We start from the raw sequence: 140946 nt of genomic DNA on the forward strand, positions 1-140946 counted from the left end.
TTTTTTTGTAAATAGTTTCATTTTTTACATAGCTATATATATGCTTCAAAATCAAGAATAATATTCCGAAAAAAATTTGATCGATGGTGGGATTTAATATAATAGTTGTGAGTTGAAGGAAGCTCATTCATCTCTCAGCGAAAGCTTTGAAAGAACCTATGATAGGGTCTTTACCTCTCAGGTGCTTATGGTGTTTATGACAGTATTTTTGAAAATGCCTTTTTTCTTTAATTTTAATCTGGAAAACATAAATAATTAAAAAATATATTTGATGAAGTTAATTTATTTTTCTATTTCAAAGAATAAGCTGATAACTAAGAATAAAATTGAGAAATTAAAAAAAGAAACAACTTTTTTTAGTTCAATAGGTGAGTGATAATAATTCTGTTCTCTGGTATTGTTTTTGTATAGAATTTTTCTTTTCTGTATTTAAAAAAAAAAATTATCTTATGCCAAAAGAGAGTGTGTTTAATAAATAATATTTTTAATAAATAGTGTATATTGAAAGTTAATACATTTTATAATGTCTGTATTTAATAAATAATATGTCAAGAAATAAAAAATTATTTATGTTTCTGCTAATTTGTGTTCTCGAATAACTGGCTTATTATCTGAAATATAATAATAAATTGATTTTGTCCAATTTTTTAACTAAAAATAAAGAAAAAATAAATTTCTACTTTGTATCTTGGATACATAAATAGAAAAAAAATCATTTAAAAAACAGGAAAAGAATGATTATTATGTACTATGTAGCACCAATACGACACGTGACACGACACGACACGATACGATACTCTGACACGTCATTCCTAAAAAATTATGGATTTCGACACGTTGGGACACGTTTTAATATTAAATAATATTTTTAATTTATATAGTGTATATTTCATTTAATATTTAATAATTTAGCAAAAAAATGAAACTAAATTAATAATACCCATCAACACGTTATAAAGATGGAAGCTTTAATAAAAAAATAAGAACTGGGATGAGAGAGATATATAATATCAGATAGAGAGATCAAATCATATTAGAGAGAGATCAGAGAGAAGAAGATACAATAAGAGCGTAATAGGAATTGACAACAATGATGCTGAGATGATCTCTTATCTACTTAAGGAGAAAAAAGACAAAAAGATAAAATTGATATGATCAGGTGGAAGCTTTATTAATATATTTTAACTTTTAAAAAAAACAAAAATTTAAAAAAAATAAATAAATAAAAAAAATTAATTACGAAAATGCCATTTGACGTGTCGGACACGGTCAAATTCGCGTGTCGGAATGGTCGTGTCGGAAAAAGTCAACCGCGTGTCCGACACCGTGTCGGATCGTGTCGGAGCGTGTCACTGTGTCGAAGCGTGTCGGACCCGACTCTTCCTGTTTTTACAAGTGTCCGTGCTTCCTTGATTATGTACACCTTTAGCGATTATAAGTTATTTTCTGTCTACTTGCGTCTCGGTTCATATTTGGTTATTATATTTTTTAAATATTTGAAAATTTATAAAAATCCAAGATCTCATGCTTGATATGTAAAAGATTGGGAGTTAGATGACTCGCAAGCCAGTGAAGCCACCCTAGCTCTCTGCCAAGAGTTTAGGGCATGTTTGAATCTTGGTTTTAATTTCTTTTTTTAATTTTTAAAATAAAAATATAAAAAAATTATTTGATAAGGCTTGTTTTGTAAAAATAATTCTAAACTTTATCATTTTTTTTTATTTTTAGAATCAAGTTTAGAAAATATATCTGACTTATTTTTGTTTTGTGTTTTGATTTTTCACTTTCAAAATAAAAAAATAAACATTATTAATTAATTATTTTACAAAATAATTTTAAGAACAAAAAAACATATATCACAAGTAGAGATGATAAACGAGCTAGGGGCCTTTGGCTCGGCTCGTGAAGGTTGAGGCTTACATGCCTAATATTGGTTGTTGGAACCAGGCTTGGACTTGTATAAAAGCTCGTTTAGTAAAAAGGCTTCAGACTCCAATTCAAAAGTTCGGCCTTGGAGCCTCTCAGGCTGGCCTAGTATATTAATTATTATTTTTATTTATATTTTTTATACTATTTGTAATAACCTTATCTCTCCTCTCAATCCATTTCACTCCTATTTTATTAGTTAAACCGATTTTTTGAATAATTTTGTTCTATATTATGTTGTTTCGATATAACTTGAATTTATGAATATTTATGGAATTACTAGTGTTGTTGATTGTATATTCTGTTTGGATAAATTTCTATTGTCTTATTTTTTCTAACAGGCTAAATCAGGCTTTTATTTTTTGTAAATAAGGCAGGTCACAAGCCGATAATTATATTCGTAACAGGTAACAGGCTTGGTAAGGCCCACGCATTTAATCACAGGCTTTGCCTTTTAAGACTAAAGCTCGGCTCGACTCGGCCCGTTAACACCCCTAATCACAAGGAACCAGACCCTTATTTTTCTCCTCCGAGAAAATATTTTTAGTACTACAACGAATATTTTGTATATCTTTTATCCAAAATAGAATCCCTATTTTTATAATTATTTTCTTATATATATATATATATATTCATTTAAAAAAAGAGAATACCTACTCCTAGTGGAGTGAATCTTTGTGGTACATCATTGCCTAAAATAAAAAATAATCAGGACATGTAAGGAAATAAACCAAAAGATAAGGATTTAAATGATATAAAAAGAATTTGGTTTCGAAAAAAGGAAACATTGTAATATTAAAAAAAAATTCCTCCTAATGACATCGAAAATGTGCATCTCCTTGCGGACGAGCTTACTTCCGATGCATTTGTAGTAAGTAATACTTTAATAAAATGATATTTTTTATTAAATACTAAGAGATGCACCGAGTCTCAGGCTCAGTGAATCTGTAATACTGTAAGGATTGCCTTGGAGTGAATTTTCCCAGACTAGCTAGTATTAGCTGACAGTAGGGCTTAGACTTTTATCTGTTTTTGTCTTGTCTTGTGTTTTGTTTCCTTATAACCTCAAAAAAAAACAAACAAACTTAAATATCAATAAAATTAGTTTCATTATTGACAAATGCGTTTATTAAATAAGCTTTTAATAGTGGAAAATCCTTGGCAATACAGATTAAAAAAAATATTATATTGCGTAAAATGAAATGTACTTTATTTGATTTGAATCACTTTATAAAAATTAAAATTCTTTGTACTTGTTATGGACCAGGAAAAGGCCCATGACAGCAAGAAGCCCAACCTACACAAGCCCAAAGGTAAGCTCTATAAGTAGGGGCTAAAGATCACATGTATGGCGGATCTCTCTAACCCTATTTCTTTCAAACACGACAACGCACACACACACCCCTTCACGCTAAGGCCATCGTATTGTGTGTAGTGATTTGCTGTCCCCAAGATATTTAATCTATAGGTATCTAGAGAGAAAACTATAGATCCAACATCAAACAACCGACTTACGGTCGGACACCTCTGCCCACGGCAGAACATTGACGCCGTCTGTGGGAAACGCTTTTCCACTACTACGTGATCGAAAGCCACGATGGTGAGAGCGACAAGAAGTGGATTTCGACAACCATCAAGATCGAATTCCAGGATCCAGCCTATTTCTTTAATCAGGGAGAATCCATCGGATCATCGGCAGATAGATACCGATGAAGTGCATGTGAGTGATGTGCACTCCGATTCGGCATCAACTCCAGCCGTCAATCCAGACGCCCCATACGTGCAAGGGTTACAACCGATGGAGGAACGAACGGCAGATGCTGTGCAGGCACCAAACGGTGCAGTTGGTGATTCTCGGGTAACAGATCTGGTTGTTGCCGCCCATCCCAGAACCCAAACCCGAACGACGTATCCGGGGTCTACAGGAGGAAGTATCACAGGGGGAAATACAATGACAGCCCCTTCGTTGACGAGATTGTGGATGCACCATTTCCAGAGAACCTCAACCTGTCTGAAATTCCAAAATACGATGGAGCGCAAGACCCCCAAGTGCATTTGGATGCCTTTGATACGACGATATACATTAAGGGAATTGAAGAGCCGTTGATAACCCGGTTATTTGCGACCACGCTGACGGGAGCAGCTCAATCATGGTTCTCATCTCTACCAGCGGGATCCATCAGATCGTTTGAAGAGTTCGGAGGTAGATTCTTGCTGAATTTTGCTACGAGTAAAAAACAGCCCAAGTCCGAATTCGCGCTAGGAAAAATAAAACAACAACCTGGTGAAACGCTATAGAAGTATTTGGACCGCTTCAAAATGGCCGCCTTACAAGTTCCCGGGTTGTATGAGAATGTTCATTTACATCTGGTGATTGTCGGCCTCCACGGATCCTCCAGGTTAGCTAGATCCGTATACAAAAACCCAGTCCGAACTCTAGTTGAGTTCACTGCACGATCCAAAAAATATTTGGAACTCGAACAGATGGAGATTGAAAATGCAGACCCAAGGCAACACCCCAGCCAGGTGGAGAAACTCAGAAATCGAAGGCAAAGTGATTTCCGGGGTAAAAGGCCAGAAGAGAAAGTTTTAACTAAAGTAAAATTTGATAGATATGCACCTCTGAACTCGTCCAGATCCCAAATCTGGAGAGAGGTAGCATCCATCAAAATGAAGAGGGTGGATAGGCCACGACCATTACTGAATCCAGCCAGCCTGGACCAATCTCGATATTGCGCGTTCCATGATGGCCCTGGCCATACAACCGATGAATGCTGGGATCTCAGAGACACAATTGAAAGATATATCAGAGAAGGAAAGTTGCGTCAGTATTTGATAAGAACTCAAGGATGGAAGAATAATAAGAAGAGGAGAGAAGGACCGCTTATGAGCCCGCTCCGAGAAAAGAAGTTCAGGGATGAGGGCCGAGGTAAGAAACCGGCCAAAGAAGAGGATGATGAATTCATAGAACCTGAGTTTGAATGCAATGTTATTAGCGGAGGTTTTGATGGCAGGAGGTGATACAATGAATGCCAGGAGAAAATATTTAAGAGAGGTGCTTTCGATACGAGAGCGGCCCAAGTTTAAAGGAGCCGAACCAGAAGCATCACTGCTGTTTTTTACAAAGAAAGAATTGGAGGATGTCATGCCGGGACACGTTGACGAGTTAGTTATCACCGGCACATTAGTCAACTATAAAGTCAAGAAAATGTTCGTAGATAACGGCAGCTGTGCCGACATAATTCTGTGGCAGGCATTCCAGAAAATGAACTGGATGTGGAAGATTTGAAACCCTGCAACACGGATTTGATTGCGTTCAACAACCACGATACTATCCCTAAGGGATACATTGACCTGAGGCTTTCCTTGGGAACAAAAGAGGCTTACAAGTCGGAAAGGATAAGATTCATAGTGGCTGACTTCCAGTCGGAGTATAACGTAATTCTGGGAAGGCCAACTATCCACGATTGGGATATGCTGGTCTCCACCAAGCATCAAAAGCTCAAGATGATTGGTAAGAAGAACACGGTAATCACCATTCCTGGGGATCAAAAAGAATCTCGAAATTGCTATTTTAAGTCGGTCAGAGCAATATGCAGTAACCTTAAGACACCAGCCGGGGTGAACCCCAGTAATAAGCAGGATAACTCCAAGAAGAAGGGAACAACATCGGTAAACATGGTGGAGTTGGACATGAGGGATGAAACTCAGATCCCAAGGCCGGAACCCGATGGAGAGCTGGAGGAAGTAGTCATTGGAGAAAAAACTCAAACAGTCAAAATCGGAAAGAGGCTGGCAGAAGAGGACAAAGTTTGACTTACTGACTGCTTAAGGAGGAACATAGATGTCTTTGCTTGGAAATCCTCAGAGATCCTTGGCGTGGACCTTGACTTTTGTTGTCATAAGCTCGCGGTGTACCCAGGATCAAAACCGGTAGCTCAAAAGAAAAGGAAGCTCAGTGCAGAACGTCGGCAGGTGTTAGAAGATCATGTAAAGGAGTTGCTGGAAGCAGGGTTTATCACAGACATACAATACACAACCTGGTTGTCCAATGTGGTGATGGTAAAAAAGCCAAATGGGAAATGGAAGGTGTGCACGGACTATACAGATCTGAACAAAGTATGTCCCAAGGATGCGTACCCCATGCCTAATATAGATCAGCTCGTTGACAACTCATCCGGGTTCCAGATGCTGTCCTTCATGGATGCGTATTCAGGATATAATCAAATCTCACTACACCCCGAAGACTAAGAAAAAACCGCTTTCATCTCAGAAAAGGCAAATTACTATTATAATGTGATGCCTTTTGGACTGAAAAACTCAGGTCCAACCTACCAAAGAATGATGAATCAAGTATTCGCAGATCAGCTTGGTAAAAATATGGAGGTATACATAGATGACATGATTGTTAAATCTATTAACTCAGCAGTTCATATTGAGGATCTAGAGCAAACTTCCAAAAACTAAGGCAGCACAATATTCGTTTAAACCCAGCTAAATGTGCTTTTGGAGTCCTGGCAGGAAAGTTTCTAGGGTTTATGTTGACTCATAGGGGCATAGAAGCTAACCCGGACAAATGCAGAGCTCGTACTAGAGATGAAGCCACCAGCGAGCAAAAAGGAGATCCAACAGTTGACATGAAGACTAGCTTCGCTCACCAGATTTTTACCTGGGTCTGCGGAAACAACTTTACCCTTTTTCAAGCTTCTGCGAAAAGAGGTGCAATATGGGTGGACCTCAGAGTGTGAGGCCGTTTTCCAAGGAATGGGGAGCCGCTGATAATTTACCTTTCCGTAGGAGATGTTGCTGTCAGCTCGGTCCTAGTTCAAGAAAGTGAGGAGGGGCAACAGCCAATTTACTTTGTGAGTCGGCTCCTCCAGGGAGCAGAGCTCCATTATCAGAAGCTAGAAAATGTGGCTTTTGCATTGATAATCTCGGCTAGAAGGCTCAGAGCATATTTTCAATGGCACCAGATTGTGGTCAGATCAGACTTAGATATCTGGCAAATCCTACACAAGCCCGACTTAGCAGGAAGGATGATGGCTTGAGCTGTGGAATTGTCTGAGTTCGACATAGTTTTCGAAAGCCGAAAAGCAATCAAATCTCAAGCACTGGCAGATTTTGTCAGAGAGCTGACTTCAATCCAAAAGAAGAGCTCACCAAACCCAGACACCTGGAAGATCTACGTCGATGGATCTTCAAATTCCAAAGGTAGTGGGGTCGGGGTAATCATTGAAAACCCGGAAGGAGTGGCGGTAGAATATTCCCTGCAAATGAAATTTGAACCCTCTTGCTTACGGGAAAGGTTAGAGTTCTAGCCTGGCCTATAACGTCGAGGTATTTGAACCCTCTTGCCTATGGGCAAGGTTGGAGTTCTAGCTCGGCCAATAATCCGAGGTATTTGAACCCTCTTGCCTACAGGAAAGGTTGGAGTTCTAGCCCGGCCTATAACATCGAGGTATTTGAACCCTCTTGCCTACGGGTGAGGTTGGAGTTCTAGCCCGGCCAATAACGTCGAGGTATTTGAACCCTCTTGCCTACGGGCAAGTTTAGAGTTTCAGCTTGGCCAATAGCGTCGAGGTATTTGAACCCTCTTGCCTACGGGCAAGGTTGAAGTTCTAGCTCGGCCTATAACATCGAGGTATTTGAACCCTCTTGCCTACGAGCAAGGTTGGAGTTCTAGCCCGGCCAATAACGTCGAGATATTTGAACCTCTTGCCTACGCGCAACTGGATGGAAAGATTCATGCCGACCTACCAAGGTAGGGGGAATTTAAGGGGACGCCCTTACTTCCCTAATATCCTTACAAAAAGAAGGCTGGTTGAACAACATATATCGATGCACATCAATCACGTATATTAACAAAGATATAAAGTCAAATTTGCTATAACAATTAAGCGTGTTTTTGAACTGGCGGAGTACTCAAAATGGTCGAAAAGAAAAGAAAAGACAGGAAAATTACAAAGTTAAACCGGTATTCCGGCTCTTCATTCCGCGCCGTCGTTTTACATCATCGCCCTCACCTCAGCCTCAAACTCGGCACCAGCTGCCTCAATAGCGGCATTGACTCTAGTCTCCTCAATCCTTGGCGTAGTCTCAACCTGTGCGATGCTGCTCTCTGGCAGGCTTGGAATGGATGGAAGGGGGGAAAAAACCCCGCCACGAATGTAGCCAAAGCATTCAAGCTGGTCGAGCCTGAGAGGAAATTCCGGATTAAAATACCTTACCTGGTTGACTCCATTTTTGAAGGCACTGACGGCGGCTTTTTGCAAAGCCGACTGGTTAAAATCATAAGCCTGTTGCAAGTTTTGAAGGTCCGACTTCAGCTTATTAATCTCCGCAGTCAGATCGGAAACCTTTACACCCCTCTCCGCCAGCGCATCATATTGGTCTTTGAATTGCTTCACGATATTATCCTTACCAGGGGTCACACCGTCAAACGTCAGCAATAGACTTCAGGTCTGACTGGGAGGTCTCCAAATAGGCCTTTAATTCAGCAGAATTGTTTGTTAGTTCTTCATTGACAAGAACAGCTTTACTATACCTCAGATGGAGCTCGTCTAACTCGGCAATAGTCTCGGAATGTTTCTCCAGCAGCAAGGATTATGGTTTCACCATGGAAGCAGTCTTGAAGGTGTACAACTCGGCCTTCTGGAGCTCTTCCATCTCGGCTCTTGAAATGATCCCAGAACCGGAGAATGCGGGAGGAGGACGCACCGCACCCCGTAACTCAGCTGTTACCCCTGAGTCCCACAACGATCCCCTCCTCAGTCTGGCTGGGAGAGCGGCGGGAGCAGGGGTGCCCCGAGGAAGAGTAATGGCGGCATGCGTTCCGCCTCCACTAGCCGAGACCGGAGGGTCTGGAATTCCATCAGCCTCCGTATTCTCACCGTCATCGGTAAGATCCAGGATAGAGACCCCAGAATTCAAAGCCAAGGTGGAAGCGGCCGCAACCGGGCTGACTGTCCTTGGCCTCTTAGCCGGGGGTGCAGGCGGAGCAGAAGTTTGCCCTGTTATCGATAAAATATATTCCGGACCTGGCCCTTCATCTTCTTCGTCAAAATTCATGTCGAAATCTGCAAACAAAAACAAGTTATAACAGTAACATGAAAATAACACAAGTAGCAAGGATTTAAATAGCACAAAGCATACTGGTGGGCTCTGGGGTGGAATGAGATCTGGCTACTAGAGAAGCTGCGCTCAGATGGCCCTTGGAACCTACATGGGCCAGCAAGGTCTTGGAATTAGCTTTATCCTCTTGTAACAATCTCAGCTTGAAGTCGGCTGGCCTGCGCTGGTGATGATCCTGAGTCCAGTACAGGGGAAACTTCGGTTCCCCATCATCACCAATGAACCATGGCCTCTTTCCCACCTCGGCCACCATTTTAAAAAAGTGGGCTTTGAAGCCTTTAAAGGAATCAATGTACACAGAAAACAGCTTTCGCGAGGGTTTGCTAACTCGGCCTCGAATGCTGCTCCACCCCTTAAGTTCAGGAGTTTCTGAGCCGGTACGTGAAGTATAAATAGTAAAAAAATGCAAAAATAGGGGAACAGTACACGGAAGGGACAACGAGTCGCAGAGCTGTTCAAAAGCAACAACATAAGCCCAGCCATTGGGATGAATCTGGGTGGGTGCGAGTAGCAGATGGTTTAGGAGCTGTATCTTGAATGGGGAAAAGGGAAACCGAATCCCAATCTTCGTCACCAGATCTCGGTAGAAGAAAAAAGAATGTGTCTCCTCAAGGTTCCGGCCTGAGCAAACAGGTTCATCATCGGCAGGAACGAACGTGTCGAAATCAAACGGGTTGCCAATGGGAAGCCCGAACACTTCTTCGGTTGAAATCTCGGAGGCAAAGCTTAGCACCTCTTCCGTAACTTATGGATATTGGGTACGAAGATTATCGGTTACTGGAGCAGAACCCTTCTCGGCTGTACTCACCCCGGCCTTTGGACCTTGGCTAGAGGAAGCAATATTCGCATTCGATTCTGTAGAATGGGACTCCATAAATACCTAGAACAATAAAATGGAGGATTAAAAGGCAAGAATAGCACGTAGCAATGAGGATACGTACCTGAATTAAACAAACTATTGTCAGAGGAACTAGAATCTTCAGATGCAAAAACAGGAGTAGGGGTCGGAGAACCCGGGGTGTGTGAGCAGCTACCCAAAACTAGGTTGGCCATGAAGTCATTCCCCCTCTCCACAAATTGAGCACTAAGGTATACGCAGTTGAAGCAAGGCTCATGGTTGGTAATATTGGGGCGAGAAGGGACTCTCACACTCTGATTCGGAAAGGGAACAGGGGTAATAGCGTGAACCGGGGTAGAACCTAAGGAAATAGGGGAAGTTGCCCTGGACGGGTTGCCTAGGCTACCGGGACCAGCGCTTCGACCCCGGGCTGAAGGACCAGAGGAAGCCTTTCTACCTCGAAGACCCCCTACGACCACGGACCGAAGAACGAGATGAAGAGGCTCTCCTATGGCCACCACCTCGATAGCCGCCTAGCAAAGCAGTCTGTGTTTCTTCCTCGGTTCGAGGCCTGCCATACAACCAGTACCTCGAAGCAGGAGGTAGGCTCTGAATGAACCTTTCCTCTTCTTCCGCAAATCATTCTTCCTCTTCGGCATCAATTTCATCACCACGACCGAAGATGCGGGGGCAAGAGGGTCTTCCTCGAATGGCATAATTTCTCTCACCCATATCAGAAACTATTCAAAGCAGGGTGTGCAGTAAGTGAACAAACATCAGATAAGCTTATGTAGACAATGCGAGACTAGTACAGAAGGTTTAATCAGGCAAGAACAGTACGATGCGTCACACACACAGATTGACACACGCAAAGGAACAAGCAAGTAAGTAGGTCTGGAATAAAGAAAAGCATTGCAAAACCAAAAGCCATGGTCATATTGAAAAATTAATGGAAAATACGTCAGAAAGGAAAGGCATGCTGAAGGAAAATACCTGTGGAGAAAGGCGTTGAAGAAGCTGGAGATTGACGAACGCAGGAGATGGTGAACGCAGGAGATGGTGAACGTTGAAGGAAAATGTTCTGGGTACTGCCAAGCGATTCGAGATAGTAACAAAGGCAAACAGACAATTTGTGAGACAAATGGTCTGAAATGAAAACTGAGGGTGATAATATGGGGGCTGAAATCGAAAGGTTAAACCCGCGAAAGCCAAAGGGCTTGCAGGATGGACAAGACAGTTGAGAGACGTTTTTGCAGAAGCATTAAATGCTAAGGAGACAAGAAACGCACGAAGCCACACTTTGAGCCTATTGGAAGGGAGTACGTGGAAAAGTAATCATTAGAGAGAAGGGAGATCGTTTCTCACTTCAAAGCAATCATCAGGTAGCAGTTAAATACAACCATTCTCTACGCTGCCGAAATGAGTGACTGAGTTTCTAGTCTAAGAGGGTCGCATGCCCAAAAACTCGGCAACGTAACCCGGATGAAAACTTCCGTAGAACATCCCGGATGCAAATATGCTTGTAAAAACCAGGGAAAGCTTTCCCTCTCGAAGCCAAGTGGGGAAGCCGAAATAACAAACCAGTCAGGTGACCAATATCCGAGCTAAAAGCACAACAGTCGGCTTGACTTGGACATCCCGGCAACCTGAAGACTCAGTCTACCGGGCTGAGGGGCAACTGTTATGGACCAGGGAAAGGCCCACGACAGCAAGAAGCCCAACATACACAAGCCCAAAGGTAAGCTCTATAAATAGAGGCTAAAGACCACAGGTATGACTGATCTCTCTAACCCTATTTCTTTCAAACACGACAGCGCGCACACACACCCCTTCAGGCTAAGGCCATCGTACTATGTGTAGTGATTTGCTGTCCCCAAGATACCTAATCCATAGGTATCTAGAGAGAAAGCTATAGATACAACATCAAACAACCGACTTACGGTCGGCACCTCTGCCCACGGCAGAATAGTACTATTGCCATCAACTTTCATATTTAAAAGTCGTTAAAGAAATAAGATTTAAATTGGTTTGTAAATTGATAATATTTAAAACACTTAAAAATGAATGATACTTCTTTTATTTTAATACTTAAATACTTAAAAGTCAATCAAGTTTAAATAAATATTTATATACACGCTTAGAATACACTTATCCTACCTATTATACGATGGGAAGTTAAGAGTTTTCAAAAAATACGATATATACTGGAATGATACCAATAACAATAAGTAATAATTTTATAATTCTTTATTTTTTGCCTTAAAATACGTGATGAGAGAGAGAGAGAGAGATGGAAATGAAAATAAAATATGATATGGTCGGTTGGTCAGCACGCAAGATGGAGAACACGTGGAGACAAAGGGAAAGGGTTTGAAGTTGAAGGTGTTATGTTATGTGTCTGTGTGTCATGGATGGCTTTCGGCACAAAACTATATGCAATTGAAACAGAATCTCTAAGATATCTTTTTTTGGAGCATGCTCATGTTGTACGCGTCAACTGTCACGGTTATTATTATTCATTAATTATATATTTGTTGTCTCTGTCACTTCAGTTCATGCATCTTCGTATTCCCCTTTTTCTAAATACAGCAATACAATACCTTACCTTACCTTACCAAGTGTGTTCTGTTCTGTTCTGTTCTGTTCCATTTTTCCCATTTGTCATTCATTTACTTTACTTTTCATACACGAGATATGATACATGATACATCTCCCCTTTCAAGCTTAGGTGTCTCGATTCTCACGCCCACGTGGCTTCCTCGTACTGGCTTTCTGCATTTCCGTGTCTTGTTTTTCTTATTAAAGAATGGAAAATAAAAGATGTTGATTGCTCAACATTAAAAACAATAACATACTAAAATATCAACACATTCATTTAGAAAAAAGATACTAAGGTCCATAATGGATGAGAGAGATTGAGGTTAGAATGACTTCCACGTCTTAATCTTGTATTGGTAGTATAAAGAAAGATTATTCTATAGAAAACGATGTAACCAAACTCAACAGAAAGATTAAATACATATATATATTTTTATTTTTGAAAAAAAGAAAGGGTTATGTGTCAAATTCTTGCATCATTCTATAGACTAATACACAACACATTTACTTTTGCCTTTCCTATTTTGTTTGTAAAGAAAATTATAAATTAAATCTATTGCGTATTTTAATTAATTTATAATTCCTGAAGGAAATACTTGTGGTTCATTGCCTAAGATAAAATATTAATAACTGCATATACTTTTGTTGAGAGTTTCTGTTCCTCCTTCATTCCCTTCCCTCGCTTTAGATGCAGTATTTTCATTTTGCGAAGGTAAGCAACTCAGATTATGCTAAGCATAAATGTTCTGTGCTTTCACTGTTTCCTGAGATGAATCTCAGACTCTTAGTGCACATAGAGAAGAAATCTAAGCATGGTTCACCTTAGGATTTTTTGAAATGACCAATATTATTTGGCTTTGTTTCGATATCATTTTGAGGGTGGATGGCCTTGTTGTTGTTTGACACATGAAAGGAACACAAGAGGTAAAAAAAACTAGGGGAAGGAAATTTCAGTGGCCGGTGTAACTTGCCTTAGATCTAGGGAACCAATCTTCTCATTTGGGTACTATTTCCTTGCTATGTTTTCATTTTCAATGACCCCATTTTCCTTGTCCATGTTTGCTAGAGAGAGACAAAGCACAGACTTTGTCAAATATTTGATATTGGTTTCTTGAATAATCTATTGCCTGTTTTTTCCAGGGATCAAAAGGAGGTAGAAATAGAAGGTTTTGGGACATCACTTGTGCCTTGTTGTCAAATAGGATTAAAAATATAAGTCCAAAAACAGTTGATTTTGGAATGGATCTTGTGGGCTGTTCTACTATCTAGCTTTACTGCTTCAATATAGCCATTGGATTTTGATGCCCAAAGTAAATAACCTTGAAAATGATTTTATTTTTATTTTTATTTTATTTTTCCAACTGTATTTGACTGCTTCTTAGGAGTTTGATTCTAAACTCCTTAAATTTCTTGCCGTAGGAAACTTCTTTGTGTTTTGATGCCGATTGAGCCCAATCATAGGAAGGAGGCCTAAGGAAAAAGTAGTTAGGGGCTAGCAGCTTATAGGATACTGGTGTATAAGGCTATTGCTATAAGGCAAAGTAAGTAAACCAATGGAGGAAATATCTTCGAGTGTTGCAGTACCATTTGCACTTGGAAATCTGATTCAAAAGGAGTCTGCAGTGGCTACCCACATGGAGATAACTGGGCTAAAGCTTATGGCAAATACAGCAGCAGCTTTAATATTGAATCCTGCAGTGGAGGATTGTCAATCATATTCTGTTGGAAGTGAAAACCATGCAGATGTTAGTCTACAACACCAAATTACAGTATCTGCAGAGGTAAAAGAGAATCAAGTTGGAGCTGCTCTTCTCTCTGAAATGGTTATTGAATATGAGAGTAATTGGGTCTTGACTGAGAGCCATAACAAGGCTAGAAAGGATGATGAATTCATGTTAGCTGTGGATTTTCAGCGTCTGCATAATTCAAGCTCTCAATCTGATACTAATGACAAAAGTGGTCCTTGTGGGGAGGAAGCAGCATCTTTGGAGACTAGTTATTCTGAAATAGATTCACCAATTATCATCAAGATTGATGATAATATCCATGGAAAGTCCGGTTTAAACGAGCCGCATCCAGATCTAAAGCCAGTGCAGAACACAGTTTCTGTTGCAATGGATATTGAGAGTGAGGACCGAAGTGGATCGGATCCAACACTATCATCTTCTGTGCTTCTTGATCAGTTGCTAAAGGAGAATAACACGTGGAGAACAAGCTACCAGAATGCTTTGGAATCGAGTAGTGGCCCTCTATGGGGTTTTTCATCAATTTGTGGAATGAGACAGGAGATGGAAGATGCAATTTCTGTTAAGCCTCAACTTTTTCAAGTCCCTTCACAGATGCTAATGGATGGCCATGTGAATGAAAACACAAAATACTCACCAGCCCACTTTTTTGGTGTCTATGATGGACATGGGGGCTTTCAGGTATGCCTTAAAAATAGTTTATCAAATTACACAAGTTGTATGTATTGTTGAAGTTGGTTTTATTTCACTAAGAGGGTGTTGTTTTCATAGGTTGCTAATTGCTGCCGGGAACGTCTTCATTCAGTGTTGATTGAGGAGATAGAAGCTGCACAATCAAGTTTGGCTGAGTCAAATGGGAGAGACAATTGGCAGGACCATTGGAAGAAAGCATTCTCCAATTGTTTTCAGAAAGTAGATGATGAGGTTGGAGGAATTGGTGCAGCTAATAGTGGAAACAACAGTGGGGGATCTGATTCTCATAGTGAACCTCTTGCTCCTGAGACTGCTGGCTCCACTGCAGTGGTTGTCATTTTAAGTCAAACCCACATAATAGTTGCAAATTGTGGGGATTCAAGAGCTGTCTTGTATCGTGGCAAAGAAGCACTGCCATTATCTGCTGACCACAAAGTAAGGCGTTTCATTCTAGTTTCACTATAATTTTTTTGGTGAATTTTTGTTAGAATCTGAAGTTGTCTGATGGAGAAAACATTACTTCCCGTTTGCAGCCAAATCGAGAGGATGAACGGGAAAGGATAGAGGCTGCAGGAGGAAGAGTCATACATTGGAAAGGATACAGAGTTCTTGGTGTCTTGGCAATGTCAAGGTCCATAGGTATTTATGTGTCTGTCGCATTGTTTTTGAGAATTAAGTATCAAGCATGAAATTCCCTTTGGCTTCTCCACAACATGATTGGTTTTCTTGTAATTTGATATTACGCTGTGGCATGTTACTTCTGTAAACAGTTTGATGTTTATTAAGGGGTTAAAGTTTTTCATAATATGAATCAAATGGTTTAATTTGACTGTAATTTTTTTGATTTTACATTTCTACTGCTATATTAGTTTTTTCTTGTCGTTAATGCATTTTTGTTTTGGGAAAGAAAGAAATATAACTTCTTTTTCCAGCAAGTGTTCTTTCATTGGTACATTAGTGTCCCAATGACCCAAGGTTTTGGAGCAGAAAATTACTTTAATACACTTCCTTCAATGTGATTTCAACCGTTGGATAGGATATTATGAAAGTACATATATTTTGCTAGATAAATATAGCATTTGAGGAGTTAAGGATTTTATTTATTTATTTAGTTTTATAATTTTTAGGTGAATGTGATACTATTATAAAACTTTTGCTCCAAAATCTGAAATAATAAATTGTTTTAAGATTTTTTTGTATTAGTAATTGAGATTAATTTTCCTTACTTTCTTATTCAAATAATCTTTGTTATTGTCTAATTTTTCTTCTTGTCCAACAGGTGATAGATACTTGAAACCATGGATAATTCCAGAACCAGAAGTCAATATTGTGCAAAGAGAGAAAAACGATGAGTGCCTTATTCTAGCAAGTGATGGTTTATGGGATGTAATGACAAATGAAGAAGCCTGCGATGTTGCACGGAAGCGAATCCTTATTTGGCACAAAAAGTATGGCAACAACGGGTCAACAGGACAAGGTGAAGGAGCTGATCCTGCAGCTCAGTCTGCTGCAGAGTATCTATCTAGACTAGCCCTCCAAAGGGGAAGTCAAGATAACATCTCTGTAATTGTGATAGACTTGAAGGCTCAAAGAAAATTTAAGAAAAAGACATAAAATAACTTGTTTTATATCTGGAATATCTTTATGTATGCTATAGACTTTAACCTGTCAGTTTTTAACCAGTGCCAAGTAATGTGAGCTAAAATTCGCTGTGTTCAAAGATAACTAAAGCTTGGATGAGTTATTACTGTGATATAGATTTCCAAAACATAGTCTTACTAGTACACCTAGGAGCTACACTTAAATTTGATTATTAGTTATTTCCAAACAATAAAAACCCCAAAAGTAATTAGATAATTTGACGAGTTTTAAACAAAAAGTCAGAGATATATCTTTGAGGGACCGTTAAGCCAGTGACCACAGGCATAATTTTTTACGTTTGACCAAACTTTTATAAATTTGTACATCAGATCATATTATCTGCATCTTGGGCGAATCCTAGTCATTACGTTTTGTTGCAATAATAAAATTCAAACATATTGATGCAAGTGGCCCATGATACTCAATCTTCAGCATTAAAATTCTTCATGAAGTGCCAATCATTGCAATTTATAGGCCCTTACATCTATGAGTTTCCCAACAAATTCTTGAACTCAATCACTCAATAACAAAACACAGAATCTTTTGACATAACTAGAGGAGCTGGTTTCTTCGACTCATCTGCAGACGCTGCTCATATGCAAGCTGTGCTCTACAATAAAAAAGGAATCAAAACTACAGTTACATCCGATGGAATTTGTACTTGCCAAGTTGCCATCGAGTACTATAACTCCAACTGTTAAATAAAAAAAAATGTACTCAGATTAACCAGATATATTAGTATCTGAAACCGGAAAGTTGCAAGAGAGTACATCCTATCATTTGTAATTCAAGTAACCATATCAGTAAAAGCATGATATTGCCTTTAAAGTCTCCTAAGCATCCCAGGACAAGCTTTCATCACAAAGGGATCATTTTAATTGAAAAATATGAGCTCCAAAACATTACCATCAGTATCGTTTACAGAACAGAAAAACAACTTCCTCAATATAGAAGAAAAAATGCTTCCGCTTATGACAGATAAACTCATTTTATTCATATAATGATCTACATTCAAGATCACCGAATAAATTGGTAAATAAAGAACAAAAGAATAATCATTTACTTAAATTTAAAATAAAGTCCAAGATTGGAACATACCAAGTTTTATAAGGTTGCCAGTGGAGATCCCGCGTTGGAGAAGTAAGCAGCAAGATCCACATCCAAGTCCTCATACATGCTGATAAAAGGATGTCTCTGGAGTTTCAATCATATATATATCATTAGAAAGACTATTGTGCATGGTATATGTCTAAAGATAAGATTTACACATACCACTAGTCCCTGAGCCGACAGTCTATCCCTTGGGTCTTTCTGTAGACTAAACAAAGAGAAGATTGAAAAAGGAGTATCAGAAGACTCAAAAAAAGCACATTGACATAGAATTCATGGCAAAATAGCCGACTGAATAGTGATGGAAGCTACCAAATTCTTATATTTGTTTAAACACAGATGGAGGCTTGTCCCACGAAGTTATGAAAAATGTCCTAAAATAATATATGAAAATAAGGGTTCATACAGGTAGGTATGGCAAGTGATTTACATTTTTACTGTTGTTTTGTCTACAAAGAAACTACAAAATTAAGGCTCCTCAAGCATACCAACTAATTTCAGGATGACCTTTGTGCGTGTGCACATGCATTCATTTTCTTTCAGTGGGTTAAGATTATTGACTGTACACAACTAGGTAGCACACTTAACAATTACCATGCTGAGATAAATGTGCAAAATTCTTTAGAAAATTGTTCAGATGGAGCACTAGGAGGTGGTCCATCAACAATGGTTTCAATAAGATCAAAAATGCTTTCCCAAGTTTCACTTTGATCTGGTGGTGTATATGGAAACCGTCCCATAGCACACTCGAGCAATATTAGTCCCAAACTCCATATATCACTTTTGTAATTGTAGCCATGCTGGCTCCCATCGATTCTCTCTGGCTGTAAAATTAGCAGAGTGGATGTTATATTCCAGGCAACAGTGATACATTTTGGTGGTAAAATGATAAAAATGTTTGCATATATTACTCACAGACATATAGTTGTATGTGCCAATGAAAGTATTTGCTTGACCAGATGTACTTTCCATAATAGCACTGACACCAAAGTCAGTAATCTTTACTTCGCCTATATGATTTATTAACAAATTAGAAGGTTTTAAGTCTCTGTGGATAATATGTCTTTCATGGTGAAGATACATTAAACCCTTCAACACCTACATCATTAAAAGAGAGAGAGAGAGAGAGAGAGGGAGAGAAAGGGATCAGACCTTGTTTTGGATTCAGTGAAAACAATTATATAGGTGTAAGATTGAAGTGCAATGTCTTACTCCTTACCTGCTTACAGATGGCGGCAAGATATGGCTCCGGAATTGTTTTAACTTTCTTCAGAAGATCAGCTAAAGAGCCTCCATCCATGTACTCTAAGATGATTGATATTACACCATTATCATAGAATGATTGGTAGCAGACAACAACATAAGGACATTGTGCTGATTGATTAATTTTCAGCTCTTGGGCTATCTGCCTGCGCATAGACTCCTCAATATTCATTTGAATTACCTGAATTGTGAAGAATGCATACATAAGCGACAAAAGAACAATGTGGAATGGATGTGTATGATAGCATTAAGGTTGTGAATATATCAAATAAAAAGAAAGTAATTAGTTCATAAGTTCAAGTACCTATGTCAGAAAAATCATGATATAGAAGCAACAGCCTTTCAAGCTAATAAACTAGATTGTTAAACTAGGTGTATTTTGCATGTGATTAGTGCGCGAAGGGTGTTTTTGTCCTTGTACTTCTTTGTATTACTAGCTCAATTCACTAAATATAAATATAAAGACCACACCCACAATAGCTACAGATTTCCCAAATCTCTACTTCACATGGTATTGCCAGTCTTCTAAATCCACTCCCCCCCCCCCCCCTTTTGTTTTTTCCTTCTTCGCCAAGGTCTCCAATATGAACACTCATATTTGGCTACTACTAACACCACATCTCAACCTGAAACCTTAAGGCTTACATCTATGGGTCTTTGGCACTTATATGGTCCTCACTTGGTCTATGTCTAACCAATGTGGGACTTCACACCACTCACACTTGAATATTTCCAACAAAAGGTGTATGGATCCAGAAGGATATGCGGCTGCACACATAAATTTGACAGACCTGCAACAATGTCAAGGAGTTATGGCAATATGCTCTAGGTCTGATGATTTATCGCTTCTCTATACTAAGACGTAAGAACTTTATCATGCCAACCAAAAGGAAGAATCACTGTTGTCAAATGCCTCTTTGAAGAGCTGAATACCCAGCTGCCAATCGCTTCTGATGACAAGGCAATGCAGACACAAAGGGAGTAAGTTCCTGTCATGCGCTTCCTATCTGGTTTGAGGCCAGAATTTGGCACTATCCGCTCTCAACTCCTGGCAGGATACGAACAGTTGACATTAAAGGATGTGTACACTTTTCTTCTTCAGCTTCCCCAAAAACTCTCTAAAAAACACCCTTTGGTCCCAGGCAAGATATCTGCTTTGGTGGACTATAGTACTTATGGGGGTGGCAAACGTGATGATGGATAAATTCCGCTGGAAGAAGAGACGTAGATGATCATTCCATCATTTGTGGCTATTGAAAGGAGCCAGGTCATATCAAATAATAGTGATGGAAACTTCAGCAAAGGAATATGCAACACGTTACAGCAGTTTGCCCAAGCTGCCAGCGATTCTCACCCCTCTAACACCTTGCATAAGACAGCAAGAATCTGTCTTTTAACAACAATCTGAGGGTGGTTGTATTCTCATGGTGGTCTATGTTGATGACATAGTAATACTTAAGAATGACATTTTTGCATTGCAAAACTCTAGAGCTTCCTCTAAATCAAATTCCAAAACAAAGGATCTAAGTCTTTTGAAGTATTTCCTGGGAATTAAAGTAAGCAGAATTAAAATGGGAATTTTTCTCTCTCAAACAGAAATATGTTCTTGATCTCCTCTCCGACGTTAGCATGTCGGAATCTAGACCTTGTGATACTCCAATGATTCTAAAGTTACTATAAGATCAAAAAAGGTAAGGAATTTGGTTGGTAAACTTAACTATCTCATTGTGATACATCCAGATATTTCTTTCTGGGTAAGTGTCATCAATCAGTTCATGTCATCTCCTTGAAGTTCTCATTGGGACATGCTCCCGGTCATGGCATTCTTTATAAAGATAATGGGTACAACAAAGTAGAATGTTATTCTGATGCAGACTGGGCTAGATGACCAATCGATCAAAAACCAACCACCAATTATTGTGTTCTTTAGAGGAAATTTGATCTCTTGGAAAAGCAAGAAGTAAAATGTAGTAGCAAGGACAAGCACAAAATCTGAATATCAGGCAATGGCCCAAACTTCTTATGAGTTAATATGGGTGCACCATCTACTTGATGAGATTGAGTTCAAGGATCCCCTACCTATGAAACTTTGGTATGATAATCAAGTTGTGATTCAAATTGCCTCGAACCCAGTGTTTCATAAAAGAATGAAACAGGTGAGATTTAGCAAGGTATTGCATCTATTTGACATGTTAGAACTGAAGAGCAAATAGCTCACATCTTCACAACGGCACTTAATGGGAGTAGGATTAAGTACCTCTGTAACAAGTTGGGCATGATTAACATTAATGATCCAACTTGAGGAGGAGGGTTGAGAATTAAGTGTATGATGCACATGATTAGTGTGCAGAGGGTATTTAAGTCCTTTGTACTATATTTTACAACTAGGTTATTGGAGTTGGAGGAATACAAATACAGAGACCTGAACCCACATTGGGTATAGTTTTCTCAAAAATCTCTTTCTAGGGTAGACAACACAAATACGAAAGGATAAATAACTAGAATGGGACAAGAGAAGATACAAATTCAAAGCAAGGCATGCAATATGCAGCAAGTATACCTTCAGTGCAAAAAACTGATTAGTCCATTTGTGTTGCACCAATTGCACTAACCCTCCATTTCCCTTTCCAACAACTTTGATTATGTCAATGTCCGCCAAACTTAACTGGTTGTCTGTTGGCTTGATTGGGGGTGGCTGGAAACATAAAAGAGGTTAAACCCATATAAAACATATTGTCAGAATTCAGTCAGCATGTGTATTGTGGCCAAATAAAAAAAATGCAGGAAGTCCACATTCAAACCTCCATGCCTTATTATACCAAAACAACAATGGTTGGGATTTGCAGCTGATTATAACTATAGATGTGTGGAGCTTAACATGAAAAAATTTAAATTGAGTCACTTATAAAAGTGTGCAAAGGAATTAGTTCCGGGCCCTCACTTAACACGGCCATGTATTTACTATCAACTTTTCTATTTCCTAGAATGTATTGACCATTAAAAAGTATGCTTAGGAATTTTTCCAATATAATTAATCAGATTGATCCTTTTTTCTTTTTCTTTTTTCCATGATTGATGGTTTAATAAAACAGAAATTGATAACGGTGTTGAAACAACGAGGTATTTTCAAATGATTCTGGCAGAAACAAGTGGTTCATTACTTGGACTCAGCTATCCTTAGCAGCTGCCTCTGTGAGTCACAGAGGCAGCGACTGTGAGTACCCGTCTAAGAAAAACAAATGCTGGGTGGAGGAAGAAGAGGATCTTACATTAACTCAGAATGCAAACAATTTTATGAAACAAACTTTGTTTAAAACACTTCTTATTTCATGGATAGAATTGAAATGAATTTAAAGACTCAATTTGTTTAGTGGCTCATTTAGTGGATAACTTATGCTGAGCACAATTTCACTTCATAAACTTGCAACTTGTTCTCCATTTGTTTAAAGACACAACACAAATAAGACGAAAAATTCTACGAGACACTAAATTCGTTAATAATATCTGGTTCAATTCAAAACAGTAGTAAAGGCTAAGAAAAGTAGGCTCAATCCCCCAACCCACAAAATCCAAAAATAAAAAATAAAAAATTCCTCTTTATTTTACCAAACAAAAATGGGGAAAGAGCAAATAATCCATCTGATAAAAAAAAATCCATTATAAAACAATGAATGCTCCATTAGGGTTTGGAAACCTCAAAATAAGGAAAATAAATAAAAATCCGGAATCCCTTCTTATCAAAGAGGCCATTTCATCAGATCCAAAAGATCAAATGCAACAAATGAAACAATTGAGCAATCCGATTGGATCAATATTGAAATTGAAGAGAGAGAGAGAGAGATTACAGCTTCGACTTCATTCTCAGAAACAATTCGAACTCCATCCCTGTTGACAAGCAGATCCCCATCCTTAAAAGTGCCACTTTCAGTCCTACAACACACCCACATACCAACAATTCCAATTTGTCAAATCCCAAAAATAAACAATCAAATTCACACACAAACAGAGACTCACAGGAACTTTGCAAAAGTAGCCTGATCAGATGCAGGAACTGAGAGTTTCAGACTGGACCCCAAGCTTCCTTTCTTCATGATTTTGTTTTGGGACTCTGATGGGCTTCTCAACCTCTGTCAGAGATTCTTCTCCCTTGGTTTTCAAAGAAAGAAAACCTGGTACTAACACACACCCACACTCTCTCTCTCTTTATATAATATCGAAACACTGTGTAGACTAACTAGTATTTTAAGCTAAAAATGATAGGTAGGATATTCGTGTTATCAAAATTTTTTATTATCACTCTATTATCATTCTAATTGTCATTGAATTTAAAAAAAAAAAAATTTCTTTTTCTTCGTTCAATTTTTTCTCTAATCCAACGATGATTAAAGTATAATAAAAATTTGTGTCATTATGAATATCGTACTTCAAAAAGGATAGCTTTATTAGAGGATCGAAGTACTAAAAATTCGAATTTTGTGATTGGTTGGCAAATATAGCAGTCACTGTTGACGAGCTGAGGATGGAAAGAAGTAGCTTCAAAGATGGAGACTGTTGTTGACTTTTCAGACTTCCCCACCTATTATTTACAATAAAATCATATTCGTTCTCTTGAGATTGATTTCTTATACGGGGTTTACTAATATTATGAGATACAGATAGTATTCTGACATGGGTGATATAAATATGTGGATTCATAATTTAAAAAAAAAAACATAAAATTCTATGTACGTACAGTATATTCTCTTCTTATATTACAAGAAATTGATTTCTTATATTGTCCTCGTATCAAAAATATATGTGCTTCTCTTATTTTCTATTTTTTATAAAAAAAAATTAATAGGCTTCATTTATTTATCTCTTAATATAAAAGGATTTTTTTAGAGGTGTGCAAAATAACCAAAAAAAGTGGGTCGAACCATGAACCGAACTAAACCGAACCGCTCCATAAAATAACCGGTTTTTAAAAACCAATTCATGAACCGAACCGGTTTTTTAAAGAACCGGTTCATGAACCGAACCGCTTTTTAGAACCGGTTTAAGAACCAACTGGTTTTTAGAACCGGTTTAATAATCGAACCGGTTCCGAACCAAATTAATTTTTATAACTTTATTTTTTAAATTTTAAATTTATTTTTTCAAAAGAGAGTCGACCCGAACCGATTCCGAACCACTTCTGAACCGGTTCCGAACCACTTTCGAACCGAACCATTTAAACTAATTCGGTTCGGTTTTTCAAAAAATCTGATTCGATTCGACCCATGCACATCCCTAATTTCTCTCTTATTATATAAGAGAGATAATCCCCTTGCAAGTTTTTCCTACTACCACTTTTTTTTCCTTGTTTCTAATATATGACATATGACAATTATATATAATGCTATTAGTTATTACATAGAAAGAATAAAAATACCATGAAGTTTATTTTTTATCATTTACACTCTTATAATTTTTTCTTATCAATTAATTTTTTGTGATTTTTTTCATCCAAGTTCATATTTAACATGTTTGTAATTAAATTAAGAGTAAATACCTTTTTGGATTCTTAACAAAAAATACGATCTCCACTTTAGTCATTTACAAAAAAAAAAATTAGTCGGTTAGTCCCTATGAAATTCAAAGTGACCCATTTTAGTCCTTTTGATGGACTAATATGGGATTTTTTTGAATTTGTGAAGGATCATGATTTCAACTAAATGGGTTCACTTTAAATTTGTTAGGGACCTTGAGACTATTTTTTTTGTAAGGGACTAAATTGAATACCGTTTTTATTAGGGACCAAAAAAAATGTTTACTCTTAAATTAATTTATTCATTTTATCCTTCATCCAATTACATAAGTCAAACCCATTTTACAACAAAATACTTCCTTACATTTTGTCCCTCCTAGAATATTAAATAAGGGCTTTAGTTTTATTACGTCACAGTTGATAAATGATTTTTTCTGCACACACAAACATTTACAAATAGAATAGTATTTCCGGTTAAATAATTTACAAATACACCGATTTATTGTTAACATATGAGGAACATATCACCACAGGGGAGATTTTAATTATAAGTGTAAAAAGGTACAAAATTGTATGCTAGCCTTTTGCCTGGAAATTAGTCATAAAGCAAAAGATTCAATGATTGGTCTGTCTTAGTTTTCTGCGTGAACAAAAAGCAATTAAGATACTTACAAAAAAAAAAAACAATTAAGATAAGAAAAAAAAAACAAAAATACCAAGTATGGTAATGACTGAAGAACTAACCTGCACATAGTTGAGCTCTTGAAAAACCCTGCATGCAAATTCATACCAAGTGTGATTATGTCCACATATTTATTTATGAAAAACCCTAGACCTTTTATCAAGTAGAAGTCCAATCGTATAGCTTCCTCAATGCTAGGACGTTGCACCTTTTTAGCCTTGTAAACTTCACCCAAACTGGCTGCTGCTATGAGTTTGATTTATGTAATTGTATGAAGGGTAAAATTGAAAAATTAGTTTAATTACTGATCGTTTTAAATATGGATTTAGATGAAAGAAATCAAGGGGGATAATTGATAAGACAAAAAAATAAGAGTGTAAGTGATAAAAGAATAAACCATATAAAAGTTTATGAACTTTTCCAAAAAAAATATATATATATTGTCTCGTGTTCCAATGCTAAGAATAAAAAAAAAAAATAGTCTTGAGAGAGCCGTCCTTATACACCATTTTATACATATTTTCTAAAAAAAAATATCTGATAATGTTTGAATCGAACTAATTTGAAGGATATACCAATTGAGGAGAGTAAAAAACACATATTTTCTAACTGATACTTATGGAATTGTACGGGAACTTGCAATTGTGTCTATAAAGTTGTGTGGCATAGCATGGTTCTTAATATGATAAACATTGTGTTGTTGCTGCCTTTGGGTACATAGTAACTTCCTAATCCTTATGTAATATGTATTATGTACTGTCATTTTTTTTCCTTTTTTATTTTTTTAAAGTTTCTTTGCCTTCTCTGTTTTTTTTTTAGTAATATATCCTTCTGTCGTAATAGAAAATTAATTCCTATCGAGGACTGTCGAATTCTTTTAGGGATGACTCTTCTAATTTTTTTTTATTCTCATAACTCAAATTTGAGATTTTTTATTAAAAGATCCAGATTCTTTACTACTTATGTCAAAGGAATTTGGTTCTTTGCCTTCTCTTTGATATAATTTTGACTAGTTTTTTCTTTGGGATTTGCATCCATCATGCAAATAGGAAAAAAAAAGAATTTCCTACACACATAATATTTTGTGAGCATCATATTTTTTGAAGCAAAAAAAAAAAAAAAACTAAGACATTAAATACGAATCTCTGTAACATAACCACTTCACTTTTCCTACAACATAACTCTTATAAAATTATTTTTCTTTTTATAAGATAAAGCAACCCACCGGCACTAACGAGAAGAGTAAGTTACCAAGTTTGACTTACCTCTTTCTCCTATCTCTCTGCGAATATATACTCAGATCTCATATTTAAAAGTTTATGTAATGATTAAATAAATGTACTTTAGTTATTCCAACCAAGCGTTCAACGTTCAAAGACATACATTAAATAATGCATGGCTTGTTAACTTGTTTGAGAAATGTATTCAACAGTTAATATCGCCACCGAAAATAATAATAATAATAAGAGAAATCATTCTCTTATTTAACATAAAAAATTATGTTAACATTTTTTTTCTTTCTTTTTAATAGATAATGGGTTTCACTTATAATAGGAAATATTTATTTCCAAAACATGGGAAATAGAATTCTAATAATAATAATTTTCTTAGGAAAGGCACCGAGAAACACGTGGTTGGAAAAAAATTAGAAAAAGAAACCATGACTGAATTATTATATATGAAAGCCTTTCAGTCATTATCGTTGCTGCTACCTGGAAATTTCCCTTGGAATGGGCCTACTAGTGTTGGAAAACTTTAAATTATTCAATCAAAATATGATGTTATTCCAAGTTGGGGTAGGATATTGTAACAACCAAGTAGGATTATTACCATGTTATTACCAATCAATCTCACCGTTAATTGGCTATTTTGATCCGACGGTCCTGATTTGATCAATATATATCCCTTCTCTCTCTCCCTTTCTCTCTCTTCCCTTCTTTCTGATTATACTCTCTAGTCTCTATAGCTGTCGCCGCCCATAGCCGCTGTCGCGCCGCCGCCCTTAAACCCTCTCTGAGTTGTGAAATTTGGGATTTAGTTCTTTTGATGCTGATACTGTTTACGTCGATCCTCTTATGAAGAATTTCAATGGATAATTCATTTAGATCACTTTAAACAGCGATCAGATTGTTGAAAATGTGCTCCACTTCGCATTCTGTTTCTCAATTTATAGATCCTAATGTTCTCGCTGCTTTTGTTTTCGATTGGGATTAATGACAAGTAATGGATCATAGTTTCAATTGTTCACATGTACAGTGTCTAAGATATGTGATTATTTGAATACCTTCTCTCTTCCCTTGTCTCCCCCCCTCCCCCTCTCTCTCTCTTCCCTTCTCTGTCTCCCCCTCTCTCTCTTCCCTTCTTTCTGACTGTACTGATCGTAAATAATATAAATATCATGGAAAGCTTTCCAGCAATTGGTAAAATGTGGAAATTAAGAAATAGAAACTAAAAAAGACAAGAATGAATATGATGAATGAGATAAAAAGAGTCTATAAGAAAATGAAAGCAGAATGAAAATGATGCAAAACTGTCTGGCGGTAGAGAGAGGGGTGCACAACTCAAAGAGGGATTAAGGGCGACGGCGCGACGGCGACGGCTATGGGCAGCAACGGTAGAGTGGGGCGGCGGCGCGACAACGACTATGGGAGCGGCAGCGGCGGTAGAGACTAGAGAGTATAGTCAGAGAGAAGGAAAGAGAGAGAAAGGGGGGGGAGAGAGAAGGGCTATATATTGATCAAATCAGGACTGTCGGATCAAAATAGCCAATTAACAGTGAGATTGATTGGTAGTAACATCGTAGTAACGTTACTTAGTTGTTACAATATCCTATCCCTTAAAAGTTAGACAAATAAATGCCACAAAAAAGTAGTCCTTTGGTAAAAATGTTTCTGTTAGATAAATATATAAATTATTAATGGGCCTTCACTTAACAATTTTTTTTTTGGTTGAATTAGTTTTTTATATGACATCGGAACTTCAACGTCACAGATTCGATTCTCACCATACCTACTCTTTCTTGTGGAATTTCTTAGTACAAGTAGGTGAGCCATACATTATTTACCCTTTTATGTCCAGTGAACTCTCATATGAGAGGATATGTTAGAAAAATATATAAATCATTGATAGACCTTTACTTAATAACTTAAGTTTTTGAATTAAATTAATTCTTTACAGATTCTTCAACTGCATCCAAAAGGTCCCCACGCAATTACATTTGTAGCCATCTTTCCTAGTAGCCTACCAACTATATCCCTATAGTAGTTAAAATTCTGATTTTAAATCTGCGATCTTACGATTTTACAATTTTTTTAATCAAAATGATTTCATCAAAGTTTCAAACGCTTTTACGATTTTTTTTATGTTAAGATTTTACGTTTTACAATTTTTAATCCTTCTACCGATTTTTGGTAGAATCCCGATTTTAACTACCATGTATATCCCTCCTCAATCCTTATATGGCTATTTGACTATTTTGCCCTTTTTTAATTTTAAAATTACCACTTTACCCCGTCCTAAAACTGTATATCAATTTGTCCATGTTTGACCGTTAATCGACCAATATACTCGAGTATTTGTTGTTTCTGTGCATGTACTCAAGTATATATTCAAAAAAAAATATACAAAACTTTTTCAACGGGTAGCTCTCGAAAAGTTATGTGGAATAAAAAAAAAATGATTCAGACACCTGAGTCAAAAGTTATGGCCTTCCGAAATTTTATTAAAAAAAAATTTAAAATTTTGTAATGCTAATAAGTTTTGTGATACACACAAAACTCTTCCTTATGTTATCTAGTCAAGTCCAATATTATGAGTAATATGAGGAGGAGTTTTGTGGGTATCACAAAACCTATTGATATTATAAAATTTTGGAAAAATTTTAATAAAACTTTGGAAGACCATAACTTTTGATTTAAGTGTTTGAATCAGATTTTTTTTTTCACATAACTTTACAAGAGCTACGTGTTAGAAACGTTTTATAAAAAAAATAAAACATATACTTGAGTACATGCCCATGTACTTGAATATCTGCGTTATGATATGCTTGAGTATATGGTCATGTACTCAAATATATTGGTCAATATTGATATATAGTTTTAACACTACTTTTCAAATGACAAAAGGGCCGTCCTTATACACAGTAAGCTTTTCTTTCTAGTTGTTTATGGAGTTAACCTATTTGGCCATTGTTAAGAAGAGTACAAGTATCTGATTGATGAACAATGATTAAAGCATGGTTTTAACTTTCAATATTAAGAAATATGAATGAACTCAAATAAATAAAATCAGAACAGCCACATGCTAATTTCAAATACTACCCAGAATATATTGCATGTGCACTCCACGGAATATCCAAACATTGTAGATAGTAGGATACTGACTTAGCTTTCGTTTCACGGTGTGTTTGTTACAAGAGAATTTTTTTTGTGTCCGGGAATCATGATTTCCAGTAATATAAAAAGAAATTCAATTTATCGAGAATGATATAAAAAAATTGTTTGGTAGACGTAAATATTACCGGGAATATTTAATAATTTTACTGAGTATATGTTTGGTTGTTAATAAAATATTATCGATAATATATGATGATTTTACAAAACTAACCTTAACTTTTCAAAACATATTCTTCAACGGGTATTGATGTGTGTTGGGGGTATTATTGTCTCAAAAATATGTTGATCTCCTTTCCCTTCCCCATTAATCATGAAAACCACCTAATTTTTTGTAATCCCAACAGTAACTTCTCTTTATAAAATACTTTATCGGTAAACCTTGGATATCCGAGAATTGATTTTTAATACTTCTACCAAATATGATAATTGACGATTACCAAAAAAGGTTTACCAGTAATCGTTGTGATACCCTTGTACCAAACACACCCTCAATGTCAATCTTTGGCAGCTTCCTTCCCTACCTGATTCACATGGTCTTAAGCAGACACCAAGGAGTTTAAAGATGGAATTTCCAACTTGCAACAGCTACAAATATGGATGTTTGAACATCTCAACCTGGTTCAAGAAAAGTTGTATTCTCTCAGTACATAATCATATTGCAAATTTTTTGAGTGATTGGCATATATAGTATGTTGACAATATCAAGTACTTGGGTGACACAACCAAATAACCAATTACCAGTATGAAGCTAAGGTTACTTATAGAAACTTAAATAAAAGTTCAGTCTTCTTTGCCTTCCCCAGCCTTAGAAAGGGAAAATAGAGCTGAAAAGGTAACTAAAAGAGAACTGAAAGTGTTACAAAATATAGAATACATTTCTGATGACACCCGTATTCTAGTTGAATATCAACAATGTCACGTTGAAACCCATCATAAATAAAGGTGCAAAATATCATTTCCGTTGCCGGGACTTGAACCCGGGTCTCTCGGGTGAGAGCCGAGTATCCTAACCAACTAGACTACAACGGATTTGACATTCCGTGAACAGATATATAAGAATTTTATATTGTTATAGAGCTCGCAAATCTAAATTATCCTGTCAGCAGGGGAAATTCTGCTGACGTGGGCAATCGCTCTATTTTTGCAGAATGCAGATACAAAAATCAAATATTGCTTTGGAAGGCTAATGTTGAATGAGGGATAGGGAAACAAAGTTAAAATTATATGAATATTAGTTATTCATTTGATGGCAAATGCTTTATCATTGGATAAATTTTATGAAGGTGTTATAAAAAAAAAATTAAACTCACTTTATATTGAGTAAGTTTATATGAAATTTTATTAAAAATATATACCATCATTCATCATCTTTTACCAATTTATTACTAATAATCTCCAAACAAGGGACACACGCAAGGTGCAGTACATCAAAATCAATTTCCAAGCAAACAAAAGGTCTAATTTACGAGAGAAATTTTAGTACATCCGTTGTATCTCATTGGGTACTCATTTTTTTCAATTTTGGAAAAAAAATTCCATTCTACTCCTTTTCTTTATTTTCATTTTCATGTAAGTCCACAAAAACTTTTTTCTTTTGGACAGATGCACCATACATCGGATGTATCGAAGATTTTTCCGTAATTTACACCCCAGCAGCTCACCATGTTTTCTATGCATAAATGTTCTGACTCAGTGGTAAAGTCAATTTATTAATAATATTTTGACGTAACAAGAAAAATTAAACCAATGAATAAAATGAGCTATTTGATACATCTTCAATCTAAACTCCCTTGAGCTTCATTTAGGGTGTGTTTGAGAGTTTGGAGAGAAAAGAAAGAAAGGAGAGAAAAATGAAGGAGTTAAAAATATAATAAGAAAGAAAAATTGAGAGTTAATGAGATATTTTTATAATTTTATCCTTTCTTAAAAAATTAATATAATTTTTATATTTTACAAATGAAATAAAATTTAATTTTTTTAAAATTATTTATTAATTTTTACATTTAAAAAATAATTCTCCCTTTAAAAACAATGAATTATGTTATGTGGTTTACAAACATATAAGAGTCCCGGCAAGAAACACATATTCTATTTGAGGTATAATTAGCCATTCCCTTCTAACAGTATTTTAGTTTCAATTTAATACATAACGTAATTGTGTTAGAAGACAGCTATGTTGATGACTTATTGAAATTTAAATCATGCTAGAACAGTGGCGACCCAGGAAAAAAAATTTATGTCCGCACAATCAGTGGCGGGGTTCGGGGGCAGCGCCCCAGAATTTTTTTTTTTATATAAAAGTTTAAATCAACGCTTGAACCCGCTCATAATCTAGTTGCTTCCATAACAAGCTGCAGACAATAGTTTGACCAATTATTTTCCCCCTAAATCTTATCAATCCTTCAAAACAAATATGAGAATATACTCCAGTACATCCATACATCATCATTCTATTTTGGGATATGTTATTTTACCTAACATTTTTCTGCCTACCTTTGTCTACCACTCTCCAATACCGTTAGATCAAAATCTCAAGAAGAGAGAAAAAGATAAATGTTAGTTAAGATTCTGATCTAACGGTGTTGGAGGGTGGTAGGTAGAGGTAGGCAAAAAAATGGTAAGTAGAATAACCTATCCCTTCTATTTTATAGTGGTGAATAAAAAAGTTAACACTACCTATACAGAAGTAAAACAAAATCACAGTGAAGGTCTCGTCTCTAGATATTAACTTATTTGAGAATGTCAGACCTACAATCAATCATCTCTTTTTATAAAAATAAAAAAGGAAACAAAGGATGAAGAGAACGTGGAAATGAGTACGTGACAAGGGAGGAAGAATAAGTTTTCTTTCTAATCAATGTGCGTTGTTGCGTTGTTTTAATCATCTTCGTACGTTGTTACGTTGCTAACTAATATAAGAATAAATATCCTTTTTGGTCCCTAAAAAAAATTTGGTCCTCACTTTAGTCCATTATAAAAAAAAATTAGTCACCTGATCCCTATGGACCCACTTTGGTCTTTCTGTGGGACTAGTGTAGGTCTTTTTTGAATTTGTGATGGACCACGATTTTAATTAAATTGATCTACTTTAAATTTTTTAAGGACCTCGAGACTATTTTTTTTTTGTAAAGGACTAAATTGAGAATCATGTTTTTTGTTAGGGACTTAAAAAATTATTTACTCCTAATATATATATTGAATCAAGAGACAAATAACAATCTACAAAAAAAAAAAAAAAAAATTAAAATCAAAAAGTTTATGACCGCACTTGCGGGCATTTGCCCGCAAGTGGGTCCGCCAATGTGCTAGAAGATTACTTATGGTAACTCACTTGATATTAGGAAATTGAGCATGTGGGATGAGAGTATGTGTTCAATTATTCACAATATTATTTTTGAAAAGAGTTTAAAGCTTTAATCCCGGAATCCATCTCGAACCGAATTAATTATAAAGTAATAAATCGATTAAAATATCTCAAAAAATAAAATAAAATGGTGAACGTGATAAATGAGTATTCTTATTATTGAATTTTACATCAAGATGATCTAATATTTTGAAGGTTGAATACACAACAAGTTTTCGACCATAACTATAGTTAAAATGATAATATTTAGTTGTCTACTTTTACGAATTAAATCAGCAAATATAAACTACCTTACCTTTTAAATGATGTAGCGCCCACTTAAATATATACGGAATCGATCACCACAAAAACCTAATGAACTGATAGTTTAAAATTTACAAGACATCGACCCAATGTACTTAAAATATGTATTTAATAAGAATTAATGCATACAATAGTTAATTTTTAGAAACAATACACCAAAATTTCCATTACTAAAGCACAAATTTAAAAGAAGAAAATACAAAATCAAGGTTTATTTACCGTCTAATGAAAATATAAAACAAAAAAAAATAAAAATAAATTCTATTTAAACCGTTATAGATTTATTAAATTGGATCATATAGAAATTTACAACAGAAACGATTGGGTGCTAAAATAAGAAAATTGTATAAAATTTTCTCACCAATATCGATGCAATTAAATCCGCAAACATTCCCAAAAAGCACATTGGTATTTTTTCTTCTATCATGCATGTGATTGAGATAAAATCATTACATTTAGCTGCATATATTTTTACAAGATTAAATATACATCAAAGTACTCGAAACTGACGAATGCTGAGTTATCCTCCTATTATATTCGCTTGGTTAATTATAAATTAAGCATGTTGAGGCCCTGCCTCACCCTCACCTACTTATTAAATTACGATCAAAATATCTTTAATGGAAACGTAGACATTTATACATTCAATAAATAAGATATATTATTAAATTGGATCTCAATTAACTTTTTTGTCATAGCTTCCTTGTTTCATAATGCAATCACGAGACGAAAGCAATTCAGAATCACACAATTTATTATTGGTTTTATAATTCTCATTTAACATGAGAATTTAAATTTTCTTATACACTATTTAATTTTCGTACTGACATGGATTCTACATATAATTTTTTTTAATACCTGAGTCTCACATGCTTTTTATCTCTAGAACATGAGAATTGAATTCTCATTTAACATGAGAAAATCAAACCCCTTTATAATTTTAATAAATGAATGACAAACTTGTATGATAAGTAAAGAAATTAATGTTCAATATTAAGTGACATATGCGTAGTTTGCTTTTAAAAGGAACTTGTCAGTTTTGATAATTACTTTCGGCCATTTATTGCCGGCTGCAATCGGCAATTTTTTTCTCCTAAAATATTTTAATATTATTTAAATAAAATATAAAAAAATGATTTTACAAATACTAAACCTTAAACCAATCAAAAGACAATATTATGTAGAAAAACTGAGAGTCAAACCAGGGGCTTGATAGTCCATTTAAATTTATGTTCGACGTTTTCCTTCTTCGCACACCAAGATTGAAGAACATGGACACATGACAAGGACCAAAGAAAAAACCTGTAAAAGGGGCCAATGAATCTGCAAAAATAACTAAAATTTCATCAGTTGAAATTTTTTAGAAATTTACTGTTGTAAAGAAACTTTTCTCTTTTTCTTTCTTATTAATTTATTTTCCTATTCATAGAGGACGGACACAACAAAATAGTCAATTCTATGCAGCTTTCAATTGTTTAATGTTGAAAGAGGGTGTTGCGCAAAAACCAGATGAATTAGAAAAGAAGCAGCAATTGCTTCTCAAGCTGAACACCAATCAAATGCAAAGAGCCTTTTTTTTTTTATAATTATTTTCAGTTCCTTTCTTTCTTCTGATCAGTGGGACTTCTTGTTGCTCTATTCCAAGGCTAGTATCTCTTTGATTTCTCAATTTTCTGTTTCCTTTTTTAAATGGGAATTCCATTTTTCCAGCTTATACAGAAAAAAGTTTTTTTTTTTTTTTTTTTTCTTGATGATTGCGGTAGATCAGAGATTTTTGTTTCTTTTGGTTGTTGCCCATTACTTTTTTTGGTATGTTCTTACATGTATTGTTCAATCCAAGCTGCATGTAATAGAATTTCAATGGGTTTTATGTGAGCTGAAATTCTGAATTGGGAGATGTTCTTATTAGCTTAATGTGGAGGTTTTTCAACCTTGGATATCCATTGCAGTACAATGCAGGATTAGTATCTTAATTAACAAGTTTGGGGTTATAGAGGAGAACAGTTGTGTTGATTTAAATATGTAGGTCTGATACATATTAAACCTTACAATCAAAAGCCTCCTGCTTCTACCGGGAGCCAAGAACAAAGGTTGTTTTTGTAACATATTGGTATATTACAATTCTGATGCTGTCTGAAGGATAAGTAGAATTTTCCAATTCCTCAAAACAACTTCAAATCTGAAAAGATTAATGTACTTGCCCTAGTTTGGTAAGGACACTTATTTATGCTTCTTGTAGAAAAGAAAACATTCAAAGTCATCGACCAATATGCCCATATCTTGCAAGACTTGGATATTCTTTCTTTTTTGTTCTGCTTCTAAGAGGAAACATGCTGGTCTTACAAATCATCTTTTTATCTAATATGGTGGATTTTGAAAAACAGGGATTTTGAGTGTCATTTGAAAAGCAGGAGGCCTGAGCGTGCAGACTAACTCCACAATCCATGGATAAAGGTACTCAAAAGTTTTTCTTATTATCAACTAACTAATTCCTATGGATATAAGTACAATTGCATATGCTTATTAGATTGTAAATGGTACTTGATTATGTATCTCTTCTTTCCAATATACATAACATCCTGTCATGAATTGTCTATTCTGACCCAGATACTGATCCTTGAAAGTTATAAGTCAGTGCATAGAATTTATTGAAACAATATTTATTGAATAAATGAATAGTGTGTTGGTTAGCACCAGTACGACATGCAGGAGAAATTTGAATTTTGAACAACATTGATCTACATGCTTTCAAGCATTATCTCATAGTGAGGATTAATCCTCCATCTGATACAGAAAGAGGAAATATATTTATAATATGCATGCACCACATAAATTAAAGGTTTAAGGTTGATTTAGTCCTTATAGTTTTCACCAATTTGCGTTTTGGTCCCGATAGTATTTTTTTGGGTTTTAGTTCCTATATTTTCACTTATTTGGGTTTTTGGTCCCTACCATGAAGGTATTAGCCCCAATATTTTCCACTCATTTGGGTTTTATACCCTGTAATTTCCTATTCATTAAGTTGTCAGATCCCTATTTTCGATGATGATTTGATCCTTATAGTTTAACTTACTAAGATATTGGTCCTTAGGGACCTAAACCTTAGTGGTAAGAAATACCAGGAAAAAAAAAAATGTATCAATATATAAGGACTAAAAACTAAACAAGTGAAAACTATATGGCCCAAAATCTTATTTAAACATAGATTAAATTATCAAGGAAAGCATGGTTTTCCATGGGAACAGGCTTTGTCACGTCTACTTGGAAGGTTGATATGCTTGTAGACTTTCCACTATGAGAATACAACTGCATTCATGATATAGGGCCATCTGAAACTCAAGAAGAAACAATTCAACTCCATGCACTTGCCATGAAATGGTATTTCCTTTGGTGTTGCAGATGCTAGGGTGGAAGAGACTGTTGGTTTGAGAAACAATGTGGAATTGGGGAGATCAGTCTCCGATAAGCATCTTGATCTTTTAAGGCCATCTGCTCGGAATTATTCAAGAGGTAACAATATTAATGATATGTCAAACCTGGAATGTCAAACAAATAGCAAAATCATTTGAAATTCTAATGATTTTTCATTTCGTTTCCAAGTATTTCATTTATAACTTACTTGCATTGTTTACTATTATAAAACCTTTCTACCAAATTGGATCTGTTAGAATGCAAGGATTAGTATGCTGATGGCTCCAGTGAACTTGTATCATCCTTCTTTTCTTTTTTTATTTAGGGAGGGGATGCAGCAAGAGATATATGTTACTGAATAATTTATCTTAATATGGTACATCTAATGCAACTTTCTTTGTTCTTCATGGCATTTTCAGTGGCATTTAATTTCCATTTCCATTATATTGATAAAGATAAGTCCCTTCATAATCTTACCCTTTGTCCTTTGAGTACAATCTCAGGGTCCAATTTTCCCCTTTACTAGAGTTTAAAGAACTTTCTCTACTATGTATTATGTATTATGAAAAATATGCTAATAAATTTTGGCCAAACAGCTCCTCCTCCTTGAAAAATAAGGTCCTGGACAGGGGTTGGATAACATGTTCAGTAATAATGCAGAATATTGACTTGTTAAAGACAGCAGTGGCAATCGAATTTTCTTTTTCTTACAAAAAATTTCTTTTCATTTCAACCTTTTTTTTTCTTCTTCTGAAATATTTATAATTTTTATGGCCATGGCAGGACAAGCAATGGATGCAACAGGCCATGAAAAGGGAAAGTATACCTTAATTAGAGATCCAGAAGACTTCCAAATGGGAATTTATGATAAACCCCTTCCATATTTTGGTTGTGGAATTGGATGGTTCTCGTAAGTAATTTTACTCAACTCTCTTCCTCAGTTTCATCATCATGTCTCATGGCTTTGTCTGTTAAATTGCAGGTTTCTTTTTGGATTTCTATGCCCTCCTATGTGGTACTATGCAACAATACTCTATTTCGGAAATCACTATCGCAAGGATCCTAGGGAACGGGCAGGGCTGGCAGCCTCTGCAATTGCTGTAATCTCTCTCCCCTTTGTCTCTGCTCTATTCCTTTCTATTTGTCTCTCTGTGTGTTTGTTTGTGTCTGTTTGCTCATGCATGCATTTGCAAATGTTACCATTGTGCACTAGAATAAGTTCAGTCAAATAGGATTGCTTTGAGCAGAGTCCAATAATTCCATGGATCAAACACACTTTTTATGAACATGAACCATTTAAGTAACAAGCCGAATGACTAACTTGATCAAAGCAGAATGAGCTTCAACAGCTATAAACAGTGAGGATTGCTTTCAACATTGTTGTAGTTATTCATGTCATCCAAGTTCATTTTCCGTTTTGCAGCAGATATTACGTATTATTTGTATTTCACTTTGCTTCATTGATGTCTAAATTGGCATGGTGATTAACTTGCAGGCATTAGTGTGCTCTATAGCTTTGCTGACAATTGCAGCAATTCTTCTGTTAAAATCGCCGTCCCTCTAAGTCAAATTAAAGTGTAAAAGTGAAAGTTGAGAAGAACATTTGGAAGCAATTCTGACGAGATATCAGAAACAATGGGAAAAAGAGCTTGCACATTGTTGGTGAAGCAAATCACAAGAAGAAATCTGTCGTCTATACCACAAGTTGAGAGAAGGATGATCCGTCATAGCCCTTAATGATGATTTCTGAACTGATGTATGCTCAAAATAACTCTCATGATTAGTGTTCATGAACCTGTCAGAGTTACTATTGATTGTTTTTTTAATTTTTGGTAGATTCTATTAATTATTTTTAACAGTTGAAAAGCCGAAATGCTATATATTTGTTCTTTTAAATACGAAAAGTGCATGGCTCAAAGGGAAACCAAGGAAAACATGGAACCTTTTGTTTATTAAAGGATCACCACGGGTCGTAAACAAACAAGATTTCCTGCATGGTTACTGCGCTAAGCTTCAAAACCACCGAAACCTGAAACCAGCATGCCATTACATTCGGAAGGGCGATAACAACAAGGGTAAATGCCACTCTTAAAAAACTAATTTTGAATCGACATTATTCAACCACCCCTTCTGATTTTGTATATACATCGGAAATAAAATTTTATTAGACGCTAGCAAAAGAGCTGTGTTGTATAGAATAATTTATTTAACTGAAACTTACTTACCTCAAATCAAAAAGAACACCTTGATTGACAAATATTTGCTTGTAATTCAACATACTAACCAAACGAATCTGTCTTAATATATATTTGGTTTTTCAAAAAGATTATGATAATTGAATACTTTCGCAAAGCATTACTTCACAAAAATTTTGTGTAAGGGTTTTTTTGAGAGACGGATGAATGTCAATCAAGCAACAAGTGAATTATAAAAAATTACATGGACTCCTAGTCATAAGAACGCTAACAACAGTGTTCAATCTTTGGCCACCAATCGCACATACTTGTTCTCAACTGCAAATCTGGAGCTGGAATTGATCTGACAGCACAAAATTTTCATAAGAAAACCCATAGTAATTTTTTTAAGGCAAATAAACAGAAACACAATCCATTAGATAGGCGTACCTTGTGCTGAAGTGCCTCACTTAATTCAGTTTCATCCACTACAATGCCAGATTCCAGCAGTGCTGTGAGGACAACTTTCCTGAGTTTCTTCATCTTCAAAATTCCATCAGGATGCTACCACAAGCAAAAAAGTAAGCACATTTAAGTGCAGTTCAGATATTAGATGTATAGACCACATTCAAAAATACAAATTTATAGCAAACTCATTATAGATGCCACTAAAGAAGCTAGAGTTAAGTCCATCTTAAGAGTCATTTATATGACCATCCCATGCTCATAGTATACAGATAAGTATAATATCAGATAAATTAAGCACAAAATAAAAAAGGATGTCATTCCAAAATTCAATGCACATACAGATTTCAAGGCCGATTTGATAAACTTCTTCCATTTTATTTTATTTTTTACTGCACTCGTACAGTGAGGTTCTACTATCCCTTCTTTCTTCGAATCGCTCTCTCCTGTTGCTTCTGCTTCTTCACCCTGAATTACTTCCCCATTTCCCATGTCAACTGAAGTGTCATTCCTGCTTTTTTTAACAAGGTCATCCTCCAAGGCTCCAAGTTTTCTCTTTTTCTTTGCTGAAGAAATTTCACTTCCTGATTTCAAGTTATTTTGTTTAGAAGACTCTTGCAATCTTAGCTGCTCTGCATTTTCGTCATCTCCCTCCTCATTATTAGGAACAGTCTCCATCGCAACCTTAGCATCAGGGGCAGATATGTTGGTCTCGCCAGGTTGTTGCTTTGAAGCATGGAATGCTCGGGCTTTTGCCTTGTGTTTCTTTCCATCAGCATGGAGAAGCAGTGTTTGCTTACTTGTAGCTTTCGTATTGCAAAGACTGCAAAGCCACAAATAAGTATAGCATAATGAGTCAGACACAACCACAAGGGTGACACAAAATATAAGAAAATTCTTCCTTGATGAAGTTTCTGGGCACCAAGACCTAGCACAGTTCATCTCCCACTTTTACTGTAACATACTTTTTAAAATTATTCAGACTTTCAGATAATAAGCTGTTTTCAGCAGTTGATACTTATATTCTTATAAGTTCAAAATCTAAAAGCTTTAAAAAAGAGAAAAGTTAAAAAAAAAAAAAGAGAGAGTAAATAACATGCACCATATTCATGCAAAATAGATGAAACCAATTAATAACAATGATGTTCTGAAATTTACTAGCATACACACTTCTAAGATTTTATACCAAAAGAGACTTGCAGGCCACAAGTCAGTTAACATTAATATCATTAGCAGCTGAAAGTATCCTATTAGGCAGAATATATGATTTTACAAAAACTAAGGTGCAGATATATGATTTTACACTAAACTTATATGTCAAACCTGCCCCCCTGCATACTTTCAACAGTAACAAAAGGCACATTCTGCACATTCAACTTAGTACCCTTGAACTTTCTACGAAAGGCTCAACTAATTTTTACATCCTGTGTTTACACAACATAAAGATAAAAGGTTTAAACTATGACCTTGATGATTCCATGCACCATCAGAAATAATAAGAAGACTCAAATGCAAGGGACATGGAGTAGGGACCTAGAAGTCAAATTCCCATCCAAACAGGACATGAAGACCATAATTGTTATGTTTCTCTCTTCTAACATTTAAAACATATGACGCAACACCTTGATTGACATTTACTCTTTAATGTGAATACATTGACTTGGACCAGTGACTACCATGGTATTAGAAAGTGTAACTAATAGAGTTTATACCTACAGAACCATGGAGGCCGTTCAGATAACCCCACATTAATATCAACTTCAGGCCTTTGCTTGCTATCCTTGTTAGGCTTGGCAGTTGAAACATTCAAAGTTTTGCCTTGGCCTTTTGGACCATACTTTTCCTAGAAATCAAAGTAAAAAATAGGCAACAGGGGAAATAAGATTGATATATATTTTTAAAACTTAAACGAAAATTCAATATGCTGATAAAAATAAAGGTTAGCCACACAAAATACAATGTAGTCAAACTAAATGCCAATCAGTAGAAATAAGTAGAAGAACTTAAAGTTAAGAATCTCAACTTCAACTGCGAGGAAGGACAAATATGATAGGAAGAAGAATGATAAAACATCAGTGAAAGGAAACAATCAACAATCTCAAAAGTAGGACGATACATTAAGAAGAAAGTGAGAATGAGAGAACGCACCGCTTCTGTAATACACTGTGTGTGTTCCTGAACGGTGTCACGCCCAAATATTTGCCCACAGTCAATGCACGACAACTGCTTAACATAAATCAACAAAGAAAAACAAAAATATGCATTGCATCAACTTCATTCGCATGTATCCGTGAAATTCAAAAAAGCAAATGAAATTGCTATTGTGATCGAGAATTAGTTATATGTTGGATTGAATAAGAACCTTGTGAGCGGAGCAAGTTCGGAAGTGACTCGACAACTTGGGCTTTTTGAGGTTGTCTCCACAATCTTCACATTGAAACCAAACCATATCTGTGTTTTAACTTTAAGGTTGATTTGTTACCCAGAAGAAAAGAGAAGAGAGCGATGGTTTTGTTTTGTTACGCAACTCACGTTAACCTAATTAGCATTTACGCCTTCAAGAGGGCTTGCGCGGCTAGGGTTTTCCGTTTTGCTCTAACGAAACGAACCCCGACTCTACTCTTTGTCATGGATCTAACCTAGTTAGTAGCTACCATGGAAATTTTTTTATTTTCATTTTTTCTTATTTTTAACCTTCAATTTTTCCTCCTCCTTTTTTTCACTATCTTGAAGATTACCAAAATAAAACAAACAAATTAAAAAAATAAATGCTTTAACATAATTATATTATATGAAAAAATCCTAATTATTTGTGATCATATCAACTATGATAGTTTTGTTATTCTTTATCTTAATATTTTTTCTCTCATCCCTTTAACAGTTAATTTGTCCATGAATCCTTATAATCCTTTCACATTATAATATCGATTTGAATATCTACTTTTAGAAGCTAAAAAAAAAGTCAAAAAAATAGAAGTCAAAAATAAAATATTTAAAAAAAAAATCTATATATTTCTATTTTTTATAAAAAACACTTTTAAAATAAGTAAGGTATAAAAAAATATTTTTTTGAGAAGCCCATGCAAACTTGCAGTTGATCTCATTGGTGGAAAAAAAATAGCTTTTATAAGCTATCTCTTGTGCATTATATCTATTTATGTGCTACGCTTTCTAATATTTAGCAAAGAATCGGTGTTTGTCCCTTAACTATTAGCTATCAACGTGGCAGTACAATTCTAAATTGTTGATATCATAACTACAAGCTATGTAGCACCAATACGACACGCGACGCGTGATACGATACGACACTCCGACACGTCAATCCTAAAAAATTATGGATTTCGACACGTTGGGACACGTTTTAATATTAAATAATATTTTAAATTTATATATGGTATATTTCATTTAATATTTAATAATTTAACAAAAAAATAAAATTAAATTAGTAATACCCATCAACACGTTATAAAGATGGAAGCTTTAATAAAATAAATAAGAAATGGGATGAGAGATATATATAATATCAGATAGATAGATCAAATCATATTAGAGAGAGATCAGAGAGAAGAAGATACAACAAGAGCGTGATAGGAATTGACAACAATGATGCTGAGATGATCTCTTATCTACTTAAGGGGAAAAAAGACAAAAAGATAAAATTAATATGATCAGGTGGAAGCTTTATTAATATATTTTAACTTTTAAAAAAAATAAATTTTTTAGACAAAATTAAAAAAAAAATTAAAAAAATTAAAAAAATTACGAAAATGCCATTTGACCGTGTCGGACACGGTCAAATTCGCGTGTCGGAATGGTCAATGTGTCGGAAAAAGTCAACCGCGTGTCCGACAGCGTGTCGGAGCGTGTCGCCGTGTCGGAGCGTGTCGGACCCGACTCTTCCTGTTTTTACAAGTGTCTGTGCTTCCTTGACTATAAGCATGCGGGATGACACAGAGAGTGTTTGGTACAGTAAAAAATTTTATTTGTCTGAGAATCTCAATTTTTAAAAATATGATTTTTACATTCAGTTTATCATAATATCTGAAAATTTAAAATTTTAAAAAATTCAATTTTTCGAGAATCCAAAAAAAATCCGTGTACCAAGCGGCGTAAACGTGTTTTCTTAGCCTTTTTAAAGTTTTGGTTATTGCACCTCTTGAACTATTTATATGTGCGGTCTTATGTCCCGGATCGGATAGGTCCACGTCACATAAATAAATAAATAAATAAAATGTTCAAGACGCATCATGCAAGGAAACTATGTGAATGGGCCTAGGCAGCAAAAGGAGAAAGGCCCAAGTCAGCGTTCAAAACCTCTGGTTGAAGTTGGGGAAACAGCAGTGACGAGAGAAGGCACTTTGTAATTACAATGAAACTTGCAGGAATCAAATCCGTTGAGGCGCACGACGATTCGGTGTGGGCTGTGACATGGGTTCCCGCAACCGCTACCCGATCTGCACTCCTCCTTACTGGTTCCCTCGACGAGACCGTTAGGCTGTGGAGGTCCGACGAACTTGTTTTGGAGAGCACCAACACCGGCCACTGCCTCGGCGTCGCTTCCGTCGCCGCTCACCCCCTCGGTTCAATTGCAGCTTCCTCTTCCCTCGATAGCTTTGTTCGGGTCTTCGACGTCGATTCCAATGCCACCGTCGCCACCCTCGAGGCCCCACCCTCTGAAGTCTGGCAAATGCGTTTCGATCCTAAGGTGATGTGTGGCTTTTTTTTTTTTTTAATCTTTTTAGCTTTTTTAGAGAACATGGAAAGATTAAACAACACGTGTTGGTCTTGAAATTTTAGAGAATTTTAGAATTTAGGTTTAACTGAATTGTCTAACTGGTTGCACCTAGTGCCACTCCCTTTTCAACATGTGTTTCTATAACCTTTCTTGCTTACTAGCTGAAGAATAAACCAAAAAACTAAATAATCTTGCATTTTTTGTTTTGGAAGTGATTAATTCTCATGTTAAAGATCGTAGAGAACTGCCAATGACGTATCTTTTGTGAACCCTAAGCTAAATCAGGACTCAACGAATTTATAATCTAAATGCTTGCTGCATTGATTTGTTACATACTTGTTATTTTTAGATCAACTGTTGTGTTAAAGACTTGATAGGAAGAGCTTTGTTGCCTTGTGGTTATGCTGGCTCGACCGGATTGGTGGATTAATTGATGAATTGGGAAAAATCTCAAAAAAAAGACAAAAAAAAAACCATAAACTCGTAAATTCTTAATAAACATGTAATATTTGTATTCTTGTATAAATGCATCTATTTTTGGAGAAAGGGATTAGTTTTCGACCTGTCCAGTGTCCACTTTTTAACGTCTTTTGTGGGGATGCGCTTAATAAGACTAAAACAAGTTGAAACTGCCGTTAACTGAAAGCATTTTTTATTAATTTTTTCTTGTGATAGCCATGGTTTCACAATTGTAGCATACGTATTGAAATTTCCTTTTTTTTGTTTTTTTTTGGCTGCGTAGATGCAAGGGCAATTTTACATGCTTAAAATCTACATTACATGAATTTGATTGGTTAATTTTTATTTTTTTTTGATAACATGATTGGTTAATTTTAACATTTGCTTCTTTATCATTTATCCTGATCAAATGCGAGTTTGTAACCATGTTTCTTTTCTGCAATTATATATATACATCTTCAGTTCCCTTACCTTTTTTCTCCTGTCTAAGACCACTATCATATTCAATGATGCAGAGTTTCTGTAATTTGGCCATTCACGATTATTCTGAGATTTGTAAATGTTTGATTCTGCAATCATGTTAACTATTCTTCAAAGTACATCTTTTCCAACTCTACTTGATACTTTGAGTTTCTCATGTTCAGATACTTGGTATTTAATATTTTAGCATTTCATTTCCTTTTCTTTCTCCCTTGCTTAGGTTCATTAGGTACACCCTTAAAAATGGGGTGAAAAATTCAGGGATGGGTCCTGCGTGAAAAAATTGTATGAGAAAACTCACCCACATATTTTTCACAAACATTCTTTGAGGATGTATCAAACTAACTATAAGCATGAAAACTCAGTCTCAGAATAGCTCATATGTTACGTACAAGGATTTATTCAATTCCTCAATTCTTGCACTATAAGCTACTTGAACTATTTAATACATTGTTCTGTTGTCTCACTTAATATGTGCTCTTTTATGAAAATATTACATGTTCCTCTACGAATTTGCAGTATAGCAGAAATCATTCATTGCCTTGATGCCTTGTGATATACTATTAAATATGAACATTTTATCTATCCCTTTAACTATACAATAGTTATTTAATCAACAAAAGTTTTCTACCTTCAGGGTGCCATTCTAGCAGTTGCTGGCGGAGGTAGTGCATCAGTCAAGCTTTGGGACACTACCACATGGGATCTTATTGAAACTCTATCAATTCCTCGTCCAGAAGGACCCAAACCTACAGACAAAAGTAGCAGCAAGAAATTTGTCCTGTCAGTTGCATGGAGCCCTGATGGGAAACGACTTGCTTGTGGCTCAATGGATGGCACCATTTCTGTTTTTGATGTACCACGTGCCAGATTTTTACATCACCTTGAAGGCCACTGCATGCCTGTGCGATCTCTTGTTTATTCTCCTTATGATCCAAGACTACTGTTTTCAGCTTCAGACGATGGTAATGTCCACATGTATGATGCTGACGGGAAGGCTTTAGTTGGGACCATGTCAGGTCATGCTAGTTGGGTATTATGTGTGGATGTGAGCCCTGATGGGGCGGCCATTGCCACTGGTTCAAGTGATAGAACTGTAAGGCTGTGGGATCTTAACATGAGGGCGTCTGTGCAGACTATGAGCAACCATACAGACCAGGTATGGGGAGTGGCATTTAGACCACCCGGAGGTAATGATGTGCGAAGTGGACGGCTTGCTAGTGTATCGGATGATAAGAGCATATCACTGTATGATTATTCCTGATTTAGATATTGCAAGGAATGAGGACACGCTGTATTTGTACTTTTTTTGGAATGTTATTAATTTGTCAATGCTTTCTCTGCAAATTGAGTTGAAGAAAATGTTTGGTTGTGCGTGCTGTATCTGTTATTCTGTATCCTTTGTTCATGATTTGTTCCTAGTCATTGCGTTCCAAGAATTAAATTTTTATTGCCAATTACCGATGTTGGATAAAACCGCTAAAATGGATGTGATCGTGCACGAATCAGCCAGGTTTGTCTTGAAACGTAATCAGTCCGCGACTCTGCGCGACAATTATATTTGGGTATGCTATTATTATTCCTGAACAAAACTTGTGTCTTAAACCGTTGACTTGGACCACGAAGATTGCAGGTTACCGTGCACAACAAAATTGCTTGCCGACAGTACATTGCTTAAATATGAGTTCGCTTTTTCTACAGTCAATAACTTATCTACAGTAAGTTCAAAACGACATCGTTTTGAGACAGAATTATAATTATAATTTATAATTTATTTCAGAATTATAATAGTGTTTTTCATTATAATTTTTTAATTTTTCAGTGCAAAACGTCATTTTGAAAGCGAATGTAGATAACTTATCTACGTTCACTTTAGAAACATTAAAGCCTAAATATATATAGTATTAGTTATTTGTTTTGGTATTAGTTATTTATGTCATTTTATAGATACAAAAATGTGAGATTCACATATTAATTTTATTTGTCTTTAATTTTTTTTAGTGAAATTCACATATTTTTGTGTCTATGAAATGATATAACTTGTGTCATTTAAAACGACACATTAATTTTTCTTAGTTATAAAGCCAGACGTACGGAAAAAGTATAAAATGTAAGGTCGAGAATGTAGATTTGACCTTTTAAGAGCACGAGCGAATCAACTTTATCTCAACGTTTCATAGTTGTATCATCCAATTCCCACCCTCAGATTATTATCGTATAAAACTTTCGCAGTCAAATATAGCATGATCATGCGGGCTGTAGAAGAATGATTTTTCAGGTGGAGACCGTTTCCTGTAAAACAAAAAAAAAGCTACACAAAGCGTGGGATGGAGCAGGGGGAAACATGAACTCAAAATCCATTCCACATGATCTTACATGATTCCATTACCTCTTTAAAAAAAAAAAAAGCCACTTTTGTTCATTCCACGCTAAGATACAACAATAGCTTCATGGTTCATTTGAGACGAACACACTCAAAACAAATCATATCAAATCTGTTGTGCAAGTAACCAGCAACTACTATACACAGTTATTCAGGTAGTATTTTTCTTGACGTTTACTTGTTAGAAACATAGAAAGTCTTCATGAAGTTCCATTGTCAGCAGTGAGCTTATATAACATGTTAGCAAAGAGGACCGGAACCCACAAGTAGATTATTCAAACCCTCAAATAATTTAACAAATTGTACAAAACTTATGATCGAAAGTAAACACAAACTTCTTAAAGCATGAGAGCACACATGCTGAACTTACTTGCAAGTGGCAACCTTTACTTGTACTTGGGGGCCTTACTCAATAAAAAATCCTTCAGCACATCCATGACAGATCCAAAATCCGCCTTCACTGAAACGAGTGGGTTGGCAAACCGACCCATTCCAGGGATAGATCCCGAGTGATAATCAATCTTACTCTGTGTAAACTTCAACCCATGTGCAGTGCTCACCACAACAACTCTATCACTAGGTCCTATAACCCCAGAATTCCTAAGCTTGATGAGAGCCGTCAAAGCCACCCCAGTATGTGGACATATGAACATGCCTGTGGAATCAGCTTGAGCCATTGCATCCATCAGTTCCTCCTCAGTTGCTTCCTCAACAATCCCATCCGAATGCTTCAGAGCATACACAGCTCTATCTATAGAAACAGGGTCACCAATCTGTATAGCAGAAGCAAAAGTGGAGTTAGCCTTCACAGGCTGAAACTCTTTCCACCCCGTCTTGTAATACAAGTACAAAGGGTTTGCATTAGCAGCCTGAGCACAAACAAGCCTTGGAATCTTATCCACAAGCCCCAAATCCTGGCACATTTTGAACCCTTTGTAAAAAGCATAAATATTTCCAAGGTTCCCACCAGGAACAACGACCCAATCAGGAACCTCCCAATTAAACTGCTGCAGAATCTCAATAGCAGCAGTTTTCTGTCCCTCAAGCCTCAAACTATTCAGCGAATTGGCCAAATAAATAGGCAATTCAGAAGTGATCTCCCTAATTAGCTTCATGCAGCCATCAAAATCGGTGTCAATGCTCAACACCAATGCCCCATTTGAAACGGGTTGAATCAGCTGTGCAGTGGAGATCTTATTTGCGGGAAGGAACACAATAGATGGAATCCCCGCCGAAGCACAATAGGCAGATAGTGCAGCCGAGGTGTCCCCGGTCGACGCACAACCAACTCCGAAGACCGGCCGGTTCATCTTGCGAAGCCGGTTCACTTGGCTCACCAGAACCGTCATTCCCAGATCCTTAAAACTACCCGTGTGGCTAATCCCACAGTGTTTCACCCATAAATCATTCATGCCCACGAACTGTTTGCCAAAACGCTCAGCCCAGAAAAGATTAGAGTTACCTTCGAAGGCGCTTACGATGTGGTCTGGGTCTATCTCCGGTAGGACCCACTCCTTCTTGCTCCACACGCCGGAACCGTAGGGCCATGTTGTCTTCCCAACACGCGAGTCGAATAGAGACCTCCAGTATTCGCCGGAGAACCTCTTGAGAGCTACCATATCGTGCTGGACGTCGAGGAGGCCGCCGGAGTTGCTCCGGTAGACGATTTCGTCGAGGGAATAGGATTCAGAGGAATCAAAACCGGCGTTGAAGGGGACATACTTAGCAGTGAAGTTGTGGGCGGCGGAGGGATGGCGGCGAGCCTCGTCCTTGATGTTATCGGTGGTTCGACGGTGGTAATCATTGGGTGGCAGAGGAGAGTGGTTGTTGGTGATGGAAGAAGAGGAGGTGCATCTTACTATAACGAAGACAGAGCGTTTATTTGTGTGGATTGAATCGATGGGTTTTGGTTTTGTTTTTGGAGTGAGGGTGGAGAAAGACGGATTCAACAGAGAAGACAGCATTTTTCTTTTTCTTTTCTTCCTTTCGATTGAGGATTACGAAAGAGAATGGGATGTGGAAAAGGGTTATTGTTATGGGAAAAGTGTTTGTTATTTTTCTTTCTTTCTTTTTTTAACTGTTTATTGTTATTTATCTGAAAAGGAGTTTCATGGAGAATCAAACTCAGATTAAAGGGATAAAGTAGAGGGAGAGAGTGTAACCAGATCAAAGGGGTAACGCACGTGCGGTTGCTAACGTTAAACATTCAAATTATCAATCAAAACTTATGATTCATACGTGCGATAAGTTATTTTATCTATTTATTTTATTTATTTTTTACTTTTACTTATCATTCTCCGTTACGTTAGATTAGAATCTTAATTAATATTTATCTTTCTCTGTATGATATAACAAGATTGGAAAATGGTAGACAAATGTAGGCAATACGTAGGATAATCTATTCCTTCAAACATTTTTAAATAATATAAGCATATGTCGTTTAACCGTTTATAATTATGTCTTTTGAGAAATATTTTGGGACAAGTTATTCTACTTACTATTTTTTTTACCTATTTCTGCCTACCACTCTTCAATACTATTAGATCATAATTTCAATAAGAGAGATAAATGATATAGGTAGTTGAAATTCTGATCTAACAGTATTGGAGAGTGATAGGCAAAGATAGGCAGAAAAATAGGTAGGTATAATAACTCTTTCCATATATTTTAGGATTTTTTTTTTCTAAAATCACTTTTGGATAATTTTATCTTTGTAATTTTAATTTATTTTATGATTATAATAATCTTTATCATTCTAATTTTTTAATCTCAAAACGACTTCGTTTCGGTGAATACTAAATAAATTTGTCTAAAGTAACATTAGATACTTTTTTTCCCATATGAAAGTTAATTTTTTTCTCTCTCCATGTAAGCCGACAAGTTAATGAAGAGAAAAAAATAACTTTAATATTATAATTACGAAGAAGAAGGTTATATTTAGAATTTATTTTTGGCTTTAATGTTTCTAAAGTGAATGTAGATAAGTTATCTACATTCGCTCCCAAAACGACGTCGTTTTGGATTGAAAAATTAAAAAATTATAACGAAAATGACTATTATAACCCTGAAATAAATTATAATTAAAAAAATATCTTGATTTTTGCCTCAAAACGACGTCGTTTTGGGCTCAATGTAAATAAGTTTTTTTTTTTGTGGAATGTAGATAAGTTATCTACATTGACTGTAGAAAAAATGAACCTTTTTTTTTATAACATTTTACAACCATATCTTAACTGTTAAATTCTATCAATCTATCGATTATAATTTATTTGGTCATATTTATTAATTAGTTATTATTCTCAATAAATTATAACACTCAAATTGACAGAATTCAACGATTAAGATGTGGTTGTAAAATTTTATAAACGAAAATAAGTTGTAAGTATATTTTTTCTTTATAATTATATATTACATAGTTATAAGGGGATAAAAAGATATAAGCGTTTTACCAACAACAACAAAAATATGAGCTTATGTCCTTTAAAAGATCAAATAATTTTTCCTTCAAATATTTAATTATTAATTAATGATATGTTAATATCTTTTTGAATATCTTCAATGAGAAATATATCTTTGCGTGAAATAATTTTATCTCGTACAAAAAAAAAAGGTGGAACCCATTTTTTCTCTCTCTTTTCCTTGATGAGTCTCGTCATTTTTGTGGACTGCATGAAATGATTTTGTCTCATATAATAAGAGAAACATATTACCCATATGTAATTCTTTAAAAGATTACGTTAATATCAATTTAGTTTTTACAAATACGCTAGACTAGAGCACAATAAAACAGAATACATAAGCTTTATCCATGCACCAAACGTCACCTAAAACATATTTGATATTATAAAATTGATCATCTCATGTCTTGAATAATATGATTATGGCATATGAGAATATCTCAGTCATTAATGTACAAATTAATGGAAATAATTTTGTAACTTTTAATTTTGATTATGATCTTCTTACATAATATGATGGTATAATGTTAAATTACACGTAACAGGACCCATTTTCTCGATATTAATTTATTTTAAAAAAATAATTTAAATTTAATCACTAAAAAGGACTTTAGTTTTAGTTTTTAAGTCTCACGGTTTATAAATAAAATAATAATTTGGAGACATTTAATATGATTAAATAGTGAAAATAATATTACTTATTCATTAAAAACTAAAGTAATGTCAACTGATTTTGAGGATGAAAATAGATATTTATTTTATTAATAAATAAATAAATATATGCTAATAGTTTTTTTTTTGGAAATATTCCAATCGGTTTATTGCTTGGCAACTAATCCGATTCGGGACGGGTCCATGATTAAGGCTTTAAACCTCTTCCAAAAGTGATACGGGGAGATTCAAACACATGCTCTCATCCCCACCTGAGCTACCACCATTTGGTCTAATATTTTTTATTTATTTTTTAATCGACCAAGTTGAGTTAGTAGGAACAGTGACCATTTTGCCACGTTTGAACAAAAAAATTACCAGACTGTCACGCCAACAGTAAATTTTGCCAAATAATCCGCTACACAGTGTAGCAAATTATGCATGCAAGTAATTCGCTACACAGTGTAGCGAAATATGTCACGTCAGAACCAAAAATGCCACATGTCAAATTTAATTTCTCAAAATTTGACATGTGACATTTTTGGTTCTGTGCATTCTGACGTGGCATATTTCGCTACATTGTGTAGCGAATTACTTGCAAGCATAATTCGCTACACTGTGTAGCGAATTATGCCGCGTGATATTTTAACAAAATTTACTGTTGACGTAACAGTCTGATAATTTTTTTATCTAAATATGACAAAATGATCACCATTTCCCGTGAGCCCACGATGACAACGTGTGTGGTAGTAAATCATTAGTAGATGACTTTATAAGGCTATGCTTGACCGTGAGATATTGGGGACAGGGGACTAGTGCTGATGTGAGTGAGGTTGGAAGACTTCCGTGCTGCAATAAGAAGCAATGGTTAAACTATTTAAAAGAGGGACTCTCTAGTTATTGGAGAAAGTCAAACTGCAACTTCATGAACATAACTTTCAAGTTCTAATGTTGTTTTCTACTCCCTTGACCACAGCGTTTGGGAAGGGCAACATTCCTCGGATTACATCACATTTATTTGTTACAATTTGATCTTTCAGTTTGAATAAAGTTCATATACAAATTAATTTTTTCCCTAAAATATTAGATTGTCATGGTTTTCTTCAAAGAAAAAATAAAGGAAAACAAAAGGCAACTTATACCCAGTGGGAAAAAAATAGTTATTTTTCTTTTTTGTAAGTAAAAATAGTAAATATTAGGCGCACGTGCGAGAAGGTTTGAAAAGTTTTCAACAGGGTGGAACGGTGGATTGATTAGCTGGCACACAGGTGGTAGGGCCTTCGCTTAAGAGAAAAGATCTAAACGTTTACAATGTGATGCAATTTTGGTGTGAAATAAATTCTCATAATGAGATGGATCTCCGTACTCTGATGTGAAAATTCGTCAACATGTCATACAGGGAATCATAACTATACAAAAGTGGATCAATGATAAAAAAGAATGAGAGAAAAAAAAATGATAAAATAGGTAATTACGAAATCATAACCATTGATTTACTTTTGTATAATTGTGATCTTCTCACATTACGATATCATGTTTTTTTGACACATCAAAGTATCCATTTCCAAGAACATTTCACCATCCATGAGATTGGGGTTTTAAAATCATATATGATGATTTGATGTTACACAAAATATTAATCACTAAATATATCAAGACAAGTCTCTATTTCTAGGCGATGATTGTATTGTATTGAGTCAATTACAAATGAATCCCTAAATTAAATTAGTGGGTTTTAAAGCTTTTTTAATGCAGGATAATATTAGCTTATTTTTCACAGAACTAAAAGCCACAGTAAATAATAACTCACGCTAATTATTAAAAAACTTAAATATTTTAGTTCATCATCCAATACTTGTTGAATGCTTTTTTTTCGTTAGTTTACAGGATCACTTTTTCACCTATTTGATTATATTTTTTTTAAGCCTCTTTCATTCTCTTTGAATTTGAATGATTTCTTGTATGTTTTTTTATATACTGTTACAGTTGTTATGATTTTAATCATAATTTAAAAAATGACTTTATGTCTCGTCCACAATATTTGCATGTAACATTGTGTAGCAAAGTAATGGTAACTGGATCTAAGAAGAAAGTAAGAATATTAGAAGGAGATATTCTTACTATAAAATAATTATTATTTATTTAATTACTATTATCAGTATTTTTTTTTTCAATATTTTCTCAATATTTTTTCTTTCTAATCCAATAGTGATTAGATAGATAATGAGTTGATACTGAATTTTTTTTTTTTGTAATAAGAATATATTTCCATCAAAATACAATATCAACAACCATGATAATTAAAATTTTGATAACAATCAAATAAAGTGAGGAGACACGTGTATATTAAATATTGCTTAAGGGGATGACAAAATCATTATATTTTTTGTATTTTGAAAATGAGATAATCTTTAACAATATATTTTTTCGAAGACATGTTGTTAGTTTTTGTCTATAAATTTTATGTGGTTAAATTATAATTTAAGTACGAATATCCCTGTATCACAATCAAAAACAATTATATCGTATTTACAAAAAAAAAAAAAAAACAATTATATCGTTGACAAATATGTTACGTATTCTGATAGTTTAAATTCAATTACGAACTCAATTTAAATTTCTAAGAAAATTACTATCAGAAATAAATATTACCACTTTGCCCTCATACAAAAATATAACACCAATTTATTCTTATTTGACCGTTGACCGATTTATGTATTTGAGTATAGAAGGTTGATACTCGAATATATTGCGTGAAACAGAAAATACTCAAGTACACAAGTTGACATATTCGAATATTATTCGTGATTTAGATTTTTATGAACATTTACTCGAGTACATGGGTGGTGTACTCGAGTAAATATTCATAAAAACTCAGATCACGAATAATGATCAAGTATTCAGCCAAATCACAAGCAATACTCGTAATATTAGACTTAACTCGTGTGATATGAAGAGGGGTTTAGAGAGTATCACAAGACTTATTTGCGTTATAAAATTTGAGAAATTTTACCATAAAACTTTGGAAGGTCATAACTTTTGTCTCGGGTGTCCGAATCAGGTGTTATTTTTTTTATTTCACATAACTTTTCGAGATTTACGGGCTTACAAATCCCTTGATCATAATTTTTTTCCAAAAAATACTTCTTTGTGCCCTTTTGATATATTTTATCCTTGCAAATGATGTTATTTAAATTTTTACTTTTCAATACTAACAAATAATCTTTCGAAATCTTATAGAGCATAGATATCAAAAAGTTACGTGAGATAAATTTTTTTATTTAATTTGGACCCTAATATTCTAGATTGGGACAAGATCTTTTTACACTAGTGTAAGAGTTATAAGTCTTACACTCAATCTTGATCATTGATCTACTTGTATCCAATGGCTTACATTACTACAAAATTAAAGCCCTTAGATATAAGTGGAATCAATGGTCAAGATTAACAGTGTAACTTACACTGGTATAAAATGATCCTAACTCTTCTAAATTTTATGATTTTCTAAAATTTTGTTAAAAACTCATTATGCTCGAGTACATAACCCTAATATTCGAGTAGAAACTCACAATACATGATTTACTCGAGTATATTGATTACGAATGTGAGCATCGATCAACTATTAAATTGGGAAAATTAATATTATGTTTAGGAAAAATATCATATTTTTTAAATAATTCAAAAACAGAGGTATAATAATATTTTTTAATGGATTTTATTTTTCTTATGTCATATAAGATAAATTTTCTCTCCTACTCTCACAATAAATGGTGGGACCCACTTTATTTTTAAAAAAAGAAAAGAGAAAAAAGATATAACACATAAATTGAGTAAAAGTAGGAGACAAAATTTCTCTTATATAACATAATACAAATAAAACTCTTTTTTAATTTAATCAGGGGCAAAATAGTAAAAAAAACTGCCTCTTCTTACTTCTCAAGTTTTAAACGCGTCAGTGTCATGAAATTATCCCTCAAATTGGGGCTTTTTGACCCTTATAACCCTTTATTAATAATTAATTACCAAATTGACCTTCATTATAAACTATTTCAAAAATTTAACCCCTTCCAAAAACATAACACCAATCTGCCCCTGTTTGACCGTTGACCACCAAGCCTACCCGGGTACACCCCTCCCTACACGGGTATTTTTTGAAATTTTATGCCTACCAGGGTAGGAAGTGGTGTACCCGGGTATATTTCTTGAGATCTGGAAAATTGCTTGAACTATTTACCCGTGTAGGGAGGGGTGTACCCGGGTAAATATGTGTTTGCAGCAGTTTTGCCTTGTTTTATAGCCTAAATTGATCCTGGAACTTATCTTGGTTTAGTTGCTATGTGTTCGGATAATGCAATTTTTTTTTTGGGGGCTTCTAGATTCGTGGCTTTTTGGGGCAGCCACAACTTGAGAGTGCACTCACTGGCATGGACTTGGTAGTTATACCTGCTGGTGTGCCAAGGAAACCTGGAATGACAAGGGATGATTTATTTAAAATAAATGCTGGAATTGTGAGGACCCTTTGTGAAGGAATTGCCAAGTGCTGCCCCAATGCTATTGTCAACTTGATTAGCAATCCAGTGAATTCCACTGTTGCAATTGCTGCTGAGGTTTTTAAGAAAGCTGGTACATATGATCCAAAGCGGCTCCTGGGTGTTACAACCCTTGACGTTGTGAGGGCAAATACTTTTGTGGTAAACATTGCTTTCCTGTTCTTATTTAAACAGCCTACGCCCCATAATTAAATTTCCTTCTTGTTGTGTTGCAGAACTAAAATATCGAAAATGAGACAGAAAGTTTAAAATATAATCAAGGTCTTGAATCTATAACTAATGAGGATTCACATAACTCATAAATGTTAACTGTTAGATCCAATTAGTTTATTTAAGTTTTTTTGAGAAATATTTATAATTATAACAATGGGTTGGACATAACAGATATTTCCATATTGTGAGATTTATCTACAATGCTACTTTAGTGGAATTGCATGAGTAAGGTGGGTGTTGGTCCTGTCATGTTTTTTTCTTGCAGGCAGAGGTACTGGGAGTTGATCCAAGAGAGGTTGATGTTCCGGTAGTGGGAGGTCATTCAGGAGTCACAATATTGCCCCTTTTGTCACAGGTCAACGTATGGTTTGGTTCATTTCCCACTAAGGATTTTAACGTTGTATCTTCAGATGGGGCATTGGTGAGAGCTGCAGCTAGAGATGGTGAGAGTCACTACTCTCTTGTGGGATGCACTTGTGCACCTGCTTTTCAGTTCCAGGACTTTGAGCGCAAAACGTTTTCAACTCATTGCTCGCTTTCCCCAAATGGAGCCTCTCATCACTGTTCAACCAAATCAAGCAATTTACCCCTCCCTACCCGGGTAAATAATTCAAGCAATTTTTCAGATCTCAAGAAAAATACCCGGGTACACCCCTTCCTACTCGGGTAGGCATAAAATTTCAAAAAATACCCGGGTAAGGAGGAGTGTACCCGGTAGGCTTGGTGGTCAACAGTCAAATAAGGGCAGATTGGTGTTATGTTTTTGAGAGAATTAAATTTTTGAAATAATTTAAAATGAAGGTCAATTTAATAATTAATTATTAATAAAAGGTTATAAGGGTAAAAAAAAAAAAAAAAAAAACCCTCAAATTAGAATTCCCCCTAGAGATGCAATTGCAAACAAATAACGTTACAGTTGATATTCAGTTTGAAACGTGATTGCCACGTCACACGTACTTGCACACATCTACACTGTCCGTCTGTCGCAAAGACTATACCGGATTCTTTCCTGTTTCATCCAAAAAATATGACTATACCGGAAACCTCTCTTCCCTCCCATCCCACATATTTCGCTATTAAATATTTAGGTGTGCCAGCGAATTCTACGCGAACATCCATCTGATACCATTGTCCTAAAAAAAACACACACTCTCTCTCTATATATATTAATAACGAGTTTGATGTTTAATTTTTAAAAATATATATAATTGTGTTATTTTAATTAAAAGAAAAAATATACAATAAAAATTAAAAAAAAAGCGAGTTATTTTTTTATTTTAATTTTTATATTAAAAATAATAATTTTAACTAAAATGACCATTTTTTAAAAAAACTAATATTTTTTCTATAAATGACTGTGTCCGTATATTTCACTTTCTGTTAGAAAATTCATTATTTTTGATTTTTTCTCTTGCCATAAAAAAGAGAATGCATTTACATTGCGGAAGTTACAAACTTTACACACACATGACATGACTGGTTGAATCATTATAATAAACCTAATGAGGTGAGAGTTATATTATTGGAGAAATATAAAATTACGCATTTTATCATTGGATACACTTTGAAGTTTGAAGTGGATTGTGCTCACCATTAATATCATTTCATAACCATCCTAACTCATTTTGTATTGTAAAAAACTCAATTTACACACTTCAAGGGTCAATACGTACATGCCTAAGCAAATTTTGAAATGCACCTAAATTACAAAAATAAATCTTAATATTTGTTTTATTTGATCGAACAATAATATACCGATAAGAATTTCTTTGATCAATTATCGTAAATGTCTTTTACTAAAAGATACTGTATTAAGATTTAAAAAATTCCATATATATATAAATATATATTTATTAACATCTTATAAATTATAGATTTTAACGAGGAATTTAGGCACCCCATGCCAAATTGTTTTTTAGAAAAAGAAAAGAAAAGAGAAAGGTTTTAAAAAGAATTATGGAAGATAATCTGAGCTAATGTTACCATTAAGCTCAAAATTAGCATAAAAAAAGAAGATGATCAATGGTGATTTCGTAAATAGCATAAAATGCGTGTCGTAAGGCAGGAGGGAAAATGGAAATTTCATAATTTTGTCGTCCGTTACTGTTATTATTTTATGATAATGTGTGCAATATTGGTTTTACCGGTTTAGGGCAATGTTGTGCACTCCACGAAAATGTCCAGAGTGTCAACCAATGCCATTCCTCTCTCTCCTTCTCGGTGACCCCACCCGACCACCCAGCAAACAAGAAACCTCAATTTTTTGAATTTGTTAAATAATTGAAAAAATAAAAAATAAAATAAAAATAAGACAACGAGATATATTACACACACAAAAAGAGAGAGAGAAAGACGTAGCAACTCTCTACAGAGAGAAAGTGAAGCTCAAATTTGATTACCGTATATATTAATGAATAATCCGCTATAGTACACCTCATTTCTTCAAAAAGCTTTTGAGGAGAGAGAGAGAGAGAGAGAGAGAAAACCAGACTCAATTCGCTCGATAACCTTTGTTTTCTTCTTCTTTATCGTTTTCTCCAGCTTCTAATTTTAGCTCTTCTCGCTCAGAATTTTCGTTGAAACTTCAAAGCTATCACTCTCTGCTGTCCGATCTGACTCACCGAGTTTCCTTTTTCCGGTTCAACTCGGATGAGTTAGCCTGGAAGATCGCTCCGCATTAATCGCCATGGTAAACTCGGCTGAAACTTTCCTTTTTCCTTTGACTCTTGGAGCTGCTTCGTTGAATCTGTTGGACTTCGATTTTATTTTTTTATTTTTTATTTTTTTGGAATTTTTATGCACGACTGCGATGTGTTTGGGGGATATTATTGTGTTTCTAGACTGGTTTTTGGTGTTTGGATGCATCCGATGAATTTTCAATTTTTCGTGTTGAAAGTTATGATAGTCGATCCATGCATTACTGAAAAAGGATCCTGTGATATGGAACTTGGCGAATATGAACGGGTGATTAATAAGATTGGGCTAATTTTGGACAGGCAGTGTACATAATTTGATATTTGATAGGTTAGAAGCCGGAAAATTCTACTCGATGAGTTTAATTATTGAGTCTTGCAACATAGATTAGTGATTGGAGGGGAGTTGAATATTAAGCAGAATAAAAGTATTCATTATTCGGCATATTTCTCTATAAATATCCTTGCATGGACATGGTCTCAATGGTAATAAAAATAAATGAGGTGAAGGCCATAAGGTTTAACTATTTGGTTAAAAGGGAGCTAATTAGTATTGAAGAAAGAAGGGCTGGTATGAGATTTTGGTATTTCCAAAATTTTGTAGAAAGTATTATGAACTACGCTATCTATGGAGGATTCTTTTCCTGCAAATGCCATGGAATAGATTTTTTTTAATAGATAAACTTAGCAAGGTTGATTTGGGATCGATGGAAAAATGACAGGAATAACTTCATCCTACTAAAGTAAAAGAAATTTGAAGTACAGTCTTTTGCTAGAAATTCTGAATAGATTTGCATGAAATTGTTCATTCACGGTTGTATTACAAACTATAAAAGTTGAAAATATATCGACAATAAGCTTTGTTGAATGGCAACTCTGTAGCTTGTCTTTGCATATAATTGCCTGACAAAATTAAAAGAAAATGACATTAACCCTGCTAGATTTTTTAACCCATACTTACAACATAATCTATGATGATTTACATTTTGATCACCAAGATATAATGACATAGCCAGCCCAGAAATGTGTTGATCAATTGCCTTTGTTAGTTTGTTTATTTATGGATCTACTACTTGTTACTTTATCTTTTGTTTGTTGATTTAAATAATCTTTTGTTTTCGTTCTTTCATTTTTATCGTTAATGATTGTTCTTGCTTTTAAATTAAAATGAAGTTAAATGTGGTATGCATAAACCTGTAAACTAAATCTTTAGGGTTGGCAATGCTATTTATGGCCAGGAGCACAATTGCTTGCATTCATTTCCTCTTGTTTCTTTTCAGCAATTTGATTACATATATGGCTTTACTAGCTACAGTTACTCACTGTAGACAACTACTTTATCTTCCATTCTGAGTATGTCTTTTGGAACCGTGTGAAATTATATAAGTTTAAGATTATATATATATATACATACATTAAATATCTGTTTTATATGATGTTTATTTATTTCAAAATTAATGCATTCTTTGTGTTTGTGCAGTAATGTTTCTTTGAATTTACATGTTTGCTCTGAAATGTTCAATATGTTTGTCTTTGCAGTCTGCACCAGTGAACATTATTGTAGGTTCTCATGTCTGGGCTGAAGATCCAGTGCAAGCATGGATTGGTGGAGAAGTTTCTAAAATCAATGGTGAAGAAATCCATGTTCGCACCACAGATGGGAAAACAGTGAGTCAAACTGTCTGTACGCCGTGTGTGAGAAATTGTTTGTGTAGATTCTTTGTTCAGTATATTATTTTGGGTTTTGCAACTGTTTTTCTAGTACTCCTTTGAGATTCTAGTTGGGTCAAATCACTTTTAGGAATTATATAAGTTTCTTCGTTTACAATGTAATCCTATTAAATTGTGCCTGTAATGCTTATTTATATCTTTAACTACAGAAATTCCAGCTTTATTCCTTCTTTGTTATTTATATCCTTTCTATTTGACCAGTAATTAAACAAGAGTGAATAAGGCTTACAGTTATGATTTTAACAATCTGGAAATCTGGTTACAGGTTGTCAAAAATATCTCAAAGGTTTTTCCCAAGGATAATGAAGCCCCTCCTGGAGGTGTGGATGACATGACAAAATTGTCATACTTGCACGAACCAGGAGTTCTGCACAATTTGGCAACTAGATATGAACTCAATGAAATCTATGTAAGATTCTAATGTTTATATTACTTCATTTAATGCTGATATTGTTTAAGTTGAGTAAGTGTGGAAACTTGTGAATAATACAATCATGCTACTCCTCCATCATCATTGCAGACGTATACTGGAAACATCCTGATTGCGATAAACCCATTTCAAAGGTTACCGCATCTATATGATACTCACATGATGGAACAATATAAAGGAGCTGCGTTTGGAGAGTTGAGTCCCCATGTTTTTGCAGTTGCAGATGTTGCATACAGGTGACTGACTGATAGATGTCAATGTCATTTTCTGTATATATTCTTTTCACATGGTTTATTTATGTCCATATTTTAATGTTTGTTAGGGCGATGATGAATGAAGGAAAAAGCAATTCAATCCTGGTTAGCGGTGAGAGTGGAGCTGGTAAGACAGAGACAACTAAAATGCTTATGAGATATCTTGCATACCTTGGGGGCCGATCTGGAGTAGAAGGGCGGACAGTTGAACAACAAGTTCTAGAAGTATGATGTGGCCACTTTTTATGTTTTTGATATCTCATCTCTCTTTTTACACTACTTTATAACTTTTAGCTCTTTTATATTATTTCATTTTATTCCAGATTTTGCTAGATATATAGGGTGGTAAAAGTTGTGGAAGCGTTTTCCTCATTCTTGCTTCTGTGCTAATTATTTTGCAGTCTAATCCAGTCCTTGAAGCATTTGGCAATGCCAAAACAGTTAGAAATAATAACTCAAGGTGAGCGTTGACAGATGCAAGGAATATCAAGTAAAATGAAACTGTCATAAAATGGTTAGGCAAAGTGATTGTGACTATGTTACTTCATAGAGAGATGAAGAAGAAACTGTGATAGACCAGTTAAGCTCATAATTGGCTAAATTTTATTAACTCTTAGAATTTTGGGTTCTGTTTGCCAGCAATATATTGTACTAATCAATAAACAGTAGAAAAATATTGCTTTCTTGTTCAAACCTGATATAACACGTCCTTGTCATGTTACTGTCCTCATTTTGAGATGCAGTCGTTTTGGTAAATTTGTTGAGATTCAATTTGACAACAAGGGAAGGATCTCTGGGGCAGCTATACGGACTTATTTACTTGAGAGATCCCGTGTTTGTCAAATTTCAGATCCTGAAAGAAATTACCATTGCTTTTACCTTCTTTGTGCAGCACCAGCTGAGGTAAAAGTATTCTTTCTTGATATTGAAATGCTCCCTCATCTTTGTCGCAAAAATTGGATCCTACATTAATATGTCATTTTTAATCATTATAACTCTTTATTTTATAGGAAAGAGAGAAGTATAAGCTGGGAAGTCCTAGCTCTTTCCATTACTTAAATCAATCCAATTGCTATGTGCTGGATGGAGTGGATGATGCACATGAATATCTTGCAACTAGAAGGGCAATGGATGTTGTTGGAATCAGTGAGGAGGAACAGGCTAGTCTTCCCGAATCCTATTTGTTAATGAAATAGAATTTTTTTAAAATTGCTTTAATGATATAACCCTATATTTCAGGAGGCAATTTTCAGGGTTGTCGCAGCAATTTTGCACCTTGGAAATGTTGACTTTGCAAAAGGAGAGGAGATTGACTCTTCTGTCATCAAGGATGAGAAGTCTAGGTTCCATCTTAATGTGACTGCCGAACTTCTTAAGTATGCTCAACATAATCCTTTTTTGCATTACTATATTATGATTTTGTTGATATTCTGTACATTTTAACATAAAATTATTGTAGGTGTGATGTTAAGAGCTTGGAAGATGCACTGATCAAGCGTGTGATGGTAACGCCTGAGGAGGTTATTACAAGGACCCTTGATCCTGTTGCAGCTCTTGGTAGCAGGGATGCATTCTCTAAGACCATTTATTCGCGTTTGTTTGATTGGTAATGAGCCCTTAGTACTACTTTTATGTATAATATTCTAAGTCCTACACAGAGCCTCTCTGTTGCATCAATGTGTTCGAGGAAAGAAAGAACTATTGAAAAGCTCTTTAAATCAAATGTATTGCATAGGACCTAAACAATTTTATTCTTACTGAAGGACTGTATATTAACGTTTAAAATCATGAATTTAGTTTCTGTTATAAATATTACTTTAGAAATATGGTAATTGTGTTTATAGCTGAAATATCCACATGGCAAGATACTGGAGTTATTTGTTGTTATCAGTAGTCTCCTGGAAAAACAAGTTATGTGATTGGACCAATAATTGTTCTAGATTTCGTTTCTTCAAGTTTTCATATTCTGACAAATTCATATTATTGCTTTCAGGCTTGTGGAGAAGATTAACAATTCAATTGGGCAAGATCCAAATTCAAAATCTATCATTGGAGTTCTTGATATCTATGGGTTTGAAAGTTTTAAGTTAAACAGGTAAGCTAATGATTTCATCTAGCACTTATGGTTTATTATGTAACCTTGCATCTGATAAATTTGTTTTCTCAGTTTTGAGCAGTTCTGTATTAACTTTACAAATGAGAAGCTGCAACAACATTTTAATCAGGTTTGGTAATTTCTGGTACACTTTGTGATCCATATTCTATAATTTTTATTGGCTGGATAATTGAGGTTTTTTTAACTGAATGATTGCAGCATGTCTTTAAAATGGAACAAGAAGAATATACCAAAGAAGAGATTGATTGGAGTTACATAGAGTTTGTTGACAACCAAGATGTTTTGGATCTGATAGAGAAGGTATTTTACTGTTGTTTGCTGCCTTATGACCAATTATAGTAAGTACAAAATGCAAGTGCGTGCGGGAGCGTATGTGTTTTTTTTTTTAATGCATGGCCTATCAAATGATATTGAAGTGTAATATTTTATTTAGTTATATAAACACTTTCTCGTTTTCCTACACAATAAATTCAGGTAATGATAATTTTAATATTCAATCATCTGCAGAAACCTGGAGGAATAATTGCACTTCTTGATGAAGCCTGGTATGCGGCTGGCAGTGATTACCTTTTCTGAAACTATTTTCTTTTATTATCTCCGTTTTATACTTGTATGCTATTTCCAGTTTGTTGAAAGTAAGATTTGTATAAAACTTATAATATCAGGCATTGGTTGAACTCTGTAGTTTGGTTGGACTCATATTAGCCTGGTTATGTGACACAGTATGTTTCCTAAGTCTACCCATGAAACATTTGCTCAAAAGTTGTACCAGACATTCAAAAACAACAAGCGCTTTATCAAACCTAAACTTTCTCGGACTAGTTTTGCCATATCTCATTATGCTGGGGAGGTAGATATATTTGATCTTTTTTATTACATGCTCCCTTTTATGACTTTTTTTATTTAAGTGATGCTTGAATATTTTGCTTTCCTTCTTTTGACTATTATTTCTTTGTCCAGGTGACATATCTGGCTGATATGTTTCTTGACAAAAACAAGGATTATGTGGTAGCAGAACATCAGGATCTGCTGACAGCCTCAAAATGCTCATTTGTGGCGGGTCTATTCCCCCCTTCTCCAGAGGAGTCTTCAAAATCATCGAAGTTCTCTTCAATAGGATCTCGCTTCAAGGTATCATTAATTTTACCACTCTTTTTCTGAGCTATATTATAATTCATTATCATACAATCTTTGACATTCCTGTCTCAGGTATCTGGGGTCTTTGTTTTTATGTTTCACAAGTAATAAATGACACATTTCTGAAAAATGCAGTTACAACTTCAATCTTTGATGGAGACCTTAAGTTCGACAGAACCTCACTATATCAGATGTGTGAAGCCAAATAATGTTCTCAAGCCTGCTATTTTTGAAAATCTCAATATTATGCAACAATTACGCTGTGGTGTGAGTATATCATGGTCTTTCTTTGTCTTCATTGGCTTTATATAACTGAGCAAAGAAGGAAGAATATCTCTGGCACCTGTTTACACTTGATGTTTATTTGTCTCTCCATTATTTGCTTTAGGGCGTTCTTGAGGCAATTAGAATCAGCTGTGCTGGATATCCTACCAGACGGACCTTTTATGAATTCCTTAACAGATTTGGTGTTCTTGCCCCTGAAGTTCTGGATGGAAAGTAAAGCTCATCTCCTTTTTGGGCTGTCTTTATCTTTAAATTGCACAACGGTTTTTTGTGTTTTTCTTGCAAAACTTATTTGCCTCGAATTTGTATGATTTCTAGGGCAGTTACTGTTTTACCTATGGCTTAACTCTTGGACTCTCTTGCTAGCATCTTGTCTCCATTTACATGTTAATTGTTCTTATATGTTCCTTTTCAGCTATGATGATAAGGTTGCGTGCCAAATGATCCTGGATAAAATGGGCATGAAAGGCTATCAGGTGATTCAGTACTCCTTACAACTTGAAATGTTGACGGTGCATGGGAGGGTCAGTTTTGGAAAAGAGGATCAGCGAACCATGTCCAACTATTTACCTAAATCAATGGCACCCTGCCTGAGTGCCAATCTCTGAATTATTCTTTAACACATATATGGTGGTCAATCCTCTGCCAAGCATCTGCAGCTAATATAATTTATCTAATTAGCAATGAGTATGGTTATGATGCTGAAGCATTAAGACTACACAAATGTCTTGAGAGGTTTATGGAGCTTTTGAAACAACCTTGTACTATTCATGTTGACTATCCCAGGGAAAAAATTTAATAAGCAGACAAAATAGAAGTATAAGCTTATTGACTTGTCTGCTTGTTTGATCCACTCTATAACCGCTTTCATAATATCTATATAACTTCCAGCGACTCCTGAACTTTATGAATTGAAAATTTGCTATATTTTTTTAGGGAAAAATGTGTATCATTTAAAAGGATGGTCCTTTTAGATCAAAGTAGTGTATTTTTTTGAAATTAAAATTAAATTTTTTTCCCTCCACTCTCTACCCCATGTTTTATTCCTTTGTCTCTCTTAAAAGGATATAAGCGTGTGTCCTTTAAAAGGACACATACTTTTTCCATTTTTTATTTTATAATTATTACCTTTTGCATCTAGTAATTTTTTTTTTGAGAAGAATGAGTAATTTGTTAAACTATAGGCAAGTCTATCCATATGAATGGATTTTGTAAACTATGAAGTGATACAAGATTTATAATGGTTTACCAGATAGGCAAGGCAAAGGTTTTCCTAAGAGCTGGTCAGATGGCTGAGTTGGATGCAAGAAGAGCAGAGGTTCTTGGGAATGCAGCTAGAATCATCCAGAGGCAAATACGTACCCATATTGCACGCAAGGAATTCATTGAATTGCGCCAAGCTGCAATCCATTTGCAATCTAATTTGCGAGGTAGCCTTCCTCTTCTCTTAATATGCTTGCTTTGATATTTGTTGCTTCCTTGTTTAGTAGTTTTATGACCTTCACTGCATGATCGGATTAGCTTAATTTTTACAAAAAGGAAAATGCTTTTTTTTTTTTCCTTTCAAAAGTTCCCTGTGAGATATCGATTATAAGCTATTTTGAACACAAAATGAGCTATTCCAAGCCCACCAAGTCAATCTCTTCAATCATCTCTAATTACTGAAGCAGTACTCCTACCTTCTATCAGTACTGAAAAATATTACCTAATTTTAGCTAGTGATGTCTGATGACATTTTTTAAAATTGCTCCTCTATGAACTATATCAACATGTAAACCACCAAAACTGAAGTGAGACTGAATGGTCGTAAAAAAACCCATAGGGTATGTCTAAAAGGCCCAAATCCACCAAATATGAAAATTGCCCACTTATTCCGTTAAATGAAAAAGTTCAGAACTAAAAAGAAATATGGACATACTTACAAATTGGGCTTGCTATCAACAATTAAGTCTTGTTTCTTTGCTCATTCAGCTTATGTTTCATCAAACCCCTAGTTGTTATAATGTATTAGTGTTCATGGTATTCTAGAATTCATGCAGCATTGAATCAGTTGGGATCTTCACCTTAAGTAGATTTATTTCTCATGATTTGGTCTATATAAACTACTTATCCTAATCTGTTGCTATTGATTCTTATGGTGCTTTTCAATAACTAATAGGAATGTTGGCTCGGAAGCTCTATGAGCAGTTACGACGTGTAGCAGCAGCTGTGAAAATAGAAAAGAACTTCAAGGGGTACACTGCTAGGAAATCTTACTTAACAGCACGATCATCTGCAATTATATTACAGACAGGTTTAAGGGCTATGAAGGCTCGTGATGAATTTAGATTTAGAAAGCAAACAAAGGCTGCAATTCATGTCCAGGTGCGGTTGTTGATCCCCTTCATAGTTAGACCTTTAGTTGAGAAAATGAAATCACGCAACTTTGGTATTTGACTCGCTATAATTATCTTTTTTGATAATCTCTTCAGGCTCATTTGCGTCGGCAAATTGCATATTCATATTATAAAAGATTGCAAAAGGCTGCAATTGTTACTCAATGCGGTTGGAGGGCTCGGGTTGCTAGAAGGGAGCTTAGAACGCTTAAAATGGTTTGAATTATACTTTCTCTTTTATGATGTTGGAGTGATATGGAGTACTAAGTCTTGCTTTATAAGAAGTTGGTTTGGGAGTAATAGTTTGTGTAACTGTATTCAGGCTGCAAGAGAAACAGGGGCCCTTAAAGAAGCAAAAGACAAACTAGAAAAGCGTGTTGAAGAACTTACATGGCGTTTGCAAATTGAGAAGCGCTTGAGAGTAATTTCATTATCATATGTTTTCATATATTAAATTGCCATTTTAATTGCCGATATAAATATCGCAATTTTTAATACCATAAACTTATCTTCTTTTTAACTGATTACAGACTGATTTGGAAGAGGAAAAGACACAAGAACTTGCTAAGTTACAGGATGCATTACATGCAATGCAATTACAAGTAGAAGAAGCAAATGCCAGGGTCATCAAAGAGCGTGAGGCAGCACAGAAAGCTATTGAAGAAGCACCTCCAGTTATTAAGGAGACTCCTGTTATAATTCAAGATACTGAAAAGATTAATTCTTTATTGGCTGAAGTCAATAGTTTGAAGGTAGGGAATCTTTTATTATATTGATCATACACCATTAATTTAATAAATTCATAGAATTTTCTGATACGAGTTATTTGTAAGTTTCTTGTGAAAAAAAAATGTTTAAAAAGTAAATAGATGCTTTCTTTAACCTAAGCAGTGAACTACTTTTTGAAATTACACGAATGCTTCTACTATTTTTTAACCTTTGTTTCTGATTGAGTCTTTCAAATTAATGTGCAAGGAATCTGTTAGAATCCAATCTGTAACAAAGATGAAGAAGGAAATGAGATAGAAACTTATATTGATTAAATCTGAACACTAGGGAATTCAATAGGTTCAGTACATTCAAAGAAATGCAATAGAGATAGAAAATTAAGGGAAAAGCAAGAAAATACAGTAATGAGGGTCAGAACAATTAGAGAGGTTCTGAATTCTCTCCCAAGATCCAATTCCAGTTCCAAAAGATTTCACTTTACCTTTCTCTCCTAATATACCATTACTCCTAACCTAACAGATTTTCCCTCCAACTTTCTCTCCCTCATTTCCCATGCTTGTCCATGTTAGCCACTCTGTTGGTTGTGCTCCCCTGCTTCCTTTATATTTTTTCTAGTGTAGAACCTAATTGCTATGGGCCCGTATCAGAATCCTAGGATTTCATTCATCTTTCCAAGATTGATGAAAGTAATTATAGTTACATAATTATTTGCGGACAGCTCATCCTGCAATCTTAGTTCAGTTATCTTATCTAGCTTCTCTGTTACGTACCTTCAATGATAATTGATTGAACAGTACTGAAAAGCTCACGAAAGTTATTGGAAAAGAGGGTAAAAGAAAGTTAACGTTAGTTGTTGTGGGGTTACTAAATTCATTTACAATGAACTAAACACTTTTGATGTCCGATACAGGAATCACTGCTATTGGAAAAAGAGGCTAAAGAAGAGGCCAGAAAAGCTCAGGCTGAGACTGAAGCCAGAAATAAGGAGCTGATTAAAAAAGTTGAAGATTCTGACCGCAAAGTGGATCAACTCCAGGAATTGGTTCAGAGGTTAGTAAAGCTTGTGGAGATAAAGGATCTGTATAGTTAGTGAATACTACTTCTGTAGTGCTTATATTCAGTTTACATTATTACAGAAGGATGAACAAACAATTTTCAGATTCTGATGACAATGCAAATGTATAGAATTTCAATATTATGTAGCTTAATATACTTTATTTTTCTATTCCCTGACCCTACAATGCATCCAAGAATTACTCCTATTATAGTTTGTCTATCAACTGTTATCAACCATTCTCTTCCATCTGTTCATAATGCGTTTTAACTTTTTTTATGCCTTTGGATATGCCTCTTCTTGCCCCATTAATAACCATCTATACCTGTCTTAATATAAATCTAATTTTCAAAAACAACTCTTGTGATGCAGATTGGAGGAAAAAATTTCCAATTCAGAGTCAGAAAATCAAGTTCTTCGCCAGCAAGCATTGGCTGTATCACCAACTGGAAAAGCTCTGTCTGCAAGACCAAGGACAGTGATTATTCAGGTAAGAAAACAAATATGTAATTATTACTCAACATTATAGTATATGAAGAGAGAGAGAGAGAGATTTACAACAAGATTTCATGCATGACATGCAGAGGACACCAGAAAATGGGAATGCTCTGAATGGTGAAGCAAAAATTGGACCAGTAAGAGGATGTTGTTTTTTATGAATATCTATGTAATTAATTTTGGTAATGGAAGGTTTTGTTTAATTTGTTAAATTGTTACCTTCTATATGTTTTAGGATATGACCCTTGCTGCATCATATGTACGGGAGCCTGAATCTGAGGGAAAACCACAAAAATCTCTTAATGAGAAGCAGCAAGTGAGTGGCTACATACATGCGCAGAACAATTTGAATCTGTGATATATACTTCAAACCACCTTTTCAATTTAATTATTTTCCCCTTATTTTCTTGTTGATTCCTCGTAAAAAGTTTCATTTTCTGGTTCAGGAAAACCAGGACTTGTTGATCAAGTGTATATCACAAGATTTGGGATTTTCTGGGGGCAAACCTGTTGCTGCATGTGTCATATATAAATGCCTTCTTCACTGGAGGTCATTTGAAGTTGAAAGAACAAGTGTCTTTGACCGTATCATTCAAACAATAGCGTCTGCTGTTGAGGTGACTTAACTCTATTTGATTACTTGTATATCATTGATGATGCAGTGCTTTTGCTATTAAAAGTACTTGTGTCAATTTCTGAAATGCCAAAAATATGTTACTAACAGTGACTTCTGTACCATTGAAGACCCAGGATAATACTGATGCATTAGCCTATTGGTTGTCTAATACATCTACTTTGTTGTTGCTACTCCAACGCACTCTCAAAGCAAGTGGAGCTGCCAGCTTAACACCACAACGGCGGAGAACAGCATCGTCTTCTCTGTTTGGAAGAATGTCTCAAGTATGAAGCAACTGGATATTCTTTCTGAAGAAAATTTTCTCAGTTTATTTAGATTTCATTTATCTTACAATTTTGGTTGCCTTCCGTGATTCTAGGGGCTAAGGGCATCTCCCCAAAGTGCTGGATTGCCATTTCTTAATGGTCGAGGTCTTAGCAAACTGGAAGATTTACGACAAGTGGAAGCAAAATATCCAGCACTGCTTTTTAAGCAACAGCTTACTGCCTTCCTTGAAAAAATATATGGAATGATAAGAGACAACCTGAAAAAGGAGATATCCCCATTACTTGGACTATGTATACAGGTAAAATATCTTACATTTTTTGGGGGTGGGGGGAGGAAATGGCAATTAAAATTTTCAAAAATTCTCATTGGTTAAGCGACTTTAGCAATTAACAAGTCATGTGGATATTAAGTGAATATCACCTGTTATTTATGTTACTTGTGCAAGAATCATAACGTATATTTATGCAAATTAGACGAATATAAATTGTTTATAAAATATAAGACATGCAGGATATATGTGAAGGAGGCACTATGCTTGTAGTGACTGCTGAAGATTGATAACTAGAAAAGAAAACATTTTCCTCTCTACGTGATAAATCAGGAAGAAATTCATAGAAATGAAAAGTTTCATCTGCTAATTCCACCTATACTATCTTCTTTTCTTATGGTAAAAAGTTGTTTACAAGTATTCCCTAAATCACTAGTAGGTATATGTGCATGTCCTTTGTCTATATGCAGCAGTCACATAAGGCTTGTGTTAAGCTTAATTCTCTGGGTGTATTTATTTGTTTATTTATCTTGTCTTTATGATAAAACAATTGCAGGCTCCAAGGACCTCGCGTCAAAGTTTAGTAAAAGGACGCTCACATGCTAATGCAGTTGCTCAGCAAGCTTTAATTGCTCACTGGCAAAGCATTGTGAACAGCTTGAACAGTTATCTAAAGATAATGAAAGCAAACTATGTAAGTTTAACTTTTAGTGTCTGCATTTCAGTTGTCTGAATATGTTCTGAACCTCTTAAGGTCTGGTTTAACAGGCGCCCCCTTTCTTGGTCCGTAAAGTGTTCACTCAAATATTCTCATTCATCAATGTTCAACTATTCAACAGGTAATCTTTCTCTCCCCTCTTTGCAATGCATGTCATATTGCAGAATTCAGACTTTTTGATTGACCTAATCTGATCACTTCTGCAGTCTTTTGTTGCGTCGCGAGTGTTGTTCGTTTAGCAATGGGGAGTATGTAAAGACAGGTTTGGCTGAATTAGAACAGTGGTGCATCGAGGCAACAGAGGAGGTAAGCACAAAGCAACTATTTCGGATCTTTTACTTTTTCCATTTTTAAATCTTCATCTCGATCTATTGTGCACAGTATACGGGCTCCGCTTGGGACGAACTGAAACATATCAGGCAGGCTGTTGGATTCCTGGTAAGAGTCAGTTCGATACAAATTCAAATTCTATTCAATAGCGTTGCCTATCGTGTAAACAACCGACTCTCATTCTTCTGTCTCAGGTGATACATCAAAAACCCAAAAAGTCCCTGAATGAAATAACAAAGGAGCTTTGCCCTGTGGGTGCCTACTTTCTTTCTAAACTATTTATGATGAGCTCACACTTCGCTCTGATTCTTTTACTAAGTATAATGTATTGGTGCTGCAGGTTCTCAGTATACAACAGTTATACAGGATAAGTACAATGTACTGGGATGACAAATACGGCACTCACAGTGTGTCTACAGACGTAAGTTAACATTGCTAATTTTTGTGGTTCAAATCGGTTTGTTATATTTTTATAAGTCGAACGTGCACATCTTTTGCACAATTTCCAAGCTGGAACACCTGCAATGTGATAAATCTCAAAAGACCTTTCCTGATTATATATGCAGGTTATAACAAGCATGAGAGCTATGATGTCTGAGGACTCTAATAATGCTGTCAGCACTTCTTTCCTCTTAGATGATGACTCGAGGTACAGTATCAACTTCAGCAAACAATTTAATATTGCATTGCTTGTCTTGGTCTTTGCTGTTGCATTTCTTCTTGAACCTTTGAATATGGATGCAGCATTCCATTTTCGGTGGATGACATTTCCAAATCAATGCAACAAGTAGAAGTAGCAGATGTGGATCCTCCTCCGTTGATACGTGAGAACTCAGGATTTGGTTTCTTACTAGCACGGTCAGAGTGATACAAATAATCGGTGATTAATGCCTCTAATGCTCCATCTTGTGGCAATCCCCGGGGCATTGCACAAAGTTGCAGGTGCCAAGCTGTGCATATAATTTCTTCGTCATCACGTATATAGCATATTTTCGCCAACTCAGGCTTCTAATATTGGTTTGTTGCCTGGGTTAATTCATTTTTACCCCTCAAGTTTCATCAACACAAGGGGTTTTGTTAAGAAGCCATGTCACAATTGACATGAGTCACGTGACAAATGGCGATCATAGGTAGAGGCTGGTGTTCAGGCACTGCTGTCACACCTGCTCAAGGTTCTTTTCTCATATTGTTAGTTTCCAAGTGTTATAGGTGGGTGCAGTTAGTGACTCCATGTATTTTATAGAGCTTATTTGTTTCATTTGGTTGCAATTTGTATTTACTTGTGCAATATTCTTTTTTCTTTTTTTAAAATTTAAACATAAGATAGGTTTTTTCCTTTCAACGACTGAGTTATAATGAATGACTCAGTGCCCCTGTACAGACGTGTGATCATTTATTTAAGTTTCATTTCTTTTTTTAATATATCTTGAAATTTCATGTTGAAGGAGGACTAGCATTATATATACTAAAGAAAAAAATTCAATTTGCAATTTACAACTAGAAGTTGCCAGCTTCTAAATCTTAAAGAATATATAATTACTTCCTTTCATACTTCTCCTTGGCATTATGTATTCAAGGGGTTGGTAAAAGATCCTTTTACATATGAAATGTGAAGGTGTGAAAGAATCAACGTACAAATAAATGAATAAACAGTGTAAGTTAGCTACAGCAGAAAGCTCTTCTGGAGGCTTGTTTTGTAATTACCATTTATTCAGTTCAGTCCATGCTTACCTTGCATAATGTTTCGAAGGTGCTTCGGTTATTCTTAATCCCTTCGTGTTGATGAATTGATGGATTCTTCTAATAATTTTGCTACAGTTGCTCTTTTCATTTGTATGTGACACATCTTGAAATACAATGCTGAAATTAAGGGTATGCCCGCTAAACCATGCTGGCTTTGAAACATAGTACCAGATATATAGCGATGTGAACTTCAGCAATTTAAGCACTATCTCGTGTCTAAAAATATTCTTATTTTCAAGTATTGGGAGTTTATTCTACAAAATTATCATCATTTAATTTTAAAAACAAAGAGGGCATAAATCATTGTCATTTTAAGTTTTATACAGTGAAAGGTAAGGGAAAATTCTTTAAGGGATAAAAAAAAAAGGTAATGTGAACTAAAATTAAATGTCACCAAAGAAATTTCAAGTTAATTGATTATTTTTTTTGAAAAAAGTACTATAAAATTATAAGTAATTATTGGTTTGAGACAACCAAGCATAAAATCCTTTTGCAAAATCACGTTTATTTTGCAAAATCCTATCAGTGACACAAATACAACTACAACCTCAACAAAGGACATTGATATTATTAGTTCAGTAAATCAGGAGTCGGATGTCCCAACAGCATTGTTGAACTTCATACCATTTTCCGTCCCCACAGCATTGTTGAACTTCATTCCATTTTCCGTCCCAACAGCATTGTTGAACTTCCTACGATTTTCCATCACAATGGATGATTGATCTAATTGACCTTGGGCAGGTTGCATCTCTGATTTCTTTTTCTCCTTGAGAATTGCCTGCCTAGGCATTACTTCTAAAAGAAAGCTTCCTCCGTTCCATACTGACGCAGAAACCTTGAGTATTTGGAAAACTACATGCAATTCATATGACAAAAATATAGGGACAGTGAGTGCCATGGTTGCCACTGTAAATACGCCCTGAAGAAAAATGTACATTAACATGCGATTTTGATCTCCAAGCAGCCCACTTAAGCGCCACCATATATTGTTTGCTTTCTGAGCTTTTTTCGAGAGTTCCCTATGAAACAATGAAGTCAATAATGAGAGAAAGATCTATCCTACCAATCTAAAACACACAGAAAAAGCCTAAGTTTTTAGTTTTAACCCTTTTTAGAACTTCTATTTGAATAGTTGACATATTTTTATGAAATTAGATAAAAGAAATTGACCCAAAAAAGTGTAGGGAAGTATATGAATGCTCATTGATTACTTGTAGGAAGTCATGACTTCAGGATCTCTTAAAAACCTTTGCCGGCGTAAGACGTTGACAATGAGGAAGTATAGGACCTGCCACAGACTGTAAACTACCAAGGGTACCAGAAACAGCCATGTCCAGAGATATGATTTATCTTCAACATAAGGCCATGTAGCTCGTCGAGCAGATTCCTCTGGATGCATGGCTTCGAAGGTTGCAGGATTCCACCACCGAATGGTAAAGAAAACTATTCCTGGAAAGAACTATTACGTTAAAGGCATAATATAACAAAAAATAGATGCTATAAGAAACATAAAGTTGGCATATCTATCACAAGTCCGTTCCACTGATTGCATATCTTTAACAATGTCATATCTATGTGGAAGTTCTAAAGAACTTTACTAATTGAAGGTATAAAAAAACTAAAATGGTTACGATAAAGCATATCTTAAATCCACTGGTTGTATATGAAAATGAAGGTCTAATAACTTACCAGGTAAAAGATGGATAAGAACACTGACAATTTTGTCAAGAGAGCTGAAAACCAAGCCGCAGCGCCAAACAATCAAAGCCCATGCCAATGGCCCCTGCAAAAGCACTTGAACAAGTCACAAAATCGACAAATAAATTATCCTTGTGCCAAGGAGTCAAATTATCAGGGATAACGCTCTTACCTCAGCAAAAGAAAAGCAAACCATGAAAAGCTTCTCGTTCCTCGGATAAAAAAGAAGACCAACCAAGAAGATTGTATTGGCATAATAACAAAAATCCTGAAACATACTAGACAACCATGTAACTACTTTACTTTCATTGCGTATATTTCTAGAGAGGCAACTCATAACCATATGAAAGAGATTAATGGGAATATTGAGACACAGTAATGATTTTAATTAATAACGGCATGGAAACATAGTTAGAATTGACAAAATCGTCGTCATTAATGATAGAGCTTTCTGATTTAAAAGCTCCAACCAAGTAATAGAGCTTTCTGATGTAAATCTCCAACCAATCATGTTAAATGCTTTAAATATTCGTCCTTTCCAATTGCTTTGGTAATTCAATTAACCATTCTTTTTGCTAACGTCTGTATACTTAAACCACATGAGAAGAAAAATAAAATGATAAGCAAATATTTATAATGCAACTCATCCCTAATCTTTAGTTATTTGGGAATAGCTGGGGCGTATCCATAATCAATGGTCTCCTTCTCTGTTTAGGGCTACATATTCAGTCGGATAGATGCCTATTACCTCAACCTGTTTTTTTTTTTTGGGGGTGAGATTTGTGTCTTTAGGCCTCATTCAACTCAAAAAATGTACTCTTCAATAAAGGAGTTGGCAGTTTTCACCTCTGGTTTTGACAGTCACAGATTATTGATTACTGTCTCATATCACAAACTACCTGCGAATGCTACAAAAGTAGAACCGAACTCAAACTAATCCTAGAAATAAATATAAGCTTCCAGAATCAAATAATGATTCAATACATTATACTTATTACAGTGCACTTCAAAAACAAAATTTGAGATAACTTAGCTTACCAGTAGATAGTAATGCCATTTCAAGAACCTATAGTATATCCAACGAAGAGGAACAAAGGTGAAGTAGAACAAACAATATACATAGGGAGTGTCTTGGGGTCCTGGTAGGAGAAACAAAATGGAAAAAAGAAAGAAAGAAAGAAAAAAAAAATCTGAATTTATTCAAAGAAAAACATTAAAAAACGTTGCGAATGCGTGTGAAACTTATCAACTTACTTGCCCCCAAGATGAAGCAAAACCCACCAAAGCCAAGGACCCCCAAAAGATGCGTCACCTAAACATTTATAAAAGAATGATAAAAAGTTGAAATTTGTTCAGAATCGACATAGTCAGATACACAAGACAAGACTATCCAATGGGTCAAGCTTACTATAAAAAGCCAATTGAATTTATCAGCATCCAAAAAATCAAATAGATAAAAATAAAAGTAAAACGAGAACAACGAAAAACCCACCTTGTTGATGAACCTTTCATGTTCTTCAGCCTGTTTGGCGATCTTAACCGCCTGTTTTGAAAGCAGTTGCTTTTGTTTGGACAGTATCTCCTTCATTTAGCCAAAACCAAAAGAGACCAATAACATCGTACAAATCAAACAAAGAAAAAAAAAAAGAAAAGAAAAGAAAAAAAGTAGACACAATAATGTACGGAAATCAAAATCAACATCGTTTACCTTAGATCTATCTGTGAACCTCTGTTTCACCTTCGGAGGCGAATCTCCATTCGTATACTCTGTTGCATGGTCTTCTTCGTTGTCTGACATTTTTACTACACAGTCGCCAACTCGCGTTCGAGAAGAGAGATGGTGGTGCTCCGAAGTTCCAAGGTTATCACATACTCACACACACACTTCATGAAATCCGAATTGGAATATTCTTGTTAATCAATAATCATTTATACGCATATATTTTTTTTTTTATTATTTATATGAATCATGCCACATTATTATCAATGCAAAGTGTGCTGTTGTTGTTACTTTGTTTATTATAAAATATTATCTTTTGTTTGGTAGGTGTAAAATATTATCTTTAACAGCAATTGGTTCATCTTTTTTTTTTTATAATCATTCCAAAAGATATAATTAATGATTCAAAAAGACTTAACTGGTCAGTTCTTAACTTCTTTGTTTAATTATTCAAAGAATAAATAATTTGAAAAATAATAATGATTTTATGGATATATATTATATCCTAACTACCCACCTAAGAATCCTCAAAAGATAAATATTTAATTATCCTAACAATATCAAATAACAAAGTTATTCAAGATAGAGTCATCATCTCAACAGAAAGGGAGTTAAGTCCTACTGTAACTGGAAGATCTACACAAACCCTAAAGGTAACTCTCATAAATAAGAGACTAAAGATCCCAGGTACATACTTTTCGACTTATTTACTATTATTGTTCACACTGTGCACACACACGTCTCGATTATAAGTATATTGTTTGTGCACAGGGATTGAGATACTGGCTATAAGCCAACTACTTATCTCTAAAACATGTCTGAGTACATACCATTTGATATAGAAATACGGTCTTCTAGGACCTAATAGATGTGATCCTTTAATTATTTTTTACGCCAGAGTATTAATTTCATTAATTAAGTTTAAAAGTTTGATTCAGTAATCTAAGAATTATATTGAGTATGTATAACTGATAGAAAATGGATGATTCCCAGAGAATTATAAGCTAAATTCAGCACTTTAACTTTGGAAAAAAGAATTTGAAGTGGCTAAATACTACATTGTTATCCAGCTAGGCTATCAGCGATACGTTACTGTCGATGAAGACCAGTAATACCGTCACAGACCGCAACAGTGTCCAAAAAGAATTTTATATATACATAATATTCTTTGATATTATACTTGGAAGTTTCGTATCTTCATTTATAGTCGAATTTATATAAATTATAACATTGTTAATGTTGTTTACTTTTATTAGTAATAAAATTTATTATTTTTAAATACATTAATCACTTTTTAAAAGGTTTAACTTTTTTTTGGTGAATGGTTTAACTTCTTTTTATAGGATATTTATCTTTTGATTAAACAAAATATAGGATTGAATAATAACTATTAATCATTATAAGGATATGGATATTGCAAAGAAATAAACTGTGTCTAATTTATTACTCGTCATGTCCGACGATATATTGGTTGGGTAATGCTATCGGGTAGTCAAATATATCATGAGGATCGAAGGGCATATCCATTGAATATACGTGCGTTTTATCTTATTGTGTGGCCCCATTCACCAATGGTTTTTTTTTTTTTTGTAAATTTCACCAATGGTTTTTGTGGTAAGGACATCATCTTTTATTTTAAGAAAATACTATTCTTATTTTACGCGTGATAGTTATCTTTAGGGGGCGTTTGGTTGAGGAAATTTTTTATGAATGATAGGGAAATGATATTCATAGGAAAATGGTAGGAAATGATAGGAAAGTGAGTTTGGTAGGAAAATATAAAAAAAAGTTGTTTGATAGGAAAAAATTTAACCGGAAAAATTAGGTAACTTTTATAAAGTCTATGTTTGGTTGTAGGTAAAATATAGATGGAAAAAAAAAACCAACCAACAAAATCCCAAATAGCCATGCAAATGGGGGAATACCACATCTAAAGTGGGAATATTTTTCCATCAATTTTGATCCAAATAGCCATGCAAATGGGATACCTAACAAACTCATTTAGGTGGGCAAATTTGAAAGCTTGTCAACCAAACATGGGCACCCAATTTCCCCACTTCACATTTCCCTATCATTCTCCTCAAAAACCTTCAACCAAACACCCCCTTAGGGATGTTAACGAGTCAAATCGAGCAGAGTTTTGATCTTAAAAGGTTAAATTTGTGTTTAAAAGTGTCAGCCTGATCAAGTCTGTTACTTGTTATGAGTATAATTATCTGTCTGCGACCTGACTTATGTACAAAAAAATAAAAGAATGATTTAACCTGTTGTCATGTTTAAAAAAACAAGACAACAAAAATTTATTCAAATAAAATATACAATCAAGAACACTGATAATTTCATAAATATTCATAAATTCAATTTATATCCAAACATCATAATATAGAACAAAATTATTCAAAAAAATCTATTTAGCCAATAAAATGTGATGAAATGGATTGAGAAGAGGGAAATAGCTATTACAAGTAGTATAAAAAATATAAAATAAAAAAAATTAATATACTAGACAAGTCTGAGAGACTCCAAGGTCGAGCTTTTGAATTGGAGCATGAAGCTTTTTTATTAAACGAGATTTTATACAAGTCCAAGAGCCTGTTTGGATTCTCTTATTTTTAAGCTAGAAGCTACTTATAAGCTAAAGCTTAAAAAAAGAAGCTAAAAGCTGTTTGGAAATTACATGAAAATTTTAGCTTAAAATTTGCTTAAAAGCACATATTTCAAGAAAATTATCTCTCTCTCTATCTTTATCACTCTTCATTTAAAAAAAAGCACACAATTCAAGAAAAACAGATAAGAGCTTAAAAAAAAGCTCCTCCTAGGAGCTTTTAATTTTCAGTTTTTTTCTTCATTATAGAAAAAAGAGCTTTTCATTATAAGAGCTTTTTCCAAAACCTGTTTGGCCTAGCTTATGCTTATAAGTAGCTTCTAGCTTAAAAAAGAGAGGATCCAAACAGGCACCAAATATGATTCCAACAACCAATTTTAAGCATATAAACTCAGGCCTTCACGAGCCGAGCCAAAGATCTTTGATTCGTTTATCATCCCTAATTATCTTATATTCTTTTACATCAAAAATCTCATTTCATTTTTTTTCTCTTTTCCTTTATTGATTAGTCCCATACGACTTATTTCTACAGCATCAGAAAATTACTCTTATATAAAATAAGAATAATATTCCCTTTCATTTTATATTTCAAAATGTCCCGTGTAGAAATTTAGACAACTACTGTTAAATAAATAAAGATTGTGCACGTATAAAATGAAATTTATTGAAGGTGCGTGGATAATTATTTACAAATAACACACTCTTTTTAATATATTTCTTATTATTAAATAAATTTCACTTAAGTTCCACTAAATAATTTAGATCTATTTTTTATTTAGTAAAAATAACATGAAATTCATCCAATAATAATATATATTGAAAATAAAAATAGTGTAGTGCTAACCTTTTTTAATATTAAATTCTTTTTTTTATAAATATAATAAATACTTTACATTTTACAAAATATTTTTTAATTTTTCTTTTTCTTTTTTATCTTGGTAAACAATTTTTCTTTTTCAATTAGTGTCCCAAGGATCATACTAGTAAAATCTCGATTTATCACTACGATATTATGTTTTTACAACTTTTTACATCAAAATGATTTTATTAATATTCCAAACGCTTTTACATTTTTACAATTTTTTATGATTTTTTTACATTACGATTTTACGTTTTACGATTTTTTATCCCCTTTTCAATTTTACATAAAATCCCAATTTTAACTACCATATTAACGATACTATTAGCAAACATTTTTCTAACGAGTTCTAGTAAATAATTTGAGACAGTTTTAGCTAAGCTTGACAATGGAACGGGTAAAGACAAGGTTTTGTCCAACCCAATCTCGCTCTTAATTAATATTTTAACCTGAATTCACCCTAATAAAAGTAGTAAAACTTACAATATATTTTTCTTATTTTGCCCTTATGATTATTTTAAATATAAATTCATACAATAATTTATTATAATCTTAAAATTAATTAATCTGACAACATATGTAAATTAAAAAACAGGTTTATAATAATTGTTAAATTTAAACCAATAAATATATGTTAAGAATTATAAAATATAAAATTTAATATGAATAAATATATAAATTAATGCATTATATATTATAAAAAACTAAATTAATTTATTTTTATTATACCAGTATTCTCTTCTTTCAATTTTTTTTTTAAAAAAAAAAACACCATAGTATATATAAATATACACAATTAAATATGTTGCTAATAAGACAAGTAATATATTTATTTAGAGAGTAAACACTTTTTTTAGTCCCTGGCAATATCTACGAAGTCCTTTTCAGTCCCTGACAATAAAAAAGGATCAAATTGGTCCCTGAAAGTACAAGAAAAGGGCCACTCTACATATTTGGGAGTTGACATAAGGACTAACATGGCTCTTTTTTTGTAATTTCAGAGACCAATTTGGTTCTTTTTTATTGTCAGGGACTAAAAAGGACTTCGTAGATATTGACATGGACTAAAAATAGTGTTTACTCTTATTTAGAAGATGGATTCGAGAGGGGGAATTTTCAATGAGGACCAGACTTTTCCGTGTACGTGGCGCAATATTTATCTCCAACAACTTTACAAGTAAACCTGACTTTAATGCCATAATTTATAGGTAAAGGATTTTTCGGATTAAATGGATCCAAAATGTGAAAATGATATTATTATTATTTTTTTTATAACAAAAATGATATTATTTTAAGATAAAAATTAAGGTATTTTTATAATTCTAATATTTTGTATAATTATATTAATTTTTATCATTATAATTTTTTAATTTTAAAATGATATTATTTTAAATTCACTGGAGATAATTTTATCTTTAACAATTGAAAAAATATTTTTTCTTAATTTATATCTAGCCTTGAAGGGAGTTTTCTTTTTCCACACTTCAAGCATACGTGTGACTTTTTTTAAAAAAGCTGGTGGTTGAATAATGTTTCAAAAAATGAATTAGAAATTAAATTTATCAATATTCTTAATTGCTTCGATCAATTAAAGTTATGGTTGAACAGTTATTAAATTACAGTTAAACTACATTTAAATCAGAAACATCACTAATTTACAATATAATTTGGTCTATTTTTTTAAAAAAAATTCAGCAAAATATACAAGAAAAAGGAAATGGAATGACATTGGAATGGTCCTCTAGATTCTATCTAACACTGATATCGACATGTGACATGACACAACACGATACTCTGATATGTTGATTCTAAAAAATATTAGATTTTGACACGTTAAGACATGTTTTGATATTAAATAATATTTTTAATTTATGTAGTGTATGTTATATTTAATATTTAATAATTTAACAAAAAATAAAACTAAACTTATAATATTCATCAATTTTGCAAAGAAACATAATATTTCAAATATTTATATTAAATTTAATAAGATAGTAATCGTAATTTAACGAATCTAATAGTTAGAACTAAAAAACTTAACGCAACGTAACTTTTAAATCTTTTTTTGAATTTTTATAATATGTGTTAGAGTGTTGAGATGTCAAAGAGTGTCAAAAAATATCAAACATCACACGTCAAAATTTTTGAAGTGTAAATAATTCATAGTCTACCAACGTCATTGTCCAAAACTCAAGCGCACACTTGCTGTTCTATATTCCGTCCATGTGCTTTTGTTGGAATCACTTGAATATTGAGTTTTTTTTTTTATATACAAACTCACAAGGCCACGATCAATAATATATTTGATTACTGATTGAAGTACTAATACTTTTTCAAAAAATATATTAGATACCACAACAGCCCTTTTTTTTTTTTTTGAATAGCATGAAATGAGCTCTTTTTTCATTTCAAGTTTCATTCATTGGTCCATTTATTTATTTTGCAGCCGGTTGACTGGTAATTTATATTCTATTGTGAGTTCAGATTTTAAAAAAAGTATATTTGAGTCATGCCTTTTATACCACAATAAAAATTACGAATATGTTTATAAATTATAAATATATTCACAATCAATTAGTAAGCATACTTTCTTTTAAAGACGTAAATTTTATATTTATATAGCTGGAATGATTCATGCAAGAGAAGATTCATAATAAACTAATAATCGGAGATAGCAATCATAATCTTGAGCAAATATTTTATGATAAAGTAAAAAATATCTATTATTTCTGGGGGGAAATCAAATTAACTGAAAATGACAACAAACAGTATTAAAATTGACTAATTATAATTGGACCGCACATATTTAAGGGTCACCATCACCAACTTATGTTGCTGAATTTTTTTTTCTCTTATGTCACTATTTACAATTAGTAAGATATAGTTATAAATTAAAGTTATTTTTATTTTTTCCGTCATATTTGTTGAGATATATAATCTCACATTGATTGTATGTGCAACTAATGTGGAGTTTATAGGGCACTCCCACCCTTTGAGCTAGCTTTTGGGGTGGTGTATCCAAAGTTCTTTACAATATTAGCCAACGGTTTTATGAGGAGAGAAAAATTTTCTTTTAAGACTATAATTATATCTTATTAGTAAAATATAATTATAATTGATTGCTAAAAAAAAATTTAGCTTGCAGCAATACGGAAAGTGGTTTTGCTTACATTTAATGCATAAAAGAGATATAGACATAACAATCTCGTATCACTAACTTATATAAATTTTAATGTGAGGTCTACTTCCAACAAACATAAATGTATCGATGCGAAGTTAAGTACATTTGAAACTATCTGATATGACGTTCTGCCTCCCTTCCTAAATTTACAAGCGGCCGATTGACCAACCAGCCTTATCAAGCAAAAGACACATTCTGCATTTTGCCATTATTGAATTACTGTCCCCTTTGTGTTTCATTTACCATTTACACCATTTTCTTCTTCTTGTCAACTCGTTGACACTTAAAATTGGGGCTTTGTCCTTCCTCAATCTCGCCCCCGTGATTTTGTGCTGCAGTGCTTTATCTGTAAAATATATGGACTCTCAAATTAATACTCAAAGTTAGAGGAGAGTATGTAGGCAACAAAATCCATTAATTGTATTTTTAAAATAATTGCCGAATTAATATTATTGTGAAATATTTTATTCAATGTTGTGCACATGCTCAGTGCATTACTAGTTGTGCATATATGGCAAACTCTAGTGAATTGTGTACCTACCATATGCGCAATTAATTGCGCACTACTACATATATAGTGACAGAGCTAAGAAATAATTTTATTCAGTATCAAAAAAATCAGTCAAGTAGAACCTAGCTATTGTCAAGGCTATACCATATTAAAAAACTCAACCAGTGTCAAAGCTGTATCATAATATTTAAAGAAAATACGTACCATAATAGTTATACATGTACAAGGTTATGCCAGTATACATGTACAACTAACTGAATTTTTTCATATGACACCTCTTGTGGAATTTGACTTCGTAACTATCCGTAATATCATTATCTCCAATGTATTCATCAATTATCATCGTAGCCACTGTCATTGCCACCACCACCATCGTCACCACTGTCGCTACCATTACCACCATCATGCTGCCACCATCCTGCCTCCACCACCACCACACCATATAGAAAGAAAAGTAATGATATGAAAAAAAATTATGCTTAATAAAAATTATTTTTTATTATATTATTTGTTGTATTATCAAACGCAATTTTTATTCTCAGAATAAAAATAGGACATGTTATCAAACACAATTATTTTTTTCTAAAAAACTGTTTTAATGCATAAAAATAGAAAAAAAAATTGTTTCTTTTCAGAAACAGTGTCAAAAAACAGAATGATTGTCATGTACACCCTATATGACGCTGATTTGGTGCTTGCACAGACGGATACGGGATACCCACCTTCAGTGCAACTTAAACGTTCACAATCCTCTATATGTCTCACTACATTATTTTTGTGAAATCTTTTACCCACCTTCAGTGCAACTTAAACGTTCACAATCCTCTATATGTCTCACTACATTATTTTTGTGAAATCTTTTAAATTTGTATTGATTTGATACAAGTTTCAAATTTTGTGTTAAATGAGTCAAAAGACCATTAGAAGGTTGATAAAAATGTCTACAACCAGTTGATTTGATATTTCATTAGGCATGACTCAAATTATGATCCATAATGGTATGTTGGGCTTTGTCTAGTTTGGCTCAGAATTAAAATGTCTGCTACCAGTTGATTTGATATTTCATTAGGCATAACTCACGTTATGACCCATAATGGCATGTCACCCTATGTTGGGTTTTGTTTAGTATGACATATAATTAATATATACGTGGATTTAATCTTTATCATGTTATTGGAGATAAATTTATTTTCTATATATATATAAATATGTGAAGCCATATAGCGTCATGTGAAAGGGGGGGGGGGGGGGGGGAATGGCCTCCACACACTTTTATGAGTGTAAAAAATAATTTTATCTCTTACAACATAAGAGACATTAAATAATATATATATATATATATATATATATATATATATATATATATAACCTTCTCGTAATTTATTATTGATTATTTTATTAATTATCTTCGAATGAGGTCCAAATATAAGTTACACATATGAAAAATTATATTACCAATCAATTTGTTAATATTCAACTTCATAATTTTTTATTATTGACATAAATATTAGAAGTAAATAACTTTTAATGCTTTGTCACACAATTTTTTAGAGCTTCATCATACAAATTTTGTACTTTTTTTTCTTATAATTATATCATCTTCATGCATGAAACATAAAATCCTCAATAATATGATCTTTAGCCAATTTTATCAAAATGTTAACAAAATTTTAAGTTAATATGATCAAGCTCAGTTGACCAGTTAAACAATACGACGAATTTTTTTTTTTTTTTTTTTTTTCACAATCCTTACGAAAATAGGATTGACTTGACTCAAAATCATAACATATAACATATTTATATAATTAACTTCAAACTCTTTTTGTTAAGATCTATATATAGAAAAGGTTACCTATTATTAAACATTTTAAGTCGAAGATGCTTATATACGCAAGAAATTAAAGGATGCTTTTACTAAAAAATTTGATAAAGGCAACATTACTTATTAAAATATAGATATAAGACTAAACGTGAAAAGTAATAAAATTGATTAAGGGTAACATATTAATGCTAAAAAAATCACCCTAATATTTAAAATTAAAATCTTCTTCGAACCGGGAAAACAAATATAAATAATTGTAATTATTTATGATATAGTGATTGTTTTTTATTAGGGCATTTTAAATTATTTATGTTATTAAAGACTTCTTACTTAATTACTTACTAAGACTTGACTCTATTGTTTTCATTTACAAAGTGCAGGAAAAATTAACAACTAAGTCATAGTAAGTTATTGGTTAAAGCATGCCTATTATAATATTTATTATATACCTATATAGAATTAGTATACAATAACTTGATTTATTTTTCTATTTGATAATATAAAAAAATATTAAAAAAATAATTTCTCACGATTTATTTTTTAAAATATGAATTTTCCGGTGATAATATTTGATTTATTTTAAAAAACATTAATTAACTTTAAACTAAAAAATATGAATTAGATAAAGAATTTATTAAAAATCCAAATAATAAAACAAATTAGTTAATAAAAGTTAAAACTTTGTGCATCTCTGGAAGAAAATTGTGGGGATACAAGTGAAATTTATCATCCAAAAAATTGTAATTGGAATCAATAGGAAATTTAATTTAATTGTTTTGTATTGTGTTGCAAGCAAGCCTGTAGTATTTTTCAGGGCTATTTGAATTTGATAAATTTATTTATTAAAAATTCAAATAATAAAATGAAGTAGTGAATAAAGTCAAAACTTTGTGCATCTCTAGAAGAAATTTGTGGGGATACAAGTGAAATTTATCAGTAAAAAAATTGTAATTGGAATCAGTACAAATTAGTTAATAATTTTTTTATCTAATTCATATTCTTTGGTTTAAAATAAATTAATATTTTTTTAAAAATAAAATAATAAAAATTATCATAAAAAAACTCACATTTTAAAAAAGTTGTTACAATTTATTTATTTTTTAATTTTTTTAAAATATATTAAATATTGTATAGAAAAATAATTTTATATAGGTATATTTATGCGTACATTTTTGCATGCCTACTCTACCGACCCATTCTCAATATTATTAGATTAGAATCTTAACAGGAGAAAGAAAGAGTGAAAATAGTTGATATTTTAATTTAACGGTATTGAATAAAAGTGGATAAATTAGGTATAAAAAAAGTAGGTAGAGATAATATCTTATTCCTAAATACTATAATAGGCATGCTTTAACCCAATAACTTATTGTGACACACTGGTTAATGTTTTAAGTTTCTAAAGGTGGTGTTTGGTAGAAGAATTTTATTTTTTTGCCCGAAAAAGTTCACATAGGATTCAAAGAAGATCATGTTTAGTAGAGGTTTGTAAAAATTTTGCATAAGGTTCTCATTTGCATAGGAATATGATATTATGTGTAAAATTGAGTTAAGATTACCAATTCAAAATATCAGCAAACCAAAATTTGGGAAGAAAAAATTAGGACACAAATATCCCTGTTGAAATAACGTGCCAAATTTAGATTTAAACAAGCAATGAGTAAAGAACGAGCAAAGAACATTGGTAGAAGGTAGGAAGAACGAGACAGAAAGAGAGAGATAAGGAGAAGGTAGGAAGAACATTGGTAGAAGATGAGGACAAGCGAGCAACGTTATTGTTGCTTATTCAGATTCAAATATTAATATTTAGGCAAGGTTTATTTTCATAAATTTATCTCATTTTTCCAATAATATTTTACATTCAATCAAATATAGATTCAGGAAATTTACACAAATTTTTTCGATAATATTTCGATCTATCAAATAACTTTTTGTTTAATTTTCTTAAAAAATTCACTTTATCACTATATTTTCAGTAATTGAGTTTCTCCGATAATTTTTTTTTCTCCTCGAACAAACGCCTAAGTGTCATAGGTTTAAGGGTTCCTGGAATTCAATTAAAAAATAAAAAAGTGTTTCGTGTGGTACCAAACTCAGTTCTCTGTTTTCCTATAAGGGAGCGTTTGATTGAGGAGAAATTTTTTGAATACTAAAGAAATGTAATTATTAAAAAAATGGTTGGAAAGTGAGTTTGGTAAGAAAATATAAAAAATGTTATTTGGTTGGAAAAAAAATTTACCGAAAAAATTTGGTAAATATTAAAAAGTCGATGTTTGGTTTGAGCTATCAAAAAAAAAAATATTGATGAAAAAATGGTATAATATTACGTTTGTAACCCCTTTTTAATTGAAGCAACTTAAACTCACATAAACAAATTGGATTTTGCATTGTTAAAGGGTATTATTTCCAACAACTTCAAGCTCCGATTTTTGTGCACCCATTTCAGCCCAACTAAAGACAAATCATCAAAAATTAAAACACACAGCCACCCACAGTGACACAACCACACATGACATTTTGGAATCTTTGTTTTTGATGCTTGACGGAGAACTCGGAAGGAGAAGAAGTAGAGATTGTACGCCATTCTTTGTTGTAGAAGACACAATCAAATTCATCTCTCTCATGCTCTTTTGTGTGCCATTCTTTGTTTGCTTTGGTCTGTTGTCACGGTCTCACCCGCAACTGAGAAGGAGATTTTACTTCAATTGAAGGCTAACATCACGGTCTCTAATTTGCGTATGATATCTCTGTGTGTCTGAGGTTAAGATAAAAAAAGGTATTTCAGTCACATACTTGTTTTCTTCTATCCATTTAGCCAGTTATCTACTTCTATCCATTTAGCCAGTTATCTAAACAATACCACGTGGAGAGTGGCATTTGTCCTATGGGTTTTTCGTTCGTTTTTTCAAAGAATCGACAAAAGATGGGCAACTCAGTTTGCTTGATAAATTTTTAAAAACTCTGAACCAAACGTTGTATTCTTGTAAGGGATAGGATATTGTGACACCCAAGTTATGTTACACCCATGTGACACCCAGTCAATCTCACCGTTAGATCGCTTAGATTGATCCAACGGTTATATTTATTTCCATCTTTGTATGGTCATGATTTCCCAAATTTAATATTTTATATTTATGTCTACCTTTGTATAGTTATGATTTCCCATATTTAATGCTTTCACTTTAAATTTGGGAAATCATGACCATACAAAGATGGAAATAAATATAACCGTTGGATCAACCTAAACGATCTAACGGTGAGATTGATTGGGTGTCACATGGGTGTAACATAACTTGGGTGTCACGATATCTTTTTCCTTCTTGTAAAGCCAATAAATGATGCGTGGGTATCTGATCAGAAACCTTGAACCAAACGCGTCCTAAAGGTAAAAAATAAATTAGAATTTTAAAAAATATATATAAAAAATATGGGTAAAAAAAATAAATCCCTTTTTAACAAAAGAGTGCACCAAATTCGATATTCAAAAAAAAGAGTGCACCAAATTCGGTGGTAATATCTCGTGGGCTAGGATGCGAAACTCAAAAACCCCGCATTGAAAAATAAAATTCTTCTGATACCGTTTAGGAAAATTAATCCATTAAAATCCCCAAATGGGTAAAAGAGACATCGCATGGATAATAAAGATTATAAAATATGATTATTTGAGAAATGGACAATTTGCCTAGAGGTGGAAATCAAAACACCTTGCTAGAGGCACTAAAAGTTGTATTTGTTTTTTTTTTAAAAAAATGCTGATAATTTAAAAAAACACCAACGGACAGAAGACTTGAATTTGAATTCGTGTCTGTTGGAAAGGGCAAAAGCGAAAGGAAATGTGAAATGGATACAGCATCACAGATTCACATGCATAAATAGAAAGTAGAAAGAAACAGTTAATAGCATGAAAATATAAGAATAGAATAGATGATAACATACACTGAAAATAAAAAGCTTGGCCTTGGCCCCCTTAATATTTTATACTTTTATTCCGTTTTGAAAGAGGCAGGGCAATTCAGAGATTGTGTGTGGGGAAAGGAAGGAACGAAGGAAGAAGAAGAAGAAGATAACAAGGCTCTGCTCACAACCCTTCCTGTCGTTTCCTTTTCTTTTCTCTTTCTTTCTTTTTTTAAGTCAAAATTGGATTTTTATTTTTGGGTCACCAAAGCTTGAATTTTGAATTTCTCTTCTGATGTTTTCGATCCTTTCCACCGCCACTGGTAATCAATCTAAACACCTATAATTTACTTTTTCCCTTTCCTGCTACAGAATTTATTAATCTGCTATAAGATGAATGGGTTTATTTATTTATTCTTCATTTTGAATTCCGGGTTGTGTTTTGTTTAATTTGAACATTTTTGGTTTCTGGACAAAAAATGATGTTGTCCAAAGGGGAAGGTGGTAAAAAGAGTGGTGAAGAGGAGACCAAGTTGTTATTAAAAGATGTTGAAGCTATAAGCAAAGATCTCTACATGGAAAAAAGCTATTCCAGGAATTCAACATCAACAGGGAAAAAATCTGGATCAAAATCCACCGAGAAAGCCCGGTCACCTGATCCCAAATCAAAGCCTAAAGCCAGTAAAGAAGATGACTTGCGCAAGGATAAGAAGTCTATATGGAATTGGAAGGGATTCAAGGCCCTTTCATTCACCCGCAATAGGAAGTTTGATTGTAGTTTTTCTCTACAAGTTCATTTGATTGAAGGGTTGCCTTTGAGTTTCAATGATTCTAGCATTTGTGTGTATTGGAAGAGGAGGGATGAGGTTTTGGTGACTACTCCAGCCAAGGTCATTGAAGGTGTAGCTGAGTTTCAAGAGATGTTGACTTATACTTGTCCAATCAATGGAAGTAGGAGTGGACCCCACAATTCTGCAAAATATGAAGCTAAGCATTTTTTGCTCTATGCTTCTGTGGTTGGTGCGCCAGAACTTGATTTAGGGAAGCACCGGGTGGATCTCACAAGGTTGCTTCCTCTCACACTGGAAGATCTTGAAGAGGAAAAGAGCTCAGGGAAGTGGACTACAAGTTTTAGATTATCAGGAACGGCTAGGGGTGCAGCAATGAATGTCAGTTTCGGGTATGTGGTGGTTGGTGATAACACTGGTGTTGCCAGAGACAACCTTAGTGCTCCTTTTTTATTGGCATCGGGGGAAAATAGTATGGCTTTGATGAAATCAGATATAAAACCCAATCGTACTGCAAGTTTGCCTTGTTTGACCAGTCAGTGTTCATCTCAAAATGTAGATGAGGTAAAGGATCTTCATGAAGTTTTTCCATCATCAAAATCAACACTAGCCATCTCAATAGACATCTTATGTAAGAAATTTGATGAAGAAAAGATCCTTAGTCCTCTGCACAATGAACCTGAACTTGATGTATTTAAAAAATATCTTGAGCCGATCAAACCGGATGCATCTGATATTGAAAAAGAAAAGCCAGAAGAGCATTCAGGTAATGAAGGAAAAACATTTAGTCCAGTGCATGACAAACCTGAGTTTGATGTGTTTCATGAAAACCTGGAGACAGTTAAGCCAAATGCTTATCCTTTACTTGATTCTGGAAAAGAAAATCCTGAAGCGTGTGAAGGTAATGGATTTTCTGTTATTGATCATGGCATTGAATTTTCATCAAATGAACATGTTAAACTAGAGGAATCCATCGTAAAGGCTATTGTTGATGATCATACAGTTGATAGTACCCGTACCCTTGATACTGCTGGAATACAAGTATCTTTTCAAAATGGCGTTAAACAGGATTCCCTGGATGAACTGAATGATAGTTCTAAGGAAAGTGCTGTGGTACATGAAATTTCTTACAGAAAGGATGATTTATGCACGAAAGAACTTCTCCTGCAAGAACTAGAATCGGCTTTAAATAGTGTCTCAGAGTTGGAGACAGTGGCATGGGAATCTCCTAAAATTCTGGAAGCCAAATCTGAATGTAAGATGAGAAAGTCACATAGCTTGGATGATGTTACAGAATTAGTAGCCAGTGAATTTTTAAGTATGCTAGGCATGGACTCTAGTCCAATGGGCTTGAGTTCTGAAAGCGAGCCTGAGTCTCCAAGAGAGCTCCTTTTAAGACAATTTGAGAAGGACGCTCTGTCTGAGGGCTTCAATTTATTTGATTTTGACATGGGCAATGATAATGAAGCAGATGGTGGCCGTGATGCTTCTTTTGTATCTGAACAGTTGAAGTTCTCTACAGGCATTAAGTCACCATCCTTGTTGCAAGGTCTGCAAGAAGGGCATGTAATCGAGTCTGAGGATATGAGGAGCAAACGCAAGGCCCAGATGCTAGAAGACTTGGAAACAGAAGCCTTAATGCGTGAATGGGGTTTGAATGAGAAGGCTTTTCAGCATTCTCCACCGAAAGACGTTGCTGGTTTTGGAAGTCCAATACAATTACTACCTCAAGAGCCTCACATATTACCTCCTCTAGCAGAGGGGATGGGTCCTTTTCTTCAGACAAAAGATGGGGGGTTTCTACGATCTATGAATCCCTCCCTTTTTAGGAATACTAAAAGTGGTGGGAACTTAATCATGCAGGTTTCCAACCCCGTTGTGATGCCTGCAGAAATGGGTTCTGGGATTATGGAGATTTTGCAGTGTTTTGCTTCAGTGGGAATTGAAAAGCTTTCGATGCAGGCAAACAAGTTAATGCCTCTGGAAGATATCACAGGGAAGACAATGCAACAAATATCATGGGAAGCGGTGCCAGTCTTGGAGGGAACAGACAGGTTTGTCTATCCTTTTTTTATCACTTGTCTTGAAGTGAGATTTTTCATAGCTAGTCCTTTAAAATGTTATACTGATTGAATTTTGCTTCCTTTATGTAGGCAATGCCATTTGCAGCATGATTTGATAACAGGGCAAGATTCTACTTGCGTGCAAAGGGGCCTGAAAGGCAACCAGAGAGGCTCAGAGTTTGCTTCATTGGAAGATCTCGCTCCATTGGCTATGGATAAAATTGAAGCACTTTCAATGGAGGGTTTGAGAATACAATCTGGGATGTCGGAGGAGGATGCACCATCAAACATCATTGCACAATCCTTTGGGGATATTTCAGCTCTCCAAGGCAAGGGGGTTAATATTAGTGAGTCCCTTGGCCTGGATGGATCTGCTGCTTTGCATTTGTTAGATATAAAAGACAGCAGTGAAGGTGTTGATGGGATAATGGGCCTATCATTAACTCTTGATGAATGGATGAGGCTGGATTCTGGTGAGTTTGATGATATAGATAATATCAGTGAGCACACTTCCAAACTTCTTGCTGCCCATCATGCTAACTCTTTTGACTTAATCCGTGGGAGTTCAAAGGGAGCGATGAAACGAGGCAAAGGCCGTGGCATGAAATGTGGTTTGCTGGGAAACAATTTCACAGTAGTATTAATGGTGCAACTTCGTGATCCTATTAGAAATTATGAGCCTGTTGGAACACCAATGCTGGCTCTTATACAAGTCGAGAGAGTGTTTGTCCCACCAAAGCAAAAAATTTACAGGTGTGTGTCTGAGGTGGGGAACAATAATGTCGAGGATGATGAGTGTGAAATAGTACCTAAGGTGGTGATGAAAGACATCAAAGAGGAGAAAAGTTTTGAAGAGGAAGGCATTCCTCAGTTCAGAATTACAGAAGTCCACGTTGCGGGTCTTAAGACCGAGTCTCACGTAAAGAGGCTTTGGGGTAGTTCAAGGCAGCAACAGTCTGGTTCCCGCTGGTTGCTTGCTAATGGAATGGGGAAGAGCAATAAGAATCCATTAATGAAGCCAAAGGCTGCATCTAAATCTAGTGCTCCTGTCACCACAAACGTGCAACCTGGTGACACATTGTGGAGCATATCATCTCGTATTTATGGTACTGGAGCAAAATGGAAGGAATTGGTAGCACTAAATCCGCATATAAGAAATCCCAATATCATTATACAGAATGAAACTATTAGAGTACGTTAAATGATGAGTTGAATGCGCGATTCAGTTCTTTTTTCTTGAAGATGGTTTTTCCTTAAGATGGTATTGTTGGAGTTGTTGCTTCATTTAAGCCATGTGATTCTGAACTCGCTTGGGGGTTGTTTTGTATGAGCATCAATCTAAGAGGACCTACCCTCGAGTAAATGCGTTGTTGTACGAGATATGGAGTACACAATGTCATGGATTTTATTAAAACAAAAAAAGAGAGAGAGATGGATTTTACTGTAGGCACATTTTTCTTTTGTAAAGCCGTTTGTAATATAACAACGTGATGCATGCATATGTTGTATTTATGTCCTATGGAAGTAGCATTTGTATATCGCATCGAATTAATTATATTGCAGTCGACGAACAGGTAGAACATTGTTAGATGAACTGTTATATATAGCACAAATGTAGCCTTCTGCACAAACAAGTATGCTATCATGTCCAAAGAACATAAATATCGCAGTACAGGATGAACGTCGGAGACATGTTCAGAACCTGCAAACTATCAAATATTAAATAATATATCCGTCGTACTAAATACATATGCCGCACCACAATTGCATTGACAAAGGAAGCCTACGTTACTAACTAGTTAAAAGACCAACATGATTTAGTTACGGGTGAGAACTGAGAACTAACCCACATCCCTACAATATCAAGGCCGTGTTCTCTTATTGCTGCATGAGGGGCACTTATACTGCTTAATGTGCTCGGCCCTGGCAGGAGTGATCTTCACACACTTGCCATGGAACCACTTCTCACATATGTCACAGCAAATCCAGAACTCATCAGATGCGTAGTTCTCCCCACATGCACCACACAAGGTCTCCCCATGCTCCTCCTCATCTTCTTCATCCAATCCCTCATCCTCATCCTTTGTTTGCTTCGAATACTTCTCTGGTTCAGATCCTCGCTATTTTGTTCCAATACGGAAACAATAATGCAGAAGTGACATATTAAGAAGGAAATAAATGAATAAGTAAGCAGCATCACAACTCTATTCAGCATTGGAAATTACTTAGTTCAAGCATCTAAGAAAAAAGAAAAGAATAAGAGATACATGGATTCAAAAAAGTGACAAGCTAAAGTCGACGATGCATTACTAGAGTCCACACATTTTGTAATAGAGCAATTATGACAATTAAAAAACATATAAAGAAGAGAAAATAATAAACAGGTAAGAGTGAAGGTAATAAACTTTTTCTTTTACCCCTTTTGAACTGGACTTTGATTTGGTGCTGGTGATGTTTGAGACAGATGACTTTTCCTTAGCCTGTTTCTTTTCAGCTCCAGTCACAACCTCAAATATTGTTGGTAGATCATTAATCATAGTGAACAGCCGTTTCCTGCAAAGAGAATTAATTGCACACTATCATAGAACAGAATATAAATCACAAGTATAAATCTGCCAAAACACATGCCACAGTCAATCTTTTATCTTTGAAGGAACCAATTTTGTTGACATTTATCATATCACGTAAGTTTTATATTCCATCCAACTTGTTCACCATTACTGTCTAGTGACCAAGAAACCATACGGAACAATAACCAAAACACTTACACAGTGTGGAGGCTTGATATAAATGAAAACTTTATAGCTACCAGCTCATCATATATACTCAACTAAACACTGAAAAGGGTTTAAACCCTTTTTTATCCATATAGAGATAAAAGCTTAGAATCCCAAATGCAAATTCTGTACAAGACGTCTCTCCTTCTTCAATCTCTCAATCTTCTTGAAACAATATTTCTTCTGTAGCAATATAAATTATAATGTTTTTTCCATTAAATAAATCAAAACTGCATTGCCACATAATAAGATCTAAAGTTCATAAGTACAAGAAAATGACAGGCATTCAAAATATGTTCTCGTCCAACCTAGAAAAGCATTGCTTGGAGCAGAACAAAACAAAGGATTAGAACGCAGAATTGTACCTGTCAGATTTATCAAAACCAAATCTTGCCCCGAAGTAGAAAGCCACGGCAAGTAACCATGCATCGCCGTGAACGGCAACCAAAGACAGCCAGTCCTTTTCTTGCATCCCATCCCTAGCAAAGTTTATGCCCAATGCAGGTTCGGGAAGTTCGGGAGGAACTTCTTCCGCAGGTAAATTAACTTCCCATTGTTCATTGGGGAACCCGTACAGACAAAGATTATCCTTTTCTGGTGAACAACACAACAGTTGAATAAATGAAGTATCAATAGATATGACTACAATATAGTTCACTTGTATTATTAAATACAAAAATTCGAGCATAGCAAATAGGGAAAAAAAAAAGAAACAATATTCAAAGTCAAAGTTTTGAGCCACATGCACAAAATAATAATTAATTACACTATTATACAATGCCATATAATGTAAGGAAAAGAAATTAAAGATTTGAATAACATAATATTCTAGACATAGAAGGCGATAAATTACAGACCCAACACACGCAAAGAACAAAAGCAATGAGAGAGTAAATAAATATAAATAAATAAAAACCCTAACCAGGATCGCACTGCTGGAAAAATTCTTCAACATCTGCCCAAAAAGAAAAAGGGGAAATTTAACTTTAGAATGTATAGAAAGAGAAAACCCTAGAACGGGAAAAAAAGACAAAAGGAAGAACAAGTGCGAGTAAGACACACTCTGCGCGAGTGTTTGGAAGCAGAAAGAGAGAAGACTGTGTGTGTGTGTGTGTGTGTGTGTGAGAGAGAGAGAGAGAGAGAGAGAGAAAGAGAGACCAGTAGTGAGAGCCTTGATCATGGCAGCCCTACGACCCTTGAAGTCCCTGAAAACCTCTTCGACGGTACGAGGGTTGTACTGCGCTCCACCGTCCATGACCCTACAGCTTCGGAGTTTTCTCCTTCAACAATGGAAAATGCAACAAACAGATATATATATATATATATATATATATATATAGAGAGAGAGAGAGAGAGAGAGAGAGAGAGAGAGAGAGAAGTATTGTGAATCAGGGAAGACGAAGACGGCCGTGAGAAGCAGAAAGCAATATTTCCGGTAAGGGTAAGAAGAAGTAAGAAGGAGTATAAAAAGAGAGGGAACACCAAAAAAGCAACGGGTGTGTGTGTGTCTACTACTACTACTCTACCCTCTCTGGCTACGGTAATCAATTCACCTACTCATTCTTATATTAATTAAACTAAATTACTAAATTCTTAATTAAATTTTGGATCAAAAGATAAGATACCTTGTTTGTTTGTATTTTGTTTATTTAAGTAAAACTACGTCTTAAATTTTTTGAGATAGTTAGATAAATATTTTATATTAAACAAAAAAATGTAATGAGCATTAACACGTGTGGAAATAATACTACTAAAAAGTATAAAATTATCATAATTCACAAAATTAAGGAGTAGGAGAAGCTTTGGATAGTGGCAGTAGCAGTTGTTTACTCAGTGACTGAGGAGTTATGAAATAGGGATAGGGTAATAAAGTGAGCTGGGCATACCTATTGTCTATCTATAGGATAATTAGACGGGTCTTAGTCTGGAATTTATATGGGCATAATGTTCACGGTAATTTCCAATATCTATAACAATGATTTCTTTTTTTAAGAATTTATATATTTGATATCATTTAAATAGAATAAGTAATGTCATACTTAATAATCTTAATTATTATTAATTTATGTTATGTTCAAATTAATATTTACTTAAAGTCAGAAAATAGAAACGGTGAGTTACAGTTAAATTTGAAATGGAAAATTAAGATCGCGCTATGTGTGTATGATTTTGTTAAATTTGCATGGATGATGGGAGAAAACTCCATACAAGTTTCACATTGTTGTGCCACATGACGAACTGATATTCAATGGGTATAAAAAAAGGGGGGGAAATTAAAGTTTTTCTTAGAATTAAAAATGCTTTTTTTTTTTTTTTTTTTTTGTAATATTTCTAACGTTTGAAATATGTGTATCCCTTTGTCAAATTTAAATAGTATTTATTTTGGGATTAATGTTTCTAATATTCTATGAGATAATCTCCTATACATACATAAAAATATGTAGATTTCAGGTGATGCCATATAAAAAAAAATGAGTCATATGTACTTCTACACAGGGGCGGAGACAGGGGGAGGCTAGGGTGGGCGACCGCCCCCCTCCAAAAAAATTGAAAAAAAAAAGTAATGCAGTTAAAGGCTAAACATGGTACTATTGTTACTGTTAAATGTGCTTCTTTCGGGTATTCTGGTTTGAGATTCAAGTTGAAATCTATCTCCACTTCACCTAATGTGTGTGTGTTATATCTATATAACCTTTTATGCATTTTCTTTTGTAGTTTCATATGCTATGTTTTGGTTAATGAAAGTTTTGGCCTTTTTGCCACCCTTTTACTCTATTTTCATTTGTATGGTTGTGTTTTTCTTTGTGCAGTGGTTTCATATAGAGAAAATGAGTTTGCTCTGACTTAAAAGATTAATTTTTTTGGGGCAATTTGGTTACAGTCTTTTATTTTTATTTTTTAAAATTTGTAGTTAAAAGCATTATTTTAGTTAAGACACTCTTTTTTTGTTTAATTATTGCTTTAAATTATTTTTTATGTTTGTTGGACCTGGCCAATAGTATATTTTTTAATTTTTAAAATGTGGTTAAATGTTAATATTTTGGTAAGAAATTACCTAGATGAGTTCCTTAAAGGTATGAGGTCAAAAGGTAAAGAAAATATCGATATTATGCAACAACAAAAAAATAATTTTTGCCCCCCCTCCTCCAATCTTGGCTCCGCCACTGCTTCTACATTAATTTTTTCCCTAATAATAAGATTATTTTATGCAACAGTTTCTACATTCCTTTTTAACCTAAGTAATTAGTACTCTCTAGAGAGTAGGGCTGCGCATGGGTCAGGTCGGGTCAGGTTTTTGTCCGACTCGACCCAACTTGGTTTTTATAGGTCAGGTATTTTGACCCGACCCGCTTTAATTTGATCCAAGCCAGGTTTGACTTGGATTGGATTTTGTTGAACTAGTTCAGAACCAGTTTGGATCTGACCTGACTTGGTTTCTGAACTGGGTCAAATCTGACCTGACCCGTTTTTGACTTGGTTTTCTCACAAAATTTTGTCAAAATTTTTACGTTGCAAAAGACGAAAATTTCGTCACAAAATTATTTTTTCGTCGAAATTTTTACAAAAAAAATTTTTCTATTGAAATTTAGTTTCCGTCAGAGTTTTGACGAAAATGATTTCTTCCATCAAATATTTTAAACGAAAAAAGAATTTTGTCAAAAAATTTGACGGAATGTTTTTCGTTCAAAATTTCGATGGGAATGTGTTCTGACGAAAATTATTTCGAGGGAAATGTTTCATTTGAAACTTTCGACTAAATTTAGATTCTCTAAACAATTTTGACAGAATATTTTTTTCGTCAAAATATTTTTTTTGTTAAAAAAATTTACGGAATTATTTTATAGAAATGTGTTTCGTTGAAAATTTTGATGGAAATTTTTTATCAAAAAACTTGACGAAAATATTTAGTTGAAAATTTTCGATGGAAATGTGTTTCGCTAAAAATTTCGACGAAAATTTTTTTTTTGTCAAAAAATTTAACGAAAATTTTTTCGTCAAAAACTATCGCCGAAATTTGAAATCTTTAAAGAATTTTGATGAATTTTTTTGCCGTCGAAATTTTTGCATGACGAAAATATTTCCGTCGAAAACTTTCGCAGAAATTTGAAATCTGTAAAGAATTTTGATGAAATTTTTTTCCGTCGATATTTTTTAATGACGAAAATGTTTCCGTCGAAAACTTTCGCCAAAATTTGAAATCTGTAAAGAATTTTGATGAAATTTTTTTCCGTCGATATATTTTGATGATGAAAATATTTCCGTCGAACTCTTTCGCCGAAATTTGAAATCTGAAAAAGAATTTTGATGAAATTTTTTGCCGTCAAAATTTATTGATGTCGAAAATATCTCCGTCGAAAACTTTCGCCGAAATTTGAAATCTGTAAAGAATTTTAATGAAATTTTTTGCCGTCGAAATTTTTGGATGGAAATGTGTTTCGTCGAAATTTTCAATGGAAATTGTTTTGAGGAAAATGTTTCATTTGAAACTTTCGACGAAATTCAGATTCTCCATAGAATTTAGACAAAATATTTTTTCTGTCAAAATTTCTTATCGAAATATTTTTGTCAAAAAATTTTACGAATTTTTTTTTCAAAAATGTGTTCCGTTGAAAATTTAGATGGGTATATTCTTTATCAAAAAACTTGACGAAAATATTTAATCGAAAATTTTCGATAGAAATGTGTTTCGCTAAAAATTTCGACGAATTTTTTTTTTGTCAAAAAGTGTAACGAAAATGTTTCCGTCGAAAACTTTCGCGGAAATTGGAAATCTGTAAAGAATTTTGATAAAAAAATTTTCCGTCAAAGAATTTCGATGAAAATGTGTTTCGGCGAAAGTTTTTATGAATATATTTTTTTGTGAAATATTTTGACGCAATTTAGATTCCGTAAAAAAATTTGACAAAAAAAATATTCCGTCAAATTTTTTTACCGATATGTTTTTAGTCACAAATTTTGATGAAAATATTTTTCGTCAAAAATTTTTGAGAAATTTTTTATGAAAATATTTTGCATAAAAAATTTTGACGTAATTGTTTTACGCTAAAACTTTTCTTTTAATGTAATTGTGATTTTTTTTTTCACATAATGTGTATGGGTCAAGTTTTGGGTCAGTGGGTCACTATTAAAACGAGTCAGGTCTAAAACTGACCCAAATAAAAGTGGGTCAGTAATTAAACCAGTTCAAAGAATATGGGTATTTATGGGTCGGGTCAAGGTCGGATCAAGGTCAGGACAAGTGAACCAGTTTTTTTGCACACCCCTGCTAGAGAGAGATAATTGTATAATTATAATCTTTATTAAATTAGGATTGTGCTTTTTTTTTTGCCTCCTTTCTTGTTTTTTTTTTTTTGTTCTTTATGAAAGATTGCAATATTATGCCAACACACGTTGTCAATTGAATTACTTATCTGGATGTTCATCATCTGCGTTATTAATTATTTGAGATTTTTTTTTTTTTTTTTTTTTTTGGTAACAATTATTTGAGATTTTATTATGGCTGCTTTTTGTTTGAAGTTGTTATTTCTTATCAGAAGCCGTTCGAGGTTGGACTCATTGTGATAGTACAAGCTTTTAAATATATAGTGCCTCACTGCCTTGTATTTTGATTTTATTGGTTTGCGTGAGAAGACGGGAAAGGAAAAATTACAAGATAAAGCTATGACTTCATTTTTTTTTGTCATAATATCAACACCTGGTATCAAAAATAAAATTTTCTTTTCATAATCACAACTTATATATCTTTTGTTGATTAATAGTGAATGTAATTTATTTATTGGGTTTGGTATAATTTTATATTTTATATTTTTTTTTTTGGAATGAGGGTGGTTGCTCAAATTTTTAATAGTTGATTTTTAATTCTTGTTAACAAAAAATTAGAGAACAAAGTTATTATAATGAGATAAAATTTATTGGTGTTATTTCAAATTAACAAAGGAACATAATATTTCAAACATCAGGGATATTATTGATTAAAAAGAGGGAAAGATGTTTCTGCAGTTAATGCAGATAATTTATCTGCATTTATTCCCAAAACGACGTCGTTTTGATATTGAAATCTTAAAAAATTATAAATATAAAGACTATTATAACTCTGAAATAAATTAAAATTACAAAAACACCATGATTTCCGTCTCAAAACGACATTGTATTGACTTACTGCAGATAAGTTATCTGCACCCTTAAAAAAGATATCTAAATAAATAAAATTAGTGGTATTTATAAAGTTTAGAAAATAAATAAATAAAAAATGATCGGTTTTGGCATTTAGATGCAGTAACTGCTATACGCGTGTCTTAATGCAGTACCTTGCGTTACTCATTAGCTGGAACCGGATTACCATAGAGATTGTGATGATGATTCACTTGCTCCATCATTTCCTTTCCGTTCAGTTGGTACTTGAATGTCAGAATATGGTTATATGATTCCTTTAATGGTGTTTATCTCTCCTTCCATTTATGAAAATCATGATTGAATCACTGAATGAGCAGCAGAACAGAAATAGAGTTTTAGATGTAGTAGCACGAAAAAGGAACTCCTAATAATAAGTAAGACGTACAAAGAGTATAGAGAGCACAAATAACTCATGTATTACCAATATTACTTTGGCAATCGTTGTGTAAAATAACAACTTGAAATACTTTCTTTACAATACAGAATGTGAAGTGATTAGAAGAGAACAATCAACATTCAGGTCCTAGGGGCTTGCACTTGAACAACCCTAACCTTATTATCCTCTGTAAATTTTGCACAAATCTAGTTTCCAAATAAAGGGTTTAAAGTTTAACCAAATTAGGAAAATGCAGTGGCCAGTTTGGCGTTATATGAAAATTAAAGCAAGAGACGTCAAAGGAAATTGATGCCAAACAGATAATTTTTTTTTTGAAAAGTGTCTTCTGTTGTAAAGTTGGATGTTGAGTTGCTAGTAAATGACGCGCTTCATGCATCAGTTGCACCTTGTAGTAGGTTCAATGATCATCAAATTAATTAATTCACCAAGTAGAATTTATCAGCAAACTCTTTTTTTTGGGTGAATATTTATTAGCAAATTTTAAACCTGTTTGAAACTATTACACAAGTTAACAGATCCTATCCTAGCTCAGACATGTCAATGACCTGGCAGTTCAAATCCTCCGTCTGTAAAAGATCATGCACTATATCGGGCATTCAAATTTTCTATATAAACAATCAATAAAAATAACATTACGAAAATTAGTATCAACTTATCGATATCACTGTCTCAGCGTGCATTATTAGTATGAAACACATGAGCCCATTCATTAAGAACAACGCAGATAAGTACAGTACATCCACAACACGTATATATATATCTTTGGAATAATTATTATTCAACATGTCATTTATCAAATTCGATCAGGCATCCAAAATGTAGATGCCGTATAGCATATAGCAAAAGGGAATCACAAATTGTCTGGGCATCTTCCAAGTTCCGGAAACCACAACCCAACCAAAATTGTCCAATGAAATAGCTTGACGTTGTGCAGTATGTCCCAGCAGGAAGCATCTTCTCACAGAGGACTCTTCGGGGCTGCAACTTCAAAAGGGCAGAAATTGTTTGAGTCCTTAGTTAGCCAATTAGTATCTTTGAGATAATCTAATGTCAGCCAATCACCTCGCCCCAATATCTGGCAGCAGTATTAAAACAACAATTAAGTGAGCAAGAGCAACAAAGGAGATTGATAGCAGTTAGTACTGAAAAGGGGGGCAAAACAAGATAAAAAAAAATGGTTAGATGAAGTTTGAGAATATCACGAAAAGAACAAATTGCAAATGCAGAGCCCTACAAAAAAGGAAAAGGCAAAAAAGAAAGGAAACTTTTAAAACTAAAAATTCAAAATTTTATAAAATTCATGCAACTAATGAAGCAAAAGCTACCCCACTTTCTTTAACAATCCATCTCAGTTTTGAAACACAGCATTAAAAAAATAAAATATTACCCCTTTCATTTTGGGATGATCTATCTTCCTTTTTCTCTGGAACATGCTTCTCAAAGAACTGCTGAATTGTTCTCCAGTAGTGATCACCACCTGCAACCCAAGTATCCATATGCATGCCGGTAGGAAACTCCACAAAGAGACACTGATTATTACGAGCAGCGGCCTTAGCATAAAGCATTTGCATATGGAATGGGGGGACCATCTCATCTTGCAATCCAGATAGAAAAAGGATAGGCTGCTTGATCTGCAATAAGATGGCAATAAAAAGTTGGTGCACAAACACGTGAATCCAGCCAGACATTTATAGAACGGGTAAGAAGAAAAGCAATACAATGTTCGTTTCTAGAGACAAAAGAAAGAGATTTTAGAAGTTTAAAATTAACATCCTCCTTAAAAGCTTTACAAAGGATAGAGCCCAGCGAACTATCTATATATTAATTATGAAAAAGCCAAGTCATTATGCCCAGGTGACCTAATTCTAATCTGAGGATCAGAACAATAGAAGGTAAAACTTAGTATTTCCAGCATCCCTCACCTCGCCAACAACATCAATAGTACTCCATGGAGAACGTACAAGAAAATTGAGTAATCTAGGACCTTTTGAACAGCTGCCTCCAATAAACCACTTCAGTAAAGGTAATAAAACTCCAGCCATATCCAATATAGATGTGAATGTATTCTCAAGTATCAGTGCAGCAACCTAAAATGAAAGAAAAAAAATCAAAGAAAAATGTAGATTAAAGGTGCACAAACAAACTGTTGCTGAGAATAACAAAATGGAGATGCCTATCTAAATTTCTGAATAAAAGATTAAGAGCCCGTTTGTTTGGGCTTATAAAAAAAGTAACTTTTATCTGTTTCTTATTTTAGAAGTGCTTTTTATAAAAATTAAAGCTATTTATATTTTTATAAAAATATTTAGTTTTCTAAAAAAATATTTGGCTTTTGACTTCTGCTTTTCTTGGAAGTTAAATTTTTTAGCTTCTGGAAAAAGTAGGTTTTTGGCTTTTTTTGTAACTTCTGTTTTTTTTAAAAGCAAGCATCCAAACGAACTAAGAATGAGAAGTGCTTTTTTTCTTGAAAAAAAGCAACTTTTAAAGAAAAAAAAGCTCATCCAAACGGGCTCTAAATCGGTCTCTGTTTAGACTACTCTCTCTAAAATTAATTCCAAAGTATTTCTACAATTCTACATAAAAGAAATGTCAGAAGAAGAAAGCTATCAATATGCTGAAAGGCAAAGCCTCTGCTTGAAATCTCATTTCACTAAATAAGCACCAAAGCAATAAAAGTGAGATTCCTTCATACGTCCAGAAAATAATAAAATAAATCTGGAGTTTTTTGGAAAGGAAAAAGGTTTAGTGGCCAATTTTTAAAGCACTTTGACTTTACTTAATAACAACTTTTTTGACTGTATAAAAAAACAATTAAAGTCGACCCTTTTTTATAAAAAACAAATTTGAAATTGATACTTCTCCAAAATCAGTGTCAAAAACTGGTTCCTTATAACTTGCTTTAAAGAATCTTAAATTATTCTTTAAAGAATCCCCGAGAGATTAAGGCTAGTAAGTAAAACACTTCATAATAAATATTGCATAACAATGAAAAAAAGCTAAAGGAATGGATTCCTAGATCATTTCACAACACATACTAGCAATAAATAGAAGCTTTTTGTATGTAAACTAAAAACATTTCCATACTCCTATTCAAGGAATTGATTTTATAACAGCACTTAGAAAGCACTGCCAGAATCATTGACTATACAACCATATTAGCAACATGTTTTTTTATTCAGTTTGTGTGTGTTTATCAAGGGGAAGAGCAATAAAATTGGCACACAAGAATCTAAAACAAGATTGATACAACAAGTTCAACATTATTTTCTCACATAATGCCGATAATCATGAAATCATGAAATGAGTTATGAATCTATCTATGACAAAAGAAACTTTAGTATAATGACCCAAACATTAAATTGTGGATTTAATTATGGATTAAGGAATTTATGATAAATAATGAAGAGTAATTAGATGGAAAGTCTAATTAAAATGAATTAAAGTCACCTTTGATGAAAAAGAGTAAAAATGAGAGTATTGGGGTAAAAATGCAAGTAGACAAAGTTAACTGCAAAGTGAAAGTAAATTTGTAAACATTACCATAAAAATATTGTAAATCAATGTGTAAAGTTAGAATGAAAGATAAGTGAGCGGGATAGATAAGTTTATACTCACTAGCTTAGTTTCAACTCACTTAAGTAAACAGAACACACACACTCTCCCTCATTTCTCCTCCCCCATCGACAGAACCCCTTCCCCATTACATAAGAGCTTCAAATTTTTCAAAAATCATAGATAGAGTTAGAGACCTCCAAGTCACTTGGTTCCAAAGCCAAAAGTGTGTCAAATCCTCTCCTCTTCAAAGCCAAACCATCATTTTCAAGTGGGGAGTTGTGTGGAGTGAGATACCACCCCTCTACCATTTCGTTTCTTTTAAGAAATTTGGGTGATTTGAGTGTTTTGGGAACAATGGAGCTTGGGATTTCCTTTTCCTAGTATTCTAGCATGATTTGTGGTAAGTTTCCCCAACTCCAACTTCATTTTATGGAATTTCAAGAAAGTTAGGTTTTATGATGAATAGTGCACGAAAATGTGAGGATTTTATGGATTGTGATAGTTGTTTGTGGTATATTCATGTTGTAGAGTTGATCTCAACGTTGTTTTGAGCGATTTCCACGGATTGGAATCTTCATTCGCTTGAGTTGAAGATTTGCAAATTTTTCACATTGAGGTAAGTCATGGTATGGATAGTTAGAGAGTGATTTAAATATAGTTTTCTTTGTTAAATATGCTTAGGATTGCTTCTTGACGAAAGACAAAAAAACAAAGCAGCGTTTAGCTCACTATAAAAAATCATGGTTTTTTTGGCTATATGTCAATTTCAAAAATTTAATGATATAAGTAATTGGAGGGTGATTTGTAGGTGAGTCCCTTTGTTAAACATGCTTGTGATTGGTTCCCGTAAAAGGAAAAATTATGAAATCGTCATTTAGAACACTTTGATAAATTGGACTCAAAATCAAGTGTAGGTGTCTTGTAGGTGTCTTGTATGTGTAGTATTGGAAATTGAAAGTAATAGATTAGTTATGTACTAATTGTCTTCACATCTTGGAACTAGGTTTTGACCTTGTGAGAGATCGCGATTGTGACTTTGTGAACACGAGATTTGTTGGAGGACATTGCTTATCAGATAAGCTTTCGGTCCTTGGGGTTAATCCCCCGTTTGTTCCACCAGACTCAGAGGGAGGATGGTACTTTTGTATGGTATGTTGATATGACTTGTTATATGTTGCATGTATATGTATGTATGTTTGTGTGTCACACAAGACGGTGTTTCCTTGTATAAGGCATAAGACGGTGTTTCCTTATGCATAGTATGAGACGGTGTTTCCTCATACAGTATGTAGCAAGACGGTATTTCCTTGCGTAATGCATACTTGTTATATTCTCTGGTCAGTAGGATTACATTATTGCACACATGCATTGATATACATATTCTGATGCATACATGGATTTTTATAATGTGATTATACTAGAAGTGAGCTTAGGGGTGGAGGAGCCCTCCAAGGATCCCTAGCTTACTAAGGTAATTATATTATCTCACCCCACGTTATAGGGATTACCACTTCAGGTACAGAGGTTGATGGTGCAGAGACATCGCAGGGCAGGAAGCCAGGACAGTGACATGACTTGTATATGACATGACTATTTATTTGACTGTATTGAGAGTTGCATGACATTATTTTGAGAGCATAAGAGACGTCTATGCCTTGATGAGAGTTTATGCATGCCGATAGTGCTTTATGTATAGGCCTATGTTACTTATTTAAGTGCATTTCTTTTGTTTAGTTGATGTAATTATGTAAGTAACACTATGGACATTATTTTAAGACCTGATGGTTATGTGATAGCCTAGGCCAGAAATGGCTAGGCAACATGTTTTATCTATGTTGAGTATAATTAGGATATAATTAACCGTTAATCAGGTGTAAATGAAAAGGGTGGGAAATGTCTCCAATGGTCCAAAATACAGACAAAATGTCGTCCGCTTTATTTTGGCCATGGAAGCGATAAAGTTTGCAATACGTAAGGAAAAAGAAAAAGTTAATCACATTTTCATACTAGGACTAGTCTAGGGAATTAGAAAAGAGCTTCCGCATTTAATTATTTAAGTATACTACGCTTATTATCATATGAATGTTAATTAACCGGCTGCAAACGGGACGTTACATTTAGCAAACAAATTTAGATAAATCATATGGTCTTGCTATGTGCCTTCTCTTGCGAATCTAGCTAGCTATTATCCATACATACAGCATTAAAATTCTAAAGAAACATTTATCTACTGCCTATAATCCAGGGTGATAACTGAAATCCAAAATTCAATTTTCACCAAGAACAACATAAAAGTTAAAATTCGTATTGAAAAATGCATAGTTTGCCAGGGAGTACCTTGTCGGGGTTATTTTTTGTTAGTACAGCTCCAACTGCACCCCCAAGTGATCGTCCAAATACAACTATTCTAGATGTGTCAATATCAGACCTTTGAGAAAGATGATCCAATGCAGCCTGGACGCAAGGAGGTAATAAAATGGGGAAATTTTTTGAGTAAAAAGTAAGATGACCAAAATAAGGGTATTAATCAAAAAACATACCTGAGCATCCTTAGTGATTCCATGCTGAGAAGGATAGCCATCACTTGCTCCATAACTGCATAATTGAATGATACATTAGTGCAAATTCATTCAGAAGGTGAAATGTGCATTTTAAAGGCATGAATCTGCTGACACATAGCTATAAGGAAATATTAACAATAAGGTGCAAGGCTGAAGCATACCCTCGGTAAGAAAGCATGAAAACATTGCATTGTAACCGTTGCAACATTATGCGAACCATTTCAAGGCGATGAGCAATATCTAGAAGTCAGTAGTCAAGGTCTTTAAAAGCATACCGAACCTAGTCAAGAAAAGATATATGAAATAATAATCACAACTTAACCCTAATATCTAACACCAGGATACTTCCAGCATTTTCTTGAAAAAACAAAATGGTCGGACCTGACAATGGAACATAATAAAGAAGAACTGCATTAGAACAGATCCAAATTACAGAAAAAACATGGAATACAAAAAGCGTATGTCAAATGTGCACATTTCTTAAAGGAATGATACATTAGATAGCAACCAACGAAGATTTTGCAATCTCAAAAGATGAGCCTTGATTCAACCATTTTGGTGTTTAAATCACTACTTTCCGCCTATTATTCTATTACTCTAACACCCCCCTCTCTCCTCTTTCTAACTAATCCAATTCAGGGAAAAACAATTACTATGAAGACAAAAGTCCACAAAGCAGAACAACAGTTGTGCCATTTTGGTCGAAGCATAACAAGTTCTAGAAGAAGCACCTGTCAATTGTATTAGCATCGTACTAAAGACGATTCAACATAGTGTCTCATTCAATCAGTAGCAAATAATACCCTTTTTTCCTTTTCGATCTATATTTCTCCCTTGCCATAATTTTAAGTTCAAGTTTTAAGCAAGTGGTCCTAATCTACAGCAGTGCAGTGCAGTCTGCAGTGTATGATATTGGACATGAATACGAGATCCAAATGGTGAAAAGATAAGAAAAAGTGGAAATCCAAATAGGAAATTGGATAAATCGAGAAGAAGAAGAAGTGAAAGGAAAGGGAAGGGAAGGGAGAACCTGGACAATTAGGGAAGAGCTTGATGAACCAGGCATGAAGGCGAACGCCATCGGAAGAAGTGAGCCAGATATCCTCGTAGTTAAGTCTCAGGCGAGAGGGGTTAATAGCGTAAGACTTGGTGAGGCCAGGTAACACCGGCACGTACACCAGCTTCTCCTGAAACGCCACCAGCAATGCCATCCCAGCCACCACCAAACCTCCAACTCCGTACAGCAACGCGTTCACATACGAAACCATTCTCAATATTCGATTCTTTCTTTCTGAATCTCCAATTTCAACTGTAGCACGCAGCAGCACTGCACGCACACACACACACACAGAGAGAGAGAGAGAGAAAAGAGTGCGCAGATTGGATTGGATTGGAGTTTGAAATTGGGGCCGCTTTCTATTTCTCGGGAAACACCAACACAATGGGAATACAAATTGGGTGCGACTCTGATTGGAAGGATCATATTATATTATAACCACCAAAAATTCCAAAATAACAAAAGTTGAGTCATTTTCATGTGTACACTATGGGATGTTACTCAGTTACTCTAGAAATAGTGACCAAAATGTGAGGCGAACACTCTTATTTTTTAATTTGTTACGTTTGTTACTCCGGTGTACTCCATACTTATTTTTTTTATTTTTAACTTGGTATTTGTTATCCACTAGGCATGTGACACATCAGCAAACCGAGTTCGATACATCGGGTAGCGAACTTGTTCCCGTGTCACATTAGAAAATAACATTGTTCACGTAGCATTTAGATAAAAAATTTGATGAAAAATGATATTTTTGGTCGGTGTTCCCTTACTCTGCTCCTTTCCTTCGTCTTACGCCAAACTATTACTATCTTTTTCTTCTTCTTTTTCCTTTCAAATTTCGACTTTCTGGATTATTATTTTGCGTTTTAAAATTTATTTTTAATTTATTGTAAGTACTAATCAATGATGAAGGTTTTCTCCTTTATTACATAAACGTTTGGCTTGATTAACATTCAATCGGAAATCAGATGATCTTGAAGAAAATTTAGGGTCACTTGAGTTTAATAAACAAGTTAGCTGTTTATTTTTAGCAAGATAAATCAGATTGATATTTTGTTAAACTTTTACATTTGATTTAGGTTTTGGGCGGAACTATTACTCACATGAATGTACCTTAAAAAAATCTTATTACTCACATCATGTGCGGCATTTCAAATTTTAAATCTATTTATACCTCAAGTGAATTTATTTGATCGTTCCGACGGAGACAACTTATTATGGTCTGAGATCATTATTTTTTAGATGATCCTTTAGTGTAAATGAGAGGATAAAATTAAAAAAAAAAATAATAGGGGTAAAAAAGAAAAGAAAAAATTAATGTTATAAGAAAGAACACCAAATTATTGAATACTCCTTAAACATAAAAAATATTTCACGACCTAAGCAGGTAACAAAATGAACCGTGCAATATTACTTTTAAAAAAAAATAAAAATCATGGGATGAGGGTAGTAGAGAGTACTACAAATGTTTGAAGCATATTAGAGGAGAAAAAAATATCCAGCAGATCATTCCGCTAATTGACGGTCAGCATTAGTTTCCACCTAACTTATGTTTGCATATGGTCCCAATTCAACTTTCATCAAACATATGACACCGCTAATCTTAGGTCTCATTTATGAGAAATTTCCAAAACATTATTGTAGAAAAGTGCTTAACAAATACTAGTCCATCAATATAGTCAGTTGGAAAAATCATAATAATAATTTTATAACTACCTATCCCAATATTTTTTTACCTCTTTTTCCTTATCACAGTTAATTATGATTCCCTAACATGACATAATTATATTAATTAATACATAAGAGGTTCGTGTAACGTTTTAAGGTGTAACGTATGACCATCGCAGAGCGAAAAGTTTCGTAGTGGGGGCCGGTAAAAGTAGGTTACACGATTTTTTAAGGTAATAGTTCAAAAGAGAAGTTGCCTAATCAATAATGTCACAAGCGTCAACTAAAGTTCACAGCAATACTTACACATAACCTGAAAATAACAAAGAATCGAACATACGATAATACTTTTATTTAGGGGCTTGGGAATTGGATTGGGCAAAGCGAGGACCGTCCATAGACGGATAAAAAGTTAAATTTTCAAACACAAACTTTAACGATCCAGTTCAACAGACAATGGAAGCAATAGCAACTTTAAAATACATGGCAAAAGCACTAGCAAATGTCTGAGTGCTAATGCAGAATCTCTCATAAAACAACATTTCTGTAGAACATGAAACACATACATTAAAGTGATTAAGCCAAGGATGATTTGCCCGATCGGTGAACTATTTTGCTTGGTTCCACCTCTCACCGACCAACTGGAGCACATTGCTGAATTCCACCACCAAAGGTGAGTCCCCCACTGCATTGTGATGCCCCACTCATATTTGTGGAGTTCCCCAAGAACATGTGCTCAGGCTGCCTAAAATTGACACTGTTACTGGACAAACTTGTTAGTCCAGATAAGGTTGTGATAGAAGATGCATTTTCTCCAGTTCTTGAGGGATGACTTTCCACCTCTGATGCATCTTTCTTATGATAAACGTTGACAGGGTCTGAGCCTGAATGGGCACCTGAAACAAGTTCTGAATTAGATCGCTGTAGCTGTTTGGCACTAAGAAAGCGTCCCCCGGATCCCCTAACCCTATTCAATGCATGGCGGTGCCGGGACTCATGAAGATATGGCTGCAATCAATTATACAAGGAGGGAAATCAGTGCAGTAACACCATTTCTTTTAGTCCAAAACAGATTCAGTAAAGTAGGCTGTACAACTTTGGACCACACGAGTAGGGTAAATTGGTGCAACCGATGGGTGAAACTTAATTATGAAGCATACCTTACGATTTTTGATGAGTTTGTTTTGAGCCTCAAGCTTTGCTCGTGACTGTCGCCTTCTCAGTATACCATGATATTGTTTTGCATTGACATAAATGGGCACATCTTCTGTAAGATCAAGTGGTAATGCAATTCTGGTGGATGCTAATCCCAGCATCTGGGGCAACATCTGGGGTTGATTCTAATAAAATTAAAAAAAGACAGTGACATCATATTAAATTATTCTACTAAGAAATAAAAGTGTAATAAAAATCTCAAATCACCAATACCAAGCACCATAAAGTGCATCTAAATACAAACAGTATGCATAGCAAGATGTAATTGACAAAGCTTACAATAGCCTGTGGTCCATACGCAACTAATGAACCACCAAAAAAAGGATCACCATACGGATAAGGAGCACGGACCTGGAATGGGAGGAAAAAAACCAGTCAATAACTAAAACTGCAAGCAGAAAATCCAAAGCAGCAGCTTCACATACCATTGACTGACTAAAATCAGCTTGTGAACAATTGTACATAGTATCAGGATGATTCAACAAGAAGAACGGCTTCATTTAACCTTCCACATAACCAACATTCAGATCTTGACCTGAGAGAAATGGTTTCAAGTTAGGCTGGTCTAGAAGTGAAGTAAGGCAAGGAACACCATATTCCTTTAAAAGAAAGTGTAAATGTAATGCATGACACATAATAGGAACAACAACACAGGAAAGGAACACATTTACACTTCTCAGGACAACAAACAACATGTATTAATGACGGACTGGAGAGAGGGACATAATGTTCCTAAAATAGGATATCTGTGGGACAGATCAAAGATAGAGACCAAAATAAAGAACATACTTAATCTCAAAAAAGCAATTTACCCAGAAGGATAGACTCGGTAGAGACAGAAGTATAGAGTAACCAGTTCACCACATTTTCATATTTTATTAATACCAATTACCAATGAGTACATATGAACACAAGATTTGAAGCCATGGAACTTGATGTTCCCATTTTCAATTATCAGGTACAACATCCACTAATCATTTGAATGGAGAACTTACACTACTTCAACCTAATCAAAGGCCTATGAACGTAAATTTTTACGAGACACTTATTTCCTGAAGAATTTTCTAGAATTTTTCAAGTTGGTAATCTAAGGTTCATATTTTATCCATTTAAAAACAATTTTCAAAAGGATTAATTCCCAATACATGTGGGAATTGGGATTCCCATCTCTACCATGGATTATTCACATTTCAGGGTAATTCTTCTAATCTTTAACAAACTATCCAGTTTACCCTCATTTTCTATTTTTCTTATCATCACAGCCACTACAGGTTTGGTAAGCCACTATGGCCGAATCCCTAATAAATTACTACACTGTACCATTACCGCAACTACACTATTCCTACTGCCGCTTAAATTACAGTTATCAACATTATTACCACTATGGTAGGTATTTTACAACGTATATAAGACTATATAAATATGGGTAATTCTAAATAAATAGTGTTCTAGGATGAAATATAGCTTACCATTCCTTGAGTAAAATGTATACAGTAATGCAGCCTTAATTCTCAAAAGTCAAAACCTTCAACCATACCCTACAGAACGAGCATCCTAAAATTAAACCAACAATTAAGAAGTGCTCAAAGGACATTCTTCTTTAGTGAGGCGTATATATGGAGCTAAATAATGACTCGGATATAAGGTAGTACAGAAAAAACAACTCTCAAAACCTTCAATCTCTTCCTCCAAAATTGAATTTCATATATCCTATCTCGATCTTGGAAAAAAAACACTTCAGGAAATAAAAGTTTGATATAACATCAAGCCCCAAATATAACTTTTTTTTTTATTTCCCTTTCATATGCCTTCAATCTTTGGGAATATATAGCTATATATATCTCTTAGACAAGGTACTGTATAAGAGATATAGCTACTGAAACTTGAGAGAAGGAGAGACAGGCAAATGTTATACATTGGGCAAGAGGCTATTTGTTATGTAATACCATATCAGAACCTAAATCACCCAAAGTGCCATATTTAACAAGAAACTCCAACATATTAAAAAAAAAAAAAAAAAGTATGCCAGACAAGCTGCTAAAATAAAAACCAGATCAACCCTGAGACAGTAAAAAGTTAAAACCCATCCAGAAAATGCAAACCTATTTCATATCCACAATGCCCATTACTTAAAAGAACAAGATGCTAAGCAGAACAAGAGTAACAGGAGACACGGCAACAACTCTTCCACACCACAGAACTACTTTCCAAATATTAGTAAGTAGTGACCTTAACAACATAAGCTGACCTCAAACTCCACATGCAAAAGGTAAACACTAAACTTAAACCTCACCACTAGGATCCCACCCACAAAAATTAATTCCAAAACAGTGAGGGTAGGAGGAAGCAGTGGAAAAGGTGGCTAAAGAAGACAAGATAAGGCAGAATAAGTAAGAAAGAGAAATCGGTAGAGAGAGAGAGAGAGAGCAAGAAAGAGAATACCTTTGGGATCTGACAAGGCATGAAGAAAGAAGCAAGTATTAGTAGAGCTTCTATGTTCAACTTGGGCATGTCTCCTCTCTTGAAACCCTCCCTCAGCCCACCCAATACCTCACTTGAAGTTTGGTTTTTACTCTGTTTCTCACTCTAGAATGCTCTCTCTCTCTCTCTCTCTCTCTCTGTCTTATTCTTCACCTCTTCTCTCTTTGACTTTGATGAAGGACAGAGAGAGTCCATAAATATTTTCACACAGAACCCACCAGCCACAACATCACCACCTCTCTCTCTATTTCTTTCTCTCTACCTTTTTTTTATTTTTATTTTTTTCCAATTAGCGTCATTTTCTGAGTGGCCCACGTATACCCTTCCTCAACCCTTGGGCCTTGGGCCTTTGTTTTCCTCACACAGCTCCCAGCCGCCCTTCACTATTCGATCCTTCCCCACGCGCAGATTTTCCACGTGCCATTTCAAATGGGTCCATGCGCGAAAGCCACCGCAGATCAATCTGCTTGATGCCGAACACACTCCACGCACCACTCACGCGTGTCATTCGAAACTTGAGCGGGTATTTGAAAAACCATATCCTATGTTTCTGTTTTTTTTTTTTTGGTAACATATCCTATATATGTTTCTGTTTATTTATTTGTATGATATAAGAACTATTTAAATTGGTTCTTTAAAATTTTGAAGTATGTAATTTTTAAAATTTAAAGGAAACCAGTTATATGTGTACAAAATTTGAATTGGAATTGGAATTTTTTAAATTAAAAATTTATAAAAAAAAATTATTTACATATATTATACTTTACATAATAGAATATGAACAAATTATATTAAAAATACATAAATTTGTGAATATGTATATATATATATATGTTTATATAGGATAGGATATTTTTATACTTATACGAGAATAAAAAGACTTACACCAAATTTAAATAATTAATTTATTTGTATTTAATAATTCAAATATTTAATAAATTAAAATCGCTACATATAAACATTATCAACAATGAGATTTGAAAATGTAATTTATATCAATATAAATTGACTTGATTTATATATATATATATATGTGTGTGTGAGATATTTATTACACTTACATGCAATATATTTTTTTATAATATAATAGTGTAAAAATATTCATCCTTTTAAATGACACAACTTATATTATTTTACACTCACAAAGAAATGAGACTCATACTTTTATTTTTTTGTGAACTTTCTCACTTTCTTTTTCTATCTTTCTCTCTCTTAAAATACTACAACTTCACACTTTTCTGATATAGATTAGTGATCCTAGTTTCGAAAATGACCCGCTACCTTCCATTTTCTCTATCCATGTGACATGTGGCACGCTGTCTTTAAATGTCTAATTTGCCACCGTCATTTTTTAATTCGGCTGCTCGTTGGAATCTCAGACAAAAATTGTAGACTGATCCAAAAGGTCTTTTTGGTGTTTTTATTTATTATTATTGTTTGGTTAATGATCAAAAGAAGTCTTTATCGGATGCACATGGTAATTTATTATTTTTTATATTGAAACTTGAAAGACATATGGTAATTTACTAATACATGACGTTTTAAGCTTATCTTAAAAAGGACTAATCAATGTTACATTTGTCTAATCAACTCTATCTTCATATAATTATAATGATATTTATAATTTAAATAAGCTAAAACTAAGGTTTGGTAATGTAACTTTTTCCACGCTTTCATTGCTCATTGAATTTTTAAACAAATTAATTGGAATTGGTTGAGGATAAGGTTTCGCAAAGTAAAAGAGAATCTATACTAAAGTTTCTATTCTTTAAAAAAAAACAGATTAAGTACTAAAATGTCGGTAGGATGGAAGTAAACAATTTAGACCAACAACCTACGAGCGAAATATCGAATCGTTTTATTTTTTGAGTGAGCAAAATTTTTCTTAATGCACAAGCAAAGTGGACGATCATTTTTTTTTTTTTTAAAAAGTCAATGATAAACACGAGGGTTTTGATATTTCTCATTTCATAGTTACGAAGAGAAAATTATTTTTTATAGATACATATAGATTTTATACGAGAACATAAAAAGAGAAGAGAAAAAAAAAATACAAACCCCATACTTTGACACGTATAAGAGGTAACGAGAGACATTAAACCCAAACATAAGAGAATCCAAAGATATAAACCACATATCTAAAGAAAGAGTGATGTATTAAAAATGGAAAGAGAAAACTTCAAAAAATCTCTTATAAGTTTCCTCAAAATCACTTAATCTCCTCTCCGAAATTTTTAATCATTTATCCTCTTGCTTAATTTTTTTTATCACTTACCCCCTTAATTTAAATTTTCATCCAAAATTTTGTTAACAGAGTTAATTTTTAAAAAAAATACCAAAATTAACCTTAATAAAAAAAAAGAAAAACATAATTTCTTCACCAACACAATTTTAGAAAAATTCACGGCATGTTTTCTTTAAGATAGCCTTGTTAGAATTAGTAAATATTAAAATTATTTCCTACAAATTCCATTGCTATTAAACACCGTACTCACAATTATTGATGTCGTTGTTCAAATAAAATGATTAAGGAGGCATCATTTCAGCAGGTTTAGATCTTTCCTTTTCTGTTATAAGCTTTTCTACTATTATATGAACAACAAATCTGACTTTAGGCAAATTCCCAATCTGAATCTAGGTTTATGTTCGAATTTCAGGAACCCACAAGCAATACAACTTCTAAATTCGTATTTCATGTATAAAATTAAAAACTTAATAAAATTAGTATGCCAAATTCTTTTAAGTCATTATACATGGGCTAAAAATATCAATGAGTTGATTGCAAAGAAACCAACATGATACTCAATAGAATCGTCCAATAATAACTCCCTAAGATGTAAATCATTCACAATATCAAATATTATCAAAACGAAAAAAACTTGCCACTGCTTAAAAGTAATAGTTTTAAGGGAAAACTTCAAAAAAACTCATTCATCCCCGAAATTTTTAATCATTTTATTTGAACAACGACACCAACAATTATGAGTGCGGTGTTTAATAGCAATGAGATTTGCAAGAAATAATATTAATAATTACTAATTCTAACAAGCCTACCTTAAAAAAAACATTCCGTGAGTTCGTTTAAAATTGTGTTGGTGAAGAAATTATGTTTTTTTTTATTAAGGGTAATTTTGGTATTTTTTTAAAAAAATTAACTCTGTTAACAAAATTTTGGATGAAAAATCAAATTAGAGGGGTAAGTGATAAAAAAAATTTAAGTAGGAGGTAAATGATTAAAATTTTTGGGGAGGGGGTTAAATGATTTTGAGGAAACTTGTAGGGGGATTTTTGAAGTTTTCCCAAATGGAAAACAGTGGGGTGTTCATCATCCATTCCAAACCGATTCAAACCGCGGCGACCAAACCGAAGAACCAATAATCGAATAAACCGAAAACCAAAAAAAACCCGCAAATTTTAATTAGATTGGATCGAATTTCAGATTAGTTGATGAAAACCGATCTAATCCAAACCAATCCACTATATAAATTCCCCTGTACCTACTAGGGTCTTTCCCCAATCATAGCCCAAAAATTTACAAACCTAAGACCCATTAACCATCAACTAAACCCAAGTAAAAACCTAGTCACATATTATCAACAAAATTTCATCTGTGTAGAGCTTCATATCTCATTGCCCAAAAAATTTAGATTATCGATTACTGATGTTTGTGTATTTCAATTTTATTTTTTTACAAAGCCAACATATACAATATACAAAAGATGTTATTTACACAATTCATGAAACAAATTTTAAGATTTTCAAAAAATCGAAAACCGATCCAATCTAAACCGAAAATTTTTGGATTGGATCGGATTGGATTTGAAAAAAAATTCAAACCGAATGAATAATTACATGATCAAACCGAGAGGATTGGATTGGATGATTTTTGCTTCCAAAATCGATCCAATCCAGACTGCGAAATCCCTTGAAAATAGACAAAAATGATGCAATCCTTGCCTTACTTGATCCAACAGGGGAAGTTGATTCCCGGTTAGCCTTACCGGAGAAAAAATGATATTGCTGTAGCGGAAAGGCCCGCTGTGTTTTCATTCGTGGCTAAAATTTGGAAAAGGAAAAAGAGATTTTGGGTGAATTGTGATTTTTTTTTTGTGGTACATGATATTTTTTTAAGGTTCGTTTTTTCTGCAGTTACTGCAGAAAGTCCAAACGACTTCGTTTTGGAGCGGAAATCATGGTGTTTTATAAAAAAATTTATATTTGTAATATTTTAAGATTTCAATACCAAAACGACGTCGTTTTGGAATAAATGCAGATAACTTATTTTCATTTTTTAAGGCTTTAATGTTTCTAAAGTGAATGTTATTTACATTCGTGACTAAAACGACATCTTTTTATATTGAAAAATTAAAAAATTATGATAAAAAAGACTATCATAACTCTGAAATAAATTATAATTATAAAAATACCTTGATTTGCCTCAAAACGACGTCGTTTTGGGCTCAATGTAGATAAGTTATTTACATTAACCGTAGAAAAAATAAATGATTTTTTTAATTTATCAATGTAAAGCTATCAGCGCATTTATCAATATAATTTAAAAAAAAATTGTTAAAATAATATAAATTGAAAATTATTTATCAAAATAATATAATTTAATCAAGTTTAACCACGTAAGAGCCACCAAACTTTGGCAAATAATTTTTAAATTACGGTCAAGATTATTTTATACAAATATAAATTACATTTTCAATTTTAATGTCGATCCATTTATATCTAACAATTCTAATTTTTTTAGTTAAGTAAATCGGGTAAATGCTGCGAGGGATCATAGTCAGAAGCTACAAAACTTTCTGGAAGGGCCCTAGGCCCTAGCGGTTAAGAAACCAGGACAAAAGAAGGGTTCAAAATTAAAGCAGATAGATGCCCTCAGTCTCATGAAGTGGTTTTCTCGTACACATAACAAGGGATAGCGTTTAGACAATTTGGTACTCATGTTTGTACAAGTTTGAGTTAACAAGGAATTGTTTGTGGTTCCAATTCATTTCATCCAATTTTTTTTACTTGATGATTAGTTGTTCTTGGAATTGTAGAGGAGTAAGTAAGAAAGGTTTAGCTTCCCTTGTTTGTGAGTTAGTTAGAAAGTATCAAACAAAGCTCTTGACATTGATGGAGACAAGGTCAAATGGCGAAGCAATGAGGAAAATAATTAAGACAATGGTATTTAACCAGCACTTTTACACATAAGCAATTGGGTACTATAGGGATATATATATATATATATATATTTGGATGTTATGGAATGAAGAGGAAACACACTACCAATTTAGGTGGAAATATCTTGTGGGTATAACTCATATTTCGCATGCTAACGAGAGTTCTTGTTGATAAAATCAGCAAAAAGACAACTGAGATTCTAAAAAAGCAACTGGAATCCTTACTGTACCTCCAATCCCATAAAGACTTATATTGTGATGGATCTCTGAGTTATTATAATTTTTTTTTTTTAATACTTTGGGCTTGGGTGATACTGAGTGGTGGTCTTATGAAAAAATCTAAAGTGGAGTGGCCGATTAGTTTGAGATTCCCAACTGCTGGATGGGTCAAGTTAAACGTGGATCCGTCGAGCGCTAAAGGTGTTTATGGACGGGTTGCAGCAATATAATTTGAGATAGCATTGGGCCATGGATACTTGGGGTTCTCTAAGAACTTGGGCCATGGTACCTCACCGAATTGATGCAGAAATCTGGCTAGAAGGAGGGCTCGAGACTTAATACCAAAAGGTTGTCAGGAGCAACATCCTTTGCTTAAGTTGATTGCTCGCACTAGAAGCCTAATGGATAGAGAATGAATGGGATATACAAATACTGCACACTCATATAGAAAGCTAATGGGATAGCAGACTGGCTTGCTACACATGCTGATACAAGGCCGATGTTGTTGGCCCAAGTTCTGTTAGTAGAGTAGAGAACAGGGCCCACTAGAAAGAGAGGAAACCCAGTCTGGATGAAGGACTTTTGTTGTAATTGAATTAGCTGAACATTTGAGTGTTTAGGAGTTAGTCAGTTAGTTGACATGTGTAATCGAGTGATTTTCTTTAAAATGTTGAGTTGTGTTCTTTTGGACAGCTGTTGAATAAAAAAGAAGAATTCTCTTTTAGCTTTTCTCTCTTGTTTTTCTTCCCCTTTCCCTCTCTTTTCTGTTACTGCAGTAACACATGCACATGTGTCCACTTAGAATCTGCAGAGTTTTACTTTTCCTCCCATGCGAGGATAGAATAGCTTTAGAGGGGTAGCTTATTCCAGATTATGCCTTAGCTAGTTTCTTTTTCCATTGTTGTTGCCAAAGAGACTAAACGTTTTGAAAGTTATGCAACCAACTTCATCAAGAATCTACATCAGTTTAACAAACCTCTGGATTCACATTAAAATCATGCATTTGTTAACCCATTATTATTGAAATTGGAAGGTACAACACGTGACATAACAACCAGTATTACCTAAGTAACGCCAGTGTTCATATACTTTGAGCACATAATCTTTTCAAAATTTTATTGACCAACAAAGTAGTCAAAGCAGCGTATAAAAAATTAGTCGGGCCAAAAATGGAGCTGACTTGACGCTAATACACTTGATTATAATCAAATCAATGAATGGAATCAACAAAATTCTCGTCAAGCATGAAGCCTGCACCTAAAACTAAGAACTTGGTATAATTTCTTTTCCTTTCTTTTTTGTTTGGGGATGGGGGTTTCTAAACAGATTCAGCACTTTCCAAAACGAAGAAATTCAACAGATACTCCGAGTTAAAAGCAAGCTGCCGCTGTCTCCACTACTGGTCTATCAGCTCCATAGCTCATATTACCAGCTCTATCCCAAAGCACAATGGTTGAAGCAGACAGTATTCGATCTCGTACTGAAATTATGAGGTGAAATTAGTAATCTGTTCATAAAAATAGCAACTGGACTATGGATCCAGAAAATAGGTTCTAAGAGAAATATAACCACTGAAAACAATTGGCCAACACCAGTTAAAGCTAAAATACTGACTCTCCTTTATGTGACTACAAAGCCAAAGATTTATTACATCTATAAACTGGTAATATCCGGTTCAATCATGGTTTAATGGTTTAACCACAAGTTTTACAGTTTGAACCAATTAATCCATGACTTGTTCAATCTCCGGTTCAGTTTTCAAAACAGTGGTTGAAAGCTTGCTTTCTTTGGACTAGTAATCTAGCCACATGAAATGGAACACAAGTGATGAATGAAATATCAGAATCATCACCCATTCTAACATTTATAAGACTGAATCATTTCACTGAAGATAGGACATGGAAGTTGACCAAGGTATGCTATGCTTAGGTCAAGGCCCACAATTAATGCAAGAAATACAAGGAAACTTACCATGTGGATCTAGAGCTTTAAATTGATCTTTTCAGACCATTTGAAAATATCAGAGTGCACTCTATCTCCGCCTAAGTCCTCACCAGAGGCTCCAGCAGCTACTCGTATAATATCTTCAATTAATGCAAAGTTTCCCAATATATCAACGTGAGCACCACTCTGGGTTCCCCTGCCTTCTAGAAGATTAGCTGGAGGGGCATGATCATACTCCCTTATGTATGTATGGATTCCTGAAGGATTAAAGCGGGTTCTTCCCCGCCAACCTTTTGCACACATGAAACCAGCACTTAAAACAGGAACAGTTTCATCACCATCAGAACTATAAACTCCATCCCTTAGACACGAGTCCTCATTTCCACCATCAGCCGATGTGTCAATCTGAAAGGGAATGTGGCAATCGGATTGAGGAGTGAGCTTGTAGACATAGGCTCTTTCTGTAGGGATCCCAACCCCATACATAGAGTAAATCTCCATATCTGGAGCATTTGGTAATCTGCAGTAGTAGGAATGAAAATTAAATATCCCACAAACCAAAAGCAGAAATAATAAAAACGTCGTATCTTCATATATAGCAGGATAGGGCATTATAGATGATAACAAAAGCAACAATCCATCAGCTCCATTAATCCAGGTAATAAAACAATTACATAGTAACTAAGTGCTACACATTAGTAGGATTCTTTACTCACCAGGTATCCGATTAAACTAGATTGATGTGCTTTTTTGGTATATCTTATACAAATTGCTCAGAAATGCTTTTGATGAAGGAAAAATAAATAGCAAATAGTTGAGTTTCTTCTTTTATAAGGAAAGAACATAAAGAACAAAATTAAAGTAGAGAATCTCACGTTGTTTCTAAGGGGTTAGACCAATATTTGTAATGTTTGTATTTCTGATCATCCAAATTATCAGCAATCCCATAAGAAAAATGAGCATCTCCACGCTTCATCATCTTGGGGGCAACAAAATGAAGCAGATCCAAAACTGAATCAGCAGTGTAAGCTTTGTAATCTGCAACAGCTTTGATTCCCTCAACACCCATTTCATGGTACTCTGTCCAGACATCACAATTAGATGTGTTTGCAAGGTTCCTACCCTTAAGAGCACCCTGTCAATTACAACAAGGAACACATGAAATTCATAAAAGTGGTAAAGAATTATCCACAGTTTGAAATTATCAGGAGACAGATACAGAGAAATTTCCATTCGCAAATCTAATTGATGAAGGAGAGAAGTAGGGAAAATGAAAGGTCAGCTTTTATAGGCATGAGTCACATGACACAGCAATTTAGAAGATAGAAAATGGTAAAGGATGGAAAGTTATATAATTTTTGATTTTGATAAACAAACTGAAAGCTGTACTGTTTGACTAAACACTTTAAGTTATATATCTGAATTCCTGATATTCTAAAGGAAAATCAGGTATGTCTAGATGTGCAGTTTGGCTGCAAATGATATATTATTCGAATATTAAAAACTAGGAAATAGATTATAAAGAAAATACTTAATGTATGTATAGGAATATTACCCTAAAATCCAACCTCTCAAGCTTTGAGGAATGTAACTCAGCAATATCTTTCCCAAATGATATGAGTCTTCCATAATTTGCATTTTTCATGAACTCAAGATTCTCTTTGTCATTTTGAAATGCACTGTAGGTGTCATTATTCCTGTGCTTCTTTGCACTACAGTTATAGTATACATCAGGTGACCAATCAAGGCCACCCCATATAGTATCCCCACCTTTTGGTATCATTGACATAGTTGAATCCCATGTTCGGGTCATCCGCATTAGGTGTTCTAAAGTTTGAAGACCAAATAAATCCTTATCCAAGAAGCCTGGTGCGAAAGCCCTGTATGGGGATTAGAGATTCATGAATAAGGACTCTTCATCTATATATATATTATGTATTTACAGTTAAGATGATTCATAATTATATCTATATCATTAATCAAAGTTACATAAATTTTTAATGTAACATCACTTGCAAGAAAAAAAAAATCCTGTTTATGTCAAGGAAACACAATTTTGGAAATCATAGAGACTGATCAACAGCATTATAAATTAGTTTATGAAGGAACAAAGTAGTTTTTCATAAAAATTATATATAATTGACTTATCAAGAAGAATATTAATGAAAACTTGAAAGCTTTCAAGGGGCAACAGAATACAGACACTCAAATAAAGGCATATTGTTCTTTCAAGAGGGATGGAAATTACACAACCATTTCCTAAAGATATATATTATAAAATTTAAATATTTTCAAAACAACATCCAAAATCTACTTGCAAGCGAAATAGATTAAACATTTTTTTTTTTCAAATTTAATAATATATATATATATACAGTACCAAGCATTCAAATTATTGTCGTTAAAACAAAAACCTGGCAACAGCAATATCCCTAGCTTCTATAGAGAAAAGTCCAGAAACAGATTTTGGAACACCTAGAAAAGGTCCTCCAATGTTCATCACTGCTTTAATATGCTTGGCACACCAATCTGACCCACCCCCTCCACCCATTGGTGCTGGTGCCTCAACCCATTTCATAAAATGCAGAAAGTACAGAACACCCATCGAATGTGGAATAACAACCACTTTTTTACCACCATTTGTAGCCACCATGAGTTCTATATTATTCTTTATCCTGCTCAAAGCTCGATCCCTGACCTGGTCAAATGAAGCATAAAAAGACAAGCCCTTCTGAGGGTGTACCATACAATAGCAATACAGGGGAATGCAAAAAATCATAAATCTCTGAAAGTAACTGAGAACTACCTCTGTATTCTGAAATGAGATTCTCCAATCATATGCAGCCATGTACATATTTTTCTCCTCATACCCAATGCGGGCTAAATTAGCAATTAGAACAGCCCAGACAAAATAACCAGGTGCAAAATAATCAGCTGCTACAAGTCCCGATACAGGCCTAACTCTAATGCCTGGACGGTCTAGTCCTGTTTCATTATCCAGTGACATGTGCTCAACCCAGCATAATGGTCTGTAGAAGGTTTAAAAAAAAAAAAAACATAAAACACCACTACATATAAATTCTATCGGAGTCATCAAACAATCATAATGACTTGTAGCAAGTAATGAACATATTATTACAAGAATATAGAGGAAAAATACAAAGTACAAACCTAGAATGAATGCCAAGTAATGTCATTCTAACATGACAAAAAGGTAACTGTAGATTATAAATTGTTATTTATGTCATCATGCTTCTTAATAAAAACCAGTATATTTTGACGGAAGAATACAAGAAAGGTTGAGAAAGAATATCGCTAAATGCTTTCTGCTATATCTTCTTGAGTCGTAACTTAAAAGAATCCACCAACAAAAGCATTGGCATTTTAAAGAATCCAGTAAGGAGGTTTCAATCATGCCTCGAATCTTTTCAACAGCGAGAAATATGACAGTTGATAAATGACACCATGTGAGTTTCATTCCAACTCAGTACCAGTTACTCCCCGGATGCATTTCCCCCTCCCTGTCATACTGACAGTTGGTATTTAACTGAATTCATTTAACAACACAACTTTATCTAGTTGTAAACGCCACTTGCTTACTTCCCAATCAAGACAGACACAAATTTTTAATAGCTCTTCACATTGAGGAACCACTGTTTTAAGCATTCCACGTGATTTCCTCTATATCAAAATTCAACCAAACCACTCAAACACATTAAAATCCATATATACCCTATCCAACATCAAATCCATAATTAAAACTACAAAAAAGAAGGGGAAAAAAGTTACCTTTTATATAATTCCCCAAACGTGCCGCCCCATAACCTCTTCCTGAACAATCCATCCGCACACTGACGACCCTCCCAGAGTTCCAATCCACCGGTGACAATACCGGGCACAAAAACAACCGGGTGATTCACCGTCAACCCCTCCTTCCTCAATTTGACGCCGGGAGGGTCCGGCAACGGCCCTGTAATTGCCTCCGCCACGTACTGAGGGAACGACGCCGGCATTGCATTATACAAAAACAACAAGAACCACCAAATTGAGCATACGAATCCCACGAACCAACAACAGCTATCGAGGCACGACCATTTCTTTATCTTTTCGCCATCGCCACTCTTCCACTTTACCTTCTTACCCTTTTTCTCCTTCTTCTCCTCCTCCTCCTCCGCCTCGTGATCCGAGTCACGTGGCGCGGGATTCACAGGGGCCTTTCTGCGTCGTAAAAACGACATCGTATTCCTCGGAAGAACCACACAATGGTGTCTAAAATAAATAATAATAATAATCGAAAAGAAACACTAAATGCTCTGAAAATGCGGTATGTTCATTAATCGAGGATAAGGCTCGGAGATGGCGGGTTCAGTAATTGCTCTGACAAGCTGAAACAAATGATTGCGAAGTTTCAGCATAGAGCCTTGGACGGATACTCGTCGGAACCCTAACCGCCGTCGCCGACGTGGCGTGATGGTGAGGTAGGAGCTTGTGCCAGCTTGGTTGTTTCTAGATGCGTCGTAAATTGTTGACGCCGTTTCAGAATGGGCGCGAATCACTGCGAATATTAACGGTGACGAAGGAATGGGTGACGCAATCAGGTACGCACAAGCTCAGTATTCGAAAGATTGTTTGGCACTTTGTTTTTTGCGGGGAAGGTTGTCTTTCGTTCTGGTCATTTCCTCGAACTGCACACCAAAAGCTCTGGTAGTTTCGAGCTGCTATCAACCACCAACAAGAACACATATTAATATTTATTTTAAAATAATTATCATTTAAAGTGTTATACAGAAATTAAGAAAATTATTAGATCTTTTTATTTGAGAAAATTATTAAAAAAAAAATTGGAAACATAATATTTTTAATAAAATTAAAAAATATGTGCTCATTTGATTATACAAAAAAATATTTCTGTAATTAATACTTCCAAAACGATATCATTTTGGAATTGAAATATTAGAAAATTATAATTACAAAGACTATAATAACCTTGAAATAAATTAAAATTATAAAAATATTATGATTTTCGTCCCAAAATGACGTCGTATTGACTTATTGCAGATAACTTATCTGCATAAAAAACGCACCCTTAATTATATTATCATTTATTTTAATCAATTGTTAACCCCTAAAAGTTAAATATTTAATTTTTGTTAGGAGAGTTGCAAAATTACGTTTTTTGATTATACGAATCTAGCAAATCAGGTTTATACTGCATTTATATGTTAAAATCATTTCTTTGGTATTGAAATCAAAATGTTATATTTATGCGTCAGTTTTTATATATTTATTTTTCTGGCAAAAAAATTAAAATAATGCATTTAAATTAAATAATTACGCGTTTAATGTTGTTTTGTAAAAAATTACACATCTACTCCACAATGTGACGCCTAAAAGTGGCTTCACATGTGTGTTCTATATATTTCCCCACCCCCTCCATTCAATTCACACCTCTTCTCTCACTCTTTATATATCTTCTCCAACAACATTCCTTTATCTTTAATTTAGTATTTGAATTTTATTTCTTATTCTATTTAAAAATGAGATCAAATCCGGATTCTGTTCATGTTGTGTTATATAACAATGGTATGAAGGTAGAAGGTCAACGAGGTGTTATCTTCAAAGGTGAAAAAAGGCCGACACGTATCCAACGCAACACAACCATTGGCGAACTGCATCAGAGAATTCGGCAGAAGTTAAGTCTTCCAGACAACCAATGTATCACTGAGACCACGACAAGGGTGTGGCAAGGTGATAAATACATTAGTTTGAAAGTGCTTGACGATGAAGACTTGGAGATGACAATGGAATAATTTTGCAACCAGTCAATGACAGATTTTATAGAGTTGTAAGTCGGCATAGCCGCAACCGAGAATGCTCCCTTACCGGTGAGGTCAGTTTATTTAAATTCTCCCCGTCTTCTAGCTTCTCCTGCCGCTCATGCGTCTCCGGTTGGTAACTTTTCTGAGGGAGATGAAAATGATCCGACTTGGGAAATGCACGACGAAGATAACGATGACGACAATAAAAATATGGCAATGGAAGAACGTCTTCTGGCGGAGGATGCTAGTGCTTCAGAAGGAGATGAATCCCGTGAGATGGGTGCGTCTCAAATCCCAATATTCCATCAACCAGTCGTCGCGCAAATGCAGCAGTTGAATGACGTTGCGTCTTCCCCGTTCGGTATTCACCATGAAGGTAATTGATCACATTTGTATATAGCTGAATATATAACTGATTTAATACCTGAATTAGTAAGTTTGTATTAAAAAATTATAATCCGCAATTGCATGTGACACAAATGTTATTCTTTTTTGGGAAGGAATTCCGCATTATTCCTACATTGATTGGAGTTATCAGAGCGAACAAGAATCATGTACTGATGGTTCGGTCTTTGGATCGGCTTCAATACAAGGTTCGTGGCAACTGGGTGACATGTTATTTGTCAATCAAGAATTTGCGACAAAAAAAGATGTCCAAATGGCACTTAAGCACAACATCATTAGGGAGCATCAAGAAGCCATTGTAATTGAGAGCACGCTTGTAAAGTTGTCCATGAAATGTTGTGTGTATGATCAAGGTTGTCCGTGGCGCGTAAGGGCGATCAAACCGGTGTTTCGTGAAAATTAGAAGATTACGAGATGGGGTGGAAAACACGAATGTGTTAATAAACACATTTCCCAGGGTCATAGACAGCTCGATGCGGACGTTATTGCAGATCTCGTCATAGGTACGTATTTATTTACCGTATTGACATGTCAATGTTTACGTACTACTGTGTAATTAAATTCGTTCGATGTTATCGAGGCACTAATATCCTCTTCTATGCAGGGATGATAAAGTCAGAACCATCTGTGTCAATCTCTTTGGTGCAAGAAAGGATAACTGCTAAATATGGCTTTCAAGTTTCCCACAGAATGGCGTGGTATGCGAAGCAGAAAGCGATGGCAATTATGTACGGTGATTGGGAGGTATCGTATGCTTTTTTGCCAAGGTGGTGCAAATACATGCTTCGCTTTTCTCCACGTTCATTTTATCATATACAAACAAATGATATTTATGCCGAGCAGAGCTTAGTTTCTGGAAAAAAGGTTTTTCATCACATTTTTTGGATGTTTAGATAGTGTTGTGAGGCGTTCAAATTTGCCAAACCCGTCATACAAATTGATGGAACAAATTTATATGGGAAGTACAAAGGGAAATTGTTGGTGGTCATAGCCCAAGATGGTAATAATGAATGTTTACCGATCGCTTTTGCCATCGTAGAAGGCGAAACTTTGGAAGCATGAGATTATTTTCTCGTTAATATTCGTGCTCATGTTACTACCATGTCAAACATATGTTTGATATCCGATCGGCATCGAAGCATAATATCTGCTGTGGAAAATAACTCTAATTGGCAGCCGCCAAATGCATATCACGTCTTCTGTATTCGTCATATTGCAAGCAACTTCAATCAAAAGTTTCGAAATGAAGATATGAGCTTTATGCGTCCTCTTTCGAAGGACCTCTCACCTGTACGGCCCAGGTATGATCCACATGCTGGGATCGGTGGGCTCTACATCCGACTCAGATCCCGATGAAGATGATGACTCAACCATTATCCTCAACTATATAATATAAAACAACATTTAAATCAATCACATGTAATGCCCCATTTTATTTACAATTTAATTAAGCAGTGACATAATTGATTATGACAAAAATGAAGCATATGCGTCATTTATTTAACTAGAATCGAAATTTATGAAGTCCCGCCAAAACGTAGAACAGTTATTTATTTGCAATTAAATAATAATAATACATCGGACAAAAACAATATAATACTAACTGAATACTTAACCCTAGGTCACTACCAACTTGTCCAATACGTACTAATCATTACACCTAACTAAAGTTTTCACCAAAAAAAAAAAAAAAACCTAACTACAGAGTTATGCACTCCCGCATTAATAACATCATACATACAAAATTTACGAAGTTCCTAACACTATTTATAAATCACTAATTAATATGCTAATGTTATCAAAAAAAAATAAAAAAAATTAATATGCTAAACCCTAATGCATAATTAAAAATTAATAATAATAACTACGTAATAATAAAATTACTATATCATTACAACATTCATAGCATGCCGCAAAATTTCTAAGTGACTATCTTATTGTTCTAAGTCTCTAATATACAATCAATCATAACATGTATTACTAACTAACACTGTAATTTAAATATATACATATGAGGTATTATGATCTTACCTACGTTGGTAGAGCTTCGCTACGAACCGTGGTTAGAGAGAGGTTAGAGAGTAAGGAGTGAAAAAAGGAAAGTGAGGTATATATAGGTTGCACATGAGATGCCCCAATGGGGCGTCTTCTCCAAGGGAGAGACGCCTCACTTGGGCGTCACATGTGATGCTCAAAGGGGCGTATCGTTGTGCAACAGATGTGTAATTTTTTACAAAACAGTATTAAATGCATAATTATTTAATTTAAATGTATTATTTTAATTTTTTTGCCTTATCTTTCTTGTTATTTTTTTTAATTTATTCACATTCTTCAGTACAAAATTTTGTGAAGACTGAATTCTGATGTATTTATTGTCAGTAATATTTTTAAAAAATATTTTACTGAAGGTAAATCATTAAGATTATTCAACTAATTGATGACTTCTTCAACAAATTGATGACAGCTACTTTCAAGAGTAAAAATCAATATTTATTACATAATTGAACAAGTACTAGTTAAAGATGTTTAATCTATTCCATCAGTTTAAGAATACTACTACCAGTCTACGACGAACATAAGGTTGAAATATTAGGTAAAAAAAAAAAAAACCAATGAATTCACTTTCCTTTTGCCATCGCCCATCGATTGGGATAACGACGTACTGCCACTAGACTTTGGGCGCATTTACCTATTAAGGTTAGAAAATATAACTAATTCAATTGTATTTATTTTATCATTTTCTTATTACTCACGACACATAAATCACATTTACTTACATTTTAACGAAGAAGTAGATATAAAAGATAGGAAAACACTGCAGATATTTCCTCCGCATGCGACAGATTCAAGAAAAAATTTCACTTATTTTTTTTTTTAAGATTTTAATGTTTTTTATAATGAAGATAGATAAGTTATCTATATTTACTCTCAAAATAACGTTGTTTTGGATTGCAAGATTAAAAAATTATAATGAAAAAACTATTAAAATCATGAAAAAAATTATAATTACAAAAATATCTTTATTTCTATCACAAAATGATATCGTTTTGGACTTTATATTGATTGCAGAAAAAATAAATAAAAATTTAAATATGATGGAATTCACCATAATTTTATTTTACCCGCAGAAGATAAAATTTTACATTCACAGCAAAGATACAAAGCCCGTAACATTTGGTTGAGGACAAATTTTTGGAATAGTAAGGAAATGTAATAGATAGAGAAATGATTGGAAAGATAGATAAAGTGAGATAGGTAGAAAAATGTAAAAAAAAATTGTTTGGTGGAAAAAAACTTTACTGAAAAAATTAGGTAACTTTATGAAATCAACAGTGCAAAAAGTGTGTCTACAGTAACATATCTGGGTTTTCATCAAAAACCACATGCAACTTTGCTTTCTAAACAGTGCAAAAACGTTGATTTCTGAGTCAAAGTTGTGAAACACATGCAACTTACATCGATGGCTATTTGGAGAAAATCCTTCGAAACAAACGTTGACTTTAACAAAACCTTAGTTCATATATATGAGTAAATATTAAAAAGAACCAAACCAAACATCACCTAAGATTTACAGTCACAGTCCTTGGGAATATTGGGAGGGTGGTACACGTACACCGTGTATTTTACCTGCTACAAGAAGAAAGGTTGCTTTTTTTATAAATTTATGTTATTTATTTTTCAATTCCGTGACTGTTGTATTCTTCTGCAAGTAATCACCACGTTAACTCTTCGAGGGAGATGAATAATTTGCTACGTTGACCGGTGACTAGGGGTGTTAATGAACCGAGCCGAGCTGATTTTTGATCTTAAAAGTTTAAGTCTTTGTTTAAATATGTCAGCCTAATCAAGTCTGTTATCTGTTATAAATATAACTATCGGCATGTGGCCTGACTTATTTACAAAAAATAAAAGCCTTATTTTGCCTGTTAGCCTGATTAAAAAAAAGATTTGCTTTTGTCATTTAACATGACCACAAAAAGTTTCCTACACACACAACATTTTGTGGGATCCACATGTTTTGAAGAAAAAAAACTACAGCACGCAAAACAAATCTCTATAACATAACACAATTATTTTTCATACAACATAACTCTTATAAAACCCTTAAAAAAAATAAGACAGCAAAAATTTATCCAAACAAAATATACAATCAACAACACTAATAATTTCATAAATTCAATTTATATCCAAACAACATAATATAGAACAAAATCATTCAAAAAATATGTTTAACCAGTAAAATGGAGTGAGATGGATTGAGGAGAAAGAGAGGGCTATTATAAGTAGTATAAAAAATATAAAATATAACAAAAAAAAATATACTAGGCAGCCTGGGAGGCTTTAAGGCGAGCTTTCGAATTGGAGCCTGAGGTCTTTTTATTAAACGAGCTTTTATACAAGTCCAAGCCTGGTGACAACAACCAATTTTAAACATATAAGCTCATGCCTTCATGAGCCGAGTCAAAGATCCCTGATTTGTTTAACACCCCCTACCAGACAGTGAGCATATAAAGTGAATGCGCAATTTAATCACATTAACAAATTAACTGTACTTAATTTATGCATCACTTGACATCCATTAATTCGACTAATACCTAAATGTGCATCCTCTCCATACGTGTTTATTTACATAATTTTGGTAATTTTTTCAATTTTAAATTATTTTGATATTTTCTTTAAAAAATTGACATTCAAGTGGTCAAAATGCCTGTGAGCTGGGGTAATCCGGGATTTCATGGTTGAAAAATTACCAAATACAAAAATGGGGCTTTCAATTTTCTGCAATTTTGCAAATCTTCGAAATTGGTGATTGGATGGTTACACTTGCATGTCGTCACTGGTTGCACATCGTTGGAGATCTTCGAAGTTGGTCCTCCTCGTCTGCGCTGGCAAGATGACACAGTGCAGTTCTGCGTGATACTTTTTTTTCTTAAAAGGTGTTTTTTTTTAAGAAAAAACAAGCATTCCTCACTTTAAGTTTCTTTATATGTTTACTTTTAAAAAAAAGTATAAGTAATATAAAAATAATCCAAAATTTACTTTTTTTTAAAAGTTAAAAATTTTAATTTCTAAAAAGAATAGAAGTTAAAAGTCAAAAAAATTTTCAAAAAAAAATATTTTTATAAAAATATAAATAACTAATTTTTATAAAAAACACTTTTACATTAAGGAAGAAATAAAAGGTTTTTTTTTTTTTTTTTTTTTTGTATAACCTGCCATTCAACTTCTTCCGGCCACCTCGCGCTCAGGGTACAGCCCTGTAGGCTAATCCTTCATTGGAACAGCGGGTGCATTAAATTTTTCTACCGGAAAAAGAATGAGATTAATTCCCTTTTTCGAGGAGAGGCACATCCTCTGACGATTAATTTCCTTTTTCGAGGAGAGGCACATTCTTTGACCCTCAAATATTTTTACAAAGATATTTTTTTTAGAAGCTCAAACAAACGGCCTCTCGACATAATAATTATCTTTTATTTGCTTTGTTCCGTAGTCATTATATAAATTATTATTTTTTAATCTAATTAAAAATTTTACCCATATGTATTTCTTATAATTTTTTATTAATTTGATATTTGATATATTATATAATATTAAAGACATTGGTTGGACGTCTTCATAACCAACCATTGATCAATATTTAAACTAAATCAACAATTATAGTACAAGGTGCGTCTTGCACCTGAAGAAGCTGCATGTTACATGTTGTTCAGGTACGTCTCTCCCTCTATAGTGATGTGTCGTTCTCCAGTGTGACATTTAAAAGTACATAATGATTTTCTTTTCTTCACTTTAATCAATAGTTATTAATGATTTTATTTTTAATCTTGAAGAATATACGTATGCTTCTTTTTACTAATAAAAAACTCACTTATATTAATTTATTATAATTTTATATTACTTTATTACTTATGTATTATATAATATTAAAAATATATATATTTAATTGTAATTTATTCGACTTCAACCATAATTAAACTAGTGAATCACAAATTAATACCTTCATAATTTTAATAACTAATTTGATTTTAAAGAAATTAGTTAATGTCTCCATCACCAACTATCAATATTTAAATTGTCTCTTCCATTGCACCAAAAAAAGGAAAAATTGACTCATCGTTATGTTAGATGTTTTTTTTTTGGATAAAGAAGGAAGATAGAAACAAGAGAACAACTAACTAATAATCAGTCTGTGAGAGGAAACTCTCAGTTGGTCTCTTAACAGTAAGCTAAAGCAATCTAAGGGAGGCGAATCTAGGACCTCAAGGTCCCAACCCTGATTTGAAGAGGAAGAAGCTAATCAATCAGCAACAGAGTTTCCTTCGAACACCCTGATGTGAGCTAGTTCCACCATCCAGTCTCTATTTATAAGCGCTTGGATCCTTAAAACCAGAGACCGAAACAGCTATCCCAAAGTTCTTTACATGGTATCAGAGCCTCACTGTCCCCACTTTAAAGTGGAATTAAAAACAAAAAGCACAAAAGGTAAACCAAAAATTGGGTCTGTGCATAATCCACGCTTCAAGCCCAAAGGGCTATTGTGTGAGGGGCGTTTTGAGATATATAGTCCCACATTGGTTGTATGAGCAACTAATGTGGCCTTTATAAGGCTTTGAGCTAGCTTTTGGGGTGGTGTATCCCAAGGTTCTTTACATGGTATCAGAGCCTCGCCTGTGCAATTTCCACGCTTCTAGCCTAAAGGGCTCTTGCGTGAGGGGGCGTGTTGAGATATCTAGTCCCACATTGATTGGATGGGCAACTAATATGGCCTTTATAAGACTTTGGGCACTCCCACCCCTTGAGCTAGCTTTTGGGGTGGTGACCTCAAGGTTCTTAACAACAGCTGGTTATTCGAACAGCCATTCTTTGCTAGATCTAAGGCATTAGTTGAGTCACTGTCAAGGCAAACATTCCCAAAGCCTGTATCCCAAGCAAGTCTTAGGCCTTGGAGGATCCCATTCAACTCGACTGAGAGACCAACTCCCATGCCCCATCTTATTATCAAGAAATGTTACACTTCCACCACGAAAAAACATGGTGTTATAGTAGTAGAATATTAATAAAACTCAGCAAGTCAGCATGAATGGCGCTATTGTTTGAAATCAAAACACATAAATCTAAAAAAAAAAAAAAAGAGTAAGTGAAGAGAGAAATTGACATAATGGTTTATTCAGGTTCACTTAATGTAGATTACGTTCAGCTTGTCTGTACTATATTTATACTACCGCCACTCATTACAAATCACTCGGTTACAAGAGAATATAAATAGGATTTAGAAAACCATAACAGTAGTTATTCATGACTTAAGCTCAAACTATTAATAAAAAATGATTTACAATAAGTCAGATACCCAAACATGCCAGGCCTCTACGGCCCCAACTAACTTTTTGCTTACCTCGCCAACAACGACCCTTATCAGTATATAAAGTATAAGTCATGCCCAATAGTCATTGGCTCGCAGACAATCGACAAAACTCAGCATCATCAATGCTCACTGCTTGTTCAAAAATGATGTAACACAGATGTTGTCGACTTGTTGGAAGCTGGAGTTAAGTTCGAAATTTTCACTCATTATAAAATAGAATGTATTTTCGATACAATGAGAGTAGGTACTCCTTTGCAAGGAAATAACCATAAAGAAAAAAGTAGAAATATGAAAGAAAATAACCATAAAGGTAAGGGTAATGTAAATGTATTACTTTTTTTTTTTTTCATATTTGATAAAAGATGTACTGAATGGCTGTTACATCCATAGTACTGGAAATATTTTCCATAAAATTAGCGTTACTTCGTTGGTTGGGAAGGCTTGTATAATTGTTTTAGTTAACAATGAGGTGTAATGTTTGGAGTAGTGGCACCCATGATGAGCCATAAAAGCTCAGTATTAAAATTTTCTGCTTATCCCACATTGCTGCCCATTGTGCATTGACGGTAGGGTAGCATGTCTTGTCTCCTTGACAATACAAGGCTAAGTGACAACTCTCTACTTTATCGCTCCCATGCTTGACAGAGGCATCTCCTTTCTAAATACCCCTCACACATGGAGAATAGAGCTTTTTCTTTATTCAACTTATATCTGTTACTCTCTGCATCTATATAGAGCCACCTTAACCACTCAGACACACTCTCTCCACAGTATACTTGCACAGCAGCATGAGAAATTCATGTTGAGCCTTGGTCTACCATTGTTTCACATAGTATTCCTAGATTGATACACTTTACCCTTCCATGATATATTTATGAACCTCCAATGTGTCATGCAATAAAAATTTGTAAACCATCATTATTTACGACATGTATATAGGCTTCAAAATTTCGGACCATTGCCCTCCTACAAGTAACATTGTGAATCTATTTTGCACATGCTGAGGACTGCCTCTCTGCCTAACGCTTGTTTGTTTGTTGAGTTGTTAGTCATCAAGAAAGAAAGAAAGAAAAAACGTTGTATGGTTTGAGCGCAACCCAATGGCAATCCCACCAGTGACACTGTAGCTAAGCCTTGTGGAAGCCAAGTTAAACCCAACTAATATGAGCCTGGGCTTTTTTATTTGTTTGGGTTGTTGTGTTGGGGCCAAGCCCAAAGACATGAAAGGGAGGAGGAGTAACTCCCTCGAACACCGGGCAAACAAGTCAGCGAAACTTGAAAACAAAGCAAGCGCGAAAGGTGCAATGACCAGTTGACATCCGGTAACCGGTAAGAGACCGCAAGACAAAAAAGCGAAATCCACAGTAACAGAGACAGCAATGAAATCCTCTCTTCTGGCACCATTATAGCCACTCGCGAGGCAAAGCAAAGCAAAACAAATAAACACACGCCTACCCTGTCCCCTCCTCTTCCTCCACCGTAATCAACCATTAACTCCGGCAACTCATTCTCTCACCATTATAATATTCCATTCCTGCTTTTCTACAGAGAATCTCTGATCTCGTAATTGAAGTTGCGCATTAAAGTTGGTGCGCATGGCGCGTATACGCAGTGGCATATCGGTTTTCGTGCTTTGAACCTCCCCTTACCAGTTGCAGTGTACGAAACCATCACCCTCAGGTGCAGTGAAGCATTCTCCTCTTCTTACACTCTCTTTCAATTTTATTTTATTTTATTTTATTTTTTCTATCCAATTCTGCAATGTAGTCTAGACATAGTGGAATCCGGCTTTTAATTTTTGCAGAGAATTGTGAATCGATCGAGAACCGAAAATGCTTACGTGCATAGCTCGTCCAAAGAAACCAGGAAACGACTCACTGAGTAAACCTGAAGATGCCGATCCGAACAACGCAACAAACGCTGCTAAAAACCAAGCCGTCAAATCCCTAACTTCTCAGGTACACTAGTAGAAGCGATGGAATTGAAAATTGAAAATTGAAAAGTGAAAACAACTTCATCTTGGTTTATTTAGGTGTCTAATTTTTATTACGTTCGAGTGCGTTTTTAGATAAAGGATATGGCGATGAAGGCATCGGGGGCCTACAAGCATTGCGCCCCCTGCACGGGCCCACCGACGCAGGGTCGACCTAATAGCAATACCGAGTCGGACGCTGACTCGGATCGGTTCCGATTGTCGTACCGGAGAACAGGGAGCTCGAGCTCGACGACGACGAGGACATGGGGAAAGGAGATGGAGGCGAGGCTGAAGGGGATTTCGAGCGGGGAGGGAACGCCGAACTCCGCCAGTGGACGGCGGGTGGAGCCGGTGGTGCTGTTCGTGGAAGAGAATGAACCAAAGGAGTGGGTGGCGCAGGTGGAGCCTGGCGTTTTGATTACCTTCGTGTCGTTGCCGCGTGGCGGGAACGATCTCAAGCGCATACGGTTCAGGTACGCCTCCCCTTCTCTCGTGCTGTGTTTGTAATATCACTAATCAGGGCCACAATTCCCGTCGTAAGTCGTTGCTTTCGTTGCCGTTTTTGAGTTTCGATCGGACGGTGACCGTGCCTTACAAATTACAATCCAGTGTTGGGTCAAGATTAGTCCCTGTTTGGATCGTCTAGCCAGTGATGATGACAAATGAGTGCATTTTGCCATGGTGGATAGTCAATTTCTCACGCCCCACTAATTAGCTCGTTTTCACCTATCATAGGTTCTTTGGGTACTTTTATAGTTTTATGTTGCATGAACGGTATGCTTGGTGCTAACTGGATTTTCATTAAGATTTCCCCCCCTTTATTTTCCTATTCGGGTGAAAAATATAGAGTCTTCCTTTTTTGTGGTAGTTAATATAGAGTATTCTTAAATTGGTTCTCTACGAGATAATACGCTATTACATTAATTTTTTTAAAGATTTTAAAATTTTAATTTCATAAATATAAGATAATTACCAAGTTTGTCCTTAAATTTGAATAACTTGATAACAGGGAAATAGTGTTTATCATTTTAAATGACATAAAATTATGTCATTTTAAGAGAGATAGACACAAAATAATATTTTTTATTTAAAATTTAAATTAAAAAATAACCACTCATTTTCTCTCCTATGATTTTCATTCCTCGTGTCTATCTCTCTCCTAAAATGATATAACATATGTCATTTAAAATGACAAACATCAAAACCCTTGATAATATAATAGTTTTTAGATTTTACATTGAATATAAGATTTAGAAAAGTAATGAATAAATAATTTTAGAAAGCAAATATAGATGATGGATTTATCAAATTGTAGGTGGAATTATCTATGCATAAAAATATTATATGATGTTAAACATATCTAAATTATATTCACTTGATGATATAATATAAAATTTTATTTACCTGGTTTTGTGTATTACATTACCTTAAAAATATTGTATGATAATATTTAAAATAAAATAATTAAAAGATCTAAAGATAAACCTTACAATGTGTAGGTATTATATTTTGAATACAGATCGCATTATTTTCTTTTTTTGAAAAAAAATATGGACAATACAGTAAAATGCCTAAATTTTTGGTTCGGTTTACATGCCTAATTGTAAAATTAAGTGTGAGATTTAAATTAATATCTAATGAATACATGATATTGAGCTTTGAATGTAGTGAGTGACGATTCTATAACTTAGAAAATATTTTTTATTCGTGTTGTTGGAGATATTTTATCTTTGTCACATAAATAAATATACAGGACCCATTTTTTATAAAAAAAATAAAAAGAGATCCACATGTTTATCTCTATAATATGAGATAAGATATTTCCAACAGCATGAGATTAATAAATCCAACTTATAAAATTATCGTTTGGAGAAAATCATCCAAATTTTGGAACTTCAAGGCATTCACAGAGCCTTGTCTATTTTGTTTTGGGTTAGAGATAAAACTTATGAGGAGGGGTGAAGAACTTCAATTGTGACTTAATCTTAACTTAAGATTAATTCCACAGTTGATTCAAAGACTTAAAGTTTATCAAAATATCCAGAAGACTCCTCTCAAAATAATAATAATTAAGATTGGTATAAAAATAATTACATAAGAAAGTGCAAATAGGTGCCCAGTTGTTACTATGCCCCTTCAAGTATCCAAACTGAAATTCCCCAATGCTATCAATGATCCTCCTCCGTAAATATGAAAGAGGGTAGGTTTGGGCCCCGCATTTTTTAGTAAAATTTCACGCCTTTGCCAAAAAGCAATCAAAAAAGGTATCCAAAAGACAACTTAATGTGGCCGGTAAGTGGAGGTGGGCCTGTGGGTCATTCTTGATTGTGTTCGAACCTTTTAACCGAGTTTTGTCGACTGGTCGGAGGAAACTCTTCTGCTTCCTTCATTTTCAAATTTCTTCGTGTCATGCCCGATTTTTCGTGACTTGTCTTCTTTTATACCAGTTTTCTTTTTTCTTTTATTCTGCGATATGCTGGGGAACGCTCCCATCATCGTCCACCCCAGAAATATATACAAGACAAAATATGAACCTTTACTAGGTGGGCACGAATAAAGTTAAAGATAGACAATATAGATTAAGGTCTTATGGATTTTAGCAGATTGTTTTTTCTTATATTATTGTAAGATAAAAGCATGAATGGCATCTTTGTGAGTTGGTCCTACTTGGTGATTTGTGGTGCAATCCCAACCAACATGGTACTAGTGGGTCGGTCTATGCACACATGTTAATAGATAAATTTATGACACATTTATCTGAAGCTAATATTAAAACATAATCAACCATCGAAATCAATTCATGTTTTGGTGCGTTTACTAATATAGTTCAAAATAATTAGGTTTGGACCCACGTGCTTTCGGTTGTCTAGACAAACCTAAAATATAAGGTCAAATTTGGCTGTAGAAACCCTTATTCCACGCACCGAATGACTTAGCATGATTGACTACAGTGTCATAAATCACTAAATTTTTTGACAATTAATCTAAAAAAGCCATTTGGTCAACAAAAAACATAATAATAACAGAAGCAATTAAAATTAGTTGAGGGTTTCAAGCTAGTCTCACGCGGACCACTCATACATAATATGGTAAAAAAGCTTGATTATCTCTTAACATGAAAGAATTATTATTCCACCAGTCTACCCAACTTCAGACATAATACAAAGAAAAAATAAATTATGGTAAAAACGAGATGGGGTGGGGAGGACAAAAAGGACCGTTTAGGTTTTACTGTTTAACACTTTTATAATACGGTTGCAATGCTCTTTTCCAAAATTCAGATGCTACATGCGACGGTGCTTTTTTCTCATGTACATAGTTCACACGATCATATCAGGACTAAAGAGTAGTAAAATGAACTGGTTTTTTCTTTCAATGCAGTCGAGAGATGTTCAACAAATGGCAAGCTCAAAGGTGGTGGGCAGAGAACTACGACAGGGTCATGGAACTTTACAATGTTCAAAGGTTTAACCGCCAAGCGTTCCCTCTTCCAACGCCACCTAGGTCTGAGGATGAGGTAATTTGGGTAGCTCCTAGACGTGTAATCATGCCACAATTTAGTAATGGTTGCTGCATGTTA

The 140946-nt window shown here is 34.3% G+C and overlaps 15 protein-coding genes and 1 non-coding gene across 29 annotated transcripts in view; 7 read left to right on the top strand and 9 right to left on the bottom strand.

Annotated features, from left to right (window-relative positions):
* The first annotated feature begins 13020 nt into the window (after window positions 1-13020).
* LOC133305323 (protein phosphatase 2C 56-like) lies at window positions 13021-16651 on the top strand. 3 transcript variants are annotated; one of them, XM_061505499.1, is made up of 6 exons: window positions 13021-13205; window positions 13634-13803; window positions 13913-14919; window positions 15010-15366; window positions 15465-15570; window positions 16211-16651. In XM_061505499.1, the coding sequence occupies exons 3-6, from the start codon at window positions 14047-14049 to the stop codon at window positions 16543-16545; spliced, it is 1671 nt and encodes a 556-aa protein (XP_061361483.1). In that variant the 5' UTR covers window positions 13021-13205; window positions 13634-13803; window positions 13913-14046; the 3' UTR covers window positions 16546-16651. The 3 variants fall into 3 exon arrangements, with proteins under 3 accessions (XP_061361483.1, XP_061361485.1, XP_061361484.1); XM_061505500.1 differs by lacking the exon at window positions 13021-13205 and adding an exon at window positions 13230-13496; XM_061505501.1 differs by lacking the exon at window positions 13634-13803.
* A 348-nt stretch (window positions 16652-16999) lies between these two features.
* LOC133305320 (mitogen-activated protein kinase kinase SIPKK-like) lies at window positions 17000-23166 on the bottom strand. 2 transcript variants are annotated; one of them, XM_061505497.1, is made up of 9 exons: window positions 22960-23166; window positions 22791-22875; window positions 21506-21640; window positions 18902-19126; window positions 18598-18780; window positions 18277-18506; window positions 17845-17890; window positions 17671-17766; window positions 17000-17266 (listed from the first exon to the last, which is right to left on the bottom strand). In XM_061505497.1, the coding sequence occupies exons 1-8, from the start codon at window positions 23034-23036 to the stop codon at window positions 17677-17679; spliced, it is 1071 nt and encodes a 356-aa protein (XP_061361481.1). In that variant the 5' UTR covers window positions 23037-23166; the 3' UTR covers window positions 17000-17266; window positions 17671-17676. The 2 variants fall into 2 exon arrangements, with proteins under 2 accessions (XP_061361481.1, XP_061361480.1); XM_061505496.1 differs by having other exon boundaries at window positions 17000-17182; window positions 22960-23165.
* Window positions 23167-30483: 7317 nt separating this feature from the next.
* Window positions 30484-30556, bottom strand: TRNAE-CUC (transfer RNA glutamic acid (anticodon CUC)). The gene has a single exon. It is a non-coding gene; the product is annotated as a tRNA-Glu (tRNA).
* A 4131-nt stretch (window positions 30557-34687) lies between these two features.
* LOC133305529 (uncharacterized) lies at window positions 34688-38384 on the top strand. The gene is made up of 6 exons (XM_061505778.1): window positions 34688-34839; window positions 35579-35648; window positions 36594-36704; window positions 37389-37515; window positions 37588-37705; window positions 38101-38384. The coding sequence occupies exons 2-6, from the start codon at window positions 35639-35641 to the stop codon at window positions 38167-38169; spliced, it is 435 nt and encodes a 144-aa protein (XP_061361762.1). The 5' UTR covers window positions 34688-34839; window positions 35579-35638; the 3' UTR covers window positions 38170-38384.
* A 522-nt stretch (window positions 38385-38906) lies between these two features.
* Window positions 38907-41868, bottom strand: LOC133305514 (UBP1-associated proteins 1C). Its single transcript, XM_061505757.1, has 6 exons — window positions 41607-41868; window positions 41393-41467; window positions 40957-41087; window positions 39587-40067; window positions 39230-39343; window positions 38907-39143 (listed from the first exon to the last, which is right to left on the bottom strand). Exons 1-6 carry the CDS (start codon window positions 41691-41693, stop codon window positions 39081-39083), a joined length of 951 nt encoding a protein of 316 aa, XP_061361741.1. The 5' UTR covers window positions 41694-41868; the 3' UTR covers window positions 38907-39080.
* A 1657-nt stretch (window positions 41869-43525) lies between these two features.
* On the top strand, window positions 43526-46290 carry LOC133305445 (WD repeat-containing protein VIP3). The gene is made up of 2 exons (XM_061505671.1): window positions 43526-43949; window positions 45556-46290. Exons 1-2 carry the CDS (start codon window positions 43614-43616, stop codon window positions 46180-46182), a joined length of 963 nt encoding a protein of 320 aa, XP_061361655.1. The 5' UTR covers window positions 43526-43613; the 3' UTR covers window positions 46183-46290.
* Window positions 46291-47105: 815 nt separating this feature from the next.
* On the bottom strand, window positions 47106-49370 carry LOC133305397 (threonine synthase, chloroplastic-like). Its single transcript, XM_061505611.1, has 2 exons — window positions 47672-49370; window positions 47106-47210 (listed from the first exon to the last, which is right to left on the bottom strand). The coding sequence occupies exon 1, from the start codon at window positions 49263-49265 to the stop codon at window positions 47688-47690; it is 1578 nt and encodes a 525-aa protein (XP_061361595.1). The 5' UTR covers window positions 49266-49370; the 3' UTR covers window positions 47106-47210; window positions 47672-47687.
* A 4108-nt stretch (window positions 49371-53478) lies between these two features.
* LOC133305474 (malate dehydrogenase, glyoxysomal-like) lies at window positions 53479-56843 on the top strand. Its single transcript, XM_061505706.1, has 3 exons — window positions 53479-53502; window positions 55787-56101; window positions 56439-56843. The coding sequence occupies exons 1-3, from the start codon at window positions 53479-53481 to the stop codon at window positions 56841-56843; spliced, it is 744 nt and encodes a 247-aa protein (XP_061361690.1).
* Window positions 56844-58538: 1695 nt separating this feature from the next.
* LOC133305539 (myosin-17-like) lies at window positions 58539-73080 on the top strand. The gene is made up of 39 exons (XM_061505791.1): window positions 58539-58862; window positions 60406-60534; window positions 60863-61006; window positions 61118-61263; window positions 61350-61506; window positions 61683-61741; window positions 62025-62184; window positions 62292-62441; window positions 62521-62657; window positions 62741-62887; window positions 63275-63376; window positions 63449-63506; window positions 63596-63697; window positions 63905-63942; window positions 64121-64247; window positions 64358-64528; window positions 64670-64801; window positions 64923-65032; window positions 65235-65295; window positions 66072-66249; window positions 66978-67183; window positions 67291-67410; window positions 67517-67615; window positions 67725-67946; window positions 68834-68973; window positions 69350-69467; window positions 69562-69612; window positions 69711-69791; window positions 69922-70092; window positions 70220-70375; window positions 70471-70677; window positions 71204-71341; window positions 71416-71486; window positions 71572-71671; window positions 71747-71803; window positions 71890-71946; window positions 72036-72116; window positions 72262-72344; window positions 72440-73080. The coding sequence occupies exons 1-39, from the start codon at window positions 58860-58862 to the stop codon at window positions 72561-72563; spliced, it is 4593 nt and encodes a 1530-aa protein (XP_061361775.1). The 5' UTR covers window positions 58539-58859; the 3' UTR covers window positions 72564-73080.
* Window positions 73081-73828: 748 nt separating this feature from the next.
* On the bottom strand, window positions 73829-77028 carry LOC133305405 (glycerophosphocholine acyltransferase 1-like). Its single transcript, XM_061505621.1, has 8 exons — window positions 76845-77028; window positions 76629-76718; window positions 76391-76448; window positions 76175-76275; window positions 75309-75404; window positions 75128-75221; window positions 74650-74887; window positions 73829-74457 (listed from the first exon to the last, which is right to left on the bottom strand). Exons 1-8 carry the CDS (start codon window positions 76932-76934, stop codon window positions 74022-74024), a joined length of 1203 nt encoding a protein of 400 aa, XP_061361605.1. The 5' UTR covers window positions 76935-77028; the 3' UTR covers window positions 73829-74021.
* A 13182-nt stretch (window positions 77029-90210) lies between these two features.
* LOC133305526 (protein PLASTID MOVEMENT IMPAIRED 1-RELATED 1-like) lies at window positions 90211-94054 on the top strand. The gene is made up of 3 exons (XM_061505773.1): window positions 90211-91282; window positions 91397-92570; window positions 92670-94054. The coding sequence occupies exons 1-3, from the start codon at window positions 90211-90213 to the stop codon at window positions 93778-93780; spliced, it is 3357 nt and encodes a 1118-aa protein (XP_061361757.1). The 3' UTR covers window positions 93781-94054.
* A 137-nt stretch (window positions 94055-94191) lies between these two features.
* Window positions 94192-96878, bottom strand: LOC133305556 (PHD finger protein ALFIN-LIKE 4-like). 7 transcript variants are annotated; one of them, XM_061505818.1, is made up of 5 exons: window positions 96515-96878; window positions 96279-96311; window positions 95722-95950; window positions 94997-95132; window positions 94192-94669 (listed from the first exon to the last, which is right to left on the bottom strand). In XM_061505818.1, the coding sequence occupies exons 1-5, from the start codon at window positions 96609-96611 to the stop codon at window positions 94442-94444; spliced, it is 723 nt and encodes a 240-aa protein (XP_061361802.1). In that variant the 5' UTR covers window positions 96612-96878; the 3' UTR covers window positions 94192-94441. The 7 variants fall into 7 exon arrangements, with proteins under 7 accessions (XP_061361802.1, XP_061361801.1, XP_061361795.1 ...); XM_061505817.1 differs by having other exon boundaries at window positions 94192-94681; XM_061505811.1 differs by having other exon boundaries at window positions 94192-94699.
* Window positions 96879-102633: 5755 nt separating this feature from the next.
* On the bottom strand, window positions 102634-109485 carry LOC133305555 (alpha/beta hydrolase domain-containing protein WAV2). 3 transcript variants are annotated; one of them, XM_061505809.1, is made up of 8 exons: window positions 109074-109485; window positions 108389-108424; window positions 108205-108283; window positions 108023-108077; window positions 107820-107936; window positions 103850-104014; window positions 103315-103558; window positions 102634-102905 (listed from the first exon to the last, which is right to left on the bottom strand). In XM_061505809.1, exons 1-8 carry the CDS (start codon window positions 109309-109311, stop codon window positions 102886-102888), a joined length of 954 nt encoding a protein of 317 aa, XP_061361793.1. In that variant the 5' UTR covers window positions 109312-109485; the 3' UTR covers window positions 102634-102885. The 3 variants fall into 3 exon arrangements, with proteins under 3 accessions (XP_061361793.1, XP_061361792.1, XP_061361794.1); XM_061505808.1 differs by having other exon boundaries at window positions 102634-102911; XM_061505810.1 differs by having other exon boundaries at window positions 102634-103002.
* Window positions 109486-111272: 1787 nt separating this feature from the next.
* On the bottom strand, window positions 111273-114643 carry LOC133305352 (nuclear transcription factor Y subunit A-3-like). 2 transcript variants are annotated; one of them, XM_061505549.1, is made up of 6 exons: window positions 114429-114643; window positions 113456-113524; window positions 112412-112521; window positions 112266-112337; window positions 111932-112099; window positions 111273-111779 (listed from the first exon to the last, which is right to left on the bottom strand). In XM_061505549.1, the coding sequence occupies exons 3-6, from the start codon at window positions 112484-112486 to the stop codon at window positions 111402-111404; spliced, it is 693 nt and encodes a 230-aa protein (XP_061361533.1). In that variant the 5' UTR covers window positions 112487-112521; window positions 113456-113524; window positions 114429-114643; the 3' UTR covers window positions 111273-111401. The 2 variants fall into 2 exon arrangements, with proteins under 2 accessions (XP_061361533.1, XP_061361532.1); XM_061505548.1 differs by having other exon boundaries at window positions 111932-112111; window positions 114429-114642.
* Window positions 114644-120954: 6311 nt separating this feature from the next.
* Window positions 120955-126498, bottom strand: LOC133305368 (phospholipid:diacylglycerol acyltransferase 1-like). 2 transcript variants are annotated; one of them, XM_061505569.1, is made up of 7 exons: window positions 125594-126498; window positions 124611-124833; window positions 124219-124502; window positions 123360-123684; window positions 122680-122939; window positions 121832-122324; window positions 120955-121340 (listed from the first exon to the last, which is right to left on the bottom strand). In XM_061505569.1, the coding sequence occupies exons 1-6, from the start codon at window positions 126040-126042 to the stop codon at window positions 121841-121843; spliced, it is 2025 nt and encodes a 674-aa protein (XP_061361553.1). In that variant the 5' UTR covers window positions 126043-126498; the 3' UTR covers window positions 120955-121340; window positions 121832-121840. The 2 variants fall into 2 exon arrangements, with proteins under 2 accessions (XP_061361553.1, XP_061361552.1); XM_061505568.1 differs by having other exon boundaries at window positions 124219-124535.
* A 10493-nt stretch (window positions 126499-136991) lies between these two features.
* Window positions 136992-140946, top strand: part of LOC133305465 (protein Brevis radix-like 4) — a 6074-nt gene continuing 2119 nt past the window's right edge. Inside the window, exons 1-4 of the mRNA XM_061505694.1 lie at window positions 136992-137071; window positions 137196-137349; window positions 137460-137839; window positions 140748-140883. Of these exons, the coding sequence (XP_061361678.1) occupies window positions 137224-137349; window positions 137460-137839; window positions 140748-140883 (642 nt within the window). The 5' untranslated portion in view covers window positions 136992-137071; window positions 137196-137223. The remainder of the gene's footprint in view (window positions 137072-137195; window positions 137350-137459; window positions 137840-140747; window positions 140884-140946) is intronic.

The sequence above is a fragment of the Gastrolobium bilobum genome, unplaced genomic scaffold (assembly GCF_033153095.1).
Source record: "Gastrolobium bilobum isolate Gb01-03AN ecotype WA unplaced genomic scaffold, APGP_CSIRO_Gbil_v1 utg1221, whole genome shotgun sequence".
Lineage (NCBI taxonomy): Eukaryota > Viridiplantae > Streptophyta > Magnoliopsida > Fabales > Fabaceae > Gastrolobium > Gastrolobium bilobum.

Coding starts and splice junctions, on each gene's coding strand:
- LOC133305323 (XM_061505499.1), top strand. CDS start 14,047: ATGGAGGAAATATCTTCGAGTGTTGCAGTACCATTTGCACTTGGAAAT. Junction 14,920..15,009: donor ATGGACATGGGGGCTTTCAG/GTATGCCTTAAA, acceptor TTGTTTTCATAG/GTTGCTAATTGCTGCCGGGA. Junction 15,571..16,210: donor GGCAATGTCAAGGTCCATAG/GTATTTATGTGT, acceptor CTTGTCCAACAG/GTGATAGATACTTGAAACCA.
- LOC133305320 (XM_061505497.1), bottom strand. CDS start 23,036: ATGAAGAAAGGAAGCTTGGGGTCCAGTCTGAAACTCTCAGTTCCTGCA. Junction 22,876..22,959: donor GCTACTTTTGCAAAGTTCCT/GTGAGTCTCTGT, acceptor GGTGTGTTGTAG/GACTGAAAGTGGCACTTTTA. Junction 18,507..18,597: donor GCACATACAACTATATGTCT/GTGAGTAATATA, acceptor CTAATTTTACAG/CCAGAGAGAATCGATGGGAG.
- LOC133305529 (XM_061505778.1), top strand. Junction 36,705..37,388: donor TGCTCGGAATTATTCAAGAG/GTAACAATATTA, acceptor TGGCCATGGCAG/GACAAGCAATGGATGCAACA. Junction 37,516..37,587: donor TGTGGAATTGGATGGTTCTC/GTAAGTAATTTT, acceptor GTTAAATTGCAG/GTTTCTTTTTGGATTTCTAT.
- LOC133305514 (XM_061505757.1), bottom strand. CDS start 41,693: ATGGTTTGGTTTCAATGTGAAGATTGTGGAGACAACCTCAAAAAGCCC. Junction 41,088..41,392: donor CACAGTGTATTACAGAAGCG/GTGCGTTCTCTC, acceptor TTTGATTTCTAG/GAAAAGTATGGTCCAAAAGG. Junction 39,344..39,586: donor TCAAATCGGCCTTGAAATCT/GTATGTGCATTG, acceptor TGCTTGTGGTAG/CATCCTGATGGAATTTTGAA.
- LOC133305445 (XM_061505671.1), top strand. CDS start 43,614: ATGAAACTTGCAGGAATCAAATCCGTTGAGGCGCACGACGATTCGGTG. Junction 43,950..45,555: donor AAATGCGTTTCGATCCTAAG/GTGATGTGTGGC, acceptor TTCTACCTTCAG/GGTGCCATTCTAGCAGTTGC.
- LOC133305397 (XM_061505611.1), bottom strand. CDS start 49,265: ATGCTGTCTTCTCTGTTGAATCCGTCTTTCTCCACCCTCACTCCAAAA.
- LOC133305474 (XM_061505706.1), top strand. CDS start 53,479: ATGGTAACTGGATCTAAGAAGAAA. Junction 53,503..55,786: donor TAACTGGATCTAAGAAGAAA/GTAAGAATATTA, acceptor GGGGGCTTCTAG/ATTCGTGGCTTTTTGGGGCA. Junction 56,102..56,438: donor TGAGGGCAAATACTTTTGTG/GTAAACATTGCT, acceptor TTTTTCTTGCAG/GCAGAGGTACTGGGAGTTGA.
- LOC133305539 (XM_061505791.1), top strand. Junction 65,033..65,234: donor CCTGAAGTTCTGGATGGAAA/GTAAAGCTCATC, acceptor GTTCCTTTTCAG/CTATGATGATAAGGTTGCGT. Junction 71,487..71,571: donor AATGTTCAACTATTCAACAG/GTAATCTTTCTC, acceptor TCACTTCTGCAG/TCTTTTGTTGCGTCGCGAGT.
- LOC133305405 (XM_061505621.1), bottom strand. CDS start 76,934: ATGTCAGACAACGAAGAAGACCATGCAACAGAGTATACGAATGGAGAT. Junction 76,276..76,390: donor TTGCTTCATCTTGGGGGCAA/GTAAGTTGATAA, acceptor TTCTCCTACCAG/GACCCCAAGACACTCCCTAT. Junction 74,888..75,127: donor TCTTATCCATCTTTTACCTG/GTAAGTTATTAG, acceptor AGTTCTTTCCAG/GAATAGTTTTCTTTACCATT.
- LOC133305526 (XM_061505773.1), top strand. CDS start 90,211: ATGTTGTCCAAAGGGGAAGGTGGTAAAAAGAGTGGTGAAGAGGAGACC. Junction 91,283..91,396: donor AAAGCCAGAAGAGCATTCAG/GTAATGAAGGAA, acceptor ATTCTGGAAAAG/AAAATCCTGAAGCGTGTGAA. Junction 92,571..92,669: donor GTCTTGGAGGGAACAGACAG/GTTTGTCTATCC, acceptor TCCTTTATGTAG/GCAATGCCATTTGCAGCATG.
- LOC133305556 (XM_061505813.1), bottom strand. CDS start 96,611: ATGGACGGTGGAGCGCAGTACAACCCTCGTACCGTCGAAGAGGTTTTC. Junction 95,951..96,278: donor TTTCCAGCAGTGCGATCCTG/GTTAGGGTTTTT, acceptor GTTGTTCACCAG/AAAAGGATAATCTTTGTCTG. Junction 95,133..95,721: donor GGTTTTGATAAATCTGACAG/GTACAATTCTGC, acceptor TTCTCTTTGCAG/GAAACGGCTGTTCACTATGA.
- LOC133305555 (XM_061505808.1), bottom strand. CDS start 109,311: ATGGTTTCGTATGTGAACGCGTTGCTGTACGGAGTTGGAGGTTTGGTG. Junction 108,284..108,388: donor TTTTCAAGAAAATGCTGGAA/GTATCCTGGTGT, acceptor ACTGACTTCTAG/ATATTGCTCATCGCCTTGAA. Junction 104,015..107,819: donor CAAAAAATAACCCCGACAAG/GTACTCCCTGGC, acceptor CTTTCATTTTAG/GTTGCTGCACTGATACTTGA.
- LOC133305352 (XM_061505548.1), bottom strand. CDS start 112,486: ATGAAGCCGTTCTTCTTGTTGAATCATCCTGATACTATGTACAATTGT. Junction 112,112..112,265: donor CGTATGGACCACAGGCTATT/GTAAGCTTTGTC, acceptor TAATTTTATTAG/AATCAACCCCAGATGTTGCC. Junction 111,780..111,931: donor AACTCATCAAAAATCGTAAG/GTATGCTTCATA, acceptor AATTGATTGCAG/CCATATCTTCATGAGTCCCG.
- LOC133305368 (XM_061505568.1), bottom strand. CDS start 126,042: ATGTCGTTTTTACGACGCAGAAAGGCCCCTGTGAATCCCGCGCCACGT. Junction 123,685..124,218: donor AGGGATATTGCTGTTGCCAG/GTTTTTGTTTTA, acceptor ATCCCCATACAG/GGCTTTCGCACCAGGCTTCT. Junction 122,940..123,359: donor TTGAGAGGTTGGATTTTAGG/GTAATATTCCTA, acceptor TGTAATTGACAG/GGTGCTCTTAAGGGTAGGAA.